Genomic DNA, 141,013 nt, shown 5'->3' on the forward strand with positions numbered 1-141,013 from the left:
CACTGAATACAACTTACTACTCACAGCAGACAGGGACTGTCGTGGTTTACAGTCTGTTAATTAATCTGATCTAAGATGGGAATGCAAAATGGTTTAATACGTTTTGAAAAATATGATATGTATTACATCTGGCAGCTGATGAGGAACTGTTTGATGAAGCATTTCTGCATGGCAAAGTGCTAACACATACTCTAATATGATGTCACACTGCAGTGTGTGACCCCTACTACGGCGGCTAGCTTCCTCCTGGGGGACCATGTCTACTTTTGCAGAAGGAAACTTATGAGAAAACACTTTTGTAACCATTTACAGCATGTCAGTAAAACAGTTGTGTTCAAGCTTTCCATGAGCCCACACACCATCTGTCCTGTTCTGTCTGAGCTCTGTAATCACCTTCCATGTCTAAGTCCCCTGGAGTCCTGGTTCTAGTTGCTAATACACCAATCATGAAAAATAATAATGAACAAATCTCTCTTTTTTTGGTTCTTTAGCCACTTCATTCTAGGTGTTGGGAAAATTCCTATGATGCCTGTTAAAATTCAGTGTATTTACCTTTCAGCCCAACTACCATCTGTCCAGAATAGTTTGTCAACCTTATCTCTCGTTCAGGCAAAGGACTTTATGATCTGCAGCTCTTCTGAGTAGGAGCTACTTCTGGATCACAGGTCATTGCACAGGAGGTAGCTGAGAGGAGAGGGGAACCTGAAGGCTGGGAGCAGTGGAGCTCAGGACCACTGGTTGCCAAGGAATGGAGGTGGAGGCAAACATCTCCAAGCATAAACCATAATGGGAGACATCAAACATCTCCAAGCATGAACCATAATGGGAGACGTTCCAAAGGACTTCATGAGGCCTGTGCAGTATTGAGACCCTTTCTGGGCTTAATATGGGGCTTCAAGTGTTGCCTAGATGCAACGTCATCTTTCCATATGGGGGTGAATTTCTTCCACTGAGTCTAACAATATATGGTTAGCACCTTCCCTGTTCTTCCCTCCTTCTGACATTGCTGCTTTGGCTGAGAGGGAGCCACCATTTAAGCGAAGAGGCTGATGCTCCTTTAGGATTTTGGCACTATTCACTTTGCCTCATCCATCCTGGCTCAAAAACTGGCTTCTCCCATTGTGTCCATGCATCACCTAATTGTCTCACCCTGAGACACAAATACTTGGAATGGTTGAGCATTAGACTAGAAAGGTGAATCAAGCTCATTGATTGCATGTCTTCACACCAGATCCTCTAGCTCTAGCTGGACTGTTGGGTCTTTTATAGAAAATACATTGAACTGCGCTGTGTAGTATGTGGATCTCATAGAAAGAAAAAATGGGAATGGGGCGGGTTGGAAAAGCAGTAGGAAATGGAGGGTGGTGAGAAAAAGAAGCAGTGAAAAGAAAGGAGAGAAGTCACTTGAACCCTCCAGTGTCTTAGCATCTCCTGTTATGCTTTGTCCTAGGAGCAACACAGCACAGTGAAAGGTGCCCTGCTGCATTACCTGCAAACAAGGACAATGGGATCTATCACTCATTTGCAATGATAAATCCATGGAAGGATCCCTTGCCCTCCAGCTCTGTCTCCTGCTTTGCCTTTGATGTTCATAATTCACTGCCTTCCATACCTTGCCCGACTGATAACAGCCACCATAGTCCGTGTCAAGCCACTTGTGCCCAGCCCAGGTCTTCCTGGTGGAAAGCTCCACTCTCTTCTGAGTCTGCTAAGCTTTGCAGAGAGTAAATTACAGCTAGGACCAACCTAGCTGGGTTCCCAGTTTGTCCAAGAGGGTCCTCACTGGGTCATCTGATAGAAATGTTTCCTGTGAACAAGAAGGGCCCCAGTGAGTCTCTGTTATAATGCTAGATGCACATACAACAAATGCATCCAGTGGGATGACAAGCTGTGCTAGCCAGTTCATTTCCTTCCAGTGTCTGTTCTTAGGTGCTAGAAACATCTGGTTGGACTAATTCCAATGGTAATCCACATTTGCTGCAGTGCAATTGCAGCAGACGTCAAACAAGCCTAATGCTAGTAAGAGGTAATGCTAGCCTCCAGTCCAAGCTTCTCAAATACAATATTCATTATTTGGAAAATAATACAGCAGCAGGGGTACTAAAATATCATCCCTCTTCTGTGGTTGGGAATAATCCCATCTCTAGTACCGATCTACTTCTGAATAGATGACTACTTTTGGATGGCCTTTTGGCCCAACTCCTTAGTCCCATTTGACACAGGAACTGAAGCCATCTGCAGAATAAGTACACACAATTCTCATTCTGAGTAACTCAAGAGCACTTGATGATGAGCTGGAAATATGTCATTTCCAGAAAATTGAAAGCAAGCTGAAGTGAGAATAGACACTCTCCATCCTCTTCCTTATTTTTTGCAGGCCCTGTGGTGCCCACAGCTGTAGAAATCATTTGTAGACCTCTCCATTGGAGATTCAGTTGTTAAAATCCCATGGATTTCATTGGGCCTGAACTGAGATTCGAGGCAGCGTGGTTGGCTAACAAGGCCCGTGGAGTGGAGGTTGGGGTGGTTTGGGGGTTTTGAAGTGACTGGACTGAGGGATTTGGCTCAGATCTCTCTCTTTTACAGACCCAAATGGTCCCACATCAGATACTGAGCAGATATCATTAAAAAATACTTGAACATTGGCCTACAATTGGCTTTGAACTGCAGGTTTAGAACATAAGCTCCTTGGGGCATGGACTATGTCATCTGGTAGGTCTGTGTACTGCTGGGCACACTGATGGCTCTCATTAATAGATATTAATGAATGCATGGTGTGGTGCTGGATATAGGAGCCAGTCAGGTCCATATAAACCAGGGTGTAAGAGCTGGCAAGGAAGAGCATATGTTCTGTGTGTGACGGATGTAGCTGGGAGCAGGCCAAAGGGATGGAAGAGGGTGTTGTCTTCTCTTAGCAGCTTCTTCCCAGTGATTGCTGTGCAATGCATAAAGACCAAAGAGGGGTAGCCCACATGGCCAGCCTCTGTAGGGTCCCAGAGGAAGACACTTCCCCTCCCCTTGGTGCCAGAACTCATTTGATTCTTTCAAGAGAGTCAGGGGAGAAAAACTGATGCATATTAAACAACCATTTTCCATCTAACTGAGCCCTGTGAAGAGGCTCTGGTCTCTATTTTGCAATAGCTCCATTTAAGAACATAAGATGACAGGGCTGTGTCACCGAATCCAGTCCCCTGCAATTGCAGACAACCAGTTACCAAGGGGACCCCAAAATCATGGGGAAACCCACCTCCGCGGCTTTAAGGGCATGCTCCCCAAAACACCAAGGACCACCTGCAATATGGCACAGCTAAAAGCAGGGGAGATGAGGACACTGCCAATACTTTGCCACTGCAGTGACAGCGAAGTAATTGGGTAATGTATACTCAGAGGATCCTCAGAAGACGACTTTGCCCTGTGCAGAAATCTCTACAGCCTTTGCCTTTCTGACCCCAGGTTTGGCCCTCGGTATGACCCTGAGCAGAAAAGCAAGACCCTCTAATCAAGAACTCCTGAGCTTTCCACTTTCCGCCAGGAGCACGAATACATCTCAGCCTTGGGATGATATTTTTTTAGCATGAAATCCTCTAAAATACAGGAACAAATTGAACCCACTATTTTAGAATTATGTAGAGAGAAAACTCCCTCCTTCCTACAAATGTACTTGGCCCCCAGAAATCGCAGTCTCTGCACTCATGATTGCAAAGCTGTGGGCCTGAGAAACCAGCTATGTGGAGCCTGGCTGTTTCTTTGCAGCAAATTAAAGGGAGGTAGTGGGGTATGTGTGGAGCGTTCATCAGTTTGGCTGGTCGGGGTGTTACTGGAGGTGGCTGCAATGGGTGTTTTTGCAGCCGTTGAATTGGAAGCTATTTTTCATTTGTTTGCTGGCTGTGCTGTTGGTGGCAGGGAGCCTGAGTGCCAGTGAACCTCAGCCAGACCCCCCAAGAGTGATTTATTCATTGCACAAACGCCGCAAACCCCTGGCAGGTCCTTGCGGGGGACCACCTATAGGTGCAAGACTCCAGCTTGCAAATGCTTCTGTCTCGGCTCGACAGTGACATCTCTCTGACAGTCAGAGAACGACCACCCTAAGGACATTACAATTCTTCCTAGCCCAGCCTTGCCCTGCAAATAATTCAGGCCTGATAAGAGTCATTCTTGTTCCAACAGCATACAGTTCCCTACCCACTGGACCATATCCTCAGCTGAAATTCCCTGATACCACAGGTATCAACCAGATGAGGATCTTTCCCTTTGCAATTTGAACCCCCTATTGCAGGGTAGAGGGAAGGCACAGGCTCAGTGCTAAGAATATTGCTTCCCAGGCAGGGGAGCTGCAGAGCACCAGTTTTATGGTCATATTTTAGGGTCATTTAATTGTTGCGTCATGATGCAGATTAAGGCAGATCGTGTTGGTTATTTAGAAGCAGCTCCTGAGACTTCTCTTGAGTCAATAGCAGCCCCAAGTCCTTGATATAACTTGATTTGCCAGGCCTAGTTCACACATGTGATTGTTCTCTTTTTGATTTGATCATTAGTTGAAAAAGACTGAATGCCACAGCCTGTGACCCCATGCAAACAGGATCAACATGAAAAAACAGTACACGCCAGACATAATGAAAATTCCCTGATGCACAGCGTAAAACTTGTATTTGCATAGTTGTATACACCTCCATAAATACAGAACAGGTAATCAGATGTTTGAATAAAAGTAATGCAATGCGGTGCTTTCATCTTCTGAAAATATTGAGTATATTGGCTCTTGTCCAGGAGAGAAGTGGGGCAAATTCTGGGCTGAGTGTCTTTTAATACCAGTTCTCCTCATCTCAACACTTCAACTTTAAGTAAAATCTGTATTTCTTATTGTAGCTGTACAAATTTTTTTTCAAGCAGAGCACCAGGCGCCTGTCACAGTCACAAGACTGCTCCGTACACCAGGACTGGTGCCCTGCAAACAAACAGAAATAGGAAAAGTGTGTGTCAGTAGAGGCTCTTTGAGTGGAAAGATGAACAGTGTTAGCAGTTGATAGAATATGGCCCACGAAATTATGGTAACGCATGTGTTGTTGAAGTATACTTAACACTACCTATATCAGCAGTGGCCTTAGGGCTGCTGGGGCACTGGGCAAGAGAGTCACTTGGGGCCCCTTAGAGGTATGTACTCAGGTAAACAATATTCACCTATCACAGTTGTATTGTGGATCTTTTAAATATTCTTTGGGGGAACTGGATAAATAGTCGAGTGTTAAAATGCAAATAGAGCCACTTCCTTGTAAAAACTTTACCCCACCACCAGAAAAATGTGGGCCTCTGGGTGGTAGCTCAGTTTGCCCCCCCCTAAGGCCACTACTGCCTGCATGTTAAACAGCCTGTTATCTATTACAGTTTCACAGGCCAGATCTGTGTGCATGTATAAATTGCATATTAATAAGTTGACTAAATGAGTTAAAAAGAACCGAAGAATGCCTACCAAATGTTGAAAGGGAAAATGGAAATTATACTCAACAACAACTTAAGTTATTTTTCTGAAGGAAACATTTCTGCATGGGAAAATGCCAGCATGTGCTCTAACATGACGTAAGTTTGTGATACCATAGTCCAGCAGCCAGCTTCCTCCTTGAGGAGCTTGTACACATTTGAACCCGGATACAAATGGAAAAAACACCCCCATCCTGGCTCTATTCACTGAACATCAGCAAAGAAAATAGCCGTGTTCAAGCTTCCAGCCAGACTGTAGTATACTGCATGCTATTTCTCCTGTTCTGTGCGTGCTCAGGAAAAAACTTTTCATCTCTAAGTCCCATGGAGCCCTGGTTTCTAATTGATACCACCATAATTAATCATTAATTAACACAAGTCTTTTTTTTTTCCCTTCTGTAGCCACTTGCTTCTAGGTGCTAGAAAAATTCCTGTCCCTGTTGGCTTGCCGGTCTTTCTAAATGCATGGTGCCTATGAGAATTCAGCATACTTCCCTTTCAAGCACAAATCTCAAATGTTAGCTGTTGTCACCCAGAAGCATTTGTCATGTTTTTTTCTGTGTACATCAATTTAAGCACCGAGCAAAGCTCACTGGTGAGCAGAGACTGGTGTAAATTTGTTTTATCAAATCCAGCAGTTAAGCATGTTTAGAAATTCATATTCAGTGAGCATGACTCTAAATAACCAGGGGAACTGAATGTGGTATGATACGCATGTTGAAGGTATTCAGAGACGTAAACCCCAGCTGGCCGAGAGTTTTTTAGGGAAGTGGGGGTTTTTTTGGCAAGTGCTGTTTCATTGAAAATACGATCATTTACAACAAAGCATGTCAATTAATTTCCCATCTGAAAAACGAAAGTCTTGAAGTAGTTGACATGCTATTTTGACCTCTGTAAAAATGCAAACAGTTCTTTTTGAGGTTGGAGAGCTATGTTGTATGTCTGCTGCCTCTACTAGTGTCTGTTCACAATGCACCTGCACATCTCTCCAGCTTAACTCCCATGTAGATCCAGCTCTGTCAGACCCTCTTACTGCCACCTCCCAGATCATCCTGTGGGCTTCTCTTGCTACCCTTGTCACAGCAAATAGGATTTATGCTTCTCTTCTCTTTTCCTGTTACTGCGACTCAGTGTGGGGCTTTCACAGCTACCTTTGCATTGGAATTCTGATCCAAGAAGAAATGTTAAGACACATTTCCTTATAATCAGTGAAGCCTGACTTCAGAAAACATTACAATTCAGGACTGCACTTAAGTGCACTCTTAAAGTCGACCATGTACTTAAGGACACCTTTAAGGCCTGAATCCCCCCTGGTTAAGCTAGTGACTGCCAGTGACCTATTTTCATATTCCTCATGCATCAGCAAAAAACTCTGGCTTGCTGGGCTCCAGATACAGACTTTAAAAAGGCAAAAGGCAAAGCAGTCTGCTGATCTAGGAGCAGAAACAAACCCAAATGTGCATCTTGCTAACCAGCAGCCAACTCACCACATAATACTGATCCATGTGAGTAGTAGTACTTATAGCTCACTATTTTGGCACAACAGCCATAATACTTCAGCCGTTGATAGCAGGAGTCATGAATTTCGCAGCATCTGGGGAGAAGCAAGACTTTAGCAGTGAGACATATAGGAGAGATAGGTTTAAAACACAAGTCAAAAAACCCTCTATTGACTCTTCACCAAAGTACACAAAAAGGATGTGTGTTTTGGTGCCGTGGCCAGGATTCTCCTCGCTTCCATTGGTGTAAATCAGGAACAACAGGGTGAAGTACAGTGGTTTAGCTTCTTAGTTTGATTTACACATGTGTGCATAAATGTGCATGCACACACACACTCCCAACTATGAAGGCTACCCAAAATAAGCTGAGCACCCAAGGAAAGTGCAGCTATTATGTTTGTTCTCTTGGTGTCCTTCAGGCAAGTTTGCAGCACACGTTTCAGGCATCTCCCCCGATACCTTGCACAGAAGTTTCTGTGTTGCCGAGTCCTTATTGAAATACCCAATGCATTGAAAACTGACCTGAAAATCCAAAATACCTTTGCCAGAGACAGGCTGGCAGACAGATGTTCTAATGATGGCGTTTCCCTCTCTTAACCCTTCACACCACTATGGAAATCCAGAGGTTTTGACTTCAGTAGAGCAATGCCCATTTACACTATCTAAGAGTTGGGCCCATTGCATTTACATGATGGTTAGCACTTTTGGGTAAATATAGATGTGGGTTACAATCTTCAGCATCACAAACTTTGATTTCTAGCAATGCAATCAGTGAGAGCTAAGGGCCTAAACACCTTCCAAAATGTGGCCCTTAATCACTTCATGAGACATTTTTCAAGGGATTTAGGATCCCAAGAGACAGGTGGATGCTTAGGGGGATTAAAAAGAAGTGCCTACCACTGTTTGATTTCCATGAGAGAGAAGCGTCTAGTCACCTTTGAGAATCCCACAAGGTACCTATGAATATCACTAAAAATCTGCCCTTAGGACCTTTAAATAATGTGATTGCTCACTAATGTTTCCAGCAGGGTTTCCAAAGACACTTACTTACCTGTCTGTGGCATCTTTTGGACGTCCTTTGCCACCCAAACCGCAGTAGCAGCCATAGAAAGCATAAGCCAGGATGGCATTTTTCCCAGTGACTTCTTTAATCATACTCTGAAGCTGCCACATACTCCCATGTGCCACGGTCACGCCTGTTAAACAGCAGAAGGGAACTTCAGCATTGGGAGGGGAGATATCACTTCTTCCTCTGCTTTACATTAAATCACTTTATGAGCTCTTTGGGACTATGTTTCCTTTTGCTTCACCATCTTTTAGATGCCACCAGGCCCCATCACCTCACATGCCTCCTTTTACTTGTGTAAATAGGGATCATCTCCATTGCTGTTAGTCTTGTTGCATGTCTCACGGAAGCAAGAGATGAGTGGCACCTTTTGCAACTTTTCTCCCTAATGCGCAAGTAGGGAGGACCGGTCCTGTGGGCCAAAAGACTACCAGCAGAAGTAGTTTAAATCACTGGCTACGTCTCGCTTGTTCTGGTGCTCATTCCTTTCCCACCCACTATCACACGGAGCCCAACACCACCTCTCATTTTACTAGCTCTGACAGCCAGAACAATCTCCACCTGAGCTACCACAGACTATAAACTGCAACTTATTTTAGGGAACTATGAGCACACATTTTCCCTTGGCAAACTGCATCATCAGTTGAGGCCGCCTTCTCCCTCTTAAAGAACATGCGGGCCACCAGGATGGGTCCACTGGATGTTGCATGGGTCTGGCTACCTCATGCAGGGGAATTTAACTTACCGGTCGGACTCCCTGCCTTCAGAAAGAGTCTGACCACACCACTAATGGCATTGGGCTAATAATGCAGCTTAAAGGAGAATTTCACCCATGTCTATTGAATTTGGAAGCAGGTGTTGTGGCAAGTTACTATACTTTTCAGACAGCTTTTAGGCAAAAGTAATTGGAGAAGGATAAGGAATTAGTGGGGCCGATTCTGATCTTCCTGATTTAACAGTGATATAATCCTACTAGCATCAAGGGATTGACACCTTTTTTTGCACCACTTGAAGTGAGGTCAGGAACTGGCCCAGTGAATTTACTGGACACTTACCAAAAACAAGTATGGTGAGTGCAAAGAGATGCTTCATGTTTCTTCAGGCCCTGGAAAAAGAAACAAGTACATGCTGAGCTAGCATTCATTCAGGCAAAGGACTGAATGACAAACTGTTCTCCTGAGTAAGCGGGCAGTTTTGGTCATTACACAGGAAGCAACCGAAAGGCTTGCTTGAATGCTGGGAGCAGTGGAGCTTACTAACACGGATCCAAGACATCGCGGTGCAGCTTTAGCCTCCAAGCTTAAATCATGATGGGCAGCATTCAAAAGGATGGCATGAGACCTGGGCTGCTCTTAGATTCTCTCTGGGTTTTTGTGAGACTTCAGCATTGTATCAATCCTCAGCATAGCATCAGCTCAGTGTGTGGGGGTGAATCTAACAAGATAGGGTTAGCACTTTCCATGTCGTCTCCCTTCTGGTAATGTGCTTTGTGGTGGTGGCTGGGAAAGGAGACAGCTCAGATGTGAAGAGGCTGATGTCCCTCTAGACCTTTGGCACAGTTCCTGGGAATGGGATCTATTACTTTAGAGCAAAGGTGGATCAGCAGGCAAAGACTTCACTCTCTGGCTCTGTCTCCAATGCTCATGCTGCACTGCCTTCCTCACCTTGCCTGAAGCCAGGGCAGCCTCTGCCAGGCCACTTGTGCCCACCCCAGATCTTCTTTGCTCCCTAGGATGTTGCCTTTAAGACTTCCTTGCAGCTGAGAAAAGGCTTCGACTGGTTCCAGTTTGGGATCATCTGATAGACATTCTCCCCATGGACCTCAAAGGCCCCAGGCAGGTTCTCAGCTGTGGGGCTGGATGCATCCAAAGGGATGAGGGACTCTGCTAACCAGTTAACACCATTTTGATGCCCATTCTTAGGTGCTAGATGCATTGGGCCTGTGTAATCCCCACTGGTTGCAGTGTGGTTGTACCAGGGGGCAACCAAGCCCAGTGCCAGTAATGAGTGACCCGTCTGCTAACCTCCGGCTACAACTTCTCAGGTGTAGTATTAGCCATTTGGAAAGGAATTGAACAATAGTAGTAAAATACCATTGACTGGTCTTTACTCACCTCTTCTGGGGCTGGGGTAATCACTGCAGCTCCTTCTAATTCCCAATCTAACAGATTTGGTTTATATAGACAGATCTGTTTCCTCCCCAACCCATAGTGGTGCTGAGTGGCCACTATTTAATACATATGTTTAACAGATCATCTGGTGACTGGGTTTTTCTGCAAACGAGAATTTCTCCTTTTTTAGGAACCTATTCTCCTTTTCTAGAAAACAAAAGTATTTCCCTTGATCTACAACAAGGTATCTGTTTCCCATGCCCAACTGTTCTCTGGTGGCCGATCTGCAAAGAGTCCATAAGTCAGGCAGTAATTGTACAATGAAGCGTTTTCCCGCACTGAATTCTGTTCATCTCAGACCCAAACCAACCCCAGTTGATATCAGCCTGGACACTGGCACTGGTTTGAAGGCCATTAGAGCAGACCCCTGAAAAGGAAGATAAAGGAAGGGTGGCTGATGATTAGCCCTCTTGCTATTAAGGTTGGGGTCCTCCATGGGATCCATGTCTTGAAACACCCTTACCTACCTGGAGATCACTTGGCACTTATGCAAGGCTGTGTTTTGAAGAAGCTCTACTGTCTAATTATACCTCAATAGATGGCTGCTATTTAAAGGGCTTTTGCCCCAACTCCTTACAGTTATGACACAGGAACTGAAGCCTTCTGCCCATCTCAGGACCTGGGTGGGAGGATGACCTGAAGAAGGGCATGGGAATTCATCTGGGGAAGGGCACAATACATGATGCCTGATAGCTTAGAATCACTGAATCATAGAAAATGAGGGTTCGAAGGATGTCAGGAGGTCACCCACCTTCTCAAAGCAGGGCCATCCCCAAGGGGATCATCCCAAACATGGCTTTGTCTATCTGGGTCTTAAAAACCTCTAAAGATGGAGAGTTCACAACCTCTCTGGGTAACCTGTTCCGGTGTTTTACTACCCTCCTAGTGAGAAAGTTTTTTTCTAATATCTAACCTAAACTTCCCTTGCCACAACCTGAGCCCATTGCTCCTTGTTCTGTCACCTGCCACCACTGAGAACAGTCCAGCTCCGTCCTGTTTGCAACCACCCTTCAGATAGTTAAAGGTTGTTATTAAATCCCCTCTCAGTCTTCTTTTCTCTAGACTAAATAAGCTTGTCCAACTCTTCTCCTGACTATACTGGTAAAAGATATCATAAAAATCCCTCACTTTTCATACACCTTGTGGACCATTATGGCCGCAAAACACTCCAACCCTTTGACTACATGCAAATATGTCATCTGTAACAATTAGCAGAAAAGCCAAAGTGAGAAGAGCCCCTTCTTGTTCTCTTACTAATTTCAACCAAGCCCAGTGGTTGCAAGAACCGTAGAAAATATTTCTGGAACTCCTCGTTGTCATTGTCTGGGCCTCAGACAATAGGATTTCCCTCAGCTCAGACCAGAAGTATGGACTTCCCTCTTTAATTGCATGGCAAAGTATGCACCCAAGGCCAATGATATCCTGAATGCCCCAACACAGCTCAGGCTGAGACAGCAGATGGAGATGGAGAAGTTCTGTAGCTGACTCTTATTATTATGGTGAGAATACATTTTGATGCTCAAGGACCTAGGTCTGAAATGTGAGAGTCTCGTATTATTTACAATAGCACTGAGAGGCTTTTTTCCCCATTGGAAATCAAGGCTCCATTCTGTTTGGTGCTGTACGTACATATAGTAGAAGACTGCCTTTCCATAGACAGGACAGACAAAAGTTTCCCTCTTGGTTACCAGTGCTTTCCTGCTAGCCCATGGAAGGAATGCAGGAGATACAGATATTTGGCAGGGGTATAAATTGAAAGACTTAAGCCCTTTGTGCCCCACTGTATTGCCTGTAGGACCAGTTGTGTGAACCCAGTCCCGCTTAGGGAGTCACACTGGGCCAGAGCAATAGCTTTGGTACTGCTGTTGGGGTGTAAAAGGCCTTTAAGGGGCTTCAGAAAATTCCCCAGCACATCTGGATTTATACTGCATCCTGGTTTCTGTAGGAGATGGGGAAAGGTTGTGATGAGGTGGGTCGAATCTGGAATGGGCTTTCAAGGGAGGTGGTGCTGTCCCCTACCCTGGGGGTCTTCAACAGGAAACTGGGCAAGCACCTGGCTGGGGTCGTCTGACCCCAGGGCTCTTTCCTGCCCAGGGCAGGGGGTTGGGCTCGATGACCTACTGATGTCCCTTCTGATCCTAACATCTATGAATCTATGTTTGCTAGATTGGAAGGAGGAGGAACCAGACCATCCACTACTCCGGTCTATCCTTCACCAGTAAAATGGACCTCAAGGTCCCTTCTTGGCCACCGCCAGAGAGGTGACTTTCACCCAATACATTCCATCACAGTCAGGACATATTTTCCCCATGAGTCTCTATATTCTCTCTCCCTTTTTTCCCCTCCTCCCCTTAAAGAAAGATCTCCCAAGGGTTCCAGCTGTGCCATTATTAATATTATTGTTGTCACATCAAGATGGAGGGCAGGGCTCTGACCTGGCTGAACAGCTAATCAGGCACACCAAGGGGAAGCCTTCTCTCTGTGCTCACACCAGGAAGCCCTAAGACACTGGTGATCATTTTCCAAATGCTTCTTATCAGTTGAAACCCAGCGATATCACTGCCCATTGGATGGGTCTGCACAGAGAGACCTTTGTTTGGAAGCTCCACAGGCGCCAGCACAGGGGACTTCCTCCTGCTCATTGCAAAACAGGTTTCTGTGAAACAAAGCAAAAAGAAGTCTGCCTGGGTCTGTGCTATAAGTTCTTAGTTATTTATTTCACATTTACCCTATGGTTTGCATATATACATCAAGGGGTAGATCCTCAGTTGGCATGTATCAGCAGAGCTAGAGGAAGCTGCAGTATTGCTATGTGAGAGCCACCCTTTCTTCCGGTTGCAAGCAGGACAAACCCGGGAGCCTGCGAGATACGGTTTACTTCTAGGGAAAGCCATGTCCTGTAAAGGGCTCTGCTTCCAAGTGCCAGTGTCAATACCCATCGGTGAGAATAAAGAGGATGGCATGGATTTCAGGCGCTCTGCCCTGTCTATCACTGTGCAGCTGGAGAGACTGAGGAACATGCTCCAGAAAGCTTATTTCCAAGTGCATGACACTCCATCCTGCTGGCTTAAAGTCTTTAAACTCACTTTCCATCCCAGCTTGTTTTCATTCTCTTTTAGGCCCTGTATCCACATTTTCACTGCTCTTGGATGATAAGGTCGGAGGGGACTAGAAATGGTCACCACTGACCTCCCATAGAATTTCACCTAGAAATTCCTGCATTGAACACACCAGCTTGTGGCAGAGCGAACTGTTGGAAAGACCAGCTGGGCCCAGCTGATAAATTCAAAGGAAAGACACCCAATGGAAGATGGATGAGATGAGGCACTTGGCTATATCTGAGTGCCTTGCTCAGCCTCCAGAAGAAGACTTTCCACTGGCTCCTTTGGTCTGGGGACTTTCCTGCAATCAAGTAGGTTTCATCATTGGGAAAGTTCCTTCATATTCATTTGAAACTCTCCCTTGTTCATTTTCTCCTGCTTCTCAGTCCAAAGCAGTGCTACTACTTTTCCACCTGTGGCCACAAGAATGTGTGAATTAAACATGATTAGCCTGAGTGTTGGCAAAGACCTGGCGCAGTCATCATGTAGATGTGCTGGAGTCAGCTAAGGGAGCAGGGGAGAGTCCCAGACTGTTTGGGCTGGTGTAACCACAGGGAAATACATTTATATTTCAAAGCAGAACCTGTAAGAGGTGACTGGAATACCTGTTAAGAGACAAACACACTGAATGCATGGGTGGTGAGAGGTATGCTATACATGAAAAGCATGCTATGGTCACTCATACCCTCATTGCCATGCATGTGCATTTTCACAGACGTGCATTTTGCACATTGGCTTCTATTCTACTCAGGAGAGCACATAAAACACCAGCAGACTCTCCCTATTCCCGAAGAAGGGTGTTTGTACCCAAAAGCTTGCAAAGAACAATTTTTCCAATTATTTCGTTGGTCTAATAAAAAATATCACATCTACCCAAAGAGCCTTGTCTGCTATGGTCAAGACACCTGAGGGGGAGAAGGAGGTATAGGTTTGCCCAGAAGGACTTTCTGAATACCTGGATGTAAGGAGACACTTTCCCCTTCTGGATTAAGTAAGACTTATGCAAGGTTTTCTGTTGGGTTTTTTTGGTTTATTATATTGCGTTCTAAGTTAGACTAAGTTGTGTCACCGTGTCTTACAGGGCTGTCACTGTGTCTTACAGGGCTGTGTCTTAACTTAGGCAAACTTTTTCCTGATGTTCTTTGTCATGTGCTTGAAGTGGCAAATTGCTGTGTTCAATAAATGCTCCCTTCAGAGAATGGACTATTCTTTTTTAAGCAGTTATGAATTCAGTGCCACTACCCATAGTGTAATATTAAGTCCGGTAACAGTGGGTTTACTTGAGGACACAGTTTCATAGGCCAAATGCACAGACCAGCTGACGGTGTGTGTGACTCATGGGAGAATGATTTACAGGGTAAGTTAAATATCAGGAAATGGAATAAAATATTGAAAGCTTCTAACTCACCCTCAGATTTTTCAAGCCTCATTTGTGCTTTACATCAAGCCAAGTGGACTTCATTAGATTGATATGTTACCAGCAAATATGTGTCTGGCTTGGTTACATTTTTGCTGGCAAAATTCATCATATGTAATTTGAATGCCAGCTCCCCCCTTAGATATTGCCAAACTTAATTTCTTTAATAGAAATAAATGAAAATGGCACTGAAAGATGATTTTCTACTGGCCTCTAGGGCAAATCCATCCCTGATGTAATTTCGCTTGGTAAATCAGGAATTAATTTATCACCGCGCCTTTACTCCCAAAATGCCTTTACTCCAGTTGGCCTGGAAAAAGATTACTGCTAAGGTTTTGTATAACAAGGATTTTGCAACTGGTTCCCTGCACCATTGCAAAGAGAGTTCGGGACACTCTTTTAACTGTTTGAAAAAATGTGTGCTGATAACCAAAATGCTGTCAAGTACTTTTTGTACTACTTTGTGTCTTGTAAAAGAATAATAAAGACCACAAAGCCATTTGAATGGTCAACCTTACCAGTTGGTTTAAGAGCTCACCAGGCTGGGAGAATCAGACAATTCAGAATAAATTGTCATAACTTTTTATTTCCCTCCTTGCTTAGCTAGTGTGCTGACTTACCTTCTTTCCCTGGAGGACTGTGTTGACCTGTGTGTTTTTGGAGTGAGACAGTAGACCTGGAAGCTGACAGCTGAATTGCAACCTTCTTGGCAGCAGTGTGAGATGGGGAAAGATGCTGATTCCTAGGTTAGGATATGGCTGTAGCTGTAACAGCTCATTTCTAGGTCCCAAAGATCCTCTCAATCCTTCAGGTAAGCCAGGATTTGGGATTTCTATGCAAAGACAGCAAACCATTCAGAGAAACCCACTACACTTCCATGGTTCCCACAGGGATAGGAAAAGGCTTAGCATTTCAGCTTTTAAAAAACTTTCTTCAAGCTGGACCTCAAAGATTCAAGAGTCCCAGGGGTATTTACTGCTCCATGGGCGTCGCAAGCCCTTTGAGGAGGATGAAGTTCTGGAGTGGAGGATCTCTGATGGTGGTAGCAGTGTGATCCTCCTCACCAAGCTAATGAGATAGAGAGCCTAGACTGCTCTGCTCTTCCCGTGAGCGCACCACTGTTCTTCGCCTCTGAAGAGTGACTTGTATAAACCAGGAAAAGGCATGCTGTCAAGAAGCCAAGGGACTAAGGATTTGGGTCCTCTTCATGTGACTGGGAAATAATGTTATGTGACAAACTGAGAGAAGGTGTCATTGCCTAAGGCGACCTCAACTATGCACTTGCCAAGCACCAGGCACATTGCAGCAGCAACTCTTGCTTGTTTCCCTGGAGGGGTGGGTTTTCTTAGCCCTTAGCAGCAGTTCTGCAGTGCCCTGGTGAGGCGACCCTCTCCGACTCCTCTGCCTGATTTCTTCTTGCTGTCAGATGAGACTGATCTTTTGCTGTGTACTGGGCAGCCCCTCGTGGGTCCCAGCTGTTTTTTTTAAAAAGGTTTAGACAAGCCAATCCCTTTGGTTCTGCTCCGGGCACGAATTATTTGGCATTACTGAGCAGGGAGTCCTTTTTTATTTATTAGTATTTATTTGGTTTGATTTCTGAATGCAAAATGTATTTATTCTGGATCTGGTGGCAATACATTCACCAAAGTAACATGGGACAAGACAATGCAAGAGACAACAACAGAGCAAGGAAAATATAAATATCAGCCAAGTAATTACGGTCAGCTTCATGATTAAAAAACAATAACCTTTCAATGAAGGCCTGACTAGAGTCTTCCCAACAACTTCAGTGGGGTTTGGAAATATGTGGACAATCAAGGGATCAAAACCATACCAAGTGAAATCATGCCTCATCTGATACCAGTGCAAAAATCCTCTGGTGGAGGCAGGAGTTTACCCATTCACTTACCAGTGTGCCCCACTTACCAAGCCTGTATTGGTATTCCCAAGGACCCTTGTGCTTGCTACTTATAGACTTGCACACACTCTCATTTTAGGTACTGATGCCAGGGGTATGTGGTACAGAAGGGCAGAGACAGCACTTCAAGGATGTCCTCAAGGCCAGCTTGAAAAAACGCAGAGTGCGAATTAAGGGGAAGCTCAGGGGGGACACATAAGAGATGAGAGCCCTCCTGTAAGATTTGACAATCATAACCTAGAGGTGTCTCCAGTTGGATTGCTCCTTTGCTTAGGTGGACTTGGTAATCAATGAACCAGTTTAAATTTTTGCAGACCCCCGCAAGATTCAAAGTGTAATTCATACCCCGGTAACATGGACATCAACTAACTCATGGGAGATGACTATTGCCCAGGACTGCTCCAAATGGAGGAAGAGTCTGCTGCAAGGATCTCAGTTCTTTGAAACCTTACCATGACAGCAGGAGACAGACGAATGCAAGAACCAGTGTGTCATAGACTGAATCAAGACTCCAGAGCCACCCACCGTGCATGGAAGCCGGTGACTTAGTCACAACAGAGTCTGTCGCTCCTGGATTGACCTCGTCACCCAGCTTTGGACCCACAGATAAAGCAGTCATGGAAGACAATCAACCTCAACTGCGAGGGATTGCTGATATATGGGACAATGGCTGATGATATCAATAGAGAATTATAGGCCCTGCTGTAGAGTGGGGCTGAGGAGTGTCAGAGAGGGGCAGCTGGAAGGACAGAGGTTGAGGACCAGAGGAGAGGTTGCTGGGTGGAAGAGAGAGGTAGAAATGTTCAGTGTGATTCTTCTCCTTGCTGAGTCCAATGGACAGTGTTGGAGACGGTGTGCACTGCCCATCTTTGCACCCTCCAGCCCCCTCTGGGTTGAGAGCACAGTAGAGTCTGGATGGTTCTTGGTGTGAAGTCCTGCAGCTCTCACAAAGATGAGGGTTTGCCAACCAGCTGGGTGTCATATACAGCCGCAAGAAACACCCATGTGGCTGCTAATGTACTTCGACCATTTGCTATAGGCCTGTAGAAAGGAAAGGGCAGTGCTGCTGAGTGACTCGGCTGCCCCTCTCCCTCAGAAGCTGCTGGCATTGCTGGTAGTGTCCACACCAAAGACTTTAGCCTGGAGCTATTCCAAGACTCAGGAAGCATTTCCCAGGGTCTTGTGTGATCTCTTGTATTTGCAGCTGGTGGGATCTATCGGAGCTGCTCTGGCTGCAGCAGTGCCGTGACACCATGGTCTGTCTCTTCCTCAGGTTTCTGCAGACATGTGGAAACCTTGGCAATCATGGCAGTCAGTGCTGACCCCTACGAACCCTGTGCCCCATCCATCACTCACTACCACTGGTGGGCAGAGCAGGTGGCGCCTGTCAGCACAGCAACAGCAGCCATGCTAGAGACCGCGGGAGCTGCTTGAGTCATCTGCTTTAAGCCTGTATGATGAACATACCAAAATATGGACTTGGATGGATCCAAGTACAGACTGGCAATATTGCCGAGATTGTGGAAATATTTTGATGTCAAGCAAACAGCTGGGATTCAGAAAACAGGGCCAGCAGATCAGTTGTGTGCAGCGTATCCTGGCACCTTGCAGTCATCGACACATTTTTCTTTACAACTCACAACAGCCCTGTGACGTAGGCCACTGCCAGGATCCTCGCCTTACAAAGGCTGAAACGTGGCACAGAGACTAAGTGAATTGCCTAGATTATACAGAAAATCTGTGACAGCAGGGGATAGAAACTGTCACCTGAGCTCGGCAGCTTGAACACTAGGTTGTCCTCTCTCCCTGCACTGAGTTAGATCCAACGTGTGTGTGATCTGGGCTTTATGCAGCTCTGCCTGTCTTGACCTCTCCACACCTGCGGCAAAGGGTCAGGGGTAGGACATTGCTGGAGGCAAACTCTTTCCCTGAAAAGCTCTCTCCACTCTTTTGCAGTTTTGACCATTGCCTATTTGCAAGTGCCCTGGCTGTGGAAGGACTTGGAGCTAAAGTTATTCGGGGGGAACAGATCTCTTAGTTGCACAGCAATGGCTGTTCCCTATGGAAAACTCCTGGAGTGCAGTCCAGCCAGGAATAACACTGAGGCATGGAAAGTGCTGACTTCCTTTCTCTGCTAGACGCTGAAAAATGGAAGACAAGGCTATGGTGTCATCCACATCCCCAGCTGCTCTGTGTTGGCAAGGCTCCCTCTGTGTTCAAGTTCATCTTATTCTCGCTCAGGGTCAGGTAGGTACAGCCTAAGCTGTATATTGCAAAAGCCCTGATGAGTAGGATAGTCCCTTTGCACCAGGTGCTGCACGAACTTTTTGTTTCCTGGGTGTGACTATTTGTGTGTTCAGGTGAAATGCAGAAAAGGCTGAGTTCTTTGGTCTCTGAGATGACCAACACATTTCATTATCAGTGTCAGTGTGAGAATCTCCACTCCAGCACTGCCCCTGTGTGTGGGAGCCTCTACGGCCATGCCCCCAGACCCTGGCAGTGTGTCTGTCTGCATGCGGGAATGCCCTCCTGGCAGACTCCTGACCAGATTCTTACTGGGGAGAGAAGATACAGTGGCGGTGTGAGCATTTACATAGGTGAGGGGTCTCTATGCAGAGATGGAGGTATTTCAGTGGTGAGTGGAGTGAACCTTATATACAGATCTGAATGTTGTGGCTCTGGCTCCTATGCAGAGCAAAAGGGCTTCCCTGTATGATGGGAGTTTTAATTTCTGTATCCAACCCTCCACATTCTTCCTCTTGATCCCCTCTTCTCTGTCCCTTGGCCTGGATGTCAGAGAAGTGGAGGGCCTAAGCCACAGAGAGAGTCGGCATGCGACCAGCAACTCATCCACTCCCAACTTTCTACTTCGGCTTGTTACTGCTACTAAAGACAGCGAGGAGACTGTTGTATTTTTCAGTCTTCCAGGAAACACTGAAGGGCTTTCAGCTGCAATCTCTTTATTTTTATCCCAGCTGGAAGCCAAGACAAGTAGGAAAGGAAGAAAAAGCTGAGAAACAAAAGCTGGTGCCCCTCCAGGGAGGGTGAGTTACGCATATTGGAGATATCAGACTACAAGAGGGGCTCCATTTTCCCTTATGGTTATTTAGACATGATTCCCAGGGACGGCTCCTGGTCTGGGCTGAAAGGATGGCTCCAAAGAGAATCCTTGGCAGGGTCCAGACTCAGGTCTTCCTTGTTTAAATTTCTCCCTTAGAAATGAACAAAACGAATCACCAGCTACAAAGCAGCCTGTCTCCTACTCCTCCTCAGCAGGTGAGTTTCTTTCTTCCGCACTTCTTACTTGGATAGAAGAGGTAGGACTTCTTGTAAGTTCTCAGAGTGCTCTTGAAGCATAAGGCAGCTGCCCGGTCACATTTGCAAACTTCTCTTTTGCAGGAGTTGGGGGCATTGACTAGAAGAAACAGACACACAACGACCTTTAGCAGCTCTGCTCACATGGCCATCATCACCTCTGTCACTGTGCAGTTCTGCGACCAGAGTCAGGCTTCCAGCATACACAGACTAGCAAATGTTCCCACAGAGTATTCAGATCTGTGGATCAGCCACCACAAATGTACCTTGTGGTACAGATTTGTAGGGGCACAGGCAACCCAGTTAGGTGGAGATCCCTGCTAATCCCAGTCCTAGCAGTTTAGGGATTGGGAACCACTCCTCTCTGACACAGGTGGAGCAAATTACTTGGAGCAGTAAACTGATTCTGCTCATTGGGTGTGTCTACACGTGCAAGTAGTACGAATGAATATATACTCCAGCTCAATCTGAGTAAACTAATCCCGATGTCACTGTCTACATGTGTGTTTAAGCACAGTAATTTACTGTGCTGCTGGATACCACTTTTATCTGATGGGACTACCCAGCAGCACAGTAAATTAGTTTACTGTGCCCTAATTGCCATGCACATGTAGATGGTGACAATTTAATATTCAGCAAATAAGTTTGCTGTGCAATAAAACATTGAGATGTAAATGTATGGTGCAAAGCTGACTCCTAGTGGAGCGTTAGCTTGACACTGCAATAGTTGTGGATGGCAGGCAGACATCTAGATCTAATCTAATCCGAGGATCTGTCTATCGTGGAGTTGGCAGCATGTAGAATGTCACTTTATTAAGCAGCATCTGTCTTGTTCCTTTTGCAATACAATCCCCCCTACAGTCCACTTGCTGCTTTTGCTAGTCAGCTGCACAGCCCATGTAACTGAACTCCAGATACATCACAACATCCTGCCCCCATGATAATGTAGCTCTGGATTCTCACTTGCTCTCAACTGTCAAGCAAGAGTAGCAAGAAAAAGAGATACAAGAGGCCAAAACTGAGTCACAGATTTCCCGGTGAACACATTCGTCGTTTCTACAAAACAGTATATGCACTTGTGTGTATAACTTGTGTGTATAACCCTATGTGTACCTATCAGTCAGCTTAGTTCTTTATACTATATATCTGTCACCATGTATATATATCAGTGGGACAGACAGATGGAGAGACAGATAATGGTTGATTCTTGAATTTGGGATAGCACCTATACCCAATTATCAATGAGTCTAGGGGAAAAGAGTGACCCTCTGTCAATACTAAAGGCCAGGATGGTTTGGGCAACAGCATCCTTACGTAGCCAGCTGGCTTTCCTTTCCCACGTAGGTCAAGGAACGGTGTTAAATTAGTGCCTGCCATGCACGCAGCTTGCATCGAGCTCTGAGCTGGCCAGAAATGATCAGCCATTAATTGCCAAGATCCTATAAGTTTGATTGTCTGTTAAAAAGCAGGTGGGCAGTGCTGGAGCCCACATTGACTGCATACTGTAAGTAGTTGGACTACATTTAGTCTAGCCCTTGGAATAATTTCCCCACTTTTGGACCTTCCTGGCTTTGATCCAGTCAAAGAAACTGCAGTACAATTGGTCTATGGAAGAGAAAAATACTCACGGCAGGTGATGTTTCCTTTGCTGATTCTCTGCTTATACCAAATAATTACAGGGCTTTTACACCCCCTTTGCTTAGCCCTCCTGTAGCAGCAGTCATGGGCATAGCAGCACCTTGAGGGAGAACCCACATTGCAGTCAGGCCCTGGTTACAAGGGCTGAGAATCCCCCCTGGATTATACACAGAAGAGAATGTCTATATTGGACTCTCCTTACTTGTGCAAACTTCCATTCATCTGGCCCCTGCTCCCCCTGACTGGGCTAAAAACTTATTTTAAGGAACTGTGCTTTGCCTGTTAATGCAACATTAACTCCAAAGACAACCATAATCCACATGCCTTCCTACCCAGACACATGCATACCCAAATATGCTGAGCAAACCTTTATTCAGTGCCGTCTTATAAGTATCTAATGATGGACATATAAAGGGCTTTACACAAATACACACCTTAACTCCCATCATCACCGATCCTTTTCTGGTGGACTTTCCCAGGCTGTCAGCAAAGCATCCATTTTTCTAAAGACAGTTACGTTTGTGTGCCTGAATAGGACTGTGAATTACCAGGACTAGCAGACTGCAGCCCGCACTAGGTAATAATGGGCAATTACAAAATAATCTGCATACCTTCCTGATGCTAGGTATGTGATAGTCATCTCATGCCCCTAAGCATGTTGTCTGCAGCCACTTAAAATGATGGTGCTCCTGGTACTACTCACCTATCAGTAGCATCCACTGGAGTTCCCTTTCCACCTAGTCCACAGAAACATCCATAGTTATTATAGGACAGTAAAGCATTTTTCCCAGTTGTGGCTTTGATCATTTTCCCAAATTGTATGGCATTCCCATGCGCCAGAACCACATCTTCAAAAGAACAAAGGGGAATAGTAAATTTAGCAGCAAAGGGAAGCAATCCCTGAAAAGGATTGAGGCTGATGTTCAAAATGGAAGTATTACAGAGAAATTATCAAGTTTAAAAAAATGCCCCCAAGCAGCAGCATAAGGTGTGTTTAATTGCCAACAAACACAAGCTTCATCCATCTGTTTTCTCTTCACTCTTCTCCCAGGACATGAGTTCAAGACTCTCCTAGTAGCTGTTGTTGATAGCATATAAAATAAACAGCTTGGTGCTCTGTTTTAAGTGCATGTGATAGGGCTGGAGTGGTGTTGTAGCTGCGATGGTCCAGGAAATGTGATGTTATCGATGGTTGCAGGGGAAACACAAAACCCTGAACTCAAGAATTGGCTGTGAAAGGGAATTTACTACTTTCCGTGGATATTTATTTTAATAACTCTACAAGCCATGAGGTTCTTAGTGACAATTTTGAGGAAAAGCTTTGCCCCTCTCTGGAAATTTTCCAGAGGCATGAGTATAGACTGGAGAGCCATGAAGGTTGACACTAGCTCTGCTGTATGGGCCTCAGACCAGTATTGAGTACCCAGCTCCCACTGAATTTAACTGCAGTTATGGGTGCTCAGCATTTGTTTAAATCAACCCCACAACCTCTGCCTTAGTTTCAACATCTGTAAAATGGGGACAATCATGCCGATATACCTCCTAACATGTAGAAAATATGATAAATTTGAGCTCTAACACAATTATTATTTTGTCTTAAAAAAGATATCCTGGGTTGAATAAAGTGAATCCCTGGACTACAAGTATTTGGGAGCTTAATGGCCTCACTCTACATTCCCATAGGAAAGAGTTTTCTGTACTTACAGCAGATGAGGAACACAGCAATTAGCAAGAGACTTTTCATTGCCATGTCAGTCCTGAGGATAGACCGCACACAGACCTAGACCGTCTCCTCAGAGTTGTACCTGAACTGAATCCGTAACTTGGACATTAAATATGATTTGGGGGAAGTTTGTTATTACGCTGAAAACTCATAAAAAATGCTTTCAACCAAGCAAGCAAATAGAGATGATCAACAGAAACATTTGAGCATCGGGGAAGGGAAAGAAAACATTTATTTAGAGGTGCTTGAAGGATATCGCTGACTTTGAACATGTCTAGGCTTCTGTGATGTTTTGATCTGACACACATGTTCAGTGTAATTCATTTGCTGATAAGCAATATTTCATCATATATTTTTAATGCGTAGGGATCCCTTGATCTTCTATTGGCTGGGCCAAGAGCCCTGCTATTGATTATGTACGGTCTCTGTCTTGTTTCTTTTATAACCAGCCCGGCTTTAATTGTGGTCTATATTTATTCGTGGGGAACGCATTTGGTTAACAGGAGAGGTATACAAAGGAGAAAGAAGTTCAAAGATATCAAAATGTCAATAGTGTCAGAACAGATGGGTTTTGGACAGCAAAGGTATAAAACCTAATGAGTCAGGTGTGCTTTGTAGTTGAGCAGTGTAAAAAGATACAACCTTAAGCATATACAAGGAACTATTTTAGTCCCCCGACAGACCAAACAATGCAAACCAGAAGAAAGCTACATGATTAGACAACTCACTGGCATGTATCAGAAATGAATAATTTTAAAGAGACACAGACAAGTAACTTTAGGTCTCCAAATTCAGTGTCTCTTAAGCTAATACACTTGATTTTTTTCATGTTGCTGATATTAATCAGGAGTAACTCCAATGAAGACAGCAGAATTACACCAACTTAAAACTGGCATAAGTGAAAGGAGAATTAGACCTTAATTTTATGCTGACACTCTGATCCAGATCAACTAGTATCTTACTTCCACTGAATTGTATGGGTAGCCTCGCTTAGGGTCAAGAAGGGCCACAGCACTAGGTCCTTTATGTTCATTCAGGGCTACATCTGCAGAGGTGCTAGAGCATCACAACACTGGGCACTGCAGCTTCTAGTAGCCTTACTGCTTAGTGGAATTTAAGACCTTGAGTTGGGCATCTAGGTCGGCTGGGGGCAATTCCTGTTACCTAAGAAAGGGACTCAGGGTGCTAAGCTAGTCAAATGGAAATACCCTGTCCCCTCCGGGATTTAGGGGCCTGTATCCCCTCAGTCAGACATGTGTCCTCGAGTTCCTTCCCTTTGCCACAAGATACACCTAAAGGAGGCTGCATCCACGCTCAGCATTTGATCCAGTAGCTCAGTGGTTAGCATGCACCAAGGCTGTGGGGAACTTGCACCAGTTCCCTTCTCAGATGGCCAGGATTTGAACCTGCATCTCCCATATGAATGCTCCAGCCAGGTTTCCACTTTGCACAGGATAATATTCATAAGCCAGAGAAAGAAAAACTCTGCAGTCAAGTGGTTTGGCCAGTCATCTGGAGGGTGGGGATATCTGTGCTCCAGTCCCTACTCCAATGACAGCTAATGCATTTTCTATTAAGTATGCACTGAAACAAGGGCTTGAAGGCAGGTCTCTGTGCTCTCAGGTGCCCTCACAACTAGGTTATGGGGCCACGCTTACTCTCTGTCTCAATGAATATTTAATTGGGCCATGTGAAGTGGAATCTAAGACAGCACTTCAAGAATCCCCTGCAGCCAGCAGGTAGGAGAGGCAGCTTGACATCCTCCCAGGCAGATGAGGAAATTCTCCGCGGCTTTCCCATAGCCTGGGCCGCCGCTTCTAGCTGTTGGACACCAGCAACATCACTACTGCTGTGTCCAGGGCCTGGCCAGGTAGGACACAGACCCAAGCGCCCATTTTTTACAGCGAGGGCTGTTGCCAGAAGACGGTTCTGGGGCTGCTGGACCTCAAGCGGAAAACTAGGCTGTCACTGGCGATTCCATTTCTTCCTCCAAACAGCCCGCACGTCACATACAACGCCACGGTCCATCACCGCTCAGAGACCTGCATGCGGTTGAGGACATAGATTGAGATCATAGAAAATTCAGGTGGGAAGCGACCTCGGGAGGTCACATCTAGTCCAACCCCGCTCAAAGCAGGACCCTCCCCAACTAGATCATCCCAGCCACGGCTTTGTCTACTGAGGTCTTAAAAACCTCCACGATTGGAGACTCTGGGGGTAGCCTGACTTGTGCCTACGTGGTAGTGGCAGGGGAGCCTGAAGGAACCAAGGTCACCAAAGCACCCTGTGACCTTTGCTGTGCCTACATGAGGCCTGCCAGGAAAACGGCAAGCTTGCCTTCATTAGGGCACCATGGGAAACACAACAGCCAATTTGGCGGGGGGACAACTGAGAGGACAGGGCAGGAGGGCCGCTCGAGGATATCCAGCGGGCGCTGCCCAGCGAACCTGCCGAGAGACATGAGCAGAGCCCAGCCACTGGGCCCAGACACAGCCTCCTTCCCGCTCAGAGAGGGCGCGCGTGGGGCCATGGTGGTTGTGTACGAATGTCCTGGAGGACTGGAGCACACAGCAGGGACAACACTCTAGCCAGCCACCCCAGACGCTATAGTGCTGGGGCGACCCCTCCCCACTGTATAGTGCTGCGGTGGAACTCTAGCCAACCACTCCCCGCTCTATAGTGCTGGGGGCGACGCTCTAGCCCGCCCCACCCAGCTGCACCGCAGCGCCGAGGACAGGGTCGGAGCGCCGCAGGCTCCTTCCTTCCGGTCAGTGGCGGAAGTGTCTGGCGGGAGGGGCTGGTTGCCGTGGCAACGCTGGGCTGTTTACGAGCGGGCCGGGGCTGGCGCGCAGGTGAGCGTCGGGGTTCCCGGGGCCGCCCTCACCTCAGCCCCCCCGCAAAGGCCTTGCTGCGCCCAGCGGGACCCCCCATCCTGCCCCTGGGCCGGGGCCCGCGGGGGAAGGAGCAGACAGGGGGGTCTGGGGGCCGTGCCTCGGCCTGCAGGGATGAACCCCTGCAGTCGCGAACGCGGTGGCCCGAGCAACCCGTGGCGCCTTTGCCCCCTGCCGTGATGGCCCACGGGTGGGTCCCGAGCGACCGGTGCTGAACCGCCGCTCCGTTTCCAGAGGGGCAACAGCGAAGGAGCGAGGCGTTTGCTAAGCAGGAGGCCCGTGGGTGTCTGTTTTTTTTCCAGCCCCGGTTCGGTCGATGAATGTGGAGGGCTGTCCTGCTTGCTGGCAGGGACGGGCTGCACGCTTGAGTGGAGGTGCCGGAGTATGAAGGTGGGTGACGGGGCAGGGGTGGGGGCATGCCCATGATATGCTGGCGCTTGGTTTCGGGGCGGCCAGGGGGGTTCCCAGCTGGGTTCCATAGAAAGCTGGTTGTTTCTTTGTCCGCCAAACCAAGTTATCTTGGCTTGGAGCTGCCGGGTAATTCCCCCCATGTATGGCCAATTAGTCTTCGATGAGCGTTGTTGGCTTGGGGGCTGCTTTGCATTGGTGGGGCAGATTTAATCTCCGTGCGATGAAGGTTTGGACCAGTCGATGATCATCTTGCTCCATCTGCAGCGAAAGGCCCCTGCGGCGATGCGTAGAAAGCCAATGAGCTTTTGATCTCTCGAGTCATCGCTCGCAAAAGGCTTCAGTGTATCGAGACGTCTGCAGTGACTCAAAGGATTTAAAAGAAGAGACTTTTAAAAGTGCAGCTGATTTCACGTAAAAGTCCCAAACTGGGAACTTAGGTTGCAGGGCAGAAACAGCAATGAATCGCTGCTATGTTCGATTAGTTTCTAACGCTGGAATAAAGTGTGTTGTTTATAATTTCCTCTCGGCCCTTTTTCAAACGGACAAGAATGGTTTTCTAACTGGTTTTAGATTAGTTTTAAAGGAGCTTTAAAAACCTGTGAAACTTCAGGAGACAAGTGTGAAACTGATTTGAAAGTCCCTCCACAGAAGTGTTTGCAATTTAGTCTTAGGAGATTTCTCGTGAATATCCTCCTCCTTATGCACCAGGCATGCAACCTGTCTTCCTCCAAATATCTCCTTTCCCCTTGCTTTCTGCTGCTGAAATCTGCCCTTATGCTGTTTCTTTTTCACTTTTCTTGCCCAGTTGTAGGATTTATCAGCTATATAATAGAGGGTTTGTTATTTTTATTTGCTTAATATTAATTTCTCCTGTACTCCTCTCCTTTTGTTTTCTTCCTTCTGTGATTTAGGGCTTGATCCTGGAAACACTTCCTAAAGGCAGCAGCAAGCATATGTATGCTCTGGTGACTGTATTATGTACCTCTTTAGTTGAAGTTAGGTCTCAAGTTTTCTGGTTCAGGCCCTGTGTTGGCCCTGTGGTGGTTGCCTCACCCGCTGCTTTACAAAGTCGCCCATGAAATCACTCCCTTGATGCTACTTGGAGCCACTAAAGATAGAAGGCAAGATGTGCCCCTTAGCATATGTTTGAAGACTTTGGGTTGTGTCGTAAGTTCTTTATAGCTGGAGTCATACCATGGAAAGCTGTTGTTATGAACATGCAGATTAGTACACGCACTTTTCTGTTCTTCCTTGCAATCCTCTTAATAAGAAGTGAAATTAATTAGGAACTTAAATTTTTAAAATATTACTAAATACAAGCCATAAAGTCAGTGAAGCTGTGCCACTGACTTAGATGAGGTAGGGGGAATTTCCTCCTTAAAGAGGATAGATTGTAGGTTAAGGCACTGGGCTCAGCCTCTTGACACGTGGGTTCAGTTCTTGGCTCTTGCACGGATTTGGGCAGTGTTGAGAAACCCCTCTAGTTTCTTTGCAGCTTGGCTTCCACTCTGTAAAGCAGGGGTAACAGTACTTGTTCTGATCTTCCTACCCCTGTCTATTGAACTAAGTAGCTGTCTGGTACAGTTACTGTCTCTTCACGTGTGTTTGTGTGGTGCCTAGTGCAATGGGTTTTGAGCTCAGTTGGGGTTGTCAGATGCTCTAGTAAGACAGATAAATAACATATCCCATCAATGAACATAAATAATGACTTCCCTTATTTTAAATCCTTGAAGAACAATAAGCACACATGGCCTTTATGGAACATCTTATGCATTTTCTGTGCCCAGTAAGCACTGGCATAAAGTGTGGCATTTAGATAGATTTGTAACTTTTCTTCCAAGTGGTTTTACAAGTTGAGATCCCCAAAAGCTGTAGTTTGCATCTTAGTTGACTTATGCAGTCAACCTGTTTATCCAGGTGAATGCTACTTGTAGGCCTCTCTTGTGTGATATGAAAAAACAAGATTCTGTTTGCTTTGCGTGACTACTTTATGGCATTTTTTTACTGCCCTGATGTCTTTAATCACCACTTTCCTCCCCTGCTGTGGCACACACTGCTATTGTGCCCTTCAGCACAGATATAACTGCATCATGTTTTAAGTGTGTATCTTGTAAAGCCCTTTGGGATCCCTCTGGAGGCGAGGCACTTCTGTTTGCATCTACAACACAATAGGTGTTTGCTGTATTTACAGACCTAAAAAGGACGTTTCACACAATAGAATCTTGACTTGGTATGAAGCCAGCATCTGGGACTATATTCCGTTGTCTCTATACCTGACTTTACAGAAGAGTATCATTGCTATGTCCTTATGCAGAGAATCAGCACATGCCAAAATGCATTACTGTAATATTAAACAGGATACGGTGTGACAATGTGATATGCCCATGAAATTAAATGCTTTATAGGGTTTTCTTTTTTGCTGATTCCTATAACTATTCCCTTCCCTCTGCCACCCTGTGTACAGGTGTCTTGAGAAGCAATGGCCACAGCAGCACGTCTGAATATAGCACCACCTGAATGCAACACCCCTTCAAGCACTGCAGGAACTTTCATTTGGCAGTCAAACACTATCAATATGCACGTCACCAGACCGAAATCTGCCAAGGGACGTACCAGATCAAGCTTGAACTACTCTCATAGTGTGGAGGCCTGTTCTTACAGAGTGCCATCCTCCCCTCAGCCGGCAACTCCCTATGAAGTAGCAAGCAGTCAGAGAGCATCCTCTACAAAGCCATCCTACCAACCAGGCCAGGTGTCACCTGATGAAATCCCAGAGCTCCTCCAACAGGTGCCTCTGAGGACCTCCTCTTCCCTAAATAAGTACAGAGTGCTTCCTTCCATCAGCAGGAAGGGTCTGGGGAAGAATGCTGTGGAAACAGTGACTGAGCAGACCAACAAACTGAAAATGAGTAACAGACAGGAAGAGAAGCAAGAAACCAAAGCTTGTACTGGAGAAGCAGTATTCACCAGCACAGTTGAGAATGTAGGGGTTAGCTCATGTGCTCAGTCCCTCACATTTGAGAAGCCCCTAAGAAAAACCAGAGAAGAAAGTACTTCATTGCTGGTTTTAAACTTGGAGGAGCCATCCAAGAAAGAGCCTAGACTGCTGCTTGCTGTTAGGTCTCCTTCTGGTCAGAGATTTGAACATCATTTCAAGCCTACAGATACCCTTCAAACAGTCCTTGCTGTGGCAGAAAAAAAGAATACCACCAAGTACAAACACTGCAGTGTTGAAACTATGGAAGTGCCTAGGAGGAGCTTTTCTGACCTTACAAAGTCCCTGCAAGAGTGTGGAATCCTACACAAGTCAGTGTTGTGTATCCTACAGCAAGAGCAAGATGGAGATCTCTGAGTGTACACCCCCCTGTCACCCCAAGCAAGTGACTCCTTGGGTGCCATGGATTTCCCTTTGATGAGTGGTGTGAAGAACTGAACCAGCCTGATGCGTCTTACTGGTCTAGTTCTTACTCCTGTCTTCCAAGCAGTTGCTTTGCAGTAGACTGGTGTGTAAAAGGAGTGTGCTGAAATACACTTTGAAATAATTAAGTAGTATGTACATGCCTCCTTAAGAGGCTGTGTTTTCCATGTGTATTGTCTCATTTTTTGAGAGCTGGTCATCAGTTCTTGGGCTTTTTAATATTTCTAACTGTTGTTTTAAAACAGTTTCAATTCTTCTAGGAAGACCTAAAACTTCTAATGCACTCTTCCTCGGGTGGGAGGCCTGTCTTATCATCTTTACTTCGCTCAAAGAAGGTACCACTTCCCAAAATGGATTCTGATCCCAATTAATACATGTGGTTGGGAAGATAAAAGCAGCATTCCTTTTGTTCCTTACTATTCCATTATCTTCGTCATAAAGAAATACTTATTGGCTTCAAGAGCAGCTACAACCCAGGTAGTGACTCAGAACACTGTGTGAAAGCAATAATACATAAAAAGTATGTGAGAAGAAATAAGTTTTGGGCTGGGTTAAAGTGCAAGGTCAGGGATAAATACAGTCAAGGTTGCAGCTATTCCTGGACAACTTCAGTGCCTCTCACAAGAGCGTGACTGGCTTTGTCCTCTTCAAAAAAAAAAAAAAAAAAAAAAAAAAGCCCTCCTGGTAAGGAGGCCTGACTGACTGTGCTGGAACCTGGCAGGATGCTGTTAGTTTTTTGTTTTTTCTAGTGCATGGGGTCCATAATTAAGGATGGCTCATCTGTGGTAATTTCTATATGCCAGTGCTATTGTTTGTTAACCGATATTGCAATTTAACATTCTGTTTATACTGAAATGAGCTCACCCGAGCAATTGCTGCTTCAGAGTCTGGCTAAGCATATGAGCAGAGTTCTGCTGGGGCTGTTAACGTGGTAGACTATCCCTCCTTAATGGGGGCTCTTCCAGAGTGATTCATTTTCTGTTTCAGAAAATCAGCCTGCCAGAATAGAATGACTTTGGCTTTGTTTGGTATTAATTAATACATTGTTGTGCGTGTGCTAAAAATTCTCCCATGTTTTCAGTGGTAAAATCTTACTGTTCACGTGCAGTGGCTGTGTTTGAATCCTCTGTGTAATAAAGGAATGGATTAACCTATGTGAATGGACAGCTTGCCAAACAGGCTATTTAGTATTACAGGTTAAGACTTTTTTTGCCTTCGTGTAATGGCCAAACCAATTTAAAAAAAAAAAAAGTTTCTAGAAAACTTGCTTCTGCTGTGATCACATGTGCTGAAATATTCAGTCCAAAACAAAAATGTCTGGACTGGTAATTAAGCCCTAGAAACAGAATGGTATTTCTGCTGAAATGCAAGCACTAGCTGATGCTGCAAGTGATATTTTGAAAGATTCATATTTGCATTCTTACAGAGAATGCAATTATTAGAACTTACAGCTCATGATTTAGCAATCCTTTTGGGAACCTGATAGAACATGTCCTAGCGGCAAGGAGAGAACCATCTGTGTGATCTACTTTTTCTATATTGAAGAATACAAGCCAAACTTCTTGGACTTTTTGTTGGCTGTTGGCAAGAAATGACTGCTTAAGTGGCAGAGCTGAGTTTATATATAGTATTGCTGGCCAGTGCACCAAATATATGAACCTGCTACCAGTAAGAAAGAATGGAGGCATATTTCACTGGAAGGGTTCCATTCACTTTTAATAAATATGCACCTATAACCAGTGATTCCCTGCCCTGCAGAGTGAGGTTCTTTTTAAATACTTAGTAGTGAAATGTGACCAAAGCTCAGTTAATGTTATACAGTTAATGTACAACTGCTTCCTCCTCCACAGGGAGCCCCTGTTGGTTTTCCAACCCATTCCACTTTAATGCAGCTGCTCAGTCATGCTTCACATCTTTGCTAGGATTAGAGAATCACCTGTTGTAATTGCAGCTATTGAGATAAGTGTCTTCGAGGGCTTTGCCATAAAAAAGAGGACTGCAGCTTGTCACAGACATTGCTAGGGTGGTCAGTACAGATATTATAGTGGTCAACCCTTTCTGTCCCCAAAGCACCTGCTCAGCTAGTCACATGACATGCAGCAGGAAATGGTGGTAAATCAGGCTTATGAAATGAGCACTGTCACTTGATTTATCATTTGTGATGTGTGTATGTTATGTTAAAAGATTTTTAAATAAACTGCTTTAACTGTGTATAATGTTAGGACCAATAAAGATTTTCTGGCTGCAGCTTGGACTTGAACGAATGGATTGCATAAAGTAGACGTTTGACTTAGCTGCGTTTCTTCATACTTTAATGGCAAACTCAATTACTGCCTTACAGAAAGTCAGTGAGTGTTAATTAGCTGCTTTAGAGAGCCAAGTGTGGCTTCCACAGTTCTGCTTGGACCTCTCCTTATTCGGGCAGTCTGGCAACTGGTTCCATAACATTTGTGCCCCAGTCCTCAGGAAGACAAAACAAGGTAAAGCTGTTGGCATGTGTGGTAGCCAGGAAATAGATACTGCTCTGCAATTACAGTTAATAAATATAAGACTTGGTATTTCAGGGTGAAAGACCAGATGAATGACAGATGCTAAATTCTGAAGAACAGGACAAAAGCTGGTATTTGATCCAGTGATTAAAGAAGCGTGAAGGAGAAAATAAGACCCAGAGTGACACAGCCAAAGTGACTGGTAACGGAGATCATAAAGCAATGCTATCTCCTCTCAAGGGGTGGAGAGGTGTAATATAAAGCCAGATGGGACCATTGTGTTCTTATACTGTGACCTAACACTTCCCTGAATTAATTAATTTGAACTAGAGTATAGCTTTCAGAAAAACATCCTATCTTGATTTAAACATCGGCAGTACTGGGAACCTACACCAACCCTCACTAAGCTGTTACAATAGTTGTTACCTTTACTCCTAAAACTTTGTGCCTTTTTCTCAGTCTGCATATTTTTAGCTCTGGCCTTCAACTATTAGATCTTTTTACATTGATGAGCTTGTTATTGAAGTCATTCCTATATTGATACTCGCGTAGACTGATCTCTTCAGCTCCTTTTTGGTAGCAAAATAGAGCGAGCTCCTGGAGCAGGCGTCTTACAAATCCTACATAAATTTTTGCTTTGCATCTAATTTGTTCCAGATTTATCCTTTGATAGATGCAGTCACTGAAGGCAGAGTAGGTAAGGTGTCTTGCTACAGCCCCAGTCATGAATTTGACACAAGTTTTGTCATGGTCACCTCCCCATAGACCAACTACCAATTAGTTCCTAAGGCCACTGATATCCATTTAAAGGCAAAATGGGATCATATTCCCTGATCCTAATGATTGTGCCTTCTGCCATAGCCTGATGCATGATTTTGGAATTGTGCATCCGTTCCCAACTGTGACCTACTTGCCAGTGCAGGGGGAGCCTGGGGTCATGATTCCCTGCCCTGGCAAGTTGTTAGCTGGTTGCTAGACAATTAGCAGACTGTTGGCTGCCTCTGGGACCACATTCAGGCTGGAGCCAGGCCTGGTGCAGTGCCCAGAGTTGGCTGACGAGCAGCTGGATTGGAAATGGAGGGGGCTCAAACCTCCCAGGAACCAGCCAGCTTAAGTGCAAGGGGCTCAGGTTGAGGAGTAAAAGATGGCCAGACCTGATGCTAACCATATCATTCCCCTCTGCCATGTGATATAGAAAATGGTATATCGTAACTATGTTAGCCCAGCAATGGGGTGGAGTGTTGAGTTTTTGATGCGCAGTTATTGCTAAGACTTTGAGGCAGGAAGAGTTTTGGTAGCAGTAGACATTAGTGAGGAATAAAATCAAGCTGATTTTGTTTGTCATCCAATCTAGTTTCATAGTAAATGACTAGTAGGATGCATTCAGTACAGGGAGATGTCCATGTGTAAGAAATGCAGCAACACTTTTTACATTGCAATCTTGTGTCCTGAATGGGCATGTATTTCTGAAGAAAACCTGTCTAAAGTTCTGCCTCCAGCCCCTTACACAAGACATTTAACAACACATGGAGAGTAGAGGAAAAGAGTAGCTGAGGCATAGTTCTGTATGTGCTCTTTATTCCAATTAAAAGTACATTAGAAACAGCACACAGGACCAGCAGCAGTGTTCATGACAGTTCAACCCAATGCACTGCTGTCAAAAGGTCATTCAGCTGTATTATTAAAGTAGGTGATCGAACAAGTCTTCCACTCGACACGCAAGCACTCACTCACCTGCCACTTTAAATAGGTTTCCAACAGAATAAAAATAGATACACCCCAGAATACAAAAAGTTTAGATTTTAACATTTTTTTTTCACTAAAGCCTTTATACAAATTGATAAAAGGGTGCACAATTTCCTAAAATTTTAGGTACATTTTAAATGAGCCTTTTTTTACTTGGTAAAAGGATCCATGTTCCTGTCTTTGAACAGAATATGATGGCCAAAATTGCAATGAAAATTCAGAGCTAAATTTACAATTTATACATTTCTTTTTGAAGCGATTCCTGTACTGAGTAGCAGTACGATGGCTGCTTGTGCATGTCCCATTTTTCCCAAAAGAACTGTGCACCACATAGTTAACGCTTAGGAGCCTATTTCTCTGGGAAACTTGGGGTGGGGGGGGGGGAAACAAAAACTCACATTTTCATTTGTGCACAGTAAGTGGTCCCAACACAACTGAAAGCCCAAATATAGCAGTTCTCAATAAAACCATCTCTGGTAAGGATCACCTCAGGGGCAAGGTTTGTAGGGACTGATGACCTGTCTGTCTTTCTTTTTTTTATTAAATACAAAGCACAATGAAACTGGAGTGCTTCCCATGAGTATTTTGGCTGAGCGGTTTAACTCAAGACTATGATACTGAAACATACTATAACAGGCAAATTTGGTGTTCTATATAAGGGTATTTTTGGTCAATACAAGCTGTCATGATTTTTCACCAGATAAATATTCCTGTTTGCATTATTGATTGGTAAAGTCCAACAGCTCCATATGACCTCACAGGGAGCTGTCTGGACAACAGCAGCATTTTAAAACTGGCACCACCTGCCTCATGGTAACTGCAACTCCCATTCCCCTATCAAAAGACACTGACAATTGTAGGGGTGAATTTATTTGGGAAATTCATTTGTACAGGTTCCTTTACACTGCTGATCCCTCCCTCCCCACTGACCCCCACCTGAACCCAAATTAGGTTTGGCAAGGTTAAAAGCATTGTTTGAACTTCTAGAATCGTTAATTAGCACTTTCATCACTGCACTGCTTTATGAATTGTGGCCATTCTAAAACAAAGTAAAACAAAATACTGCCCAGCAAAAGCAACACGGCACCAGTGTTTCAGAGTATGAACTAATGAAGATATCCTTTGGACAATCTACTTAAGGAAAAGCAGGCAACTCCATCTGGAAGCCAGATAAAAATCGTAAGTGCCAAGAAAAGAAAAAAAAGAAATCTTATCTCATACAAGTTTCATTTTGAGACTGAAAAAACCAAACAAAAAAACAGCTGCCTTTTTTAGTCAATGTCCACATATATTTGGCTGTTGAGTTTTAATAGATCATTTTTAGTCATGTTATAAAAGTTATCTCCCAATTAACATTGATAAAGTTCATTTTTATTTTATTCTTTCTAGATATTTACTTATTGGTCACTTTTTGGCAAGTGTACTTCATAGAATTTAAAACATCTTCCCATTTTAAGGCTAAACTAAGAAATGTTAAAAGCTTCTGTAAACATTTCCTCTTCCTTCCCATAGTTGCACAATTTTAAGTCCAACTGCAATTGTTAAAATGAGGTAATTTCTGTGTATTCATATCTTAAGAGTCCTTTTCGTGACTGGCCGAAAGGTGTGCCAATCTGAACGCTGATCCAATTTTAGTGGGAGAGCTACCACAGCAGGGTGTATACCAGTTCCAGCAGCTGCGTTTCAGTTGGCTATTTTCTCTATTTCATCCAAGTCATCGGTATCCAGTTTTTCTATCTTTTTGTCTGCAAAAGAAGATTGGAAGGTAATCAGACTGTATGCAGCTTTAATACAACGAAAGAATAGAAGATGAGAAGGTGTCTTTCCTGAAATGGAAAATAGGTCCCATTTATTGTTCCTGAGAAACTGAGTTTTGAATCAAGGCTTAAAGATAAAAATCAATCGACGAGTCATTCAGGTACCATAAATAAAACTGAAGCAATTTCTGGGTGGGGGAAAAATAAATCTCTCAAGCTGTGTGGCATTCAAACATTATCATTTGTGGAGTATCATCTTTAATGATGCCAGCTAGCAAATGAAAGTTGGACTGATGCAACAGGCTATGGACAGGCATTTCTAACCACGCATTACATATTTCACTCTTTCAGAACAGACATTCAGATCTATCAAAATGGGCTATAACATCTGCTCATTAAACAATATTCCACTGCTTTGTGCAACTGACTTTGAAGTAAGAGCTTACTGCTCATTTGAATGGGTATAAATGACTGGGTGAAGAACAGAACAGATAACTGTACCTTTGGAAGACTGTAATACAAAGAGCAGCTGTATTATTGACAGACTGACTGCAGTAAAATAAAACTGCTTAAATCAAATCAGGGCCTAGAAAACCTGTATGAAAGTCAGAGCTGCTTGATGCACAACTGGGCAAAATTCTATAGAATCAGTGATCTGCTTCTCTAACTCTACAGGAAAAAAGGAAGCTTGAAGGGACATACTGAAATGTTCTTGGATCCTGTTGAGGATATTCATGCTGTGCTTGCTGTCTACCATGTTAATAGCGAGTCCTCGTTTGCCAAAACGACCTGTACGACCAATCCGATGCAGATACGTCTCATTATCTGGGTTTCCATCTTTATCCACAGGAAGATCAAAGTTGATAACAACAGACACTTGTTCCACATCAATCCCTGAGGGAGGAAAGCACAAGTCCACAGTTAATACAGCCTTGGCATGGTATTGTATGAATTGCAGAATCTATTGGTTTTAGCAGTTTTCATAGAGCTGCACCATGAAAAGTTAACAACCCCTTGGTCAAGGAGTCTGCAGAGATGCCACAAGTTGAAGCTAGATGGTTCAGGAGAATGTGTAAGGGCAACTGGAAACACATGCTTTCTATACCATATTTTGAATTTAGTTTTCAATTGATGAACCAATTACCCAATCTTTTAACACACTCTTGAACAAGTAGTATGTAGCCCTGGTGACAGAAAAGACTACTACATTCCAGTAACTGGCAAATGAGCTAAACTGTCCCTCCCACTTCCCTAAAAGGCTTCAAAGACCATGAAACTTCTCATGTATCAATGTCTTATTCACAGCACAGACTATTACCAGGGAGTTACTTTTGCAGACAATGACTCTTTTATTATGAGAATCCAGAACACATTCATCTGGCAACGTATGAGACAGGATGCAGTCATATGAGCAAGGGAAGTTGAGTTAGTTAAATATTAGGAAAAGTTCTCTCACAAGGAAGGCAGTAAAACACTGAACAGGTTACCCAGAGAGGTGGTGGAATCTCTGTGCTTGGAGATTTTTAAGACCCAACTAGATAAAGCCTTGACTGGGATGATTTAGTTGGAGGTGGTCCTGCTTCGAGCAGGGGGATGGACTAGATGACCTCCCTGGGTCCCTTTTAACCCTAATTTTCTATGATTTCTCCATGCCAAAAGGTTAGAAAGACGTGAGAGATGCAGGAGGGCAAGACTTGCAATCTGTGCCTGACTGCAGGCACCTTTGCCAATAGCTGCTAAGTATTCTTCTTGAGAAATGTAATAGCTGGAAGTGGAAACAAAAGTCCAGAAGCAGTGAAAGAGAATGTCTTTCCTGGAACAGGGTTAAGGACCCCAATTTGTGCAGTGTAACACAAAGCCTCTTACAAATCCTCCTCTACAGAGAACAGTACTGTTCCATCTCCAGCATAAGCTGCCTGCCTCCAACGCAGCATCACTGCATCTCACCTCTGGCACAGACGTTTGTTGTCACCAGCACTTTCTCTTTGCCCTCTCGGAAACGTTCTATAACTGCGGCTCTTTGTTCCACCATCATCTCGCCACTTAGCAATGCCACCTGGTGACCTTCTTTTGACAGCTCTGCTGCCAGCCAGGCAGCTGTTTTGCGAGTCTGAAATGTAAAGCGAGAGCAATTCAGGTCTCCTAGAGAGAAGGCAGCTTTAGAACGTGAAATGGAAAAAGGCCTCTTTACAGCAAAGATTTTTCAACCCTGCTTATTTCTGCTCACCCCAAGGTTCTAGAATCATAATTTAAAAGGGGGAAGAGCTGAGCAAAATCGCTACCTTGTTTTGAAAGCCAAACATGATGATTAAGCTTAGAAACATTTTTCTACTTCCTTTTGTAATCTGATAGAACAGGAAGACTGTGTGCAGACCCTTTTTCATCATTTTCCTCTGTATAGTCAGTCCCTTTCTTTATGCGGCTCTTTCACTTACCAGCAAGCCATAGAAATTAAAAAAAAATTAAAGTTAGGTAGCAGATCACAGTAATTGTCCAGAAGAAAAAAGAGGCCAGAGTAGTGTCTCTTATGTACTCTCTTCGGCATACAGAGGAAAACTGCGGGCCAGAAGGGTCATGAGTCAGCAACATAACCCCAAGCAGAACCCAAATCTTTTACCCGCAAGACTTTTCTCATTATTTATGACTTCACAACTCCATTTGACTTTGATTTTCCTCAAGTTAATACATACTTTGTTTTTAAAATAGGTCTTTTCCTATTCAGAGCTTTGCTTGGGAATAAAAATAATAAATTGGTATCTACCATACAGCCGACACCATGCAACACAGCCATGTTCATGACCAGCTGGTACTAGTATGTGTCTAGTCTCGGAAACCGTGCTGAGACACAATCCAGCTCTTGCCATTGTAATAAAGTGCCTGTCCACAGGCAGCAGAGAAACTGCAGCAGGAACAACTATTTTCAAACAGCAATTGCCAGCAGGCTTCTAGCCTCAGCACAGATTAGACCAGCAAGTCAGTATTAGGGTAAGGCCAATGTGTTAGACACTTCCAAGAATCCTCTGTACTTTTCATTTTCAAGGCAGGGACAGGGACTGCTTGTTTTCCATTCTTGTTCCTTACAAAGAAAGACCATCCCCTCAATCACGTTGCAAGGAACATATACTATTGTGGCTAAGGTTCTTAGCATTTGTAAACACCACTTTGGAGTTGGCCTGTTCTGACTAGAGCTTCCATTTAGAGCACACCCACGGTGTTTCATTTCCGAGGGTAACTCACATGACAGAAGATCATGGCCTGCGCAATGGTGATGGCTCCATAGATATTACAGAGAGCCTGGAACTTCTCATCTCGATTGTTACACATAACGTAGTATTGCTTAATGGTGTCTAGCGTCTCCTCCTCTCGCTTCAGTTTGATGATGTTTGGGTCAGGAACAACTTTCTGAGCAAATTTCCACACTGAATCTTCAAAAGTGGCAGAAAACAGAAGCATCTGACAATCTCTGGGGAGCATTCTGCACAATAAAGCACAAGGCAAGTAAGTGCCATTAACCCTCATCATTCTACTAGAACTTCTGCTAAGGGCAGAGCAAATCTCCGTCACCCACAAATCTTCTGGAATCAACTTAAGTGCATTACTTTTGTCTAATGTTAAGTTTGAAATATTTTATCTTCCTGGTTCTATTGACTGGTGGTGTCTGGACAGATTGGGTATTTAAAATCAGGGAGGCGCACTCAGTGAAGACAGCCCTTGTTCCTTGAGAAGATTAAAAGCCTGTCTCCCACTGAAATTCTGGTTCTATTAACTGCCTAAAGTATATTTCTTTGGAAGCTGTTGACCTTATTGGTTAAAGGAGCCAACAGAGAATCTTCTCGTATTTGGGGGAGAGCCCTTCTTTCAACAAGAGTAAGTGGGACATTAAAGAGACCACTGAGAAATCTAACTGGCTTTGATGGAGGAAAGCTACAATTCCACACCCCCCTTCAATGGATAGGCCAGATGGTCCTTACCTCTGAATGCGAATGCTCTGATCTTGATGACCCTGGGTTGCTATCATCACATCTGCTTCATCTAAAACAAACACTTTGATCTTCTTGGGGTCTATGAATTTCAGCTTGGAGCACCAGTCCAGGACAGTGCCAGGAGTACCAATTACAATCTGCTCAGAGATCTTCTGACCTCTCTCCACTGTTAAGAGACAGAAAGGTTTTACTGACATCACTGGGGAAAAAACAAATACCCCAGCAGCCCAACCTCTCTTTTTTACTTTGCCACAAGAAGATAAAAATCCATACATCCTCTTGCTTCAGGTTCCTTTTCTACTCTGGGACTGATTTTTTCAAACAGAGTCAGTACACACAGAACAGCAGGTATCATTATAACCTTTTTAGGTCAGGTCTGCAGAGCCCAATGCTATTTCTCCCTTGTAGAGGAGGTAATTTCTCTAGAATCCATAGCTTTTTTGCAGCACACAAGATGTCACATTTAAGCCAGGCAGAAATGGCATAATTTATAGAGTCTATGTAACCTCAAATATGACTATCTGTAAATATGCAGACTGCATAGGTATCCTACAATATAAAAAATCCTCTTGGACAAAAGGTCACCAAGAATACTTCTCAGCAGCTACTGATATTTAGCTAACTGTAACTGAAGCACTGGAAGAAGAAATTCAAGAAAATCCTTAATACACAAGTTGTGCGTCTGCACTACTCCGTCCCCCCCATTGAGTGCTTTTGAAAATTAACTCTTGTAACACCAACTAGTGTTCTCTGCAGCACTTAGATTTTAAAGAATTTGATTCTAGCTCAGCTGGGCTACAGCATCATTGTTACATTGGCCACAGTGTCATTGTTGGCAAGTTTTAAGCAAGATTAATGCACTGAGTCCAATCGCTATACAGTACAAGATAAATCTGCTGGGGGCATTTTCTCCCACACTCACATTTATTGCCTCGGACAGCATATGCAAGTTTCAGCTCTGGATAAAATTTTCCCATCTGTTCAATCACTTTTCCTGTTTGAAGTGCCAGCTCGTATGTTGGGGAAAGGCACAAACACTGGAGGGAAAGGGGAATAAGAGTGCGTTAGATCTCCCGTGAAACACGTTTTGTTGTAACCCTTCACCTCTATGCAGAACAGAGAACCAACGTTTAAGACCAGAACATTTAAATTTATACTCATTGGCTGAACTGTGCTTTTGGAAACTCTCCCTTTTAGATGAGTAGAGTCAAATTCCTTTTGGTTTTGTATTCCTTTTGCCCACACAAGCAAGTGGGCAAAACATCTTGATAAGGGCAAGTGCTAAGATACGCTGCTAGGAAGAGTCACACAAACACTTTAGTAAGAAAACATTAAAAGGTGTTTCCAATGGATACAACTGTAATTAAACAGAGTGCAGCATCCTTAGCAAGGAATTTCTTACACCGGTGACACTGCCCAGTTAACCAGGTCCTCTCCTGCTGGCTACCCACTTTTGGGGGGGGAAGGTCTATTTAAAACAATTTCTGAGTGAAAGTTAAAAGTGTTAGTCAGCTTCCTACATAATTTAAGACTTCTGTCCACTCATTTTCCCATGCTTGCTCTGCAATATTCCCTTACTCAGCCACTCAATTGTCCCTTTTCTGGCTCCTCAAAAGACTACTGGAAGATGTGAGAAGGAGAGGAAGCCAAAGCTGCACAGGTGGTGCAGGGAGCCCAGTAGCTATACACAACAGGCACCTACATGTCAAGGGCTTTCCCTACTTTGCACTGAAACAGCAACATATTGGGAAGTGCTTCCTGCTATGGAAATGCTACCAAGGGCCCAACCAAAAAGAAACTGCAGCCTCTCCGCTAGATGGCATTGCACTGCCACTAGACACCAACACAACCAGCAGATTCCAGAAGCCTTTACCTGTGGGTACCTGTTCCCAGGTTCAACTCTGCTGAGCATGGCCAAGACAAAGGCAGCTGTCTTACCAGTACCAGACTGAGACTGGGCAATCAGGTTCTGTGGGCTGAATCAACACAAAACAGTCATTTTAAACACTCTGGGATGAACTTGACATAGCGCGACTAACATGGGCTACATGGCAACAGGATGAATGACAGCCACAGATAAGGGATTCTAATACACTGGCCCTGCATCTTAGCTGTATCCAAACTAAAGCCACATCCAGTCTCATAAAAGCAGGATTTCACAAGATGGAGGGTGCAAGTGAGCACTCTACAAATTGCATCCATCTAGACACAAGCAGCTTCCATGGACTGTGGAAGGAGGCTGCTGCCATGTGGCAGTACTTTTCTATATTGCTCAGCTCCCCCTTGCATTGGCATCACTCTTTCATGCCCTTCACCCCAAGGGTATGGATGAAGTAAATGGAGAAACTGAGGCAGCCATGAACTGTGGCATTTGAACTGCAGTGCCTCGGCCAGGATTTATGGAGTACCATGGTTAAACAGCTTTATAAAGTCTCCCTTATATTATAAAGATCATCAGAGTTACTGCTGCCAAAGAGAGAGAGAAGTACTGCTGTAGAGCTGGCAATGAAGGCAAGGGTGCTTTATGGGGCCCTATGCGCATCTGTTGTGTAGCCCATCAGCACAACCCCGGACAGCTGATTGCATCAACAGCTCTGTGTGTCGCAACACTTCAAGCAGCCTCACCTGAAATATGTGGTTTAATGGTTAACAGTGATTTCATGCCTCCCCTCTATTTACCAAGTGCAGAAAGGATGTATACATACGGTTCAGCAAGCATCATGGGCAGAGCATTCTCCTGAATTTTAGATGGTCGGTTGAAGCCCATGGCATAAACTCCTTGCAGGAGCTGGGGTTTCCTGGAAACAGGAGAGGAAGAAATAGAAGGGTTTTTGAAGAGCACAGCATTAGAAACAGGTATTAAAAGTCAATAGGGAGATCACAGTGCAGGTCCCTATAAAGCCAAACCTAATAACCAGCAGGCCTGCCAAAATGCTCACCGTTATCACATGAACCAAGAGGAAAATTTTGAGCCAGCTGTTTTTGTCTATACTGTTAATGGAGGGGAAGTGGCCCCTCTGTGGCTCATTCACTATGGGCTTGCACATACCCTAGAAATTCTAGACAACAGTTTTCTTCTTCCAACAGAAGCACAAATCAAAGAGTAGAGATACTAATTCAAAACTATGAACTTCCTGCCCTTTATTACATCAAGGAATAAAACGCAATTACATTGGTGGCAAAGTACTTAGTGGCCCATCGTAACAGTTTAAAATATTCACCAAAAATTAACACGGGAACAAAGATTTTAGTTGAACCCATAAAAACATACTGGGAACCCCATTTTATCCCAAAGCCTGAATCCTGGAGAGAATTACTTGGAGCATCTCACACCCACTGCTCAGTTTTAAATTAACTAAACATGCCCAAGCATCAGTGCAGACAGCTGAGCCTGCAATTCTCTGTTCAATATTTCATTCAATTCACTCTGTTCAATGCATAGCTATGATCAAAGGAAGCAAGCAGTGTGTCAGGACCTATTAAAAATAGAATAGATACTAAAACTGCCTCTCTGTAAAACAATGAATGGAGAGAGAGGCAGTTAGCTGTGTTAGTCTGACATTAGGCAGAAGGCACCTATAGTGATGCCTTATAAAACAATGGTTCATCCTTAGCTGGGGTAGTGTAATTTGTTCTGGTCATCCAACCTCAAAAAGCAGATAGCAGAAATATACAGAGTTCAAAGCCTGACAGAGATCAGCTTTGGAGAAATTTCTTTATGAAAAGAAATGGGAGACTGAGGTTAGAAAAGACATGAAGACCTTTTTTTTTTTTTTAAATAAAGGTGAATTGCAGATAGAAGGTAAATAGGATGCTTTTATTTACTGCCCCATGATCCAAGACCAAGGAAAAATTCCATAAGAATGTAAAGCCTTGAGAAAAAGGTGATCTTTTTTTTTAAACCACACGTGAAACTTGATCTCAAATGATACCTTGTACTAAAGACCTTAGCAAGATTACAAACTAGAGTAAATGTCAGTATGATTTTAATAATCTAATACCCCATCTAATATTCATCTTTGCATCATCTAATAGTCTCTTTGTATCGACTGCAATTACATTACAGTTCATTCAGTACCTGCAGTTTTCTGTTCTTTCTGGTAGCAGAGACAGGGGGAACTTGTGACCAAATATCCTTTTTTCCCCCCCCAACAGCAAAATATCATCTGTTTAGAATGCGTTTATTTTTTAAATCTGATTTCTTGATAAATCAGCCTACATACGTGCCATTCTCTCCATTCTCTGGAGCTGGGGAAACCCTCTACGTCTTTACACTCTTGCAGCACTGTCTGCTCCACCTTAATTTGTATGTACTAGGAACAGCACACAACAACTGCCTCTCTCTCACCCATGAAGCATTTTTATCCATTTCCTATACTTTGGATGTCTAGTTCCCAGTCTGGAAAAAACAGCTCAGTCAGGCTGGACTACAGGGTTGAAGCAGGCCACTGGCTAGTAGTAGTTTCTCTCGAGTGTTCAGTCAGGGCTTGCTTCCTGGGGAAGCCGTTAGTTTGCCTCTGCGTATTCTTCCCAGTCTCTTATTAAGCTACAGCTAATGACCTCGTGTAGGAAATGTTTGCAGTCCAATACAAAGAAACTTCACCTCAATGACCTGTTCATATGCAGCATATATAAAGTTCATCATCTTGGTATTCTTAGATTACTACATAAGCACTCCTACAGCATTCAACACACTAAACAGCAGTTGCACATCATCAACCAACTCCATTTCTGTCACATGCAGACATCTGGTACCAGGTTGCTTGCACCCTCCAATAAATCAGCTGTGCAGACGCTTGTACAGGATGCTAGACTGGGTGGACCACAAAGGCAATCAAGAGTCAAGTATGGGATGCAATGGCCCAAAATGAGGTAACCATAATAGAGGAGCCAGAAGTCACTGCAATAGCATTTTAACATTAGTCACTCCCTACCTAGATGTTTGGCCCCTATGCAACACATTAAGTACTGGGTTTGTGAAAGAAAGACAAAGTCAGCATGGCCCAGGCTATTAATCAGTACACAGCTAGAAGACGGAACTCAAACTGAAGTATGTGCATCACAGTAAGCTCTTAGTCTCGGCAGGTTCTTGTACATCTAAGGAAACTCAAAAGCAACCCAAAATTCGGGTTAAGGTATCTCTCAACTGATTATGTTTAACTGCTCGTTGGAGTTCTGTTTGCGTTGTTCAGAACTAAGCAGTTACGATTCCAAAAGCTTTTCCACCCACAACCTCCTCTTTGTTAAACCTTTCTACTCAGCTCAGCATGCTTTTAAAAAAACATATATTTCTTGCAAACCCTGGCTCAAAGGCTCTTTGAAAATGTAACCTTGCGTCAGTTCAAAAGCAAAGATCTACAAAGCCCAGTTCTCCGAAACACTTGCCAAGGAGACACCAAGTGGTTATAGAATTGAAGACTCAATTAGTCCAAGTGCCCCCACCATTAACTTCCTTTGATTGTTAGACTAATTCTCATCTTTCAAAAGCCAAACAGACAAAAATCATCTCAGGAGCCTTTTTGTAGCCACTTACTTACAAAGTAACCTAGAAAAATGAAACTGATGTTTCCAGGTGAAAAGCAGGTCAGTCTGATGTTCTTCCACAGCCCAAGAGTAACAAAACCAAGAACACCGAGGTTGTTGAGAGAACTGAATCTCTGGAGAAGAACCACACGCCATATTTTAAGAAAAGAACATAACTATCTCTTGTTCCACGAGTCTTTGGTGTGGGTACTTAGATCTTCACAAGGGTTCTTGAAGGTTGTGTTCTTCACTTCTCATCTGAAATATAAAAAGCCTCTCTCTCTCTTCTGAAAGTGTTTTTGCTGGTTTTAAATAAAGCTTTAAGAACCTCCTTTGAGAACACTTTGGCTAAGAGGACAATCTCAGAGCAGAATGAGATTCCTCTATTGTGAGCTCTGCCTATACTGTAGAAGAATGGGAACCTCAGTTAAAAGAGTGCTTGCTGACAGGTGCTTGACTACTAATCACAAACACAGAAGCAATCTAGACCCACAGCTGGATACTTGTGTGTGTGCAGGGGTGCCATGATAACAACCATTGTGTTATAATTCATGCACACCTTGACTGTTGCTCTTGTATTCTTAATTACTGTTAGAGCTGCAGCTGCATTTTTACAGTACCATCGTAGGGCTGCTGTGTTAATTTAGTCTGTCAGCTTCTTACCGTTTAACATTTACTTGCCTTTTGCTTTTTGCTTACTTAGTCTGTGCTTTTCATCTGCTCATGTACGTATGTCATGGCATAAGATTTTATATATTGATTCAGTAGCCTCGAATATTGCATCCAGTGGTCACCTCCACTGCTGATAGCACCTTGGCTGCACTTGCTACCCAAGGGATGTTCTCTTGGCCAGAGTCTACTGGACAAGCTTTTTAAGGGACAGCTACTCTGATCTTCCCTCCATTTGCTGAAGAGTCCCGGTGAGGTCAGGAAGAAAAAAAACTTCTGAAGCTTTTATACAAAATGGTTTTGCTTTGCAATTCACATTTAAGTGACTAGCTTGATCATGGAAATCATCTAGATCAGTGTTTCTCAACCTTTTAAGTAGCAAGTACCCCCTAACTTCTGAAAATTTTAATAAGTACTCCAACGCTCAATCTTCCAGGGGATTTTATATTTACAGACTAATGTGTGCCATATGTTGGAAGAAGGTCTGTGTATATAAGGCTGCGATGTGACAGATGTCTGATTTGGTGTGGCTAGGGTTGCCACCTTTTACACCAGGGATGTACAACTCAAGCATGTACCTGAGCTAGAAGTGATGCTGGCCAAAGCTAGGAGGGCTGAACCCAGTGCCACGCAAAACGTGGCACACCAAATTATTACTAGGGAATTTGAATTTTCTGCCGTAGTTTTGAGAGGAGGAAGGGGCAAGAAAGAGCGGAAAAGAGGGCAAGAGAGAAAGGAAAAGGCAAGAGAGAGAGAGAGAGAGAGAGAGAGAGAGAGTGTGTTGGGGTACCTGCATACCCCCTGCCTGTGTCTCATGTACCCCCAGGGGTACACGTACCACAGGGTGAGAAACTATGATCTAGATTTCTCTCTTCTACCACAAGTCCAGTTTACTGTATGTTGGTGAATCCAATCTGAGAGATAAGAAGCCTCATTACTCCACAATTCAGACAAACCGGGATATGAGTGAACCTGGGAAGATGTCTTCAAAACCACTGGCACAGAGACCAAGACTTGTAAATAGTTTGCATGAAGGTTAAAGAATCTAAAGAAGCTGCCTGAAACAAGCCCATTTCATGCACAAGAGATCAAAGGTCTGCAAGACAAGCAGATTCTGCACTACTTTCTAGTACTTGTCTTTAAATTATGCATAATGCATAATATGCTAGTTTACAAATTAGCTAATTACTAATTTGCAGTTTTCTGAAATAGGAGTAAATGCACTTTTCAGATTCAACTACAGGTACTGCCTGAGAAGGTGCATAAAACCTCTAACTGCCCAGTGGAAGCAGCTACTGCCTCATCAGCTGGAGTCTAAAGTCTGTTAATGCAATACCTATTGTTGGGCAATGCAAGGACTGCTAAAGCAATGAGTAAGTCAGCCTGTTCACAACAGCTTCTGTACTGTTCTACCTACAATGATGGGATGTTGGCCAGATAGTAAACTGCAAAACAGAAACAAAGAGAGAAGTCTACTTTTGTTTCTCTTCTGAAGGCTGAAAGAGAAAAAGACTCTCTTTTCCCATTGATCTCTAAACTAAGCACTTAATTAGGAACCTGATTAGATTCTAATTAACAACCATATCAAGTGCTGGAAAGCAGGCTACTGAGAGAGGAATTCTAGTTAGGGTAATGAATAAAGGAGCAGGCACTGGAGGTTTAACTGCTTTTCCCAGATCCTTGGCAATGCAGTTCTCTTTCAGTGATAGTTGGCACCATTTTGTTTCAGGTGTATGGCCCAAAGTATCCAAGTTTCCAATTGTGGAATCTAACAGAGGAGCCTCTAGCTCGGGGCGGGCAATTATTTTGGGTGGAGGGCCGCTTACTGAGTTTTGGCAAGCCGTCAAGGGCTCAGGCAGCCCAGGGCAGATAAATATTAATTTTCTAAATTTTGTAGGGGCCCTGCAGGCTGCATTTTGCCCACCCCTGAAGCTCTACATACTTGATGATAAATGTCCCCTTTTACTCCAGAGCTGCAAAATTCTGCTACCTTATTTGGCAACAAATGGAACATTTTTCTAATCTATAGAAGTTAAATAAGCTTTCGTAGAGGGGCATTTTTCCTTTGACATTTTATAAAAAACATTAGGTTGTAACAGACCGAGCAATTTTTAAACCCCTTCTACTTGCTGAAATACATTTTAGAATGTCCAATATTATTAGTTATGCTGATTCCCTATTGCATCTCAGTTCAGGAAATGAAACACTGACTACTGAGTTTCACTTTTGTTTCTCATCATTCATCTTTAGCTTACAGTACAAAAGCACAATGTCTTTTCATTTGCAAAAACTACAGGAGAACATTTACTTCCAAAATGGAATTCAATTTAATTCTAATTTTAATTTTACAAAATGGAATTCATTTTAATTCTAATTTTACCCAGCACTCTTTCCTGCCTCTGCAGGGGGGTCAGACTCAATGATCTATAGAGGTCCCTTCTGGCCCTAACATCTATGAATCTATACTTCAATGCACAATTTTATAGGGAAAAAACAAAGCTTCCACAAAATCTACCTTGAGGGAAGATCTGACAGTATGCTCAAGAAGAGATTTCCTGGGAAAAAAGGGGAAAAGTCGTGGAATTTCAGGGCTTTCGACATTTTTGTTATCCTTCTTCAGTATCTCAACTCAAATTTTGGTCTATGCTGCTCCAAAGGATCTCTACAATCAAAATAGAGGTCTTGTTGCCACCAATCTGCCTTTACAAAGACAGTGTCCTTTTGACAGTAAAGATGTGAATGTATTCCTCTCCCCAGTAGAAAGGATGTGCTTGAAAGCCTTTTGTATAGACAGGTAATTCTCAATTGGGGTGCCCACCACCCCAACATTTGGCCCCTGTGTGAGGGGGTAAACACTGTAATAAAGAAATGAGTTTTGTAAATGAGTGTCATGAAATTCAGATAAGCTCATGGAGGGGTGTCCAGGATCTAAGAAGACTGAGAACCATTGGCATGGGCACTCTAAGGAAGTCACCACACCAAGGCTGAACACTGGTAACATTATCTTGACATTTTTTCCTACCCATCTCTTCCCAGGGTAAGATTTCTGTACAGGTACCCTCCATAGACAGTTTCTCAGTATGCTGCTTTCTTTAGCCAGAAGGAATTTAAAGTTTCCTCTGCTTTCTTCAACCTTAATTTCCCAGAACATCCTAAAGCAGCTGTGACAGAAAATGACAACAGAGCATCGGCTGGAGTGCAGCTGAGGTGCCATTAAATCACAAAGCCTGCACTTCACACTAGAGACTTCCAGAGGACAATAACCTTTCAGTATCTCATTTCAACTCTGCCAAACATTAGGAAAGTCAGAACAGGCCTGCAAATACTTTTAACTCTTGACTAGAGTACAAATGGCATAAACAATCTATTTTCAACAGCAGAGCATGACACATCTTTCCCCCCACTTCCCCAATGGTTGGATCTGGTAGGAAAAAAATCTTAAAAAAAAAAAAGTACCACAGTCAATTAAGTCCCCAGCACATGGCCACACACAAATAAATACAGAACACCCTTTCAAGCTCATAAATCCCACTCTGCTGCTTGAGAAGGCCAAAAACCTGATACAGCTGTCTGAATTACTTTCTCAAATGCAGCTCCCTCTGCTACTGCAGAGACAGAAGGCTCAGATATTAAAAGGTATTTAGGTACTAACTTCCAGTGAAATTAATGCGAGTTAAGTGCTTAAATACTTTGAAGATCTTGGCCTAGGAAACCAGAACACTGATCATGCAGTGCACTGCAAATGTATAATGCTCAGTACTGGGGTACTGACATTTCCCAACAGGTCTGTTGGCCATGCATGTGGGTCAAATGTAGCTATTCAGTCTAGTTTTCTGGTGCATTAACAGAATACGTTTGTAGACAACTGAGATCCTTTATACCACTGCTAACCTAAAATATTTGGCACCAGTGGGAGAAATTCTGAATCACTGTAGGACACTGCACTATGTCTTGTGGATTGTAAGGTGCACCACAATCAGCAAGAGAGCAGACACTTACAGTCGCAGCTCCTCAAAAGACTTCACTGAGTAGAGAGGTGACGTGGGATCTCTCTGCAGCACCTCCACTTGGTTTGTTGTGTCAACCAGGTTACTGCGGATAAGCTTGTTTAACAAGGACTGGGCGGCTCTGTCCTCTGCAAGGGAAGGAGGTACAAGTCAAGGGTAATTTTTTTTTTTTAAATTTACAGAGGGAAGTTCCTATAAACAAAGCAGCTCACAGAACCAGCCTTTCTGCAAAGAGAAGTTTTCCCAGGGCTATTATAGAAACAGGATAAACTCCCAGTACTCAGCGTATAAACAGCCAGCTGTTCTATTCTATTCCTCATTCCAGATATTTCTATTGTCTTATTTCCCTTTTCCCCCAACTCCAGACTGTTCTCTCTAGAATCAATATAAAATACCATCATTTTCCCAATTTTTAGTAGAAAGATAGCCCAAATTCCAAAGATACCCATCCTCTGAGATAAGGTAGGGCATCTTTAAAACCATTCATAATGAATCATTTTCCAGTTTCCCTTGTCAGTGCCTCTCCTTCGCATTTACCTTTTTCCTCGTCCTCTGTTTTCTCTGCATTGTCATCGGCTTTGACAACAGCACCTACGTTCAGACAGACAGCAGTCACTGGGGCAGTTTCAAACAAGCCAAGACAAAAATTCATTTGCACAGGCCCATTCACACACAGCAAGTTTATTTTTACAGTGATATGAAAAAATAAAATCAAGGCTGTCAACCAGTTCAGTAGGACTTTTACAGCATAGCTTTGCTCAGGCTTCATAGGCAATATTTAAGCCTCTATAAATTAAAGCATGGCTCTCCATCATGAGAATCTGGCTGTGTAGTTTGGTCCAACCCAATCAATCCACAGCATTTGGCTTTCACATCAACCTGGATCCATCAGTTTTAGTCACTAGAGCAATCTCCCTACCACATTTAATATTGATTAAACATTACTGAGCATTAACGATACTGTTTGAACAACAAACCATTAAAGTAGGCACTCAAACTAGATACTTAGCCCAAGCTACTATTTAGTTCTCTAGCTTTCTGTTTTCAACCTTTCGAAAGGCTGCTAAACCATTTCCTGTCTGTCAAAGGCTATAGTGTCTCAGCCCAAACACACACCAAAGAAATATTGCCCCTTAGGAACTATCAGCTCACCATTGGAATCTGGTTTGGTTTTCTCCTCCTTCAGGTGCAGGTTGCTCAACTGTAAACATGGGAGAAGATTTAAATAATGAAAAGGGATTTAAAAAGCTGCTGTGGACACATTCAGGAATCCTAATGTGGCCAAGCAAACAGTCGAATTTCCATTTTGATACAAGTTCTCCAATCTGCACAAACAGCACATGGGCCCTGGTAAAGTTGCCACGTGCTAATGTCACAGAAACTGAAAAAATCCATCTTTGAAACAGCGAAAGGGCATCTGCCCTTGAAATGGACTCGCAAACTTTCACATTGTAGACAGGTCTCAGAGGTGGGAGTTTCCAGAAAGAAACATTCCTAGGACTCTGCTATTTTGTGTTACCACATCATGCATCGGAAACTACCAGGAAGTATGCTGACAAAAAGCTGATGTGGGGAATTTGCATTCAAAGATGGTAACTTGACCTGGTAGTAGTCACATTACAATGGTAGCAGAGCCATTAACTCAGCGCTATGCATTGGAAACCACTATCTGCTGTTGCTAAAGGGATGTTTATTTTATTGCTGACTATGATACTGTGAGGATTTTAATACTTCTAGCATGGGTTTGGAGGAGTCACATTTCCAGGGAATGATAGTCAGCATTCTGATGACCAAAAAAAATGTTATGCTTTGTCACAAAAACATTTGCATTCCTCAAAGCTAGAGCAGTTTTCTTTCAGATGCAGCTGGTGGACATGAGGCAGAACATATGCTTAGTGACAATAATCTGTGTTACAGGAACAACAAAGGTGTGCCAATCCATCCTGCACCGCAATCCTAGTGGCCTAGCAAGAGTTGGGCACTCATGTGGAAGTTGTTGTCGAGTGTTGCTCAGTTTTGGGCTGTTACAGGCTGAAAGCGCTTGTGAGTAATAATACCAAGTAACTCTGAACGGACACCCAGCAAGTTGCATACGTGAAACAGGGCTGCAACTGGGACACATTTTGGGAATGAGGAAATGGAAGCTTGCAGTTCTGCTGAGTCATTCATTCACTGAATGAACTTTGTGGATAACTGGTAAACAAAACAAAACCAAAAAAACCGAAAGGATCGTCTGCAAGTAGATGCATGAATGATCCATGCTTCAGTCTAACAACTAAGCAAAACCAAAGCAAATAGCTGCTTTGTTATTTCACCTTGGGAATGTCAGAAATCAGTGCCCTAGACTGGATTTGCCACATACTCAATCTATCAGCCTCAAACATCGAGAATTACATACCCCAAACAGAGACATGGTAGTGCTAGCCACTGCAATATTTTCTGAACCTTAATATACCAGAAAAAAAATGGAAGTATTCATGAAGCTTGAATGCCAGATGTGTCCATCACTTCCACTTTACCCCCAGTTGAGAGAAGTAAATTAGGGGGCGTATCATATCACAAGCACCTGCTCCCATTAATTAAAGTAACCGCCTGAGCAGCAGCCTCACAAAAGTCAGCATTTATTCTTTGATCAAGGGGTCTCCCCCAAAATTAATCTCTCCTTAGGTTGTTAATTTGCTTTCTTTTAGCAGCCATGAAAGATGAATTTTGTACGTAGATGCAGGGCAAGTTATTTGCGTTGTTTGGATACATTCATGGAAAACTTGTTGGAAAAAAAATAACCCACCTGCCTGTCTTGAACAGCAATAACAAAACTTAGACAGCTGCATGAAGGGATGAGCAGGACCCTTCAGCGGTCAGCCCATCAAATCATTACTGTTCTAATGACAGACAGATGGAGATTTTTCTGCTTGGTAAAATCCTGGAGAGGTTGCTGCTTTTAATAGGGATACGTCCCAGAGGGGTTGCTGCTCTCATTCCACACACGACAAAGCCAGGACCCTCCAATCCCTAACTCAGAAACAGAAAGTGGGTCCATCTACCCCTACATGAAACAGCCGGCAGCCTGGCAATGGGGAAGCTCCCTCAGGATGTGTCACATTTGGGTCCCAAGAATCATTCCTGACCATCTCTGTACCCAGGTGGGTGTAATCTGCCCAACCCTCCGGGTTCTGACAAATGGAAAAACACCCTCTCTCTACTGGAACAACCCCATGCCCCAGGGCAGGCGGGGTGGACCAGCTAAGCAGCAGCTCTGCAGAAAAGGACCTGGGGGTGATAGGGGATAATTGGCTACATACGAGCCAACAGGGCACCGCTACTGCCAAGAAGGCCAGTGGCATCCTGGCTGCTGCATTGCCAGCAGATGGAGGGCAGCAACTCTTCCCCTGCATTCAGCACCGGGGAGGCCACACCTGGAGTCCTGCGTCCACTACAGAAAGGATGCGGACCAGCTGGAGAGAGTCCAGAGAAGGGCAACAAATGAGCACATGAGTGGTGAGGAGAGGCTGAGGGAAATGGGCTTAGTCTGCAGAAGAGAAGACTGAGGGGGGGATTTGATAGCAGCCTTGAAGTCCCTGCAGGGCGGTCGCAAAGAGGACGGAGCTGGGCTGTTCTCAGTGGGGGCTGATGATGAACAAGGAGCAATGGGCTCACGCTGCAGCAAGGCAAGCTGAGGTCGGATATTAGGAAGAACTCTCCCGAGGAGGGTAAGCGGAGCACCAGAGCAGGCGGCGGGCCCTCCCTCCCCGGAGGCTGTGAAGACGCGGGCAGGCAAAGCCTGGGCCCGGCCCTGCCCGGGTGACCCCAGGTCCCTGCCGCTATCCCCCAGACGCAGCAAGGAGCCGGGGACCGGACTCACCGACTCGGCGGCCGCTTCCTGCTCGTCCACCGCCAGGGCCCACGAGTCGGTGGCCATGGTCCGGACCGGCAACGCGGCGAGCGACTCGCTCCGGCTCGGCACCGCTCCCGCAATGGCGCCGGGTGGCGGTACTGCGCATGTGCGACCGCTCCGTGTCCGCCGCGTCCGGGCGGGAACCGGTGCCGCGGCGCGTGTGTTCCGGGCCCTGGCCGGACGCTCTGCCCGGGACACCGGTGTGTGCCCCACTCAGGAGGGGAGAGACCCAGGGGTTGCTGCCCAGCCCCCAAAGGAGCCTGCACATCCGTGCTTTTCTGCTCTGCTTTGCTTCGTCATCCAGGTCCGTGACTCCAGATCAGTGACAGTCAGTCCTTTGAGCTACCGCAGGTGCCCACTGGACGCAGTCACGGCCTTAGCGGAGGGCATCGTAAAACTAAAACTAAAACTCGATCACACCGAATATTTAATATTGCACGAGGACGCTTTTGTTGCAGTTTCGTGGAGAGGCCAAAGCGAAATGGAAATTGAAAATGACCAACTGGCTTCTAGGTCGTTGACGCTCAGCCTCGAAGGGGCCCCAAATGACTCTTGCCCGGGGTGCCCGCAACCCTAAGGCCACCACTGCCGGACTGGCCCTTCCCTTGGGTGGGAGTTTTGGTCGTTAAAACAAATGAGCGGCCAGGAACGCAGGGAACTGAAATCTAAATACAAGCAGGCGGAGCAACAGCTAAGACCGGTGAACGGCTGTCAGACGCGGGCGCCGCTGGAGGAGAAACGCTAGGAGAGGTTGAGAGGAAGAGCCGGCAGAAAGGGCACCCGGCAGGTTTAGAGATGATAGGCAAGGAGCTGAGCGCTGGGTGGTTTCTGAATCCGGCTTTTGTTCTTCTGTGCTTGCCTAGCCAGGGTTAACTTTGTGTGTCAGAAAATCTCCGTGCTTGGTCTGTTCAAAATGCGGAGATCAGTTTAGGGATCTTCACGTTTTCAAAATAACCGCTCTCCTCTTGTCCAGATGTGGGCTTCTGCGTCAACCAGCTGGATTCTCAGCCTTCATAGTTCTCATTTTCAAATCATTCACCGCAGCCCCGGGGGCTAGGAGCTTACATGTTTAATAAAAACGGAGATTGTCGCATTGTTCCCCAATTTAAGGAACTGAGGCTGTAAGAAAAGCATAAAATATGGTGCGATTTGCCATAGAATCACAAGATTTGGAAACCCTGAAGGGTTAGCTAGAGAGCTCAGTGAAGAAAAAGAGCATAGGAAGGGATTGTAGGAATGCAGGGCTGGAAGAGACGTTGAGACATCGTGCAGTCTGTTCTGCTGCCCCGAGCCAGGATCAGGGATATCCAGAGCATCCCTGACAGATACTTGTCTAACCTCCAAGACGAGATGCACAGGAATGCGCAAGAAGAATCAGGAGGCTCCACAGAGATCTAGTGAATCACAGAGGAGGGAATGCCTGAATTGCTGTCCCCTTATGCAGTGTTAGTGCTGCCTTCAACCCCAGTTCTGCACTTGGGATCAGGGTCTTCCTTTCTTTCTACAGCAGGTGAGTAATGAGTGAGACCTCCAGAATGCAGAAAATGATGTTGTATAGATATAATGGATGTATTCCTGTGTCAGAAGCTTTCATCCATCCAAGCTCTATACAGGTTTTTTTTAAATAGAATGACGAACCAGAGTCTAGCAGAAGAGGGGACTGATAATATATGAGGTCAAAGTCTTTTTAAGCTTTGCTTTTGTGCAGTGGATGGCTAAAATCAGCCCTGAGGGATTGTCTTGGGGTGATGTTTGGAGTCTGCTGTAGACCCTCTGTGTTGAATCTGAGGATGGATAGAGAGTCTATAATGCTTTTAGAGTAATAGTTCTCAATCAGGGAGCTGTGGCACCCCGGGGTGCCTTGAGATCCTTACAAGGAAGTCGCAGGGTGCCAGACAATGTTAGCTGTGCAAACATGATTCAAAATAAATTGATAGAATTCAGATAGGAATTAGTGGTATTAAAATCATTCTGCCCTACAATGGTCTTGAATTTTGGCAACAGAATTATATTTTTCTGTAGTCAAAAAAAATGGGTGAAGAGGCACCCCTCAGAAAATGCCAGCTCAAGTCTAAGCTTTCCTGCCATGGCAGGAGGTTGGACTCAACGATCTGCTCAGGTCCCTTCCGACCCTACAAACTGTGAAACTATGAGAGGAGTCTGGAGTCTCAAAAGGTTGAGAACCACTGTTTGAGAGAGATAAATGGTGTTGGGAATTGTGCCAGATAGGGACTGCTCAAAATAATAGTAAACTCTGGGTATTTCCAGATGTGACAGCTGACAGATTTCTTCACCAAACAGTCACTTAGCTAACAAGAGGTGATCCCATTTTGCATTTGATCTTGGGAAGCAGCAAGAACATTATTGAGAGAGGTACTAGTCAATCCCAGTGTGATTGAGCTGTCAGTGTGATGAGGCTGTGAAAAAAGCATGTAGGTTGTAGGTAGAAGAAACATTAATATCATTGTACAGGGCATGGATGGGGCAGCCTCTGGAATACTGTGCATCATTATGAGCACCCCTGTGCAAGAAAGACACATTTTCACTGGGACGAGAAGAGAAAACAATCAGGGAAATGGAGATCCCATATAAGAGGAACTAAAAGAGCTTGGCTTTGTTTGCCTTAACAGAATAAAAGCAGAGAAAGGATGTGATTGCTCTTTCCCAACACATCATGAAAGTAAACACCGGGCCTGGAGAAGGGTTATTTCAGTTCAAGGGCAAAACCTGGGGAAGAAAATGGGCATAAGCTGGCCATGAATACATTTAAGTTGGAAGTTGGAAAGTTTCTAACCATTAGAGCTGGTCTGGAAGAGCATTCCCATGGGAGGAGTGGGGACAAAACCAACACTAGTTTCAGATGGAGCTTGATTAGCATGTGGAAGAAGTTATATGACCTGTGAGCAGGGGTTGGGAGCTGATGACCCAGCAGGTGCCTTCCAGTCCTACGCTCCTGGAAGTGGGAGGGGAATGCTACAGAGAAAGTTTGGAGGCAAGATGTGCGCGGGTGGTGTTCACATTCACAGGGCCTGTCTCATGGTATTTATCCCTGTGTACTCTGCAGTTGTGTCAGCCTCTGCAGGTGATTTCTATCGGGCTCTCTAGGGGTGTTTTTGGTGATGTTCCTTTCCAAGCTGGACTGACTACATGGTGGGGATCCACTTAGTTTGGCTTCTGAGCCAAGTGTGGAGAAGCTTCATCACTGTGGACTGGGTTCCCTGTTCTCTATCACTTCCCTCTGATTTCTCCCTTGGGTAGGTCTCTCCTGCTCTACACCCGCTAGCCATCTGCATCCACCAGACCTCCTCCTATTATCTATACCCAAGGGAAAGCTCCAAGAAGCAAGAGCCAGGGTTTTTGTGGGGGAGTGCCTCTGGGGTGGCCAGAAATACGGCTAGCCCCAAATGACACTACCTTTACAGTGTTTTGCCAGATAAAGTGCATTGCTCAGACTTTCCTGTAATTGCATGCTCGGAAATCTCCTTGCTTCAATTTCAGTGGACATCTTGGCCCCTTTTAGGCAGCAGCGCTGTGAAGGGTTGTCATGCAGTTGCTTCTTTTGTTAAAATCAATGTGACTGGCTCCTAAACAAAACCATTTAAAATACAACTGGGTGATGGGCATGGAGTGTGTGAGATCAGGACTTGGCATATATCCATAGCCAACTTGATGCTGCCAAACTCTTCATGGACTCCCTCCACCAGACCCCTCTGTGCTGGTACCCACCTCCCTGCATGCTCTGCTCCTTGGGGGCCTGCTTACCTTTGCTCTTCTACCCTCCACTTGCATGAAGGGCTGGGGGCTGCTTTTTCATCCCCACTGCCCTGTCAGTCTGAAACCTCCCTCCTCTGTCCGAGCCACTGAATCGCATCTCCTGCTTGGGCTGAATTCTGTTTCCACCTTGTCTGATCTCACTGATATCAGTGTGTCAGCAAAGGCTGAATTTAGCCCTTCAGCTGTTGTTCTTAAACCTGAATTTTCCTTCCAATCAATTCCAATCTAATTTTCTCCCTCCACCTTCCATTCTTCCTTTACTGTAGCCTGGCTTGAGCGTGATGTGTGCCCCTTGAAGTCAGTAGGCACTGACAGCATTTCCGAGGATCGCATCAGGCCCTAGTTCTTTAATGCTGCCTTTTATTCCTTCCATTTTTTACTTCCCCTTCTCTGCCTGCTTAGGAGGTGCTGTCCTTAGTTCTGTAAATTGCTCTCCGGGCTTTTGTTTGCCAGGCAATATTTGCTACTTGGTGTGATGAGAGCTCTGTAACAATTGAGTGCATTGTTCTCTCACCCATTTTCCCCAGTCTAATTAAGTTTCCTCTCTTTCAACGAACACTCCTGTGCTCTTGGCACTTCTCAAGCTCTGCCCAGCTGCAAAATGAACTTGGGGGTCTTGCGATGTTATCTGTAGATGTGACATCACAGCCTTTTCCATGGCAACGCATCGCAGTTCCTGAGAGGGAGCTGATGAGCTGAGCGCAAGGAGATTTTTCAATGGGAACCGAACAGTTTTAAAAGGTGAACAGTCAAAAGAGAGGCCAGCCAATAAATAAATACATAAAATAATTCATCAAAGGAAGCCCAGAAAAAGACAGGGGTGCAGATGAGGCCTTGCCTTGGGAATGGGGAAGCTTCCTGTTTTGCTCCTGGAGCACGGTGACTCCGGTCTCTTTGCAACCCCCTCCTTTCACATGCAAAAACCCTCATCTCTCATTCCATTTCCCTCTGCCATTTGCATATTAATTCTGTTTCATCTCCTAAACCTATCAGTCATTTTAAAGGTAAAGGGCAAGATTTTCACAAGACAAATGTAAAAGGTGCTAGAGATCTAACCATAGTGCCTTCCTTTAGATGGTTGCAGACTCTCGAGTTGCATGAGAGATTAATATTGTTAATTGGGGTTAATGTGGATATTAGAAATGAAGTGACTTGCCAGAGGGTCATTATGAGTGAGTCAGTGACAGAACTGAGATCAAAACCCACATTTTCCGTCCCTTGTGTTAACTACAGAGTTTGGGACAGGATTTAGGTGCATCATCAAGGATTGGTTTGAGTGGTCCATCAGGCGACTGGGATTAGGGCACACAAGGGAGTGATGTGGCTAGCAACACGTCAGACCTCTTTTGACTCCCCATCCCAGATGACCCAGTCCCAGTTTATCTGATTGGGGACAACATTCAGTGAATCCAGACTAAAACTCAGACTGCTGTTGCTAGATTTATACCAAGATTTGCTCTCTTGTAGAGACCTCGCTCCTGTTAATTCCAACAGGAACTATGCATCTCAGCGCTTGAGGTCATCTACTCTTCTGCCCTCTCAAATTGTTGCGTGAGCACTAGAAGCAGCAAACTGCTCTTCATCTTTGCAATGATTAAACTGTGCTATCCACAAGACACTGGCATGAAGGGAAGGTACACAGTGGCAGCCTCTGGCTTGTTGGCATGGCTGCAATTATCTGATGGCCTGCCAACCTGTCAGCATGTCCTGGATCTGCAAAGGTGGGATGCACAGGTGTCACTGCTTGTTCTGACCATATTGGGGTCCCATGAGACTAACTTTTCTCTTAGTTCTTCTACAATGCTTCTCCAGTCTGAACCCTAAAAATGAAGCAGTGCAGAGATGTGCAAAATCCACCCATCCAACAAAAACAAATAGACATACAAAAAACCTCAACAACAACAGCTCATGAAACTCTTCAGGACTTCAAGGCTGCTACTGGGACTTGTTCCAAGAGGACAAAAGCTCTCAGCTGATAGATATTGTCACCCCTTGATGTTTCTGCAGGTGAAGTTACAGTTGAAGCTGTTCTATGTGTTCTGTAGAGGAAGGATTTGGTAATGTGACTTCTTGGCTTCTATGTATGGGACACACTTATATGCCCTGCCCCATTCAGGACATAAGGTCATATTTGCATATAGGTCTGATGCCCCCTTTACATTCTACTTAAGCCTTCAAAAGGGAGACAGTGGTGCCAGTCCTCTGCAGACGGGTGAATTTTGTTCTCACTGAGCAACACAACAAGAGGCACAACAGAATCAGAGCTGCAGAAAGCTTAACACACTCTCCAAACGCCGGTTCTGTTGCCATGATTAACATTGTGCATAACACCAGATTCCTGGTTCTGCATTCCCAGTATAAATATTTACAGCCAAAGAAAAAACAGAATCTCATCAGGCTTGTGAGGGAGAGAAGCAAAATAGCATCTGAAGTGAGTGAGAGAAAGAGAGATCTTTCCTAGGGAGGGTAGGTCAGGGAGGAGGAGTCCCGGAGGCAATTGGCAGTAAGCAAGTTTCCACATTAGCTCAGGTGGGCTTGCTAACAGTTTCAGGAAGATGCTTTTTCTCTTTTTCCCTTGTTCTTTTATGTATTTTCCCTTCAAGTGAATCTATGCTTATGTAAACACCAGACCACTATCCCTGGGCATTTGCCTTTGATCATGGTTCACCATGGCAGCTGAGGATACAACTGTGAGTGGTCTTGTTGGCTTAAGTACCTGACTGGATCAGAGTCTTTAAGCCCATCACTGCAAGCATGTGGATCACCACTCCTAAAGCCATGCCTTCCAGGTGTGATGATTCAGTGTTTAGCCTCCCTGCCTCAGTGGTGGGGACAATTATTGCTAGCTGTTGTGGTTGTTTCTGTGACGTGGGCTCCCATATTGACTCTGAATTGCTTTGGGTCTCATCTTGCTTGTGGAAGTTTGGGTCAAAGCTGGTCTCTTATTATTTTTGCTGTGTCTAATGCAACGGTTTGTAGCACTATAAAAATAACCTGTCAGCAATCCAAGACTAGAACATCTGCATTATGGTCAAGCTAGGAAAGGCTGCTGATCAAAATTGCTGATTGTCTGTCCAGCAAGAGCCAGGTTTTGGGTTTTTTTTATGCCTAAACCACACAGCTTGCGTTTGGAGTACACAAGCAATGGGCATGTATAAGGCTTATACGTGTAACACTGAAGCATGAGATAATTGAATAATCATTGGGCTGGAGGCCAGGAATGCCTGCATTTTAATTCTGTTATGCCAGTGTGTCCTTGAGCCAGTTGCATTATCTTCCTGGGTCTCCATGTCCCCATCCGTGAAACAGGGCTGGAAATACTTGCCTGTACACAGGAAGGAAGAGCCAGGGCTTGATTTTTCAGGGTATTGAACCCCCCCCCAGAGCTTATGTTTGGACCTGCTTAGGCAAGCACTGAGCTAAGATTTGAGCTCCCTGATGGTCTCTATTCCTTTCATAATTAACTCGTCCTCCTGACTCATCTGACCTCTTCTGTACACCTTTTGCCTCCTGGCTACCTGAAGTGTAAATTCTCTGGGACAAACCTGTCTTCTTTGTTTTGCACACAGCAGCTAGTACAGGGTGGCCTTTGTCACTGATTAGAGTTTCTAGGCATGAGAGAGTAGAAATAACAGCAGCAGCAAGCCCCAGATTGCAGTCAACATGAGCTACGAATGCCAAGCACTTCTGGAAATATGGACAGTAGTGTTTGCCCAGAGCTTGGGAAGTAAAGAGTGCTAAGTACCAAGGCTTACAAATGATGTAGTGAGTCGTGACATCCCTAATTGGGAAATGTTAGCTACAGGCTTATGAAACAAATGCAGTTACATACTGGATTTTGTACGCCAGGAGAGTCAGCAGCAGGAACGGTGAATATACCTCCCCTTCCTCTGCCAGGCACCAGGTGATGTGCACGTTCCTGCTAATCAAAGGGTGGGAAAGCAAACTGATTCAGAGCGAACCCTCGGGGGGTGCGGGGCCTGGGGCAAATCAGCCTGTGTGAAGTCCCCTTAATGCTGTGCGGGTTGTGGTACCCCTGCAAGCGGGGTGTGTGTGGGGGGGTTTCCATTCTTCAGTGCAGGGCTGAGACTACAGCTCCAGGTGGGCCCTGCGGGAGGGGCCACAGCCGCTCCGCCTGGCTCTGGGGGGTGCCCAAAACACAGAGCCCGGGGCAGTCACCCCAATTCGCCCTACCCTAGGGACGGCCCTGCTGATATCTCAGCCAAAGGGCCCAGCTTTTGTTCCAGGGAGCTCTCTCCTCCAGGGCACTCTGCTCAGGCTCAGGTTTCCCAACGTCGCCTTCCTTGGGGCCGAGTCCCACAACAGTCTCACCCTCCAGGCCGGGGATCTAGGCTGCAGTTCCTCTTTTGCAATTTTCTGTACTTATCCCAGCAGGTCTGAGTTTAGTTCAGCACCTGCAGTTCTGCTCTCTCTCAGGACAATGATGGTTAATGAGTGACTGGCCAGGTTTCATGCAGCTCAGGATATTTATTTAAGGATGAAAAACTGCAGAAAAAAATACAGTAAAACCATGAAGAGTCTACCCATGTGTTAAACTGGCCAGGCTTTAACCATTGCCTGGCTGGGATTTGGGCAGGGGCATCGGACAAGTTCCTCAGATCTTTTTTCCAGAGTCAGTATCAGTCTTACGTTCTTAGATCGTGCGAGAGATCCCTCCTCGCTGTCAGCATGGCCACCTTGCAAGGTGCTCAGTTCCCAATTTCACCTATTTCATCACTGCCTTCTCTTCTAAATGGATGTACAATTTCCCCCAGTGAGGTGAGGCTTCTGAGGACTTAATTGCCTGAGGAGTTACATCAATCGCCCCCAGTCATCTTAGTTCTGCAGAAAAGCCTTGTAACTTCCCTCCAGCAGTAGACATATATAGCACTTAGAACGTGGATACAACTCTCTGAATGCTCCCCCTACCCAGAGTGTCTGACAAATCTCAGTGTTTCCATTCTTCCAAGGTCTCACATCTGTCACAGCCCCCATGTCAAATTCCGCTCTGTTTTATAAATACATATGGCTTGGGTGCCGGATTTGTTGGTACGAATCCCAGTGATTTTTTTGTGACATATGTTAGTTTCTTTGTCGGAGCCAAAAAGCAAATGTTTAACAAGCATTTGTAGCATGTGACGTGGGCTCTCTCTGGGGATTGTCTTACTTATCGAATAAGGAATGTAAACTCTTGTGCTTCAGGGCGCAAGCAAGAATTGAGCTGATGGGGACTGGAAACAAAACTTCCCCTGTGGGCAAGTAATTTCTTTATTGATAAACTTTTGAGTTTCTTGCCTATTCCTCTGAAATTTTGGAACATGAGATTGCATTAGATGGACTGATCCATTATGGCCATTGCTGTCTTCCTATGGCATGACCATAGTCAGATGCCTGGTATCTTGTTCTCCTCCAAGAGATGAGGCCCTAAAATCAGTAGAGACACAGAGTTATGGAAAACACAGAGCAAGTGAGAGGCATGATGACATTTCCCTAGAGATATGGTCCTGCCTGTGATAGAAGAGCTTGGACAGGGAGTCTGGTCCAGAAGAGCCCATGCAGTCACGGGTACCAAAATGCAGTGATTGTCTCATGCTGATTTGATCAGGAAGATCTGTATCTTCATGGTGGCATGACCAGCATCCTTTTACATGTGGAGGTTCTGAAGAACATCTCGGCTCACCGGCCAGTTGTTCCTACTCCATCCAGGAGAGCGCCTGCAAGGAGTGGGAAGAGGCCAATACAACCACAGGGGAACTGGAGAATCTAGTCTTGAAGCTAGTCTACCTTATGGTCTAACCCAAAGCCTTCTGTAGGCAACTGAAGGACTCCTATTGATGATAATGGATTTTGGATCAAGCCCTTCCACTTTTTTTCTCCCCTGACTTCACAGAAAGTATTTCTGATTGACATGGGTATTAAGAGAGAATAATTAGGCCTTCTGAGCATCCCTGCCACAATTGAGAGTCTTCAGTCCTGAAGAACATTGAAGCAATATTCTCAGCAATATTAAATTTCCTTTCAACAGCCACATTATTACCATTTATATTACTGAGGAGCCTGTTGGGCTCTGTGCTGTGCTAATACGCCGCAAGAGGTGTTCCCTGCCCTGAAACATTAAACGTTCGCCCCTCAGTTCTGACAGCAGGGGAAACAAAGGCACGGGGAGCTGAAGTGATAGGTCCAGGCTCACGCTGCCAGTGAGTGGCAGAACTGGGAATGGAGTCCAGTTAGGGAGTCAGGCTGTCTCGCTCCTATTCCTGGCTCTGCCACTGGTCACTTGTGTGACCTTGGTCCACTCACTTCCTTTCTCAGTGCCTCTCAGGGCTAGTTAGAGAAGTTGGGCTGGAAGGGGCCTCTAGAGGTCATCTAGTCCAACCCTCTGCCTCAGGCAGGATCATTCCTATCCAAGCCAGCCCATAAAAAACACAATCTCAACTCTACATAAGACTACCCGCAACACTGACCCAATGTAGACCTAACACCTTAACCTGCCACAGGTGAAGCAGGGGGACTGCAGCCTTGACCTGCCCTACCAAGGCTTTTCTGGGATAGTTAAACCAGCAAAGCCATAATTGAAGTGCAGCTTATACTGGTAAGAGGCATTCCTCTGCTGTTGTGTCTAAATTGCTTTCCCAAATGACACAGGCTCAGACAGCAAAAAGCCACTTTTGCCACTGTAAGTTGCCTTTACATGGCGGGTTTTACAGGCGGCACTCTGTGGATGAAGGTCATGGCTTTTCAACATCCCAGATAACACGCAGTTAGGGAAACACTGTGCAGTATAGACTTGACTTTACACTGTACGCACCTCAGGACAGCATCTAGCACAACGGGGCCCAGATCTAGATGGGGCCACTGGAGTCCTAATGTTTCTGCTTATGGATCTAATGGTGTCCTGTGTTTTGAGTGCTGAGACTCCTCCTCTGGGATACCCACTACAGCCAATGTAAGGGGTTTTGGGGCCTGTTTGGATGTGAAAAAGTGGCTGCCATGGGTGGCTGAAAAGAAACAGGGGCACAGAGGATGAGATAAGACTATGTGGGCCTGCAGGAGGAGCAGTGAGTGAGTGAGTGGCAGCTCGCTATGGGGAGAAGAGCACATCTTATTTTTGTATTGGGTACCAACAAGAGACTGTGGCAGTCTTGCAGGAGGCCAGTAGCGGTGGATGCAGCCGGTTTTGCAGGATTTAGGGCACTCCTATTATAGAAAAACAAGGAAACCACAATAAAGAAATGTAAAATAAATGATTCCCCCTCTCCCCCCCAGCAATCGCTGTGAAAAATCTCCCCCTTGGGAGAGAAGTGACCGTGATTCTTGTTTGGATCCTGCACTCCCATTACGGGCTGCCCATAACTTCCCTTCCTCAAGGGCACTGTTTTCGTGCTATTACCTTGTCACCAGCCTGCTTTCTATCTCAGACCTTGTCTCTCCACCTGGTGAGAGGGTCTATCAGAGGTGCCCGCAGATATGAGACCTCTCGTTGTCCTCTCATCTATCCGCTCAGACGTGTACAGACTGGGTCGAGAGAATGGCCATTTTGGACACGGAGACGTGTTGTCCCCCCGCTCCCTGCGGCTGCAGAGCCAAAGGCTCCCAAGCGAAGCAGAGAAGAATTATGCAAACTGAAGACTTGTGCCATCATGTCCTTAGGAGAAGGAGGGGGAGAGGGCGGCGGGGGGGGTAGAGAAAGACAGGGGTGTGCGTGTGCATGTGTGTGTGTGTGTGTACAAGGGGATTGTCATGGTTACCTCTCTGACAAAACAAATGGCTGCACTTAACGATGGGCACCCAAACAGCTCGCCCAAAGCCGGCGCTCATCAGCTGGCTGCCAGCGGAGCCGCGGCTCTGCCATGTGAAGCAGGAGCCTTGTCAGCAGCTCCCCGGAGCCGGCTTTTGCAGAGAGACACATGTTGCTGCAGCTTGCTAGGTAAGGCAACCCCAGGGGTTGGAGGGGAGGTGGTCAAGGGGAGCCCCCAGCCCAAGGCATCAGTGCCAAGGGGGTAGATCTGTGCCCCTGGGGTGGTGGAGGTGGAGGTGGAGGGGGGGAGGATGCCACAGGTTGCTGAAGGTCCTTCCCGGTGGTGGGATCCTCCCCCCCATCCCTCTGATCTCTCTCTCCCGGTGCCTGGCAGAGACCAAAGGAGTGTGAAGCTTTGCCTGCCGCCGCCGGGATCGCTCCGGCTCGGACAGCGCAGCCCTCCGCCAAGGTAAGGGACAGCGGTGGCCGCTTCTGCTCCGGAGCCTCCCGCAGCCCCCGAGGCCGGCTGCCCGGTCCCGTCCCGGGGATCTGCCTGCGGCATTGCCCGTGACCTTGGGCTGTGCTCGGCGCTGCAGCTCCCGCTCCGCCAGCGCCTCCTGCCCTCCTCGCACCTGGCCTGGGCCGGGCTTGGACTCGCCCAGGGGCTGCTTCGTGTCGGAGGGGGGCGGTCCCTGGCTGCTGCAGCTGGGAGGTGCCTCTGCCCTGCCCTGCCCTGCCCTGCCCCACCCTGGGAGGTGCTGGGCTCCTGTCCCCCACACTAGATCAGTGATCCTGATCGCAGCTCATTGTGGAGGGGCTTGCCTCTGGGCTAAGGTAGAGCCACTGCAGCTTGTTTCTTTCTGAGCAGTGAGTCCAGGGCTCTGCAGGTTGCAGGCACTGGGCGATGCAGTGCTGGGGCTCCCGCAGGGACGGAGCCTGCAATCAGGGCCAGGCAGGAGGGCTGCTTCTAGGCACAGTCCTGTGGCATTTGTCTTTCCAAGCCAGGGCACTGATTGTCAATCCGAAAATCGGCCTCCTGAGTTATACCTAAGGAGCTGTCATCTGGGGGGAATCAGCCACCGCTCCTCCAGAGCCTCTCACCAGCCATCAGGGCCAGGAGGAGGGGAGGGAGGATGGAGAAGCACGGCCAGGCACCCTCTGGGCAGGCCTGGCTACAGGGGAGGAAGAGCAGACAGTGCTGTGGCAATGGGAAGGAGGGGCAGCACTTGCAAGCTGCCCCTCTCCCCACTGCTGCCTGCCCACCAAGCCCCAGCTGGGACTCTGGGGGAGAGTCTGGAGCATGCTCATCTCCTGTCCTCCCGTCTCTGCTAGCAGAGATCTGCTCCTCACACTTCAGTCCCCTGCATCTGCCACCCGATCCTCCTCCGCCAGCCAGCCCGGCACCAGCAGGGACACGCACCTCCACTAGTCCCAAAAGAATTTCTCCCTGGTTACAGGTTGGGCAGCACTTCCCCCCTGATCCTCACACCCACCACCAAAATGCAGTCACCTCTGGGGTGAAACCCATCAGCTGTTTCTACAGCGGTATCCAACTGCAGTTACAGGGAAGAGATGAAGGAATCAGCCCGGTGACCTTCGCTGGAGGTCGGCCAGGTCATTGGGGTAAACATGCTTTTGGCAAGTGCCACAGGACTAGCCAGAGCCACAGCAACTCTGGACTTGGCTTTTACATCTCCTGTGAGAGCCAGCACCCCCCTCCCATCCCCGCCACAGTGTTGGGTAATTGGCTCAGTACCATAGTGAAAAATGCTGCTTACAGAATCACTGACGTTTTTTATCCCAAGGCGAGTACTTCCTAGGCAGTGCTCAGAAGATTCATCTCGAGTCTGTTGGGGGTCTGGAAAGGTTTGACTCAGCTTAGCTCTGACTTCTGACAAGGCGGGATGGCTGAAGGATGCACTGTATATTACACTGTATGTTATGGGCATCCTTCATTTTATGGTTAAAGCCTTGGAGGCTGGTCTCTGTAGAGGTGATCTTTCCCAAACAGGCTTGAGGTGCATTGGTGAGGCAGTTCTGGGAAGTGCATGGAGTTACTGCCTCAGTTTTACTGGTTCTGCAGGCAAACAGAAGTTTATTTTCCAGTTCCAGGCACCTGGTGCCTTTCACAGCCACTGACTTCATTTGGAAATGAGAGCAATAATGAATGGTCATAATGCAATAGGTTATACTGCTTTTAGCTTGGACAGCGGAGCATGGGAGGGAAGCTCGCTCTCATTGATCTCTGCAAGACATGCCCAGCTGTAGTCGTCCTGACAGGCCACTGGATGTCAGTGTTGATTGATACAAATGAAGCTGAAGGAATATTTACCCAGCACAGGAAAACTTGTCGCTCTTCATCAAATGATGTGAACGTGGATGTGATCTCAGTGCTAGGCTGGGTCTGGATCTGGACAGAAGACTGAAATCTGGAAGAGTCCCTCAGAGTTGGTGTAGAGTAGGTGTCTCCATGGCACTGGGGAAATCTGTGCTGTCGGAGGGCTCATCTTTCTAGTTAGATCTAGGACTGAGAGTCCGACTTCTTGGGGATGTCGCCCTGCATCTGCGAATGTCCCAGATCCACATGTACCACGGCAGCATTTTACCGATGCGTCTGAGAACCAGGTTCTCTAATGCTTTCTCATTCCAAAAGAGCATTCCAGCCCAGGGTTTTCTCCTGACAACTGTGAAGCATTCAAGGAGCACGTGACATCACAGAAATGCGGGTGCTTCTAGGGTGGAAACTACCAGCTCTGTAACAAGCTATGCAAAAGTTAATGGCAAGTGAAGTACTGCATGCAGCTGAAATGGAACATAATTTCCCAGCTGGAAAGGGGCCAAGACCCTGGCACTATCACTCCTGTGCATTGTGCCCATGAGCAGGGAGGACCTCTGTTGCAAATCTAATTAGAAGGAGGTCCTGGCAACAGCGTGGTAGTCTATGTTGAAACCCACTCAGGAACAATCTGGTGGGAAGTGTGTGACTCCAGTGAATTCAAGTGAATCCCTCTGGAAGGCTTCCTGCTGTACTGTCGGTGGCAGGAAATGGGCCCAGGACATGGCATTCTGCATGGAGAGACCAGAGCCGCTGGATCTAATTGAAGGAGGAAAAGTTTGGCAAGTCCTGATACTCCTAGCATGTCTGATACACCTCTGGCACTCATGTATCATGTCTGATACACAAGCGCACTCCCAGCACTGTCTGGATTTCACTTGCTGTGAGTAAGGCTGCCTACCAGTGGGTCCTCTACCATGCTCTGCATCACCAGGGTAGTGTCAGTGTATGGAGCCCACTGGTGTTGTGGTATCAGCAGTGCAGGTTGGACTCTCTCTACTGGCCCACAGTGCTTAAACGACATGCTTTGGGTCCTGCACGGTGCTGGGGGTAAGCTGGCTGGGAGCCCCCAACCTACACAGAAGTTCTGCATGACACAACAACCCACATCATCATCTTCTGCAACCAACTTGGCTTCTTAGATGGGTTTCAGAAGAGATCACGGGATCAAAAGATCTGTTGATTTCCTGCTGTTTTGTTGAAACCGAAGTGTGACACGGCAATGTTACTTGAGCCTAGCACAGTGACCTTGGAGGAGGCCCTTGGAGCTCAGTAAATGCTGCCTACAAACTGTGTGCAGTGGTTTGTTCCTGATGATGACAAGGCTCTGCTTGCTTCACACCTCTCTGCTACTGTTGCGTAACTGTGGTGCAGGATCAGCTCATTCCTTATTACCCCAGCATAAACCCAGCCAGGGTGTAACCCCATTGCATGATAGCTCACTCTTCTGTAAACTCTCTCACCATAGCTGGAAGGAGAAGCTGATCATCACTAGGGACCAGAAACCCAGCAGTAGCAAGAGCTGCGCAAATGGTCTTGAGCTTGACCTACAAACAATGAATGATTATTCCCTTCCCTGCCCCAGAACCAGGCCACCTCTACTAGTCAGAAAGCACCAGCACAGGACATTTGTGATGCATCCAGCAAGCCAGCTGCTGGCTCTGTTAGCTGTCTCAGGCACGGCTGCTTATCTGATCAGCTGTGGGCAGTGTGAGGCCAGGTCCAGCTGCTGCAGCACCGTAATACTCACTGCAGTCATCATCGCCTTTGCTTTTTGCTACATGAAATGTAGCAGCTCAGCTTATTAATCCCTGCATTCATCCATTCACTATCCTTGCAGGGTAACAGGTCTGTGAGTTGCAATTCAGCTTCCTTTCATGCATGCCCAGAGTGCACAGCTGAGATCAGGTGGGGTAGGGTGGTGTGTGCACAGTTACCCAGGCTCACACTAGCATCTGGAGCTTAGTTTTAAGGATGCTTAGAGGGAAAGCAGCTCCCTTTTGCTTTTTCTTTGTAGAGGCGAGCTAGCCCACCATTCAGGTACCTCGGGTCCAGTTCTACTGTGTGTAGACAAAGCAAGACAACACCACTTGTCTGGCTCGGAGAACAAAAGGTGAAGTGAAAGGAATCCAGGAGGCAGGCAGTGGTATGGAGAACTGGGGGCTGTTGGCTGCCCGGTGGGCAGCTCATCAGCAGAGAGCAGGGCAGTCAGAGCTCCCTATGAAGAGTGGAGAGGGGAGCTCAGAGCTCACATTACTATAAGCTGCCTGGCAGTGCTGCCTGACTGCAGACCCTTGCTTCTTCCCTTCCTTTTCTCCGTACGTTCTCTACCTCCCCCCAGCATCCTTCTTTCCGCTGTAGACACTTAATGGCATGCTTGACACGAACTGCAGCGCAGCACCGGTCCCTCGCCTCCCATCCGCTCCACAGTGCCTTCTCCAGCAGCTTTTGCCATTTTCTCTTTGCCATTTTAAGGGCCTTTGAAGGTGAAGCAGCAGAAAGAGCTCTCTGTACAGGTTCGCCAGATTGCAGTGCACAGCCTGTGCTCCGTGTTTGGCCACTAGACTCCCAGCGCAGCTCTGAGAGAGGTGAGGGAGGCTTTGAGGCAGGTTCAACCTAGACTCATGGGGTGCTGGGCTGAGAGGCAGGAAGCCTGGGCTCTAATCCTGACTGATGCTGTGTGACCCTGGCTCTCTCGATTCCCTGTTTTGATTACAACCTCTTTGGGACAGGAAGTGTCTCTCACCAGGGGTTTGGGCAGCACCCAGGACAATGCACTGACTTGCCTGTCCTCTTGAACATGTGGCAGAAGGCTTGGAAATGTTTGCAGGTTGTTCTGAGTCTTCTTTCCACCAAGGAGAGTTTTAAATGTCTAGGAAAGCCCAGGAAAGCCAATAGCTCCATGCAGACTTGAGATAAAAACATGCCAGAGCACAGCAGCAGGTAGAGAAATCTCAGTGTTTTTAAAGCACTGTTGCTTTCCCAAAGTCCTGGGTTGTGCTTTGCTGGAAGCCATCCCTGGTGCTTCGAGCCCTGCTACGCTGAAAAAGTGGAAATTATTCATGGCTGCATTCTGTCAGGGGTGACGAAGGGGGCTGGCCCCCTGGAAGGGCAGAGCCTACGGCAGCTCCTGGCTTCACACGCAGGCAGGGGAGGGTAGGCAGTAGGGATGGGCCACCAGGAGAAGCCTAACGAAACAGAGGCTGTTTGAGAGTGACTCATGGCAGGTACCGTTCTGAATCTGTTCATGGGAAGGCTGTTGCTGGTGCCCACCTGACTGTGAATGAGCCGAGGCGTGCTTTGCACTGCTCTGTGTTCTGGGACAAGAAGTCCTTGTCTGCTTTGCCGAGTTCTTGTCGAGGACAAAGCACTGGGTGGGAGCATAGCCGCTGTGATGGAATCAGGGAGTAGAGGTCCCGCAGTGATAAAGAGTGAGGCTGGCTTATAAATTCCACCAGGAAAAGGTCTGAGAAGAGAGATGTGGCCTCAATACCTTTCCAGGCTGAGGAAGAGGCATGTGAAGGGCCAGAAGGGAGAAGTGGCCACTCCCAGTGCTGGAGCTGGCTTGTCCCCATCCTCTCTTTCTCTTCTCCCTTCGGTTTGGAGAGGAAAGGCTGTGGTTAAGCAGTGCCCTGGGGCTGAGGAAACTTTTGGCCCTGTTCTGCCATAACTGCACTGTGATAGTTCTTCTTGATAATTTTTCCTCTCTCTTACTTTTGTAGGGCTCAGAAGTACCCAGCTCAGCAGGGCTCTGGCCTTACATGGGCCCTCTAGGAACTCCTGTAGGTTGTAACAAAAGTGGTTGCCAGCCCTCTCACTGGGCATAGACATGCTTCCTCTACCAGCTGGAGGCCCCACAGCTGTCCTGTCTTGGTGAGGTGAGAGCTAATTGGGGATGATCTTCCCTGCAGACCCTCATTTGCCGCTGCTCTGGCCAGACTGCTTTTCCCATCACTAGCAGAGGCTGAGAGTCAGCAAACCATGGCACTTTGAGATGTTATTTATGTGGCTGCTATAAATCATCTTGTCTCTGAAGCTCATCATTGTCTCTTGTCCTCTGTCTGGCCCTTCCTTGGTGAGGATGAGCAATCTCCCCAGACAGCTGCCCTTGGGTCTCAAACACAGCCTGTGTTGCCTTTGAAGTCTTTGCTGTTCCCTGCGTCTCAGCCTGGGCTGTGCAGCCAGAGATGGCCTGGCTGCCTATACTATGGCTGGTCATCCCAGGAGGAGGCATGCTCCTCAACTTCCTCCAGAGCAGAGAAGTGGAGACCAGGGGCTCGGTTCTCACCGCACTGACCCTGGGTGGCATAACAGCGATACCTCATCAGGCTGCCAGCCTGGCTCAGTTGGCTCCCCCGTTCCTCTCTTCAGTCTTCCTCCTCCTGTCCTCTCTTTTTTCCCCTTTCAGATCTTACTTTCCTTGATCATGTCATTCAGCCTCCTTCTTTCCCATCCGGCATTTCTACTACTCCCCAAAGTCACGATGGGCTTTGCTGGCTGGAGATGCTCTGTCTCAATGGCTCATTTATGCTCATGATTTCCCTGTGTAGCAGAACTCCATTTGCAATCCTGCCAGACTCCAGATTTATTGTTTGGAGGAGCCTGGGTTTCCCAGACTGTCTGGCCTGTGGTGTCATCACTACTTTGAAAGGCAATAGGGTAAACTAGCTAGATATATGAGCTGCCTAGTCCTGCTAAGCATCCAACACCTTGTCCTGTGGGGGTTTTTTTACATGCATGTCATTGGCTTTTTGTGGTCTCTTTCTGCCTGTCAGAGGCACAGATATGAACAACGTTTTCTTTCCCAAACAGAGACCCTGTTAAGTGGTTCCTGTGTGGGGCTGTTCCCCAGCTGAGCTCCCAAGTCACTTGTATTGTTGGATCGAGTGCTTAAACGAGACCGGTCCCATGGGCCATTAGACTGGAGACAGATCTGTCACTGTTGGAGCGTCTAACCCTCCTGTGATGAGTTTTGCAAACAAAGTGTGAGTCCTTTTGCCTAGAGCAGGGGACTGGCAGCCAGCACTGAGTTTTATTCCCAGATCTGCCACAAGCTCCCTTTGGACACATCTCTGTTCCTATCTGTCACTGTATCCAATGAAGGCTGAGAGGCTTCAGCAGGAATGACTGACACAGAGATCCTCAAGTGCAAGATGTCCTGGAACTGCAAAACATTATTATTAGTTCATTGTGTTTCAGACTTCTGCTGTCCTTCTTCCATAGCTATTATCCAGTCTTGTTAAAGTCCCAGCAACCCTTGGGATCCCATACCCGCTGGCCCTGACTCCCAGCCCCACCGGACCCTTAGGTTCTGTTCCTCCCTCTTACAGTCTTTGCTGGCCCTTCTCACTTTGCTGCCTTGTTTTAGCCTCTTAAGTTGATCGGCTGCTGCTGCTGCTTTTCCACAGCAAGGAATGAGTCTTGATGACTGTTGTGTGCCCTTTCTAGGACATTTGCATTTCGAGGTGGTTTTAATAACACAGGGCTGCCAGGAAATGAGAGACAGCTGATGTTTTCCATTGCTGCCCCCGCCTTATGGATCTTGTAAAGTCTGGTTTAAAGCATCCAGAGCCAGCAGAGGAGCAGCTAGACAGAAGCTACCCCTGGGAGATGGCTGAGGACAGAAACCCCCTGCAAGGCCCTTACCTGAATGCATCTGTCAGTCAGGCTGGGAGAAGATTAGCTAGAACAGAGAACAGGTTAGGAGGGAGCAGAGTTGCAAGGGAAATTTAATTAACAGAACCAGTAGAGGCAACTCCCTAAAATATGAGCAGCTCTCTTAAGGAGTTATTAAAGTGAGTCATACTTTGCAAGAGGGAAGTGGAGACGCAGGACATTGGAGCTGAGGGTTTGGGGGGCTGGGGTGGGGGGCCGGCATTCCAATTTCCTGAAATGCAACAACAATAAAGAGATGAATTAATATGGCCAGTGTTGTGGGGGTGTCTGCTAAGAGGCAGAGATACTCTAGGCAGACAAGAATATCTGTCTGTCTATCACTTTGTAAGATGCAAGGACTTTTGGTGATATCTTCGATTAGATCAATTGTATAGTTGGGCGAGATGTTGAACAAGCTTTGTCTGGGAAAGAAGCAGACACAGGTTAAGCTAAATACCAGTTAAAACAAACTGATACAATGGAGGGCAATTTAAGCCTCATGGTGAAATATCAGTGCATTGCTTGGTTCAGGCTTTATCCTTCAGCCAGATTTAGCTCCAAGGCATTCCTAGGTAGTGGGCAGAATACCTTGTATTCAGACAGCATCTTTCCATCATTACGGTCTTAAAACGTGTTACTCATCTGGGCTGCCTCATCTTTCCTTCCCTGGTGAGGACATTCATTCTCCCTTGTCAAGTAGGAATTAATTCTTCCTCCTGGCCGAAGCAGATCCTCACAGAGTCATTGTCTGTCTGTCTTGGTGCTTTACCCCAGATTGGTAGGATGAATGCCTGCTTTGGGAAAGCAAAGGATGGAGATACTCATGCCAGTCAAACCCAGTCATCCACCCATTTGCCCTTCCATGGATGTGGGCGCAGCTTTGGACAAAAGGGTGGTGTGGTTGCATCTCACTAGCACCTGTCCCACTCTGTGCTGCTGTGCTATGAAGGGAGAGGAAAGAAAGCGGGTCGGTGGGAGGAAGCTATAACCAGTGCTTGCCAACTGGATTCTTTTGTTCAGCCCAGAGATCTCTCCAGTTCCACATTCTGCTAGAAACTGAGTCCATGTCTGTGCTGAGATACAGGCTGCCCTGCCAACAGTTTTCTGGAATATCCAAGTATCTTGAAAGCCCTTGGTGAGGCTGTGGGCACTGCAGGGAATGAGGAGATAGAGGTCCAAGATAGCTGATGCCTCCAAGTAGCTGGGCAATAGGAAATCCAAGCTGTAGCTCTGCAGCCAACCCCAGAGCTGCAGAAGTGAATGTGGGGTGATGGGAATATGGGATTCCAGCTGTCAGGGCTCTTTCATGTTGCTCATGTCCTTCCTCCTGTCTCCAGTTTGCTGCAGGTCCTGACACTTGAGCCACCCATAGACTCTAAGCAAGATGCCTGGGCTTATCAACCGGACAACCAGCTGCCCACTTCCACTCACAGCCTCCGAGGTCACCTCATGCGTCAGTGGCTATGCCTTTGGGATGACAGCCTCTTTGACATATGCCAACCCAGAGGCCCATCCTTTCGAAGGTAAGTTCCCAAAGGAGGTCCCATTGTCCACAGAGTAAAGGCTGTATTCCTCAGGTGCCAGGGTCACTATGGGAGAAGGGTAACTCCTGGCACTGGTTTTATCTTCTGAGTCCTCCTTAGATGTCTCCCTGTAATACCCACCTCTGGTCCAGATTTTCTTGTGCAGTGGGAACTATTTGGGAGCCACTGGGAAGCTAGTCCTCAAGATGCAACAGCTCCAGCCCAGGTCCCTTGTGCTAGGATAAGTTGGAGAAGCCTAAGGACTCGTCTAATTTCCAGACACTGCCTTTGATCCCCAAGGGCCGCACTGCTGAGAATCTGCGAAACAGGCACCAGCTTTATGCCAGATGAGCTCTGTCCCAGGAATCAGATCAGATGACTTCTTAGGTGGGGATCTGGGCACTTGCTTGTCCCTTTCAATTGCAAAAGTGCTGGACCTGAGAACCAAGCCCATAATGTCATTTTTTATAGGCCTAGGGTTTTCTCCACCCCCAGTGCTGGCTCCTGCCAGAGAAAGGAACCCTTAATGCTGCGTCTCCTCCCATTGGCAGGTCTCTTTGTGTACCCACTGGATGAGTACACCACGGTGGTGGGGTTTGAAGCTGTTGTGTCCAGACGTGCTGTGACAGTGCAGATCAAAGACAAAGCCAAAATGGATGACTCTTACTTCGACTGCAGCAACATCTCCAGTGGGAGGACTCCAGATGGAAGCGGTAAGCAGGGGCTCAGTGTTTTTGTGGTATAGGGGAATCTCAGTTGACCCATCAGCCAGGTTTGCTCATGACGTGGCATCAGGAGGGCTTGGACCAGAGGGCTGAGGCTGGGTCATTTCCTTCTTCATATGGTGTATGCCTGAAAGTCCATCTGTTTCTGAAGGCTACATGACTTAGAACATAAGAACTGCCATTGCTATGGATGAGACAATAGGTCCATCTTGCCCAGTCTCCTGTGTCACACAGTGGCAGAGAGTGGATGCTGAAAGGGAGAGTGTACAGGGTATGATTAGGGGGAAGCTCAAATAAAGGGACCTAGAAAGACTCCCATTGACTGTAGTGGGCTTTGGATCGGGCATTTTTTGGAGCTACAAAGAAGGGTGAAAGCAGATCTTAGTCCCAACCAGCTATGATTGAATGTCTTGGCAATGCACCTGATTGCACTGGGATGCTGCTGGGCATTGTCTAACAACTTCCAAGGGCTGTTGAGGGAGGAGAGAGACCCAGACAAGGTCACCTTGGCAGGGAAGAGTGTCTCCTCTGGCAGGTATCCAGTGCATTTCCTCTGTGTGACCTTCTCTCTGTGCAGGAAGGCTTGTGCTGGATGAGGACTTGGAAAGGATCCTTTTTGTGGTTAACCTGGGCATGATCCCTCCACTGGAAAGCATCTCCATCTTCATCAGCACCTCCTCGGAGCTTCAGACACTGCCAAGCGGGGCAGTGAGGGTTCTTCTCCCAGCTGTGTGCGTGCCCAGCGTCCCCCAGTCAAACATGGAGAACTCTGCCAGCCTCTCTGGACATCAGCTCCGAGCGTAAGGGACCATGCAAAGAAGCCAGAGGGTTTTAGGTATCGCCCAGACACTGTGGTGAGGGGTGCCAAAGAAAGGCCTGTAGAGTCCTGTTTCCTTCAGCAGCATCCTCTGAGATTGCCCCTTCCCCATCACTTCTCTAACTACAGAGCTTTACCTGCCTGCTTGTTTAGGCCTGAATTTCTTCCAAGCTATTAGGAGTACAAAGGCCAGGCCACAGACCAACAGACTGTTTTTGTGGAAGGCCATTGCCTCTACTGATGCTGGTACACCTCCCATCTTCTCTTGTTAGAAGCCTCCTTGCAGCTGACCCGTGGCTTGGTGTGCCTTACTACACCCCACTTCTCCTCTGAGGTGCCCCCCACTCACCCCCTGGGTCATGTCCTGACATAACCATTACTCTTTAGCCCCCTTCCTGGCCATTTTCTGTCCATTTCTCCCTTTCACGTATGATTTCCAATCCCATAGCCTTTGGCTCTGTCTGGGTGTCTTGCTTAGTGCCCACCTGGCTGTTTCTTCATCATCTCCTGAGCTTCCCAGAAGGCAACATGCCCCTGGGGATGGCACTGAGCCGAGAGCTATGAACTGAAGCTCAGGTTGCTGCATAAAAACAAGCTTCAGCTGCATTAGGAGCTGAGAGAGTGACTGATTGCTTTGCCCTCAGACTCCGTAGCATGTTTGCAGTGCAGCAGAGAGGGCAAGTCCAAGGGGTGCCATGTTCACACAGTCTCATCTCCTCACAGAGACAGGCATAACTCTGGAGCTGGGGGCCTGGATCAAGGGCAGAAGCTGTGTCTGGCCCGGCTGCTGGAGAGTGAGGCATCCAACCCAACCGAGTACGAGTTCAGCTTCCACCTGGAGATCCGAGGGCCCTGCTTGCTCGCAGGTGAGAGTGCCAGGGCCTGAAGCCAGACCTGCTTGGAATTACCACCAAGGGCTCTGCCCCCTGCACTAAGGGAACACCCCTGTTCCAGCTGGGCAGGGTTCCCTCAGCCATCTGCCTGCCTAACACCTGCAGTGCTGAAGAGCAGTGATTTCCTCTCACGGTTGCTTTTCTGCAAATATGGCTTCATTGCACTGAGCTGGCAAGAGGTGACATGGGGTGCACAGTGTGGACAGCATACCAGATGTGCTGGTACACAGGTCCTTACACACCCCTCCCAGTTCCTTTATACCCCCGCCTCTCATTCCTCCCTTAGTATACTACGCAGGGGCCACAGAGTGCTCAGTCATGTCTCCAAGGCAATAAGCCCTGCTCACTTGCTCCCACTCTGGCACACCAGTGCCAAAAATGAGGCATTGAGGATGCTCCTGGCACTGCTCAAGCCCCGGGTTTCCAGTGTGCTCAGGAGAAGTGGCTTCAGGTGTCCCCAGGGTGTCCTCTGTGCTCCATTCTTGGAGTTGACACTGATGAAGCAGGGATGGGTGAGTGCAGCTTATTGCTGGGTAGGGAAGCCACCCCATGTCTCCTCACTCTCACTCTGGTCTCCTGAAGCCCAGCTCCCCTCATCCAGCTCCACAAATAGCTTCTCCACAGATCTGCCAGCACTGCTCCCACCTGACCTCTGTCTTTCCCACGCAGGTGTTGAAAGCCCAACGCATGAGATCCGGGCAGATGCCGATCCCTCTGCCCGCTCTGCCAAGAGCATCATGATCACGCTAGCCAACAGACACACTTTTGACAGACCAGTGGAAATACTAATCCATCCAAGCGGTAGGTGGGCCGTGCCATCTGCCAGCCATCCGTTCCCTTCCAAGGGGTCCTTTCCCATTGTCCTGGAAGTAAGGGGAGTTGGTGGGTCTTGGCACTTTTCAGGTAGTACATTTCTAGGCCTGTATGTGAATTAAATTGTTCACCTGGAAGTGTGGGCCACTGTCCTCTGGAGCCTGTTTGAAGGCAGCATCTTCCCAATTCTGTGCCCCTCTGTGTCTCCCAAACTAGAAGTCTAAATGTGCCCTTTGCTCCTTCTCTTCTAGAACCCCATATGCCTCATATTTTGATGGAAGAAGGTGACATGACCCCTGCAGAGTATGAACAACACCTGAAGGGAAGAAATGATTTTATTAAAGGGACAAAGAAGGACCCCAGTGCAGAAAAGAAGGTGAGGAGAGAATGGGCTTTTACCCTTAGCTGGGGTTTAATTCAGCAAATGATTGATTTTTAGTTTACTTTTTGTATTACATCCCAGAAATCCCCACAGTGCAGTATCCTGCTCCTGAGATGGGCTTCTGGCTGGCAATTGGGGAAGATTTAGATATAAGAAAACAGAGCTTTTAGCAGTAAATAAATGTTGACTGCACTTGGGAGTTTGTCGCAAGGGCCTGGGTTGGGAAAGTAAATATTGATTTATCAGTACAAGGTAAATTGTACTACCCAAGTTTATTATCATTGTTATAAGTAGTATAATTAGTACTAATAGCAGAATATATCCAGTTATACACTACATGCATAATACAGTTCTAATGATTATGGGCAGTAAGTCCTTCACTGAATTTCTCCCATGGTTAGTTAAACAAGGAGCAGTGAAGAATTTTCTCCCCAGCCATAAGCCTCATTTCAGAGGCAGGATGCTGTACAGCAGAGACTATGGGTCTGATGTGGAATGGTAGATTATACACTCATATGTAACTGTAGTTCCATGGTTCATTCTGCAGGGAATTAACATGATATAGTATTAAATCTATTATTTGCAATAGTGACCATAATAATTTGGAATAATACAGTAGGAGAAGATGGATGCTAAATAAATATGTCCTATATCAGGTACCTGTAGTAAAGGCCTAATTATATAAGTGCTATTATTTGGGTTTGTTATCGGGCCATGCTTATGGAGTGGTTAGGGAGCCCTGACCTGGCTTCTGAGTGATGAGGCCAAGCCTTACATAAGAGCAATGCCAGAGGCTGCTCCCAGCTATAAATGAGTACCTGGTTATTCAGGCTGGGGAATGGCTGGATGTAATATTTGCCGCCATGCCTCTTGGGTGCTGTTGAAAGTAGCGTGTCTGAAACAAACGCTCCCGATGAGCTTGTTCCCCTTGGCTGGGAATCTTTAGCCAGACAGAAGGGCAACGGGATGGGAATGAATGCTTATTCCATTGACTAATGAATAAGAAATATTCATAGCAGGATTTTTGGCAAATATTCCAGAAAATTTGAAACGGTGGATGAGCCTCTCTTCAATGACCTCATCTGTGTGGTCGATATTGATACAAAAGACTTTAGACTAGAGCTTTTTGGAGTGGGCGGGACTGCTAAGCGCTTAATCAAAAGTACACATGCCAGTTGGGTACTGACATGCATGGATAGATTTGCAATCCAGAACACAGCCAGTTTCCTGATTTAAATGCACAGGTCTGTAGTGTCGCACACAAGTTATCTGTGAAGCTGGCAGTGGGTGGGATTTTGAGTGCTTGGTGTTTCTGCAGAGCAGTCTGAGTGGCTTGAACTCACACATGCATCAGTGCCCCCCCCATCAATCGTTTTAGCCTCAGTGACCTGGTCACCAAATGAGACATCACCAGCCTTAGCACAAGAACACAACAATTAGCCAGGGTAGGGGACCTGTGGTCTGACCCAGTATGGCATCACTTATGCTCTTAATCCTACCTCCCACGCCCATGCTGTGGTCTACAGACTACCACACACTTCCTGGGCCTCCTCAGGCTATCACAAAGGCAGCTCTCTGGGTTGTTGTTGTGATGATTTTTCATTACATTTGAAACATGTTGACAAATTTTTGGAGTGAAGTCTTTTCTCTCCTTCGCAATTAGAGGCAAGTATGAGAACCTCATTTATATTACACTGCAGGCTTCTTCTTTAATTGCCTTCTGAGTGCAGCAGGTGGAAGGATACGAATGTCCCACCCCATGGCTTTGAAGCCTGACTAATTATTCTGTGTCTTAAAGCTGTCAAATTATCTGGTGGGTATAATTCCAGGCCTGTTTTCAAATCTGAATTCTGCCCCTGGGACCAGGAGGGACTGGGGGAGCATTCACGCTGAGAACATAGCAGCTGAGTGTGGCTGGTACTGTGACAGAGGCATGACTATGCTGGACTCCTCAGACTCTGAGATCATGACTTAGTCCCTCACACAGGAGCCATTGACAAAGGTGTCCAGGGTAGATTACAGGCTAGGATTGCTGCTGCTGAGAGCATGACGTTGATCACCTCTTGGCTTAAACGAATTAGCTCCAAAATTTCAGTGGTGCATGATAATTCACTTCCCTTCTTCAGTTTGTTATGCAGATGATTTGAGTGCTCATTAGCTAGCAAGATTATGGGGACAAATGTGTTCCTGGAATCAGTTGGCAGCTGACGAGATCTGATTAGTTTATTATAACTGGATAATGGTATAGGGGGAGGCAGAAGGTAGGGGGCAAATGAAATGCTATCTTCCCTAGCTGAGCCACAACAGCTCTGACTGCACAAAGATTTCTTTACACATCTCCCTCTGAAGGCAAATGGGAGTCCTGTGCATTTGGACCTTAGCGGGATCAGGCCCTGATCATGTGTGGATCTCAGCTCCTCCTGGAAAGTGCTGGCATCCTCCACTCTAGGATAAACCAGTGCTTAGGCCATAGACTTAGATCCAGACCTGATTCAGTTCCTACTGCGGCCCCAGCATATAACTTAGGGCAAGTCACTTAATCTACCCTGCTCCTAAATTTGTCATTTGTAGAATGGGGATGCTACATTCTCCGTCACAGGGAACTGTGAGATAAATATCATAACCCACTGCAACATATTCAGATACTAGGGAGAAGAGGGCCACAGAAATACTCAGCAAAAGAGGTGCTTTCCCAGGAGGGGCTGAGGAACACACAGGGTTAGGCCTTTGATGTTGATCAAAGGAAGTGCTACTACAATCTATATGAAGTTACATAGCCATTACCTCCCTGAATCTGAATGATGATCCATTTTGTCTGATCTTCTGACAGAGATCATTGCTGGAATCTTGAGGAAGGTATTAAAAAAAGTAACATTACATGAAGGCAGGCGAAGGCCTTCCTAACCCCCACCCCCAGGCAGTGATGGATCAATGTATGCCCTAAAGCATGAGAGCCAATAGTTCTGGTCATTTTATCTTGGCTAATGTACCTGCAGGGTACTCAGCTTATTCCTTTAAATATGGCGTACATTTCCATAGGTGGCTGGTGAGAAAATTTCTGCCTGGGTAGCTGTGAAATGAAGCCTGCATGTGCAGATCAATCCAAATTGTTCCTTGGGTGAGGGAAGGTGTCAGCATTATGCTCAGACCAATATGGGGAAAAAAAGGATTAGTAATTAATTTATAGCAGGCTCTGGGAATGAGAGACCCACCGGCTGTCTAAAATAAGTCCAGTTATTTGAGCAAAGGTCTTCATAACTTCTCCTGCAATCAGAGAGCATCAGTAGCCTTATTTATGAACTGACAACAATCAAAGTGTTTGCTTCAGAGCATGTTTCAGTATTGCATAACTGGGAACAAGAGGCCAGAGTCTCCACTGATGTAGTCAGTGCGGCACCATAAGGAGCGAGGAGGCTATGATTTCACTCCAGAGGAGGTGATCTGTCAAGGGCTGCCTTTTGCAGCCATCACAGAGGAGATTATAAAACCATCACTGGATTTTTTTTTTCATTTAATTTTATAGATCTTTTTAGTGAGGATCAATACATCAAGTAATATTAAACAAAATGCAGAAACCCATTACATTTGAGATATAACGGGCCATAAAGAAACTATATATCATGCCAGATGCTATTGTAATTATATCTTGAATGGTGGGTCAGATTATTTTATAGGCTTTTGATTTAGGCAATAAAATATGATAACAAGAATGGGTAGGAAAAAGCAGAACAGAAGAAGTTAACAGAACCAGCCATTGAATCCCATTAAAATATAACCTACTACCCCCTGAGATTTGATTCCAGTTCTGAAGCTTAGTGACAAAGAAGAAGTCACTAATGACTCTTTGCCTCTGTTTACCCAGCTGTAAAATGGGAATGATCATAACACCAACCTACCTGCTCTTGTGAGGCTGAATTAAGAGAGTGTTTAGTGATCTGTTGTGGGGAGATGCTTATTCCTACTTGTAGCTGCCTTTCTTGTGCATTCATATACTCCCTACCTGGTGTTATCTTCACTGGTTTCATGGGATCATAGATTCATAGGAAGGCAGGGCTGGAAAGGACCTCTCAAGGTCATCTAGTCCAGCCTCCTGCTCAAGGTAGGGTCACTAAACCATCCCAGCCAAGTGCCCAGCATTTGCCCTGGGTGCTGTCCACTGACAGAAATCAGGTATGTCGTTCCTCACAGGCGGTTTCATAGGGGTTGAAGGCTGGGGCACTTTTACTGTGGTGTCACCTAATGCTGCTCCAATTCACTCCTAGAGGGAAAAGGAGTCGGGGGAAGGGGAAGTAATCTGGAGAGGTTTGACAGGGGCAGGGATGCTGGCACGTTCCCTCTAAAGAGCTTATCTTCTGTGTTACAGACAGAAATCATCAGGAAACGGCTGCACAAGGACCTTCCTCACCACCCTGTGATCATGCTGAACTTCTGCCCCAACCTGAGGAACTTCCAGCCAGACCTCAGGAAAGCCCAGGGGGAGTTTATATTTCTTGTAGACCGCAGTGGAAGCATGAGTGGTGTGAGCATCAATCGTGTCAAGGTACTGCCGGTGGGTGATGAGGGGTGGTGGGGTGGTGGGGGGGGGCTTTTTCTGCTGGCTTTCTGGCTGTTAGGGGATAGCCAGATACACACAAATCAGAAACAGCTTTGTTTTCATCATATTCAGGGCATGTGCATAGTGTTCTGTAGCTACAATTCACAGTCTCAGCAGGGGCTTAGGCCTGATCAGTGCTTCAACAGGAGACCTCCAGGGAAACCCAGAGACACTTTGCTGACAGCTCCTCAAGTAACAAACTGTGTGACCCTGGTCAAGTCACTGAACCAGTCTCTGTCTCTGTTCTCTGTGCGGAAGCAGAATAACCATGTTTACTTGGCTCAGGTGAAGGTTATGAAAGATTTGGAGACGGTTGGGTAGGAAATGCTGTGGATAGGAATATGAATTCATACGTTGCTTGTTTGCAGTTGCTTCAATGGTTAAAGGAATTTGTCCTGGCAGTCTAGCTTAAACTTCCACGTAGATTTGCAGTATTAAAAGGCCAATGCACTGCATTAAAAGCTGACTGCATTTCAGTGAGGATGGGTAACTGAGAAGCAGTGCTTAAGTATAAAAGTTATGTTGGAAGGTGCACTAGATCTATGAAAACCTGTAGGCACACAGGAGTTGCAACCCTACACACATATTTCATTGGACGATGGGGTAACCACACCCTTGATGGGAACCCAGAGAAGTCAACAGGAGTCTTTCCATTATTTTCACTGGACTTTAATCAACCTCTGTGTGAGTTTGGTCTTGCCACCCTGAACTCAGATGAGGAGCAGTGAATGCAGCGGGTCTGTTTGTCCAGGCAGGGCTCACAGCACTGGGTCTGTGAGAGCAAACCCTGTTATTCAGTTATCACAGGCAAAGCACTTCCTCCTGGGAGGGAGCTGCTGGGGCCATAAATCAGGGTAGGTCTTGGCTCCATGCCACTGTCCAGCAGAACCATCTAGGTTACTGCGCTGAGCCAGAGTTCCCTTCTCCAAACCACTACATCTATCAATGAGGAAATCGCCCTGGCAACTCTTTAATTAGCATCGTCTCTGATGAAGATGCATCAGAGATCAGGCCCGTGTCTGGCTGGAGCCAGCTGGCACTGAAAGGCTGCCGAGAACATCTGCATTCAGGGAGAGGAGCTCCGCTAGGAAGGTCTCCATCTGAATCCTTCGGGATCCATTCATCCCTGCTGGCTTCCTGCACATCATACTATCCTGAGTCAGTATGGGCTGCTGCTCCCAGGCCTGGGGATGTAGGTGGGTTTGGAAAGGTAGCCTGTCCCCAGGGTGACTGCAAGGATGGACAGGGCTCCATCACAGCTGTGTGTCCTATTAATAGAATATACTTGGGATAGCCACAGGGAGTGTCTTGCCCCTGGCCACCCATATCTGGGGCTGAGCTGGGTCGCTGGAGTCCCCCTACCCTTAGAAGTGCTTGGTAATACTGTTACCTGTTCTTGTGGCTAGATTCTTTGCCTCTGCGGCTACCACTCTGTAGGACACTGCCTTACCAAGCCCTTATCTTTGCCAGCCTGATGGTGGGTGTAATGGGAATGGGATTAGGAAGGCCCCCCACCAGCAGAGTGCAAGAGCTTCCTTTGTCATGTGCTGGCTGTTGGCATCATTTTGGAAGGATTGGTGCATAGGGTCACCTGGAGGCAGGTCAGTCCCGCTGTCACCTCTCTGGCCCTTGTGAGTGTGGGAGTTGGGGGGCCCTTCGGAAACCCATCTGACTACACGTCTCGCTGCAGGTTACTGCCTCCTGTTGACAGTGTCCCCAGGGACCTGTATGTCATCCCTGTGATATGACAGAGATGCAGGGTGGCTTCATTAACACTCAAGGAATGGCTGCCCCCAAATTTTATAGTCATTATAAGCTTTGTTTTGACTTTCTGGGCATCCCTTCAGATTCACTTGGGTTGGGGTGGCATCAGCTGGCTAGAATATGGGGAGAGGAGCCAGAATACTTAGGTTTTCTGGCCAGGTCAGTTACTGATTCATGCAGTACTCTTGGGCAAATCACTTAATCTCCTCGTGCCTCAATGTGCGTAGCTGCAAATTAGGATAATACCTATTTAAAATGAGAGGTTGTAGCCAAAGCTCATGATGGTGTGTTAATTACTTCTGTTGTGGTGATGCCAGCTGAGATCAGGGTCTAATTATGCATAATGCGGTACAGACAGAAAGTGCTTTTAACCTGCGTTGACAAAGGATGGAAGAAAGGATGGATTTTTAAACCCATTTTACAGATCGGGCAAGTGAAACTAAGGAAAATAAAGTAACTTGTCTAGGACACACAGTGACCCCTATTTTCTGACTCCTGACTCAGAGCCTTGACCTTGAGATCTTCGCCCGTAGGCAAATGAGAAGTACCATTGTCACAAGTGCTTCCAAATACTCCTAGTGGCATCTCCTTTCCTTGCCCTCTCCCTGCAGTGAACGTTGTCTCACTTCCTTGAATCAAGCTCCATTTAAAACACTCTTCCTTCAACATTTTTCCCTTTTCAGTTTCTCAGGCAAACAAAATCTTCCACATACGCAAATGAGGCAGAGGGGGGGGCTCTTCTGAGCCAACAGAACCATGTTTTTCTTCTAAAAAGCTTATGATCTCCTTCAGGCAAGCTCTGAATAAGGATAAATGTGCTCAAGTCAGGATCTCTCTGGTGTCTCAAAATGCTTTGGTTTCATCTCAGGGGGAGTTAATGCCGTATCCTTACAATCCTTGGAATGTGAGCAAATAGCTTCAGGGCTGTCTCCAGGTATCCTCATACCCTTTAGAGATATGGCATTATATCATAACCCTCTTGGGATGCCTGTGTACATTTTAAGCCTCATGATTACCTGTGAACTTGCCTATGTGTATATTTGTGTGTGTCTATGTGTAGACTCCCACATATATTTTGTCCCACTCTTGACCCAGGGGGAATTCAACTCTTGGGCCAAAGCAGCTATTAACAGACCTAGCAATGAAGTCTTCAGTAAGAATGAGTGCCTGGCCCCACGCACAGGGTTTAATCACTGACACAAAGTGCTTGCTTTGATACAGTTGAACTACTGTTGGGACTGTAGGGAAGAAAAGAGGCACCATGAAGAGACTGCCCTGGGACTTGTGAAAGGATCTATACCCAGCACTGCAGCTGATTCACCCCCTGCCTTAGTTCCCCCAACAGGAAAATAGGACTATTGAAACCTAGCTTTGTAAAGATGTGGAGAGCTACAGATGAAAGGTGCTGCGTATGAGGCAGATATTAAGGAATAATGATTTCGGGGTGGTGCTTGACATTCATTAATGTGTAGCTTAGGTTTCTTTAGCTCTTGCAAAGCCCAGAAAGATCAAACTTCACCATGTTTTGCACAGGGGACCTCAAAACTCACCTCACGCTGACACAGTGCATGTTACAACCCCGGGGGGCCAAAGAGTGCAAATGACCAAATCATTTTCTAGCTAACTTGTGCTGGATTTGCAGCCCACCCCACAAATTAATCTGAACCCTTTATTCTTTATGGTTCAGATATTTAAAGGGACCAAGGGCATTAGGCGTATCAGATTTGGGCGCCTAGATCCCTTCAACCTCTGAAAATTGCGGCCAGAAGTAGCTGGGTGCTGAACTGAATGCAAGTGGCCCAGAGGGAGCTGTCTGTGGTGCTGAAAGGAGGCACCCAGAAGATCAAGGAGGAGTTTTATTCTCAACTAGTACGGCATGAAAGGTTATTGGAGATGCCCGCTCTGTCCCTTCCTACCGCCCACCTTTGAGTGAACCCCATCCAGAGAGAAAACACTCTCCTCTCCTCTTTTCTTCCCGTGTGTCACTTCGCAAAGCACTCTCATTTACTGCGGCTGCTGCCCTGTAATGCATCTTGAATGGATTGCACTTGCTTGAGTAATATTTGCATAGACATCATCTGGGTTTTAGACATTGCATGGAATGAACATGGATGGGTTGAAAGAGAGAGGGGAGCTGCACAGAATAAAAATCCCAGCTGCAGTCATAGCCAGGGTGGTATGACGTCAGGGCTCTGGGGAGATCAGCCCATCTAGATAGTGGATAATTCAATGCCTATTCTGTGTGTGTGTGGAACGAAGTGGAGAGAGTCATCTGTGGAAAGAAGAGAAGCTAAGATGAAAATATTGAGGAGGCAAGCTCCACGCTTTTAATTTCCTGCAGCTGCCACAGTGAACTCTCCCAACACACTCTTTGCAAATGCCGATGTCTGCTTGAAGGGACGGGGGCCTGCAGTGTGTCTATATCAAGCATATACATTGGCAAAGATGGAAATAATAAGTAGGTATTGACTTCTCTTGAGGTTTACATCTCGGTTTTATTGAGCTGCGAGATAAATATTGAGTGCAGCAGCAGGGAGATCAATATTTGCCTCAAGGGGCAATAAATCTTTCCACTCGCTGAAACGCTCAGTCGGTGTTGGAAACATGCATTGGGAATTGCTTTATTAACAATGTCCAGAAATCTGGTTTTAAGACTACTATTAAAAAGGGGAACGGGGTTCAAGGTCCTTAGAAAAAAGAGCCCTCATCTTCACTGCCATTTTCAGGAAGCAGCAATTAGCACATGTTGGTACCTCATTGGCTCAGAGATAATGAATTTTGCCCGAACCCATCTGCAGCCAGTCAAAGTGCATTCATTTACATATAATCTATGGTTGGCTAACCTTGCTTCAGATCTTCTAAGATGTCAGTACAAGTGTACTGATTTGTCACATGACTGTTTCTGGCCCACCGTAAGCGGAACAATGCTTCACTGGGTATAAAACCTCCGCTGACGTCAGGGGGAGTTCCAGCCCTGGCTGCCTGGCAGACTTCATGCACCCTTTGTGCGAAGGTGTTTGGGGTGGCTGCACTGCTGGAGAGGGGGTGGCTGCACAGCTGGAGAGGTGCTGCCCATTTGCAGTCAATAAAACTCCCATGAGGCTTTATGAACTCGCTGCACAGCCTAGTGGAGTTTTCTGCGTTGACAGCCCCAGGCTTTGGATCAAGCACTGGGTACACACATGTTTAGCACCAGTCTTGAGACCAGATTCTGACTGGGCAGTTCCAGGATGATTACCTTCAGCCCGCTGTGGGAAGTTTTCAGCCTCCTGGCCTTTTAGGTCACCAAGTCCCTGCTGCTCTCAGTGACGAAGCAAGGAGGCTGCTCTCACTTTGTCTGACCTTGGCAGCTTTTCTCTGTAGGTTGGCTCTAGGGTTTCTGCTGCCCTAGGCAAATTGGCAGAAGTCTGCCCTCATCAGCATGTGAACATCCAGCACAAAAACAAATCACTGACCCATGCTTTGCTTTCAACTGTCTTCTTTGCAATGCTAATTGCTTGTGCTGCTGCAGCAAGCTTAGGAGCTTCATATTCACTCTGTTGTTTGCTACCAAAACAAGCTGCTCTCTCTGTCCTGGAATATTCCATCGCTATCTGATAGCATGCACCAGAAATGACATCTTTGTTCTGTAATGAAAAAAGCAGAGATGAACTAGTGCAGACTGGAGTATTCAAGAGACCACCTCAGGCTATAAATCCGTGTCACCTGTGCTAGTCATTTCACCTCGCATCATTCAAACAAAGCAGTTTGAAAAAAATAAACCACATAGATGCTCCTCCTGTTCCTTTTTTCAGTTTTTGTTTTCATGCAGTTTGGGCAATGAAAATGGGCAGGACAGTTTCACCCTCTGGTTCTCTGCTTTAGCCTGCTGCTACCATGTTAGTTTGCAAGCCCCAGGAAGAAGATTGCTATCCAGTCCAACTGCGCTCATTGCTTTTAAGTTCAGGAAAACATTCCCAGTGTTAAGTTCTCTAAAGAGTGAGGTAGTTAGCCTCGTTACTCTGAAGTCCAGCAGAAGGCAGAGTAGATTTGCACCTTTTAGACTAAATCAGAGATGGTAAGTTTTTGTAAGCAACAGCTTTTGTCATCAGATGCTATCAAGGGACTGCCAGAAAAAGAGCTTCTACACTGAATGGTATGGACAGTGAGGGTTGTTGCCTTCCTCTGTGGGTCATGGCTCTCTATCTGGGATCTCTTGAGCAGTATATTAACAGCCTTTGATATAAGCAGGACATTGCCTTCATGGTCCCCCTCCTTTACGTGTGGTGTATTAGGATGTTATGTCTATTATTGTATCAGAGTTGACTGTAGTTTTACTAAGAGTTAGATTATGGTTTGCATGGGATGGTTTCGATAGGGATAATCATGCCTCAGGCAGGGGTTCGACTAGATGACCTTCAGAGGTCCTTTCCAGTCCTACTTCTCTATGATTTCTATGAGAAAGCAGTGGTTAGAATACGAAGGGTAGGGAAGGGAAAGGATAAAGAAGAGGACACTGCTGGGAGAAGCAAGGTGGGTATGAGCAAGAAAAACATTAGTTAAAGACTGTCCCCCCCCAACATCTTACATGTTAAGATCTTGATGACCCCTCTCTATCTGCTCCCTTAAAGGAGCTTTTGGTGGAAGAGCAATTAGATGTAGTTTTCAGAAATTAGATGTAGTTTTCAGTGTGTGAATGAGAAGCTATGTGGCGGGGCTGTGGTACTGAAGTGCATTCACATAGGAGGGGCAGAGCAGAGCACTTGCTGATGCAGTTCAGGTGACTGGTCACATTTCAGGCCTCTGGCATGTCTGACAACTGCTTACTTTCTGCCCTCACAGGACGCCCTGCTGGTCATTCTCAAGAGCCTGGTGCCAGCGTGTCTCTTCAACATCATTGGCTTTGGGTCAACATTTAAGACGTTATTTCCTTCCAGTCAAACTTACTGTGAGGTGGGTGCAAGCCTTTTCTGAATGTGCTGGCACTCAGGGCATTGTAGCTTGGATGGCCCTTTACCTGGCAGCAAGGAATTTCCCCTCATGTGGACTCTCTTACTAAGAGTTTCTTCATTCCAGACTAAGAGAGCTCTTGCATGGAGCTATTTGGGATTAGCCAGTTCATTTAAAATTCACATCCCATAATAATCTGAATGAACATTCCTGTTAACACAAGCCCTGAGCCCTTCTGGAGTTCAATCCATATCCTCTTGCAACCAAGTGTGCAGCAAAGTTGTGGGGTGAGGGGTTCATCCTGCCTCACAACAGACACTGAAAACAGGACTGGTTTCAAGCTATGCCACTGACCCATTGTATGATCTTGGTCAGGACCTGTTCATGCCTCTGTTTCCCAGCTCAGATAAAATGGGTGGGAGAGGGAAGCGCCATCTCAGCCATGATCCTTGCTAGTGTGGCTCACACGCATGTGTCCTTTTTCTTTAGGAGAGCTTGGCTATTGCCTGTGAGAGCATCAAGAAGATCCGGGCGGATATGGGTGGCACCAACGTCTTATCCCCTTTGAAGTGGGCTATCCGACAGCCCATCCATAGGGGACACCCTCGTCTGCTCTTCCTGCTGACCGATGGAGCTGTCAGCAACACAGGGAAGGTCATTGAGCTGTTGAGGAACCACTCTGCCTCCACCAGGTATGGATACCTTTCAGATCCACAGGCAAAGGACCAAGTGTGCTGTGGGACCCACTGAGTGCAGGAGGCTCCTACCTCAGGTTTCATGGCCGTCCCAGACAGGGACAGGAAAGCAGAAGGATATGTGGTGGAAACAGTGGGAGATTTTCCAGAGCTTGGACTGGAGCCCAGGAGTTCAGATGCTTTTCTGGAAGTTCATTCAAATGATCTGAGCTAGGAAAACGGGGCCAAGCTCCTCTCTGATGCTTCCTCTATGCAGAAATGACACATGAAGAGTATTTCTTGCAGTTTTTTCTCAATGCATCTGGTTCTGTTGCCAGCTTGGCCCAGTGCAGGGCTGCATGTAATAAGTATTCTGGAATTGCACAGGAAAGAAGCAGCTGTTTAATGCCCAGGAAAAACAGCTATTCCCTTTCAGGACACAGTTGGATTCCCTGCCCTTTTCTAGCTAGTGAAACTGCCTGCCATCCCTGCACAAGTCCTTGGCTGCAGAAAACCTTCAGACTCCCTGCTGTTCCCTTCGTAGCCCTGGTGTCAGCTCTCAACCAATGGCTGGTGCCACCAGATATAGAAAAAAGAAACCCAAGTCACTTAGCAAAAGGGTAGGGAAGGTCAGGAAAGCAACACTGTCCCCTGGCTTCTCTTTCCTTGAGAAAACATTTGTTTTAATTCTGAGCAAAGATAATTACCAGGTCTTTAATGGTATTGACTGCAGGCTCAGTGGGGAAACAGCTGACCTGGCACAGAAGCAGCCTGTGTGTGGACAGAGGGAGTGAGCTGATGCAGTGACCAGTTAGGAGGGGGAAGTAGGGTGTAGGGTCCCTGTCAGGAGCACCCCTGGGTTCTGGAGGCTCTTTCAAGGGACCAGCAGGGCACTCCCGGCTTCCTAATGATCTCATCCCCCTTTGCATTGCCAGGGCTGAACAGGCAAGGCCAGGCAGTTCTAGCTGGCTGCCCAACATCAGGTGCCTTAATGAGCAGCTGATTCTCAGAGACTACCTCCCAGTGATGTCCAGCAGGGGACCCTGAGCTTTGAATCCCAGGCTATTTTCCCTGCCCAGAGTCAAGGCAGGGACAGACCATATCCCTGGGCCTTTCTCCTTGATTGTGTCCTGTGTTCTTGTCCTTTCACAGGTGCTACAGCTTTGGCATCGGGCAGAGTGCCTGCAGGAGGCTGGTGCACGGGCTGGCTGCTGTATCCAAGGGGAGTGCAGAGTTCTTGGCAGAAGGAGAGAGGCTGCAGCCCAAGGTAGTGCTCCTCACAATCCTTTCCCTTCCCTCAGTGCCTCTGTCTGATGTGGAGGAGAGGGAGAGAATGGGGCAGCCTCCCCTGCAGACCTGAGGCAGTGCCACTGCATCTGGCAGCTTCTTGGCACTGTAACAGGATGGAGGAGTGGTCCAAGGGGGATCCTTCCTGCAGAGGGATCAGCATAAACAATAGGGATGAAGGTGGATGAATTAGACACTGATTTGACATGCTCACTGCTGAGCACAAGGGCAAAGTCTGGAGTCATCCAGCAGGCTTTGTGCAGGGAGCCAGCCAGGTCAGGACCTGTTTTCAGGTGCGCTTTACCTCCATAGGTTTGAACACACACTGAGCCCTTCCCCCAAGTCCTGTAATGATGCATGGTTGGGTCTTTAAGAGGAGGTTGGATGTACACCTTGCTGGGGTTGTTTGACCCCAGTACTCTTTCCTGCCATGGCAGGGGGTCGGACTAGATGATCTACTCAGGTCCCTTCCGACCCTAGAAACTATGAAGAGGAAGTCATGGGCAGAGCTCTGCATCCTCAGCAGCTGCTGCCCTGATCCTGCCAGCTACTGTGGGGCCAACAGTCTCATTGTTTCCTTGTGCTCTCCCATGCATTTGTCTGTCAGCTTCTGCTGAGGACACAGGCATGCTGCAGTACTCACTGCCCTAGACACTACTGGGATATGCAGAACATGAAGAAGATGCAGCCTCAGATTCTAAGAGGTCACAGGCCTGATCACACAGCAGCAGTGAGAGGAGATGGTTTGCAGTGGGACAGAGGGCTTGCTTCCTCCTCTGCTGACTCTTGGCTTTGGGATTGGGGTGGAGCCACAGCTCTAAGGGAAGTTCAGAGTCCATGGGAAAGCTGGCAACAAGGCTGCCACGGGGGAGGTCTATGATTTATTCTCCTTCACCAGGAGCAGGGCACTTTGCAGTCCAGCCCCAACCATCCATCCTGAGTCTGTAATGGGTGAGCCTAGAACAGCAGGGGCAGAAGGCAGAGGGGTGATTGATTTCCAATGCTGGAGGGATTATTTTTAGCTAAAGAGGAAGTTTGGATGGTGAATCTGAAGGAGAAATTACTCCAGGCTCCCAGGCTTTGTACTGGAGCTTTCAGATGTGAGGTTTAGACTCCTCCTGGGGAGCTGGCCCATGCACAGGAACATGCTCCCTGAGATTCCTCTTAGAAGATGCTTCCTTGCATGCTGATGTCCTTGCTGGACTTGGCAGAGGTTCTGTGGGGGCTGCAGATCCCTGCAGTGAATTGAGAATGTCTGCCTGGTCTCAGGGGGCCAACCTGCACACAACGCTGCTGAGGATACAACACTGCGTATCGCAGTGCCACAGTGCTATGGTGCACTGCCCTCACCCCGGGCCCAAGATGGGTTATCTAATGGGCTGAGGTCTGGCATGCTGTTTTGCCTTCCCAGCAGGGGATTGTGTCTTGGGAGGAAGGGGCCTGACTTGACCCAAGGTCCCACTGCAGGGGCAGAGAGGTGGCTGTGGGTTTTGCAGGCCCAAGCAGCTGCCCCAGAAGTCAGGGTCTGTGGCAACAAAGTACTGCTGCAGAGGTGTCTGCAGCTTCATGGGAATGGCCTGCACATGTGCCGTTATCCTGTGGCACATGAAAGCTTAGGTGTGGAAGTGTAGTCCTCAGCACTATGCTTACCCTACTACTAGCAGGGTAAGTTATCACAGCCTGGCTTCCACATACCCCAGGCTCAGAGCGTGCACATGGGCAGTTACTACAGAGTGACTTCCATGTGGTAGAGCACCTCTCCTTTTACCATGAGGTTAATTGTTCATAAGTGTGGCATTTCTGAGGCCCCAGCATGGATTACAGGAGCTATTTGTATTCTGTTGGCATAGCCTCTGGAATAACCCTGGCTACCCCAGCACAGAGTGGCTGGACCTACCCCCTCATCCCTCCTCTCCTGCAGGCATGTGCCTGGAAGAGCAGCCTCATGTCACTTTAATGATGCTCTCATCTGGCTCTGATGGGGTGGGGGCAAGGGCATTGGGCACAAGCTGGTTTCCATGTAATTCTTTGCTCTGGAACTGCCTCTGCACCTCCCACGTAGCCACAGCATGTGGGTGAGTGGAGGAAAATGAGAAAGCATTTCTATCTCTGACGGGCTGGTGACAGAGACTGCATTTACCCTCTGCATGTCTGGATGCCTGCAAGTGATAGCCACAATAAGGCAGCTTGCTTCAAACACAGCTACCGCACTAGGCAGAGCCCAAGGAAGAGGAACCAGCATGAGGGCAGCTCATTAATTCTGAAGTCCAGCTCACCCCTGCTCAGCTTAGTCTGGCAGCCTGGGAGTTCACAGGGTAGGAGGAAGAGGAATAAACAGTGCAATCATTGTGCCTGTTGAACCAATCTGGAGGCAGGCGTTTAAGGTTTCATGTCTGGCTCCTGCACTGCCAATGTCATAAATACCAGAGCTCCCTGCATTCATCATTTTCACTCTATCATAAGCGCATAGCGAGTTTCATTATTCACTGTCATAAATATCCCTGCAGGTTCTGGTTATACTCTCTCCACTAACCAACAGAGGGACATTGGAGGCTTGGGCTCAAAAGGTTACTGGTTGGGTTTGAGGCCCTCTGGTCCTCTTCGTTTTATAGCATTTATATCCCAAGCTGGTTCTTATGGACTACTGTGTATCAGCTGCACTTCCTCTTCTGCTGCAGCCCCATTCGGTGAATCTGGCCCTTCTGCCATGGAACTCAGAAACGTTAAAACAGTAGTAGATTGGGATTGGGAGACTTTTATGCCTCGTCCTAGCCACCGTGACTGCTGGCATGCCACATGTGTGGTAGGCGGCAGTGTGGGGTGGGGCATAAAATTCCTCCAGTTCCATTGTACCATTGCTGCATGGCCCTAGCTTGGTCCTACAGCCTGGGCAGTGGACAGCTCTGTTCCACACTCAGGATTGCCCCTGGCCTCTAGCAGGTTTGAGACCTGGGGCTGTCAGGAGTGGGCCTGATGATTAGTGACAAACAGCCGTCAGCTGGTACTGTAATTGGCACACCGGGGCTTAGTGATGTCTGTGTACAGGTAGGGAGCGAGGGCCAGGTTTTTCAAAGGTATTTGGATGCCTAAGCTGCAGATCAGCAATGGGCAGGATTTTCAAAAGCATCTAAGTAGGTTTCATTGAAACCAGTAAGAACTAAGCACCTGATGTACTTTGACACATTTGAGATTCCTTTTTTGCATCTCGAGGGTCCAAAGTGCCTTTAAAGAGATCTTCACTTCCTGGAAGTCCCTCCATTGGGATCCACAGCACAGGGAGCATTTTCAGAGAGCACAAGCCTCTCCATTATAAATTAAGGCCTAAGACAAGAAAGGATGTGTTTTATGGAGCTATTAGTGCAGTACAGGCCTCCCATGCTCTGCAGCTTGGGACCTTCCGCAGGCTGAGACATTATTTGATGGCCCCATAAAACACAGCCTGGTTATATGTTACAAACCTCCCATAACACCTTGAACAATACAGAGCGCTTAAAAGTGTCCATGTATAATTCTGCTTTTAACTCCTCTCTGAACACTGAAAAACAATCGTCTGTGGGGGGAAAAAAAGTGAGCTTCCCTAAAGACTGGCCTAGGATATAGTCACTGATACTGGACTGGACCTCCTGCTGCTGTGACTGGTGTAGCTCCACTGATGCCAGCCATTGCTTGGCACTTGCCAGGGGCCTGGCTAATTGACGCCCATGGAGCTGCGCCAATTGGCAGTGGCTGAGGAGCATGCCCAGTGCTTGGTGGCAGCTGGCCTTGGTTTGAAGGACATGTCCAAGAGAAAAGCTCGGCGTCCCTGGGGACAGTTGATTCAGAGCAGGGACAGCTCTGGGCTTGCCCTAGAGAATTGTCTTGTCCCTCTGGAAAGCCCCAGGGAGTTCTTTATCCCTGGCTGTCCCTGGTGAGAGTGGAGAGGGGTGGTGCCGTGGTTGTGCACACCTCTGTGCATGTGACTTACCCTCTCAGGGGAGCACAGACCCAGCCTGATATCCTGGTACCAGGGCATTACTGGTCTGCCCAGGGAACGGTGTCTGCTGACACTCTCCAAGCCTTTGCATTGAAGCCTGACATTTACCCACTGGTGGGCTCACTGTCCATGGTGCCTGGGTGTCCCCGGTGCACATCCCTGGACATGGATGTATAGGGGGACAGTAGCAGATGGCACAGCTCAGAGTAGCTGCAAGGATCTGGAGGCAGGTGTTAGTGAGTTGTTGAGAAGAAGTTACTTAGCTTCAAGTGACACTGGGGGAACATCCACTTCAATCTCACTCTGAAGTCTCAGCACCCCGAGGAGACAGGAGTGGATGTTTCTCTGCCAGTCAGTTTGCATCATCAGCTAAGGGCAGATTTTTCCTTTTTTCCCCAGAGTGTCACATGTAAGGCACAGGCAGAAGAGCAGACTAGCTGCTCCACTGGTCTTTCCTCCTGCAAGGTCTGGTAGTCAGGACATTGCTGTGCTTCATGCTCTCTGAAACCCCACAGGGTTTGCGGGTTTAACTGCAGCCTGTGCAGCACACTTACGTGCTCACACACACTGGTTGGTTCACCCCAAGGTCCTTACCACACTGTCACACCCATGCATTCATGCACACGCGTGTTCACTGAACCCGTTCACAGTGTGTCCAGACATCCATTCACAGTGCACGTCCCCTTCCACAATCCTCCTGTGCTTTGTGCTTCTTCCTCTCAGATGATAAAGTCCCTGAAGAAAGCAATGGGGCCTGTCCTGAGTGATGTCACTGTGGAGTGGGTCTTTCCTGAAACCACGGAGGTCTTGATCTCCCCGGTCAGTGCCAGCTGCCTCTTCCCAGGTGACCGGCTGGTTGGATACGGCATTGTCTGCGACGCATCACTGTATACCTCCAACCCCAGATCTGTAAGTAACACACCACAAACCTTTCCTAGCCACATGTGTACTGTGTGTGTGTGAATGTGCTCTCTCTGTGTGTGGGAGTATGTGTTGGAGGTACATGTGTGAGCGTGCACATGCACTGGGGGAAGTTTGCATGTTCTCACTGCTCTCACTCTTCTTGCCTTCCCAAATGGATCGCAAACTGTCAGAAGAGCCAGTGGGTCGTGGTGGCCTCGGGCTCAGGGTGGTGGAGGGAAATGGTGGGTGAGTCTTCAGGGACAATGGGGTGAGGAGGGAAAGGATGATGGAATGAGCAGCAGTGGGCATCAAGGCTGGGGGAGAAGGTGCTTTCAGATATTGGAGCGAGCGAAGAGGCCCTTGATAATTGCACTAGGCAAAGGCAGCCAATTCTAAACACCTGTGAAGGCCAGTCCTAGTCTTGTCATCAGCACTTTCCAGGCACAGCTGGCTGAGATGCTGCCCCCCACAACCCTGTCCCTCTCTGTCTCTTTCTTCACCAGGACAAGAGGCGGCGCTACAGCATGCTGCGTTCCCAGGAGTCAGGCAGCTCTGTGTTTTTTCACTCCCAGGAGGAGGGACCTGGTGCAGATGGCTGGGGCTGTGCCAAAGACTCAGAGTGGGGGTTCCCTTCTGACCGTACCCCTGAGCACCTGATGGTTGGGGGAGAGCCAGGGAGAGAGTCAGACCCTGATACCGGTTAGTCCATCTGTGTGGGAAGCCTAAGCATGTCGCACATTCGTCTCCCTGATGCGCCTGCAGCTTTGCCTTTGGCAGCTGATTTGCTGCTGTCAGATGAAGTCCCTTTACCTGTATCTCTGAAGTGACAGGGGTCTCAGGAGGAGTGATGACAAACCACACAGGGCTGGGAGAGCTGGCTTAGTTGGAAGCTTTATCCACATATGTCTGGAAATCAAAGGGGGAAGTCCCTTGAGAACAGGCTTCCCTCCAGTTTTCCCTCCTGACATTTCAGCTCTGTAATTATTATTGCAGTTTTTAAAAAACCCTCTCTCTTGGCCCAGACCAGCTTCACTAAAGGCTTCCTGGACCCTTTGTGGATCTTTCACAGGCTTGGATGATGTGTGAGTTTGGCCTGTATCTCCCTCATTCTGCCTCACAATGAGGGGCTGGACTATGTGTCCCTGTCCAGATATTGAGGGCCCTGCTTCATTCCCAGCAGAAAGGAGAAGGGTTAGACTGGGACTCAGGACTCCTGGGTTCTCCAGGGTCTGGCCCATATGGAGTCAGGGCAAGAGCAGGCGGGTGATGCTCTCACTGTGCTTTCTGGAAGATGAGGCTTCTGTTTCTCTGCCCCCTAAGAAAGTCGTGCCCCAGGCCTGTCTGGTGTTGGCTAGTATGGCTTCCAGGAGTGAAGCTGACTGTCTCTTCCTTTGTGCAGGGGTGGACCCCAGATCCTCACGGCGCAGGGCATACAGCACCAACCAGATTGCCGACCGCGAGCCTTTCAAGAAGGTCCCAACAGCCAGCGATCCTGGTGCAGCCATGGGGAAGAATCCACTCCGCAAAGCCCACGTGCAGGATCTGTGCCAAATCAGCCCTGAGCCCCAGTCGTGGCAAGCTGATTTCCAAGTAAGTGCTGACACTGTGCCTTGCTGGATGGATACGCTAGCAGTAATCAGAGCCAGCTGTGCAGGCTGTCCAGGCACTGCTTTCACATGTCTGAGGACCACTTGGGATGCTATACAGGTAGCTTCAGGGTCACCCTACAAGAGCAGCCAAAGCAGCCATCCCACCCTGTGTGTGGAACAAAGGAGGAATAACTTTGGAAGCAGAATTCCAGCCCAGCTGGGGAAAGATCCCATCCAGATTTCAAACAAGAGCATGGAGCTGCTGTCTCCAGCACTTCTATTTCAAACTGTGGCTCACATGATTCACCAGCAGCTCATCTTTCCATCTCACTGAAGTGGCTTTAGCTTTATTTTGTTGTTTGATCCCAGTTATACCTTTTAATTCTTCTTTGATTAATATTTCCCTAGGCTTTGGCCAAATGGCATAAACCCTAGAGATTGCTAGAGGTTCCTTTGTGCCATGCAAAGTTAATTCTGGAAGCAGAACCCACCCCCATTGATATATCCATGCATCAAAGGTAATAAGAGGGAGGGTATGAAAAGGGACTGGAGAGAAAAGTTTTCACTAGGCAAGTTTCCAGAGAGATTTTTGCAGCAATTCACAGCTTCTTTCATTCTTTTTTCTTCTTTCTTTCCATTTAGACACAATTGGCCATGATGTACGTGGGATAGTCACACCCAAGACATTGTTTCATCATGTCCTAGTAATTATAACTGTTCCTGCTGCCCAAGAGCCATGGACTTTTCCATCCTTGGGTGTACTTGAGTATTTGGGCACAGAAACATTTTGCTGTGGGTTATGCTAGTGTGTGAATAAAGCTACATAGTATCTGCCACTGAACATACTATTATCTTGGTAAATGCAAGACAGTTTACTCCCCAGTGGGTGCATCTACATGTGCACAGTTACTGCACAGTAATCAAATATTACTGCACAGTACGTCTGCATGTCTACATGTGCATGCCCATACTGTGCAATAACTATGGCAACTTATGCTGGTTTGGGCATAAATTTACTACTTGCATGATGCAGGTAACAAATTTATGCCCAAGTAGTTACTGCACAGTAAGGCACGTGTAGACACCTTGTTGCACAGTAACTCCGTGTGTGGACTGACTCGGGGCTAACTTTAGTCCCAAGTCAGTCCACACACAGCATTACTGTGCTGTAATGTCTTCATGGGTAGACGCCGGTGTGAAATCCGTTTACTGTGCAATAAGTTACTGTGCAATAAGTTACTGCACGGTAAATGCACATGTAGACACGCCCAGTAAGAACTACGAGACCCCTTGCATTTACTGTGTGATAGAGCATTCACACAAGCAGCTGACAGGGACTAGCTGACTCACTGGAAGTTCACGCCGTTTTACCTCTCGGTAACTTGTCAATGTGCCCATAACCTCTGCCGTGACTGCACTTGGGTCCATGCATATGAACAGGATGGCACTGATGGCTTTCTGCTGCCTTTTGGCTCCTTCTCCCCATCCCATCTGTGGGAACACCTGGAGGTCAGCTTAGCCCAGGGAGCACATGAGAACAGCCCCTAGGCTGCTCTAAGCTCTGCCAGATGGAGCAGCTCCCACCGGCTTCTTCATCCCTAGGATCACTCCTGCTGTCCCTGTTCTGTGCATAAGCAGAGGACTTTGTTCCCCAGGGCTAGATTTCTAAATGAGGCCAGTGACATGGTGGGAGACAGAAGTGGGAAGGATTTGAGCTTCACCCACGAGCGGGCCACTTGTCTCTTTGTAAAAAGGAACACAGATATGGTGACTTTGGCTGAAAACTCTGTGGCCGAAGGGTGATTTCCAGGGTTGGAAGCGAACCCAGCATTTGAAACCTGATGTCGCCGGGAAGCTTTTCAGCCGAGGTCTCGCTTCCATGTTTGGCAGGGGTGAGATGGCCTCCTTCAAAACCGCAGTGCAGTGCAGTGGGGCAGATCAGAATCAGGACAGCAGCAGCTGCCACTGCACCTCCGTTCCCTTGGCAACTGCGAACAGCGGACTTGGTTTCTTATCTGCTCTGGGTCAGGGCACTGGGGATCACTGCTGGGAGGGAAAGAGAGGGCTAGGGCAAGGGGAGGCTGGGGAAGAGAGTGCATTAGAGTGAGGGGAGTAGATGCTAGTGCCTGGAGGGATCACATTGGCTGCAAACACTGCAGCATCCTTGCTGGAGGGAGATTGTAGCGTGCTACCAAACAGCATGTCACTGAGCCCAGGCATCTCTAGCAGGTAGGTACCTACAGGCAGGTTGGGGTGGATGATTTATACCTCTCTGAGGCTGGTATCTTTACCCTGGATCTTTAAATCAGACAGTACCTGCCTTGCAGCGAGGCCCCAGCTTCTGCACTCTGGAGGGGATCAGGATGTTTCTAGAGGAGGAAAAGAAGAAATCAGCCCCCTTCAAGTGGCGGCAGGAGGGAAGTGTGTTCTGCTTGAGTTTAATGACTGCCTTGTTTTAAGGCGTCTCTCTCATTGCGAGGGGTCCCGGGGGCCCCCTCAGGCTGAGGGTCAGGTTGCCAATGTTTGACATTTTCAGAGAGGAGAGTGCGGTGCTCTCCTCCCCCTTCTTTGGAATGGAAAGGTCAGCATGTAGAGATGGATGGCTTTGCACAACCACACGCTGCTGCGGTCTCTCGGGGAAGGGTGCAGAGCAGGCGGATAGAAAGTGCCAACACTCACTTCCACAGAGAGTCTTTCCATCGTACCCGGAGAGCAGGAGTTCTCCTTGCCTAGGCGGCATCCCCCCGAGGGACTGTTTTAGGGTTCAGAAGTCAAACAGGGCAGAAGGAAACCATGACTCAGAGTGAGGGAGGATCAGGAAAAGGCACCTCTTCCTCACCAAAGGCTCTCGCCTCCACAGGGTTAGGGGTATGGGCAGGTTTGGCCGTAAGCCCTCTTCGGAGGACCGGTAGAGGAAGGAAGGGCACATAAGCCCGACAAGGTAGAAAAAGGCACTCCCTCATAGATTTCGTAGACATCAGGGCTGTAAGGGACCTTGTAAGATCATCAGGTCCAGCCCCCTGCCCAAGGAGCGGGAAGTCAGCTGGGGTCACATCACCCCAGCAAGATATGCATCCAAGCGTTTCTTAAAGGTGTCCAGAGTAGGTGCTTGCACCGCTTCTGGCGGGAAGTCTATTCCAGACTCTGGGGGCTCAGATGGTAAAGAGGTTTTTCCTTATGTCCAGTCTAAAACAGTCTTCTAGCAGTTTGGGACCATTAGACCTTGTCTTCCCTTGGGCTGCCCTGGTGAGCAGACCAGTTGTTGATGCACGCCTCTTATGTACGGCTGGCTCTGAAAGCCAGGCAGTGAGTCAAAGAGCTGTGGACTGTTTCGAATGTGTCAGGTGGCTTCAAACCAAGCCCGGTGGACAGCTCCACCATCCAGATCCACTCTCCTGACCGCCTGTCCCCCCTGGCTGGTAGTGGTAAAAGAGAGACCAAGGCTTGAGTGGGTCCCAGAGACTGAACTCCTGCCTCACCCTGAGAGAAGGGCTCTCTCGGTTGGTATCGAGGTCTGCAGCCTGCGGTGGCTTTTTGCAGCAGATCCATGCCAGGCCTCTTCTGTGAATAGAAAGATGTCAGGTTTCAGGAAAGGCACCTTTCCGCCAGACTAGGAAAGGGGAGAGGGAGCATCAGGATTTCTGTGCCTCTCCTCGCCCCAAGGAGAAAACATCCATATGGTAACTGCCCCCTCCAGCTTAGCCATGTCTCACACTTGGAGCCTTTTTTCCCCTCTGCATTTCTTCCCTGAAGGGACTGTTTTAGGGAGGAATAATGCCTCCCAGCCTACCTTTGGTTACTAAGCAACTGGGTCCTGGCATATCTCTCTCATCTCTCTTTTAGTTTCCTTGTGAAGTAATTAAAAGATCTGTATGGATGAGATTCATATTCCACCTTTTCCCTGGGTCCAGCCCCTTGGGTGGCAGATTCCCTCAATGACTCACTCCAGCCTCAAGGGAAATGTTAAGGGAACTTGTCTGGGGTAATTACCATAGTAAAAATCCCAAGTGTTTGGTGTGGGAATGTCTTCAGCTGAGTTCAGGACATGGAGACCATTTCACTCGCAAGGGTTTTTGTATATTTGATGAGTCAGTGAGTGAGTTGAGTCAGGATGGGAATGGGTTAAACACAGGGAGGTCAGCAGGCTCTGTCTGTCTGCCTGGCTAATCCGGTAATGCTGAACCAGGGTGCCTCGAGATCCTTTTACGAGTACCGTTGTGTGTCGTGCAGTGTTAGCACTGATAAGTGCGCATATGTGATTCACAAAATAAACCCAGAGATTTCAAATAAGAATCCCTAGTGTTAACTTCTCAGCTGTCGGGGTCTTTCTGAGTTCTTTGCAATGGAAGAATTGCTCTATTTTTCTGTAGGCAAAAAAAGAACAAAAATTAAGACCTGGTATTTTCCAAGGGGTGCCTGGAGTCTAAAAAGGTTGAGGACCACAAGTCTAGTCTGTCACCAGGCACTTCTCTCTCAATCTCTTACTATCCTTCCTTCCCAGCTGTCATGCTCACCTCTTCCCAGCAGGATCCCTGTCTTGCTAGGATTTTGTGCCACTGATATTGGTCACAACCACCTATTGAACTCAGGCTTTTCTCTGTTCACAGCCACTAACTGCCAGCCCCTACATCTCCACTATGCGTATACATGGCATGGGTGCCAGGAGGCCGTCTCTGCTGCAACAGAGCTGCATGTCATTTTGTCATGACGCAGACTCTTCCCAGCTACAGAACATGTTTCAGCACATGGTCCCAGGGAAGGGGCTGGGTCGAGTTGAAAGCAACTCTGCCTTGAGGTCCTCCTCTGGCAGCCGAAGCCCTGGAGATCTGGGTAAGTGATATCCAGGTATTGACGGAGTCTGTCTAGGGAAGAGAACTAGCTTAGGAGTCCAACCTGCTGTGTGTGTCTGTGAATTTACGCTGGGCCTCTCATCATAGCATTGGGGTCTTGTATATTTAAATTGGGAAACATTGATTAAAACATTTCAGAGGCCTTGAACTGAGAGGGGAAATAGGAGCCTGATTTCAATTGACTCGCATTGTGAGTGCGACAGAGGATCCAGTTTATAGGCATGGTCATTATGATGGTAATTAATTAAGTGCCTCTTCCCTGTCTTCAGAGTCTGTCCAGCACCCATCATTCACCTTTGAAACAGAGACATCATCGGACTGGGAGCCCCAAGACCTGGATGTGAGCTCTGCCAGGGTGTCCCTGACCTCCCCCAGGGGCATCTGCAAGGCAGTGGTGAAAGGGTTAAGGAGTAATGAACCAGTCCAGTGGGAAATCACCTTTGATATCCGGCCCCTTTTCTGGGACAGAGAGAGGCAAGAGAGCAGTGAAGGGGATCTGTGGAACGAGACCTTCCACCACCTGGCGGCCAAGTCCATCATCCGGGATTTTGAGCAGCTTTCTGAGAAGGAATGTGAAATCGAGCACGGTAATGCACGTGTCCTCCCTGACCCCTGTGACAGCACCACAGGCCAAATCCCAGCTGCTATAAGCCTTTGTTGTCCCAACAGCTTCAGTTTTATATGTTTGCAGCCACGGAGAGATCTGGCTGTCAGTTGTAATGTGTTAATATGTGGTCACACAGTGGAGACACAACATGGCCACGCAGAACGTCTGCATTCTCTCTCCCTAGACTGTCCTTTCTGCTTCCACAGCTTTTTTTGCTTGTTAACACCAATTCTCTCCTTTTCTCAACTTCCCTTCTCCCTCTCCCACACTCCCCTGCTCCCCTCCCTAGCAAGCCTGCTGATTATATGTACAGGCGGTTATTCACTTTGAGTTGTGAGCCCAGATCAGGAAGCAGAGAACACTCAAACTCCCTCTGTTCATCTCCTCTGCAATGCAGCTGGAACTGGCAGGGCTCGGCTTTGAATCTAACATCAAACATTGCTGTTCAAATGTGTCCGGAAGTTGAGATTTCCCAGTGAGTCTGTTCTCAGGGGAAAGTTTTGGGCACATCTGAATAAGAAAAACCTTTGGTAACAAGCTGCCTAGTGACATTTCTGGTGTTTTTTACCTTTGGCCAGGTCAAAAGTGTAAAGACGTGTTGTTTCTTTTGTTCCTTTGTCACTGTTTTTGCTACTGGCCACACATCAGGAGTGCAGAGGCCATATTGAAGGAAACCAAGGGGTGGGGAGCAGAGGGGGAAAGCATTTCTTTTGGAACCTACGCTTGGGTTTAAGCTGCAAGTGATGTTTTATGGATGAAGAAGGAGCCATTTTTTCTTTCCTGTTCCTGGGTGAGGTCCAGAGGGCCAAATTCAGCTTTTACTCTTCCTCTAAGACTCTGGGCATTTGTATGGGGCTGTCAAAGTCCCCCTGAGCCCAGCAGCCTATAATGCTAGCATGGGTAAGACACACAGGGGGAACGATGTGGCTGGCATCACTCCTGGCCACGTTTGGGTCCTAAATGAGCGGGTTCTTATTGATTCTTGGATCAGCGTGGGGCAGCTTTTAGCATGAGTTGGAAGGGTATCCACACTCATCTCTGGAGCTATAATAAGAGGCAGCCCACACAGGGGAGGAGAGAGGGCTGTAACAACATAGAATTCGGCTGAAAACATTTAGGATAGGATTCTTTTCCACCTCCTAGGCACGTAAGTAGCCTTAGGCATCTAGGTGGGATTCTGTTCCTCTCTGCTTGAGTCCCTGGCAAAGAGTTAAAACAAAATGTAAGCAGGTTGTCCTTGTCCCTGCGGCTTTTTTGTGACTCCAAGAAAAGGGTGAGATGTCTGTTGTTACCAAAGTAGATGTTCAGGGGCTTGGACAGGGTGCAGTAGAATCACATGTAGATGCCTAATGGGTGGGATAGAATCTGGCCCTTATTTTTCCAAAGAAATATGAAGGCAAAATGCATTCCTGATGCTCCTTGACTTATTTTAATAGACGCATGCCAGCAAGGAATTTGGACCTCTAAATAGCGCCAAGGATAACAACGAGGAGGTCTTTGCCACCAAGGGATGGGAGAGAGTTGCGGTAGGAGATAGGACCATGGGGATACATGGTCACCAGACTATGCAGGACACAAGGCCCAGCTGGGATGGAAAGAGGTGTGTTGATAGCAGGAACCAGCCTGCACTTTGTAGGTGGTTATTGTGCTGATGGGGCCTGGAGGTTATATAGGGCAATGCGTTGTGGGTTCGTTGCTTTCAAGAGGCAGAGTTCGGTGGATGTGGAAACGGACAAGGGCTTTAAAAGGTTGCTGACATGGCCAGCAAACTCGGATTATTCTCTCATTTTCACTGCAATGACAGAGAAACTCCAGACAATTCAACTAGTCATGGGATCCTTGTGTTATATACCCCTTAAGGCTCAAGGAAGAACTAGCAGCTTTATTGAGCACATCAGTCTCAGGCAGATATCTACCGAAGGTGATACAGCCCTCCCAGATAGCCTGCCCTAGCGTGTCTTGGTCCATTGGTAATATCTGAGACAGGACCTTCAGGCAGGGACACTCAATCAGAGAGGTCTTCCAAGACATTAAACTAGGGGAAGGAGGGAAGAGTGGGCAGCTGAGAGGAATATAAGGGTAAGTCCTTTTTTTCTCACTGGCACAAACCTTCAACCTAGTCTGGTGCCTGGAGCAGTTCTCTCAGGGCGATGATTTTGGGGATTATTTCATTTTGTGTGTGAGCTTAAAGCTTGGATGTTGGGCTGATGACCCTGGAAAATGGCTTTGGGCAGTAGACTGAACCCAGAAACCTTGCAAATTGTAACTCTGCCTTCTCTCATCCAACAGGGTCTGGGAGACGGTACCAGGTCAATGCCATCCACACCAGCAAGGCATGTAACATCATCAGCAAGTACACAGCATTCGTCCCAGCAGATCTTAGTACCAATGGGTACCTACCAACTGTGGTTGAATATGCCAATGCAGGTAACAGACTCTCCAGCATAGTAATATTACTTGGTTGATGCCAGTGTATGCTCTGCACTCCTTTGTAATCCCCTGAGTCTACTCCACAAGAGTGCAAAAGGCCACCCATGGAGAAACGAGATTCAGGCAGGATCTTGGCATTAGAGCAGGTTACAATCAGGCCTGCCAAGCTATAGATAGCAATAGCAAATCCATTTGCTTCTGTAAGGTGAGCCCTGGACTTCCGGTGAATGTATGGAGAATAATTCCTTCAGTGTAGTTCTCTTTGTTATTCACATATCAGTATACCCTGTTATAAGAGGTTCATAGACTCCATCCACAGTCTGTTCATCCTCAGGACTATCTTGTGTGACCGTGTCTTGTACAAGAGCCCAAGAATGCATCTACTTTTCTCTCCTTGTCCTAAGCACTTGACTGCTAGCAGCCACATCAGGATGTGGTGGGGAAGGGCTTACACAGCCTTGGTTCTCTTGAGGACCTCTGACCGTAACAGGGGAAGGTATGATAGACAGTGGGTGAGCAGGGGTATAGAGCTCAAGTGGCCAGTTGGGGCCCCCCCAGCTTTTGCTATAGAGTAAGCACCGTGGAAACAACCTATTGCTGAGAAGGTGTTTGTAGGGTAGTTGCATTGGGGCAGCCAACCCCAGGGGGAAGAAGCGTGCCATTGACTGGCTTGGAAGCCATGAAGTAACTGCATTAATCCAGCTGTTCGCTGTATCACCACTGCATGGTGTCCCCAGACAGCCATAATGGTGGGGATTCCCTTTGTCCACATCAAGGTGCAGCAGCCAAGCAAGGCAGCCAGAGAAGCTCAGGCTCGGGAAGCAGAAGGCACCGAGGCTTTTCCATTGGACTTGGACGTACCCAGTCGACTTGTGGCCAGGACGGAGCAGACGATGGATTGTCTGGCCTGAGTAAGAGTCCAGCCCTTCACTATTGCCCTTGATCTCTTGTTTAGCGCTGGGGGCCATGATCTAACATGAAAGTGCATGAACACATACCATCAGTCCTTTCCATTACCTGTCACTTGTAAGCTTCCTCCCTTTGGCCTCCTCATTCAAGATGATGGCTGTTTCTTGAAGGCGGTGACATAAATGAATAAATGCTGGGGTCCTGATTCTCCTCTTCCTTATACTGGTGATCACAAAATCAACTGTAGCGAAGTCTAAGGTGTGACACTATTGTGAATGGGCAGAAACAAGCACTCTGAGCATGCAGTGGCAGTCATTGTACTGCACATTCCTGGCTAGACCAGCTCTATCACCTGAATGAGCTTATGTTGTGCTGTTCTAGTCCTCCTGCTTCTGGCACAGCCAGATTTGCAGAGCCATGGAAATGAGAGACAGATGAGCAGGGGCCAGCCATTTGTGAATCTGAAAGCAGGTTGGTATGAGCTTTCAGGGAAGTTTTGGGTCTGGTGTACTCCTAGAACTGTCTCTTGCTGCCCCTATAGTCACCCTGGCTGTTCGCACCATGCTTAATCCTGCCACGAAGGTCTGTCTTTAATTAGGGATGGAGCCCTTTTCCTGCTGGACAGGGGAAACTTCTTTTCTTTCCTGCCCTAGCACATGCACAAAGGGAGCCCTCGATTGCACTGATGTAACAGGCGGTAATGTTTTCTGTCTCCCAAGGCAAAGTCCTGGCCTGTTTGCTGGCCTGCTGCAGAGGAGAGATTTAACTTGTATAAGCAAGGACAAACAACACCACTTGTTGGTGAAATCCTGATCCCAGGGAGATCCACTGGAGTTTTGCCATTGATTTCAATGGGGCCAAGATTTCACCCCAGAAATCTGTAATCCAGCACTACCTGGCCACCAATCCCAAACCCTGAGGTAGATGAGGGAGGTCCATCTAGGCTGTCATGTAGACAACCCTCTTTTTTGGGCAATGAGACAACTCTTTGGCAATGAATATCCCTGACTAATGTCACTTGGAAGGTCTGATGGGCATAGCATGTGGCTGGATTGGCTAATCTCAGTGCAGGCTGGAAGCTGTCCCCTGGAAAGGAAACTCCATGAAATAACGACAGCTTCTTTGAGTCTCTCAGAAATGGCTTTGGCTGATGCTTTGAGATTAATTGGCAGCCATAACACACGTGACACGAAGGGCCAATCAGGCTGCAATTAGAGATGAAGGGACTTTTAATGCAGCGGCCAGTAAATCTCCAGCTAATAAAGATGAACTGGATTGAATGTTTGCTCATACAGTCAAGGCTGCTGCTAAGTTAAAATTACTTTTTCGTTAGGGATAAGGAGGGAGCTGGAATTCATGACCTTGTGGATAGTCCCTGTACTGACACCAGGTCATATTGCTCAGGAATGAGCTAGAATCACACCCTTCTCTAGCTGCGCCTACCCCATTCCCTAGCCCAGGGGCCTGACCTCGGGCACATCAGCTTGTTAGCCACAGCTTGGAGCTGCAGCTGGACCAGGCTTGAAGCCCTTTCACTTCAGAAGCACATGCTGCTTTTTTCTCCACAGCTGCCTCAGCAGCAATTATTCTCTCCACGTTCCTGTCCTTGCCCCCCTCTTTCACCAAAGATTAAATCTTGGCAGCACTCACACTATTAGACTTGACAACTAACCTCATATTCTTCTTGATTTCCTCAGCTTCTCAAGTCTAATGCAACCTGAAACACTTAGTTATCTGCCCCCGCTTGTTAGCGTGATCCCAGCGAGCGCTGCAGGGTCATCCTGGTGGCCCATGGGAATAAGAGTTGCTCTGATGAGTTGATTGTAGCAGCGTGGGTACGTGGGGTTTCCCAGAGGCTGAACATATCCCTATCTCCTTTCCACATCTCTGTGCTGTGCGAGTAGCTATTGAATGTGGGTGATGCTGAAGGTTGGCTCCTCAGGCCTTTGAGGATTTGGGCACTCTAGAAACCAGGACTTTCATTCACCAGAGGTTTATAGTCACCTTTTAGAGGACAGGGAGGGAGCCCTGGGGCAGGATGGGATCACAGCTAGTGCCAAGGGATTGTAGTTGGTAACCTAGAGCTGGATGGTCCTTGCATGAGCCTAAGGTGAGGTCCCCTGGGGTCCAAGCCCCACTTCTGCTTGAATCTGAGTGATGACAACATTATTCCACCCGTCTTTCTATTTCAAAAGCCTTGGGTTGCCTTCCAGTGCAGAACCAAATCCAGCATGGGCATTTTGGAAGTTGCCACTAAACAGTATTGTCATTCTCCAGTGAGCAGTCTTTGATCCATCCTAGGGTGGGAACATGCGTCTGAAGAGAGACAGTGGTCACAGCTTGTTTGATGCCACAGAAAGACCAGAAGCTTAGTAGCTGCAGCACATCTCTAGCTAACGTTTGATCTAGGTCTTGGCGCTTAATAACAGCACTTGCTTCTGAGCTGGTGACATAGCCCATTACAAAGCTATGTGTTGCCTCCCTAGACACTGAGGCCGACAGTTCTGGGACTCTGGTAATTAGCACCTCTTTATTGCTTCACTCTGAGGTGATACCAAGGTGACCGGTTTCCCATCCTTCAGTTGTGCTGGGCATTCCTGGTGGTTTAGGAATAATGTATCCTGCATTCAAGTAGGGTGGTGATTCTTAACCAGGGGGGAGCCACAGCACTGTGGGGTGCCTTGGGATCCTTTCAAGGGCTCCACAGGGTGCCCCACAATGTTAGCACTATTAGCTTTGCAGACATGATTCACAAGATAAATTCATTGATTTCAAATAGAAATCCAGATTTGGGGTCTTTCTGAGTTCTTTGCAACTGAAAAACCTCTCTATTATTTCTCTGTAGGCAAAAAAGAGTGAAAGTGAGTTGGATTTTTTGAGGGGTGCCTCAAATTTATCCAAGGGTGCCTCAAGTCTATCCAGGGGTGCATTGAGTCTAAAAAGATTGAAAACCACTGATATAGGGAGTTACACTAGATGGCCTTTGGGGTCCCTTCCAGCTCTAAAGCTGACATTTTGCTCTAATGAAAAGGAAGCAAAGTGCATGGTGAAGCCATGTGAGCTCCCTCTGCGGGACAGACCTTTGAAGAAGCATCGTTGAATGGCACTCCAATACGGTATGGGACTGATCTACAGCCCCTGGAAGTCAGTGGGAATCTTTCTATTGATGTCAGTGGGCTTTAGGTCCAATTCCACAAGAGCCAATTACGGAAAATCCCATTACATTATCTCTGTGCTCCAGCCATGCCTCCATCCACCTTTCAGCTTCCCATTGTATCCTCAGAGCAACTAAGAGAGCTGCCAAGATAGCTGATCAATAGTCCATCCAGCTGGAATGACAGCTGCTGGAAGATGGAGAGGCAGGGAGAGAGAAGCAGGAGGAAAAAAAGTGTCTATAAAGGGGGAGACACCATTAAAGGAAAGTTAAAGAAAAATGAACAGGTGCAGCAAAAGGGTGATCTGATGATGCAGTAATTTGCTTCTCATTTCCTTTCTATGAGCTGAATCACATTTTGCATGTTGGTGTGGGCTTACTTCTGAGTTTGAGACTGATAAATTCTAAGGTTTTTCTTCCTGGAATTAATTCAATGTGGAATATGGGTGAACACACGTTCCTAAAGGACCTGCCTGTCAAGGATCCTGAGGTATTTTCTGCACATTCATCTGTGGAGAATCCTGCAGAGTAAGGCTTGACCCACTTTTAGAGAAGTGGAAATGAATATCGGTGACTGAGCCAGCATCAAAATAGCAAGTTGGTGGCAGAGAGGGAATAGAAATGACTCCTATTCGGTTTCTTTGGAATACCCAGTTCCTGACCCAGAGTGGACTAAAATGTTGGCCAACAGAAGTAGGATCCAGGTGTTCAGACTCATGGAGAGTCATGGCCAAACTGTTTGACCCTTTGGTAACCTCTTTTTGACATGATGAAATGCCCCAAATAGTCACATCTTCCTTTGTCCAGCCAGATCCACTGGTAAGATAGAACATGAATGGGGCTGGGATTCTCCCCACCATAAGGTGGTTCTCCTACGTAGACTTGAGATGCATTGAGGTAGCACAAAGAGGAAAACAGTGCAGAAAACAGGACCTAAGAGGTGCACAGTTTTGAAGTCATGGGGAAGGTTGGAGCCAAAGATGATAAAGAGGCTGTTGAGGGGCAAGAGGGAGTCCAGTGAATGAAGAAGGTAACAGATGTGTTGGGTGCGCTGCATGTCATAGATGTGATGATGGTGCTACATGCAGCAGAGGATGAGGAGGACAGTAATGCTGGGAGAGGGTGTGAGGGCTGTACATGCAATTCAGAGGGCCAAGACAAGGCTTAGGGAGGTGAGAGTCATATGTAGATAGATGACATTGCTCTTGTATTTCCGCTATTGCAGATATGGAAGAGAATGTCCTGTCGCCCTGCAGTACCCCATCTTCCTCCGGCTGGGAGCGCTACAGTTTCCCAGAAGGTAAGGTGTGGCATTTGTGTTATACCTCGAGGCCAGGGCAATGCCATTTCATCCAACTGATATTTCAAGTGGAAGAGGAAAGAGTTTTTTAGTAACCTGCATTCAGACTTCTGAGCTGCTCCTGGAACAGTAGGCAATTTAGTATCTTATTTGAATGATTTAAATCTGCTTTGGCCAATCTTTGTATATTGCTGAGTAAAATTAGGCCTATAAACCCATATTTAGGCACCTCATGGAATGGCCTGGAGTTCAGAGCCTCTAAGCTCCGACTAGCTCCTGTGAGATCATCAATGATTTCCGGAGAGGTGGAAGGATATTGTTATCCTTGTGACACGCATGAGAAAAAGGAGGCAGTGAGTGATGAAGTAACTTGGCCAAGGTCTCAAAGCAAATTGATGTCAAAGCCATGAAGAACGGTTGGGAACTCAGTTTCCTAGCATATAGATCATACCCCTTGAATTCTGGGGCTAACTCTCCCATCAGACCAGAGGTTTCTTCATTTTATCCTTGTGTTTGTGTTTCTCCCCAGCTCCACTGCAGAGTCCATCTGCTTCCTCCACTCACTCCCAGAAGTCCATCGAGAACCTCTTTGCTGCCAGGTAAGAGACAACTGGAGCATTCCCCGATGAGACGAGCCTCATGGCTAGTATCTTCCTTGGCTGTGGGTTTGACCACAAGTCCCTGTATATTTCTTGGGAGAGTATCTGCATCCTGAAGATGGGGAACAGGCGAAACTCAAGAAGCAAAGATGTGTTTTGAGAATAAGGGTCATATCAGCCATAAGTTTCACAGCACAGTCTTGCTTTGAAAGTGCTATACCCCAGCCCTTCTTTAGTTGGTTTAATGGCCTAAGCAGACAGCTGGTGAGCTGGGATTAGGGAGAATTAGCCAGAAAGCTGAGACTGATGGTTGGGATCTAGACAATACACCTTTTTATTTTTGAGTTTACAAGTGTTGTATAAATGCCATGCTTGTAGGAGTGGGTTGAACAGACCAGATGGGGGGTGGATTCTCCGTGCCACCCACTGCAGCCAGTTGATAGCAATTGTTTACCAGAGAGGAGAGACTCCTTCAGGGAGGCTTTAGTGTTTATATACTTAGAAAAAAGTGCAACACAAGCATCCTCACTCTGCCTCACCTTTGCTTTGGTGTGACAGAGGAGAGTCACTCTCAGTGATGGCCCATTCAGCCCTGAGTGTCTTTGCTGAGTGGGGCTCTCAGTGGGTTCACATCCCACTGGAAAGCAACATGAAGCTCCCACACCCATCCATAGTGCACAGAGCACTCATTAGATGGTAACTTTTTCATTCAGCACCTACATAGCTTAGATTGGAACCAGTGACCTAGAGGACTACATACTTTACTACTCCCTCCTCAAGCCACCCATATATGTGGGTATGGACTATGGAGGTATCTCCATGTCATCTGATATGAAGAAACTGTGCAGGCCGTAGCCTACTGAAATTCAGCAGGACTTCGGGTCCTAAGTCACTTAGGTACTGTAAGCTTTACTTTTCTCCAGTGATTTGAAGAGATGAGGGATCAAAGGAAAAGCCCCCTGTCTTTCTCACGCACCGACATGCTCATCCCATTGTCCTTATGCTGCCTGGACTCTCTGGCTCCAGTCCCTGGAAACCTCTGTCAGAGAGCATGAGTCACACAGCTCTTCTAGAAAGTGACAAAAGAAAGGATTAGGGCTTAGGGGGGGTCACATACTCTTAATTAGCTGAAGAATTTATTTCTGTGGCATGGGGCAATGATGGTCTTCCTAAAGTTTCCTCCCAGTTTGGGGAGTTCACGAGAGACTTGACTAGAGGAGAGTTACATTTTTACTGGGCTGCGCTGGCTGTACAGAGCATACTCGCCGTACTGGTCACGGTATAGCTCAGAAGGGGACTGATGGGCTGCTCTGTATTGCGGGTGAAGCCAAGTGAGCAGACGCTCGGCAGCGGACCAGGTGCATGTGTCTTTGGACTGCCTGACTTATGTGGCTTATACCTCCCCTTGTTACTTTGTCTTGGTGCAGGTTGACCCTTAATAAAACAAGACTGTTGACTCGTGCAGCCAAAGGTTTCATGAGTAAATCTCCAAATAGGGTGACTGAGCCCAGCTCGGAGAGCGACAATGAGAACAAAGACTATCTACCCCTGGTAAGCCACTGAACCAGACCTCTACTATTTGGCATAATGGAGCATAGGAAGATAAGAACGGAAGGGACTTTTTTGATCACTGGGTCCAGTTCCCTGCCACTGCAGACAGCTATGTCCTATAACCCTGTTCATAAGCTCTTCCGGTCCCAGCCTAAGTTAGGTTGTTTGCTCCAACTGCTCCTGTTGGAAGGTGCTTCCAGGACGTCATTCCTTGGAGGTGATGCTTAGAAGCCACTTTGATTCCTAGCCTACACTTGCTCATGATTACTGCATACTTGCATATTCTAGGTAGAGCGTATCGCTAGAGCATGAGCTAGAGTTATTGCTTCTGAGGAGGATTCCGTGACTTGAGGACCTATAATAAAGTGTTACCCAGCAGAGGAGATGACAAGCAGCAATATTGCATGTGATCCTCCTGGAAGCTATTGGCTTGCCCATAGTGCTGCTGTCCCAGCCTGGCTTGGGTGTAGCTGGGGTGGACTTTTGCTGGGTTGGGTAAGCCACAGCCCTGGCTACAGAAGAGATCTTCTCTGGGGCCTTACTGCACTATGGTTCCTCCCTGCAGGTATCTCTGCAGTTGGCCTGTGGTGCTTTCCTGCTCAACTCAGCCCTCTGCGATGCAACCAACATTCCCATGGAGAAACTGAAGTGGACCTCTCCGTTCTCCTGCCACCGGATGACTCTCAGCCCCTCTGCTGGCTCTTACAGCACGAGGAAGCCAGACACCCCTGGGGAAGCCAAGAGCCCAGCCTACAGCCGGCAGCTCCAGGTGCCTGGTGATGTTCGCAGAGAAGGCTCCTCTGACAGGGACTTCATCTCTAGTCCCTTGACCAATGGACATGGTGAGGGCCAGGAGGATGGGGGTTGCCCTCGCCACTTCTCAGGTAGCGAGGCTGAGAGCCTTTGCAGGGCTCTGCAAGCTGAGAATGAACTCTCCCCTCCTGCTATCACCATCCACCGCTTCTCCTCCCCGCAGAGCACCCAGCCTCCTCTGGAGCTGCAGAGTGACAGTGGCAGAGGCTCTGAGACAGACAGCTCCGAGCTCCAGGCCCTGCTGTCTGACATTGAGCTGCAGCAGCGGACTGAGCCGGAGGGGATGCTTTGGGCCACAGCGGTCGCCCTGGCCTGGCTGGAACACAGCTCGGCCTCCTACTTTATTGAGTGGGAGCTGGTGGCTGCCAAAGCCAGCATGTGGCTTAGTGAGCAGGAGTTCCCCCTGGGCTGTGGCCTGGCCACTGTGAAGGCTGCAGCCCGGCAGCTCTTTGTGTTGCTCAGGCACTGGGATGAGAACCTTGAGTTCAACTTGCTGTGCTACAACCCAAACAATGTCTAGGAGGGGCAGGGGCATTGGGGGGGATCCAGGCAGATGTCTGTGAAGGCACCCAGGATACAGGGACTAGTCCTTAAAGACACACTGAGCTCTGCTCCAGCAGCGATGTGCACGTTTATTAGAACAAGGCTTTGCGCTGGCAAAGCCATGACTGAAATGCATTCAAAATCCCATGCTTGGCGATTCTTCTTCTCACGGCCTAAGCAAGGTCCTGTGCTGCTTCCTGCAGAAGGACATTATTTAGGCTAGTGTCTCAGCAGAAAGGATCAGACAATTTGGTAACTAGGAAGAGCACGTCTGGTTTTGCTGGGCACCAGGCAGCTTCCCTGTGGTCCCCAGTGCTGCTCCCAGGAAGAGAATCCCAAAGCATTGCTCAGCTGTTTGATCCACCCACTTTTCTCCTGCTTACCAAGCTCCCCTCTGCTCTTCATGCAGAGCATTTGCAGCATGATTTATTTGTTGCTCCCCAGAGGCACCTGACAGTGTCCCACCATCAGTCTTGAATGCCTTTTAGTGAAGATTATCCTGTGTCTCTTGTCTCAGGATTCATGCTTATGCATCTGCTACTTCTCGTAGGTCAAGGGCAATGGAAATGCAGACTGCGACTGAGTGTCCAGGTAGCTTATACGCAAACAGCAGTAGTGTTGTTCCTATTGGAGATGGGTGAAAAGCTACTTTCTCCCAGCCCTGGCCATGGAATGGCTTCACTGATCACCAGGGGAGGACTTGGGCTGAGATTTTCAATGAAACCCTCAGGAATTAAGTGCTCAGATCCCACTATAATTCCAAATTCCTTGGTGTCCAGGACTGCCCCACAGCTGACAACGTGCCTTAGCATCGTGTGCCCACAGAGCAGAGGCATTGTGAGGGCAGACTCTGCAGTCAGTAAACTGCCTGGAACGTGCAGAGGATGGGCTGAAGAAAGCAAGCTCTTTCCCAAGCACTTCTGGCTTAGTGTAGTAGAGACAGCAAAGTGTCCTAAGAAGTAAAGTCTTCTCTGCTCCATCAAAGCCCCCTCCTGTAGGGACACAGCCTACGGTCTCGAGAGAGGCTGTGCAGCATGTTACATCCGATCAAAACCACCTGGCTAAAGGGCCTGGCTTGGAGTTGCATTTCCAACCTGAAGCCATTTGCCCAGTGGTTTTGACCCTCTTGCACTTTGGTTTCCTGACTCAGATGGAAAATATTCCACTGCCCTCCTGTGCACCTGGCTCTTTGAAGCTCCTGCTAGCCAAACTCCTCTGTCCTGGCCAGATTGGCAGAGCTCTTTCATTATTGGTGTGGCTGCCTTTTCTACCATTAGCATTACTCCCTGTGCATAGGTTCTACCTTCTTGTGTCTGCCTGCAAACCTGTCACATGCCTGTCTGTCACACCTTGCCCCTTGGGTCTCACACTGCCCCTCCAGATGGGGTGAGCAAACCATTTATTTCCCAGTTGGGTTGGATGCCTGGCGAGCCCCTTGGATTCTCTCCCCCTCCCTCCGGCACTGCTGCTGAACTTGTTCCCATCCTCTCTGTGCTGTGTTTTGACTGGAGTGCCGTAGCGCTTGTGACAGGCACTATCTGTGGGTACCTGTATCCACTCTGCTTAATGCAAAGTGACAACTGATAGCAAATTGTATTGACAGACCTTCAGTGAGTGTAATTGCTTGGCAGAAACCATCCTGAATCAGTTATTCATAGTGGAAGGCAACTGTAATCCTCAGACTCCAGTGCTCTGCAAAGTCACCAGTACCATCCCTGTTATCTCCAGCTAATGCCAGGAACATGCTTTGGGTGACAATTGTCAAAAACATGTTAATTCAACTAAATACACCACAGCCAATTAGTTCATAATAGAGTGATTATTAAAGACTCAGTAAGGACCAGATTCAGCCTGTTGCAGTCCACGGGAGATGAGCACGAGTGTTTAAAGGCCAAATATGACCTTTCCATGACAAAACTCACAGCACAACTGGCTTGTTCTGATCAACGTGCACATAACTGTACCTGTCTCATTTGTGGGGACAGTGCAGGCCTCATTATGGCCTGCGGCTGAAGGGTGACTGCATCTGAACCGTCACCCCAGGATGCGGGGGATGCTGTCACCTCAGGGAGGTTCGTACAACCAAGCTCATGTCCGTGAATCAAGAAAACCTCCCTATTCACTTCAGCACCCATGTAGAGCCCATTAAAACATGTGAAAATTTAGCACATGCTTTAAGGCTTTCCTGAATTGGGGCCAGGTTTCATCATGCCTGAAAAGATGGGTGGGTGAGTCGGGACGCCATCGATGGTTGGGTGAGTTGGAAGATGTAAGATTGTGTGAAAGGGAGTGAAAGAGGTCAGGTTCACATGTGAGAAATGGAGCTGATCGTGATGCTTTCAACCAAAAACAATTTCTGTCAGAAACTATGATTCTGTTGAAGTTGATCTTTGCAAAGGGATAGAGGGCAAAGGCACTGTTTTCAGTGATTTTTGCTTTACTTAATTTTTCTGACAGGAGAACTCTAAAAATATATATTTCTTTTGTTTCAACCCAGAATATAGCTTTAACATTGGTCTTGGGGAACTGAAAAATGTTAGTTGCCATTTGCAGGGTTTGGATTTTGGGGGCAGGGGGTCTTCCCCTCCATTTTTATCTCTTTCCCTCCAGGAGAAGTAAAAGAGGAGGAAGAAGTGAGAGACCACTGGACTTTCTTCTGATGCAAAAATATTTATTTGGGAGCCCCCATGGGAAACCAACATTTTCGACCATGAATTTTGGAGCAGGCATTTATGAAAAAGAAGAAGTAGGTTTTCATATAATCTCTTGTGTGAACAGATTGGAATGAGAGTTTTGTTTGGCTTGCAAGAGGAGGTTACAAGATGCCTCCTCCTGTTGTCTTCAGATCCAGTTCAGATATGTGTCTTGTCAGCTCAGGCTGCAAGACCGTGGTCCGGTTCCAAATGCATCCATGCCTTTCCTGGTTATGTTCCAGATTAGTCCCTGAAACTGCTGGCATCCCATGTGTGTTCAACAGGGCATCGACCCAGACGTTACAGAAGATGCCCATGTCATTGTGCGGCATTATTAATGTACCAGCCCCTGCGTTGGGAGTGCTGGAGAGCTGCAACACTCCTTTTCAAGCAGGTCATTTGTTCTTCCCGTCTCAAGTTGCATGTCATGGAAAGTAGCAAACCGAAAGCTTAACTGTGTATGTAGCTATTACCCTGTCCCGTAGCCGTCCCACCCTGTGACGTGGTGTCGGTGTGCTGCAGAGCCAGTGCAAGACCCTGGCTAAAAGCAATGTGATGTGAGCTTTTTTTTTTGGTAGGTGGAGTGACCTGATGTACTGGGTTTTTAAAGTGTTTTTGCACCCTCCTACCACCTCGCCTTATGTCCCTGCTCCCCTCAGCTACCCGCGAGGCTCAGCTTTGTAAATACCAGAAGCATTAATCAATGCAAACCATACCACAGTGACCCCCTTTTCCTGGGGGGCGCCTGGCTCTCACAGCAGATGTAGTGGGTGTTGAAGCCCAGATTGGCAGCTCAGAGAGCCACGGCTGCAGAGATGGGGAATGCCAAGGCCTGCGGCGTGTGGGTCAGTCAGGCTTGGTACACAGGTCCTAGGTGGTGTCACAACAGCTCTGTCCACAATGCTGCATTATCTGATAGGAGCTTATTTCTATGCACTCAAAGCACTTTAGATGCTTCCAGGTTATGGGCTTTTAGCAATCATTCCAAATGGCTTTTCAGTTAGAGGCTCAGCAGGTCTTTACGAGGTGAGTCACAGTCTAATGTCTCAGTTTCGCACAGAAAAATGAGAACATCACAGAAAATCTCCCCGATTACTATAACCCCCCAACACAAACATATGGCCTCGTGGTTCGGACTCTCCAATGTCAATGCAAGTCTCAGTGACTCCTAACTAGCCCTTGTACGTGTCTGTAATAGTTACAAGGTCTAGAAGATGTACTGAGTGAGGGACATAGATGTGTTGAGTGTGCATGGGGGAAAAAAGTATGGAGAGTGTGTGCAACAGCAGAGGAAGCTGTCTCTGGTGTTCAAGCTGCGGCCCAGCAGCAGAGATAGGAAGTGCCATCAGAGACAGGGGTCGTTTGTAATAAAACAGGGAAAGACACACCACCTGCGGTGTGTTGTGTGCAACAGCCACCATGCAGGCTATCACATAGAGACTCGTGTTGGCCATCTGCTTTTTAGCATGGTCTTGAGACAGTCAGATTAGCCCAAGAGCAGTTCTGTGAACTGGTAAAACATGCATCGCTGCTGCTAACTCTGCTCTAAAATCACTCTGTGTTGGTTTGCAGATGTAACAGGAGGCTAGCAGGTCATCCCTATTGCTTCTCTGAGCCTGCTCTCCGAATTACCAGCTCAACCATGCAACAGAGGCTGCAGTTCGGAGTGCATTGACCCCCTGAGGGGGGGAGCCTGCAGATCAGTAAGCAGATGAGATCTAATCTGAGGTAATAGTAATATTTTACTGAAGAGCAAAACCTACCTCTCTTTTTTGCCCAACTCTTGCTCTCTGTCTTGGGTTCTCACTACAGAGAAGTTAGCAGAGTCTTGAACTAGGTCCATCTAAGATAGCTATGACTCAAACCTCAGCCCTGCTAGTTAATAGGGACCTGTGCTGGTTTCCAATGACATCTTCCACAAGACATGCAGTCAGAATATTTTGGGGGAGATCTGTACTACTCCATACGACCAGACCAGGTCTCGGTACCTGCAACCCTGGCATGATCTACCAACATTTGAATGTCCTTGTACTACAGGCTCCTTGCAGGAGAGCCCAGAGTGCTGCCTTGTAACTTGAGGTCAGCTCTGAGGAAGTGTCCAGTTACTGTTTCAAACCAAAGTACTGACAGGAGAGGTTTAGCATGGATGGGATAGGCTTTGGCTCTAGCTGAGAATTATACAGGCTGGCCAGGGAAAGGAGAGCTCTCTGCTGGACTCACAGGGGAGTGTTTAATCTTGTGTTAATTAAGCTCTTGCTGAGTGCTGCTGTGAAATCCTCCAGCACGGCCTCCAAGTTGCCAGGCAGGCTGTCTGGACAGGCCACCAGAGGGTGACCTTGCTTCATGCTCATCAAGATGCTGAGATCTGTGGTTGGCCGGTAGAGACGGTGAGGGTAAGACGGGCTGGGCAGCTGCGAAGAGCTGAACCTTGCAGCAATGCCTTGAGGTCCAGCTGCATGGAGAAGGCAGCTCCCTCAGCCTCTGTCAGCTGAGCAGGGAAGGATAATCCCGGAGGTTGTCTCTGCATCAAAGGGGTTTAGCCGTAGGAGTTTGGAGTCTCATACCCGAGTGCTGGCTTCCAGCTGTGCGGGGTGGTTTATATAGCTCCCATGTTGCAAGGACTTTTCTCCAATGGAAAACCCATGACATGCTGGATACAGCATCATAAGATCAGTAATTGCTTCCATTCAGGCAACACTGTTAATTCCAAGGACACCAGAGCACTCAATCAATACTAGATCAGCCAGCAAGGTAGGTAACTCTGTCCAGTTTATAAGTGGGGAAACTGAGGCACAGAGAGCTAAATGACTTGCTGGAGCAGAACTTGGGGAGTGATGGTTCCCAGCTCTGACCACTATAAAACGCTGCCTCACCTATTGTTAAAAAAGTTGGGAGCTCTCCAACTACACTGTGGTCTATCTTAGCTTGGATGCAGTCTCCGTTGCCAGGGATGCGTTGGACATCCATCCGTTCCAGTCAGAGTTTTGTGTCGCTGTGTCGCTGCTCGTGGTGTCACGTAGCTGTCAAATTAGCCGGGTGGCTTTCTGCAGTCCTCTGTGGTTCAGATGACATGGCTGGTGATTGTTCTCCAGACCCTCAAGTGCCTATGGATGCGACCACACGCTCTAGCGTACAATGTGACTGTGGTGCCTGTGATTTTTTTGCTGCTCGTTGGAGACCCATTGCCTTTCGCTCACTTTCCGGATGCGTCAGCAGCATTGCCTTGTTCGGTGGGCTTTGAGTTTTGTGTCCGGGGCGGGGTTGGGGTCGGGGTGGGGGTAGGAAGGGAGGAAGCAGTGTTTTGATGTCAGGACTGTGCTCGTGCTGTGGTCCCTTTGTTATCCGTGTCAGCTATCTTCGTGTGACGGGTCGACCATTCTGTGATGCCGAAGATGTCCCTCGGTGGGGCACGGCGAGTTTGTCGGCTGGCTCCTCGCGGCAGTCGTGTTCTCTGTTACACAAGTGGTGTTACCCCAGTAAAGCAAAGTGCGCTTGAATCCGTGTCCTGAGTACTTTTGTTTCATTGCGGTTTTCCCCGCAGCTCCCCAGGATCCGCTCCTATCCCCAGAGCCTCCCCAGAGTCACTTGAACAGTTGGTGAAGAAGTCGGCTGGGCCTTGGGGGAGAAAAACAGAGGTTGGAAGGAAAGGATCGTTGCTGGTTTCTTTCCAAAACACTTAGGTTTCAGCTTTTTTTTGACCAAACACAATGTTCATTCAGAGCAGGGAGAATATCTTACCCTTTGAGTTTTTGAAAATGAGGTGGAAAAAAAATCTGATTTGAGCAAAATAACTGAAAGTTGCACAAGGGAAAATCATATGTAGAAAAAGATGTTTTTCCCCCCTCAAAATTGCCCACAGGAAAAAAAATCTCCTGCTTGTAGCTCAGGGTATGAGATGCAGCTGCCCTCACTGAGGCAAGTGAGCACCTTACAATTGTATTGCTAATGAATTTGCTCTCACCATATCCCTGTGAGGTGGGGAAATGCTGCTGGACAAGGGGCCGGCAGCCTATGGCCTGTGGAGCCTTTGGATCAGGCCCTTGGAGCTAGCCAGGGAAGGGAGGAGGCTTTGCCCCTGCTGCGTTGCAGCCAGGAGACAGGGAAAAGCAGTGGGGAAGTGGCCAGATCCTAGTGCCAGCCTGCCTCAGACCTGACCTGGGTCATTCCAGCCTGCTGCTGGAAAATGCTGCCACCCCTGTTCTTAAACCCATTTTACAGCTGAGGAACTGAGGTACGGAGACTGGGTGACTTGTCTGAGGTCACCCAAGAAGTCAGTGGCAGAACAAGGAATTGACTCCCGGTCTTAGGTCACTGCCCCATTCTCAGCCGTCCATATTAAAAGGTGGGTGTGAAGCGTGAAGGCATTAGTGATTCCAAGGGACAACGTCGGCTCTTTGCTGTGTCTTCATTTGCAGCCCTTCACCCCTGGTCCTGCAGCTACAAACAGAGTGATCACGGAGGGAACCAGTTCCTCTCTGCTTGCCCCGGGTGGGATGAAGGAAAAGGCAGGGTCAGGAGTGCGGTCTGACACCTCCCCGTGGCAAGGCAGGCTTTGCATGGGGGTCTCCGACTGCACAGTCAGCCCTGCACAGGAGATCCACTGGGTTTTAGAGCAGGCCCGAAGTGAACTGATTTGCTCAGCTAGGAAGTAGCAGCAGACGGCAGCGACCCTGTCCTTCCACCGCGCAACAGGACATCCTTCCTGAGCAAAGCCCAAGAGCCCGTAGACATGAATGGCCAATGCATGTGCTCAGGAAGCAAACCCTCCACATCTGAGGTTTCCCTCAGGGACCACAGAGCAGAGCTTGGGCCCTGCAGGATTGCAGGTCCCAGGCTGCAGCCTTCTGCAGTGGCTGCTCAGGGCCTGGACATGCATGCTCATCAGGCAGGGCCTGCGGACCCCCACAACATGCTCTACCTCCAAGACCGGGTCAGGAGAGGCCCGTGGTTGCTGCATTTTGGAAGAGCCTGGATCCTCCAGTGTAAGTCTGCTCTCCATTTGCTACCTAAACCTCCTAGCTCTTCCCTGACTGTAGGTGCGGTCTGCCAAGGCTTGCAGTTTAGGACCCAGCCAGCCTGACACCCTGCTTGGTCTTCAGAGGCTGCTTCTTCCTACCCGGCGCTCACCGCTGACCACTTGGGATCGTCTCATGTGCAGGGTGCATGGCCCCTATCTCCTCTAAAAGCTCACCATTCAAGGGTCTCTAGTTATGCTCTCAACGTTACATTAACCTGAAGAAAAATAGCGTGACCTGCAGAGATTCCCTGCCCTCTGCTGCAAACCCCCAGGGCCTGGGACCTCGGCCCCTGCCCCCAGACTTGGGGATATGGCTCCAATCTGAAATCTGGAGCCTTTTGAGATTGCTCGAGCCCTGCAACTCCTCCAGCTTCCCAGCGGATTGAGCTGACAGCTGAAAGTGGGGCACCTGCAGCATGCAGCTCCTCTGCCTGCAGCCCACACCTTCCTTTTTAGTCTGTTAATTATGATGATTATTGCAGGTATTTATAAAGCCCCCATCTCCATGGTGCCTGCTGATGTTTGCAGAGCACCTGGGAAGTTCCAGGCAGCAGAGGAGAGTACAGTGGGCTGTTGGCACCTGGCACCCATCTCCCCGCTCCCTCCCATCTGGTTATTCTGGTCCCAAGGGCATCCCCCCGAGCTTACACTGCTGCAAGTGAGAGCAGCGCTGAGCCAAGTGCCCTCATGGACCAGCCTGTAGTCCTGACGGGCTGAGGGGGTGTTAGCTTGCCCAGTTACGAGCCCCTGGGTAAGAGATCTGCAGCTCCATCCCAAACTCTGCTTGGGTCTTGACGGTCCTGGTTGCAACAGCATTTGGCTTCATGCTTGTTAGTGGCCTGTGTCCCAGCGGCTTCCTCTGGGGCAGGGCGTCCCCAGCAGTGATCCCTGCACCACCCTCTGCCTCTTCCCCACCAGCCGCTCGGATGGCAAGCCCGGTCCAGCTCCCGCAGCGCCGCGTTCAGCAGGGACCGTCCCGTTCAGACAGGTGCACTGGGGGCACCTGTGTGAATTTTGCTGCTGATCTCCTCCCTGCTGGAGCCTGCAGGAGCTCTGAGGGGCAGCGGCCAGCAAGGGGGCCGTGCCCCAGGCCCAGGGGTCACCCAGTCCTGTTGCCCTGCGGGCTGTGGCTGAGCTGGGTGTGGGCGCTGGCGCTGGCGCTGCCTCCCTTGCGGAGTCGCTAGAGGGCACTCTGCCGCTAGTCTTAGCACGAGGCTTGCCAGCAAGGACTGGAAGTCACTTGTTTATCTCCAGGGTGACAGGAGCCACCAGTAACGAGTTCTGCTTTGTTCATTTATTGCTATTAATACAGCCCTCCAGTCCCTCAGTCATGATCTTCTGCCCAGCATATGGTATCCCTGCTCCTTTCCCACCTCCCCAGCCACTCTCTGGCCTGTGCCAGTCTGGGGCTGGGGCAAGAGCCGAGCCACGGTCCTTTCTAAGCAGCCCATCCAGGGAGCTGCATTTGCAAGAGGCTGCAGCCGGGTTTCGTGTCCCTCCCTACCCACCCCCGTCTTGAAGGCAAGAAGGGTTTAACAAGAGGGCTAGGAAACCCTGGCACTGAAGAGGAAAGCCTGCAGAGGCCATGGGAGAAGCTGGCGGTGAGCACGGCGATTATAAGGATGCCCCCAGGTGAGGGGGGAGCCAGGCAGCAGGCCCAGGGCTCTTCTTTTCTGCTGGGAGGGGACCCAGGCCAGATGCAGTTCATTGGGCCTGAATGCAAGATTGCAAAGAGGCAGCAGGTTTAAAAAATTAGTTCAGGCTGATGCACACACCCATTCTCCTCTGCTTATGTTGCTCTCCACGCACTAGCCGCAAGGGATGTCATTGCTAGGGCAGGGGGCGGAGGATAGAGGCAGGGAGTGGAGCACCCGTGTCCGTGTGGCCGAAGCCAGGCCAGCTTGCGTAGAGCCAGGATCCCGTTCTGATGCCCTGGAGACCAGCTTGCATGGCAGGGTGGTGCTGCTAGCTGCCACCTGGTGTCAGGGCGTGGGGGGCAGGAGGCTCTCGGGGGCTGGAAGCATGTGTGCGTGTGATCAGGAGGTTGCTGCCTATCCAGCCTCTCGCGGTGGCACTTGTTCCTCTTTGGGGCAGGAGCTGCTTCGGTCTGCAGGGGTCCGGCTGCCCTGCTGAGTTAGGGGGACCGGACCTGATGATCTTGCAAGGTCCCTTCCAGCCCCGAACATCTATGAAACTGGGTGTGGGGAAAACCCTGCTGTCACTCCAAGGCGACTTGCGTGTGCAAGGGGGAGAGGACCTCGGGCCTTCATCCATGCCCTGGCTCTGATACCAGAGAAAGGACAGAGAGGGCTGGATGGTGCCAATACAATGCAGAGCCAGCAGTGCAGGCTGCTCTGTCTAGAAATCCCCTGCACCCATGAGCTGGCACCAAGGGACTGTAGGGCAGTGTTGAACTGGGAGGGTGATCACCACTGGGGCTGTGGGAGCATGACCTGGTCTCCTTCCTCCAGCCTATAGAGCTTCCTGGGGGAATTCACCCCATCCGTCCGCTCAGGAGCCTCTGATGTGCATCGGGACCATGTCCCTCCCTGCACCAGGTGGCCCGGGGGCTTTAGCAACACACTGGATCCAATCAGGGCAGCAGCTTTGCATTTCACCCCTGGTATCCATCTGGCCATGCACGTAGAGGGGGCCGTTGACTGCAGCCAGTGACTGCACGGGGCTGTTGCAAGCTCTGACCCCAAGTCAGGCTTGAGATGGGGCCAGACCCCCAGGGGAAGGATGTCTCCTTGAAGAGTCTCTTCAGAATAATGCACCAGGGCAGCACGTCTGCGGTGCGTGGGGGTCAGGGGTGAGCTGCTGATGTGAGGGGCAGCCCCGGGGGAGCAGGCTGAGCGCCGAGTAAGGCAGGGGTGATGTTTATACCAAGGGGAGGGCATCCCCTGGGACTCTGCAAGTCCCATCTGCTTCTCGGCAGCTCTACAGAGCCAGCGCCTGCCTGCCTGGGTCCCGTTCTCACTGTGTGCGAGAGGCTGAGCAGAGAAAGGGCCTGGCGCGGGCTGCCCGCGGGGAGCAGATTGCTGCTGCTGTGCTGAAGGGGCCGTGGGCGCCAAGCTGCTGCGCTGGGTCCTCGTTATTCATTCAGTGCAAGAAGAAACCTGTGGCAGGAAGGAGGGACATCCTGGCACACTGCTCCGGCTGCTGGCAGGCCAGTCGAGCACCCGCCTTCCCAGACCACCTGCTCAAGGGCCGCGCGTGGGCTGGGGAGGGTAAGAAGCAGGGCCTGCGGTTGCGGGAGAAGGAGGAGGCGGGCGCCGGACGTGGTCTCCGACCCAGCCACACACGCGGTTCTCAGAGCGGCTCTGTCGCTGCTCCCTGGGCCCGTGCCGAGTCTCCGAGCAGCGAGCAGGAGAGGGGAGAAGCACAGGGCCTGGCTGCCCTCAGGCACTCCTCCGCTGCAGACCAGCCGGGTGTCCCCAGACCCAAAATGCCCTTGTTGGCACCTTCGCGTAGGAGCGGAGGTGCCTAAGATCTGGGTGCCTTGCTGCAGAAGGGAGATCCTAATGGATGGGCCTGGGCTTCCTGGGCAGTGCTTGTGGAGACCTGCAGGTCACCGGAGGGCGACGGCGGTCACCTCGGTGCTCAGCAGGGAGGTGCCAATAGGCCACGAGGAAACCCAAGGTGTAGGTGCTGTCTGACCTCCTGCTCCTCTCTGTGGGGACAGTGCATTTGAGAGGGAGCCACTGCCTTGCACGGGGTGGGTTTGTGGAGCCATCCTGGCTTGTCTGCCCCATCCCAGAGGGGCATCGGAGAGGGAGTGCGGGTCTCTCTGGTTTACGGGGCCATAGCTCTGGGCCTATCCCATAGCTGCACCCCAGCTGTCCTTTCCGGGGAGCCCCTGGAGGCCTCAGGGCTGCGCCTTCCCCATCCCAACGGGTTTGGCGGTGCAGGGCTCTCTCATGGGCATTGTGCAGTGCTGGGACGCCGGCAATTCGGGTGCATAGGGCCTGAACTGCCTCGGCCCCTAATGAGGATGGAGGGGACTCTGTGGCTCTGCCTGTGACAGCCGGGGCTGCAATGCACCGCGCTCTGCTCCGCGCCGCTCTCGCCGGTAACCAGGCAGGCAGGCTGCAGGCTACATCCTTGTGTCTCCCCACCGCCCTCTGCCTGCCTTTCATCCTCCAAACCCATCACAGAGCCATCCACCCGCTACCAGAGCCCTGCCAATTAAACCTTTCCCCGTGGCTACTGGCTTGTGATCAGGCCGGGGAAAGGAAGATGAAAAGCAGCTTGATGCGACCGTGTTGGGGGCCGCGTGTCTCCCGACACGCGGCCTGGCGAGCTGTCTGCCTCCCCGTCTGCAGCCCCTCCGACGGCCTCGGCGCTGTCAGTGCCGGCCCTGCGCCGGCTTTCTTCTCTGCATGTTGGAGGGACTTTTTGGGGCGGTTAATTTGTTTTCCTATGCGAAATACCATTAACGCGGAAACTACAATGCAGTCGCCATGGGGACCACAAGTATCTTATTAAGAGAAATTAGTTTGGCGGCAGTTGTCAGGCGTCTCTTAATAAACGATCCCCTTTGCCTCGGGTAAATACATATTACCCTGTATTATGTGCACAGCTCTGGCATGGGGGGCTGAGGGGAGTGGTCCCAGTGACGGGGAGGGGAGAGCACTCAGCGCCGTGCAGGATCAGCCCCCCTCCGAGACGAGGTGCGTTTTGCGGCTCCTTCCTCGGCGCCGTTTTATTCAGGTGCCAACAAACGAGGGAGATGAAAGCAAAGCAGACCAGAGCCCAGGTCTCCAAGCAAGGGAACAATCAGGACGGAGCGAAGCGGGGGGGCCAGGAAAGGAGGGGATGTCTCTGCCGTCCCTGATTTAATAGGGATGGCAATGGGCTGATCCTCAGTCGAGGGGTCTTTTGCCTCCAGGCAGCATCGCAGCTCTGGCCCTCACCAGTCGGGCCTGGTCAGTGGATATTTGACCTCCCGGCGGTGTGGAAGCCCCCTTCGCAAAGCTTGACAGTCACTGACCCTGGGATTGTGAGCGGTCAGTGCGGCAGCGACGGGGCTGGAGGCTGATTCGCACCCGGAGACACAGCTACTGCCCCCTCGCCCCTTCCTTTTTCCAGCTACGTTCTCAGGGCACTCCTCCGTGCACCGGCTCCCAGCAAGTATCTCCACACCCAGGGCTGGCGGGGACACGCGCGAAGAGCAGACAGAGCGTGGCCCTGGAGGATAGAGCTGGCAGCACCACAAGTACTGAAAGGTGGGAGCAGCATCACGGGGCGGCAGGCCCATGGGGACTGTTGGTCTTTATGACTCGTTTTTCTGTAGGAAATGGGTGCTGCTCCCTGCTCTGAGCAGAGCTGTTGCAGGACACAAGTCCTGAGCTCTTGTGCAAGGATCGGTGCGTTGTGGCAGGACAAGTCACCGGGGTTTGACTCCATGGTTCCCAGTTGCAGGCGATGGCCCCGCAGAGCGTTGAGCAGTGCCTGCCAGGCAGTGCTGCTGGCTTCTCCTCTTGGCTTCCAGATGCTGAATTGCATCTAAGTGAGATATAAAGGAACAAAATACTCACCAGGAATGAGCTGTCTGTGTCAGGAGCTGCAACAGGGACACTGTACACTTGCACTGCAATGCGTGATGGTGAATGGGAATGAGGGAGACTTGTGCCTGCAAACAGGAGGGGAGAGATCCAGGAGAGTCTCCCTCTTCAGCCATGGTCTGTGCCTACAGGCTTGTGTCATCCTGCAGAGAGAAGTCTGAGATAACCATCGAGGCAAACGCGAGTTTTCAGGCATGTCTGCAGCGATAGATTGTCCTACTGCAAAAGGCCGCGACTAAGACCGAGCCTGTGCGGTGCAAAGTTCGTTCAGGAGAGGTCAGCCCCAGACAGGTCTGGCTGCACCCCTCCACCCGCAGCCAGCCCCGGTGACTTCCCTGTGGATCCATGTAGGGGTGGGATCGTGCCTGGTTACCGCCGATGTCCAGATCACTGAGCCCTCGGTCTCCCATACAATCTCAGAGGAACAGAGCAAGGCCCAAGCTACCATAGTTTCCCTGCTGCTGGTCATGGGGTAAGAGTAGGCACTTGTCCAGATACCGTGGACCAGCCGATGTGTGGTGAAGCCCTCCTGATTCGACCATGTGATAAATTCCTGAGATGGGCGTACTCTTGGCCTCCTAAAAGCAACATTTTCAAGGCGGTTGGCATTAAGAATACAGGCAGGTGCTTGATAATATTTCCCAGAACAGTGCAGGCTCTTTTGAAAATCCCACTAGGCGTCTCTGCATCTCCAGGCACCTAAAAATCCCGTTCAAAATCTGCTCCCCTGTCCCTTTGTAAGAGGGCTTAGGCTCTTCCATCAGTTAGGTGCTTTGAAACTGTTCCTTACGCTCTCCCTTCCCGAAGGCTTTTCACACCGCAGTGAGCTCCTGCTGAAGGACCCTTCTGCCCCTATGCCCCATAATAGGGCTGGTCGGTGTTTGCCCTTGCTGTCTTGCTCTAATGAGGGTTTCCCCCTCCTCAACTCCCCTCTTTCTGGCTGCAGTGTAGCCCTAATCCTCGGTTTATCAGCTTACAGCCTTTTCCTCCAGGGAACTGTAAGCGAGTCAGCTTTGGGATGACCTCATTGCAAGGGGTGCACGCTATCCTTTCATTATTTATGCCCTTATTTACTTATTCATTTATTTATTAGGCACCAACTGCGTGTGTAATAAATATATAATGACTGGAGCGTGTCGGCGGGGTGGGTGCTGGGTTGCGAGGTAGGAAGCCCACAGTGAAACATGAGCCGCTTTGGTAATTAGCAGGCATGAGACACTCGGATGGCTACGCATGACTTGGAGCTTGTCACCGCAGCTTACAAATAGCCAGGAACAAATAATTGCTTTGACTATCCTTGTACGGGGCTTTTTTCCCCAAATCTAGTTAGGACTCAACCCAAAGGGCTGGATTTCTTTTACTGTTTAAGCTCAGCTGTTTAATTGGGATAGTCAAAGAAGTCATCACAGTGGATGTATGCTCAGGGTATGTCCCCCCTGAGCAAGGCTAACTCCTATGATCCCTTCCCTGGTGTGCTGAAAGGGCACCTCTTAGTTACTGGACCTGTACCCTTAATGGTTTGGTCTAATAAGCCATGATCAGTAGCTTTGAGGGAGCAAATTTAACATTTGCCTTCCACAAATGGCTGAGCTCAGCATTGCTTCCAGCAAAGGACCGCGAGACACAAACACACACGCACGGTCCATACAATAGAATGAAAAAACATGAATGAAGTATGAACAAAAATGAATAGCCTCTCAATACAAGTGGGTTTTCCCATCATGTACTGGAGTGCTTGCTCCCAAATGCCGACGTCTCTCTAATAGCTTTAATCCTCCACCACGCTGCTTTTCCGCTTCCTTTCCCAGCCGGCATTGTTTAAAACATGTCCTGGAGAGAACAGGGGTGGGGGCAGCTTCTCAGCTGATGTGAACGTGAGCAGCTCTCCCAACACCAGTAGAGGTCGGCTGCTTTACCCCGCAGTGAAGATGGGGCCCCGTTATATTTTCTAGGGTACAGTGGGCACCTGCCAACTAACTCAACACTTACAGGTTCTTTTTACTTGGGTAATTACACTTAACAAACCTAGAAGCAATTAGCACACAGCCTGCCCCTGCTTTAGGAACTGGAAAATAAGGTTGTATAGGGGCTGACATTAAGTGATGCCATAAATGTTAGGGGAATTATGTGCCCGATATTTGCAGGGATGTCTCTGATTTGATGCATTTCGTCCTTCGCTAGGATCTAAAAGACACCCTAGGAAGCAATTGGAGCACGTACAATCTAGCAGCTTGGATGCCAACTGGAGGCGGATGAAGAGCACAGTGGGGTGGAGTCCCTCACCCCGAGGGTCCTGCTGCAGCAGTGGAAGGAAGAGAGCAAAGCTGGGTGGGCTGGGGCTGTGGGAGCCTTGCGATCTCTACAGGTGGAAAAATAAACCCGCTGCACTTTGGGAGCCTCTCCGCCCTCGAGCCTGCCGCGGCTGGCTGCTGGCCCCAGCCCGTGGAAGTAGAGCGAATTGCAGGTTTTCCAGCAGAAGGACTGGTGGGTGGAAATGACGGCTAGCGCCAAATCAACGTTTGCCACAGGTGAGTTGTGGTTCTTCGGGAAAATGCTGATTTGGGAAGAATCAACCTGAGACCTCTGGCTTCCTGGCACCTGCTTGACAAGCTGCCACGGACCTGGGGCCTCCATGCTCCAGCAAAGTCCATCCTGGGACTGCCTCCTTCATGAGGAGTTTGGGCACCTGAACCTGGCTCCTAAACTCCCTGGTTACTCAGCCAGTTTGTTTCCTCCAGTTTCCACCCCCTGGCTCCCAGGGCAACTCAGCCCCCAGGCAACCCAGCTCTTTGGGCTTTTCATTTCACTTTAGCCTGGAAACAATTTTCTAGGCTATTAAGAGCAGCTGCTGCTTTAATCAGTACGGAGTGAAGCCTCCGAGTTAATTTTCTTCTCCAGCATTTCAGAAGTGGATATTAAAAACAGCTGCTACTCTAGGTAGTATTGAATGAGACCTCAGACATCTCCACTGATTTTTTTTGTGTGCTCCAAGTATCAGACAGTTTCTTTTACAATAAGCAGGAGATGCTGTGAGCAGGGCTGTGGGATAAGAGGTTTCACTTAGAACGAAGTGGAGCAGCAGCTGCTTTCATTTAAAGAAAAATAAAACCAAACCCCTGGAGCCTGGATATCCAGGGACCCTGCCCACCGTAGGAGCGATAGTCCTCGTAGGGGCATTAGTCCTCGGGGCAGGCAGGCCAGGGGGCCTGGAAGGTCTAGGAATGTTTCCCAAATAAAGCATTTTGATTTTTTTTTTCAAATATAGATTTAAAATTTTTTCCTGCATAATGTTGCCATGTTTCCTTTCCTTTCTTATTAAAGTGATACAAAACCTCAGAATGTCAGAAGTTGCCCTCAAAAGGGAAATTCCAAATTCTAACCATCTCTCCTTGGCGTCTGCGTTTCCAGCTCATGCCTTCTCTTCTCTGCGTCCGAACGGACCTGTGCCCAGTGCTGTCTCCGTGGGGCATCCAGTGATCCGAGCCCTCTGAACATCTCCAGCGTCGGCAGACTCCAAGCAAGCAGCTGAGCTGGTCTGTGCGAGTGTTGAGGGCTGCGGAAGGTCTCTAATTCATTTCAGAGGCATGAATTAGGTTCTGTCATGACTTTAACCTGGTTGCATTGGTGCCAGTGAGAGGACCACGGGGCTGCTTTGCTTGTATGACCAGAGGAAGCCAAGGGCATGGTCGGCCCCGCAGCAGTGGTGTGCTCCTCAAGGACCTAGATTGACCCGGCGTCCTTCACAGCCGTGGACGCAGCTGAATCAGGGACAGCGAGGGGTCAGGCGTTCACCCCAGAAGCTGCCCTGCTTCTTGCAGTGGTTCTGCTGCGAAGGGTGAGGTGCAAATCAGCACAGTCCAGGTGGAAATGGGGCTGGCACTCCAACACCTGCGAGCCTGGGAGAGCAGGGGAAGGAGTTATATCCATGCCAGGCTGGGGGGTATGTGAGGGGCCTGCAATTGGCAGGGAGGGGAGTGAATCCCAAGGAATGCAATGCAGAGGCAGGAGATGCATTTTAACACCCTCTGCAGACAGATAAACATCGGTGCTGCATTTCCTTTGCATTAAGCACGCTGGGCCTGGCGAGCCGTGGCGGGTCCTCCTCTGTCCTAGTTACTGGTCTCATTATTCTTGGCAGAATATTTAATGCCAGAGATTTTCTGCAAAGGTTTCTCCCCTGGGTTTTACTGGGATGTGTCTGCAATAGCAATTACCACACTGCAGGCTTTTCATGCTTGCCCTGCGAACGATGCAGTGCGGAATATACAAAGGGAAATCAGAATCGTTAAGCCCTCCGCTGCCTGCCCTAAATCAAAGAGGCAGAGTGCTAAACTGGATGCCCTACGCCGGAGCCCGGCTGCAGTCAGGGAGGGCTTGATCGGTGGGACGGGGGTGTCTCTCCTCCTTCGGCATCTCTGAGAGCAAAGGCAGTGCTGAGAACTGAAGCTGGGGTTCCTCAGGAGTGTCTCCTGGAGCGGACCGCAGGTGCCTTCCTTGACAAAGAGATGGTTGTCTGGCCAGCCAGCAAGAGCAACAGGATCTGCCTGTGCCCATCAGCCTCTGCAACGAACCCCCTTGCCGTGCGCTGCACGCACGTGATTCTGCCTCCTTGCAAACTGGAGTCCTCCTCCAAGAAAGAGTAGGTCAAAACCCCAGCGTGTTCATACACCGCAACCTCTGGGACGTGGGCTGTTCTGGGGATGCGCTGTCCCTCCAGCTTCAAGCGGGGAGGGCTCACAGGCCACAGGCGCCCTTCCACTGGGAAACCACGGGCAGCAGCAGCACTGACTGGGCCCACTTAGACTAGCTGGGTGGCAGCATGGGGGGGATGTAGAAACCCTACAAAGTCTCTGAAACCAGTGAGGTGCACCTGGCTTGGCACATCATAGAGTCAAGGAGAATGCAGCCTGGCCTACAGGGAGCCTGTGCCCACTCCTGACGTGCATATCCACATCCAGTCCCGGGGCCACGTTGCTTTGCAGCAACAGCAGGATTTAGCAGGGGTGGGTCCCTCAGAAAGCCACGGTGCTGTGCTCAAGGTAGGGTGTGCTGAGCAGTAAAGTGTCCGTAACCCCGAGGAGACCCCAGACGAGAGGGAGCTGCCGGAAGGGGCCCTTGCTGACCCCGAAGGTGAAGGGGAGGGAGCTCATCCAGCTCCCACTGAAGTCAATGGGAAGACTTCTGTTGCCTTCCGGGTGCAGATGCGGGCTGAGCTAGACAAGACCATCGCACACTGGTGCCAAAGGAGAATGGGAGATTCCCAGCGCAGCTTCTGGCATGCCAGGCAGCTCCCTGTAATGTCCAGGGAGACATCCCTTCTAGCTCTCCTGGCCAGGCATTGGAAAACCGGGGCGTCTCGTCCAGCTTTTGCAGTAAGCGCTCTGTGCTAATACGTAGGAAGACTAGCCAGTGCCATGTGATGAGCCAGCCATGGTCAGAGGAGCTCGTTGTCATGTCCTTCACCATCTTGTCTCGATGCTTTGCTACAGGGGGCTCTCACAACTCTATCGCCAGCTCTGTCCCAATGGAGCTCGAAGTGGCAGGTGGTTATTAGCATGGGAAGGACCAAAGCCTGTAAGGACTGGCCTGGCCCGGCCCTTTGGAGTCACTTGCTGCTGGGTGAACCCCATCAAAGGTTCAGTTACAGTCCGAGACATACCAAGAAGTTTGGACACTCACAGTGTCTGAGTTCACCAAACCTCCCCAGCTTATGAGCTCCACCTCTGTCTCATTCCTCCACCATGTCTGGCTGCAATTCCAGTCCCAGTTCAGAAGACCAAGGGGCCCATGGAAATCCTGGGAGCTGGAGCTGGGAAGGGGTGCGTAGCACTGAATGCAGAAAAAATGGAAGGAAGGGCTGAAATATGGCCATCCAAACCTAGCCACCTGATCAGCAAACAGCTGCAAGAGGACGTACCTATACCACGGTCCCTGGTGTGTCCACATGAGGACCCTCCTGAGCACTTCCAGCCTGCTTACTCCCATGTAATGCAGAGGGGAAGTTTGTCTTGAGACCTTTGCTCCAGAAGGATCCCAGATGTCCTTATGGTCATTAGAAGTCAACCAGGAGGGGACAAGCTTTGTGTGCTGGATTTCTAAGGTGAAGATAACAAATTTGATCTGATGAAGTTGGATGCTGGAAAGGAGAGGGCCTCACGAGCGGTTTCTCCATGCAGAGGAAAACTCGCGGGCGGCAACAGAGCTCGGCAGATTCTTCACTGGGAAGAACGCCCCTCAGGACTCGGATGTACTCTTCCTTGAATGCAGTGGTATCGTTACGATTGTCTTTGTACGCCCAGAGGTCCCAGTCGGTATATCCCTCCTCCATGTGCAAGGTGCTGTCCAAACATGGAGTGAAAGACAGGCTGCTGCCAAAATAGCGAATCCACTGGGTAGTTTGGGCAAACTGTTTTCAGCTGCTTGGTCATTTGCAAAGTGCTTTACTTCAGAGAGTGGAATCTCCTCTATTGCCCAGTCTTGTTTCTGCCCTCTCCTCGGTGTTTTGAACTACAGGGGATGAAGGCAGCGGTAGCATTTTCTACTATGGACTTTTGAGACCGCTACTCATTTGCACAGAAATTCATCATGAGACATGGAGGATGCAGGGATGTGCAACCATCGTCCAGGGGTGGCTGCAGAACAGTAGATAAATAATAATGCAGCTCAACAGATTGTGCTGAGCTTGGCTTGGCATCGTCACTCCCCGCAGCCCTCACCCATCCCGGTTTTTCTTAGTCATCCCTCATCTCTGTGTTTTCTTGGTTCACAGAGGCAATGAGAGAAACCACTACTGAGATCACGTACCCAAACCACACCCTGTTTAGCTCTCTAGTGAGTGATGCGTTAGAGAAAGTTGGAAATCGAGGCGAGCTCTGCCTTCACGAGCTGGATTTTGCAGTCGCACGACAGGAGGCTTGGATCGAGGGTGCCATATCTGGAGTCTCAGCTGACGAATCCTGGTCCAGGCCCCACAGGCTAGACTGCCAGATGGGCTGCTGGCCTTTCATGTGCCCATTCAGGTCCAAAACAATGGCACGCTTTAGTAACACGGAGACAGGGAACCTGATACAAACAAGGCCGAGACATCTGAAGCGCAGCTTTTCTTTTCTAATTGGTCCCTTTGGGCAGGCTTTTGCAATCTCTTTGCCGTCACTTCAGTGGCAGGGCCGGATCCACTGCTGCCTCACGGGGAATGGCACGCACCACTGTTTTCAGAGGATGAGTCTCCAAAGCTATGGCCCCAGACCCCCTAAAGCAAAATACCGCACATGCTTGTTTTACAGGCCTCCCTCCTCCCCCACATGCCCTAATCTTTTCATAACTGCAGCTTTGTTCTCTGGGTTTTGATGGCCGAGGGGTGTGGTGTGGGTTGAGGTGTTGGGAAATAAGTCTTTGCAGCCCAAAGAGCTTCCCAGCAAACACAGGCTTGGCTATAATGAGTCCTTACGCTGTAGATGCAGTTGAGCCAGCAACTCCATACATGTCAAGTCTGTGGACCGCGGCTGGGAGCCTTGTGAGATGAAGTGCTCGGTGTGGGCAGCATGGCCTGTCTCATGGTGGTGTGACGCTGTCGCTGCTGAGTCCTCCTGGAGGGATGGAGCGCAGAGGCAGCAAACTAAAGATAAAAATAAAGGTAATGCCAGTTTTCCTTTCCCACTAAAATGGCTTTGTTTTGCCTTGCTTTGGTCTAGATCCAGAGCCTACTGATCTGGCTGCTTTGGTTAGGATTTGTGATACAAGACTTAACTTGTTTAAATCTGATCCAGACAAAGGTCCACCCAAACCAGTGTGAATGGCTTTAGCAGCACAGGAGGATCTCTTACATAGATAAGGGAGTTTAAGACTGCTATTAATAGTAATACTAATAATAATGGTGATGAAAACAAATATTAATTACTAAAATTAACTAAGGGTACAAAAACAACCATAGCTATTACTGCTATGTTCACGATGTTTGGGACCCTTGCTCATGGATCATGACCCTATTGCACAAAGCGTTGCACAAATGTGGGACCAATGTGATGTTGCTCTTGAGAGAGGACAGCCAAGCTGGTGTGGAGCCCCGTGCAAAGAGACGGAGAGAGAGATGCCAGTGTGCAAACAGGGGAAAGAAGCAGAGATGGAGGAAGGGAGAGGAAGAAAGAAGACAGGAAGATGAGGCTGAAATGGGAGTTTTGCTGTCAACTGAAGCCAGGTCAGGATTTCAGCAGAGGGAAAAAAAATGGCAGGAGGACAGAGGATGAGAACCAGAAAGATACCAGCAGAGAGGAGAAGAGCTGTCCTTTTCCCCAGTTTCCCTGTCCAGGCCCACCTTTCCCTGTGCTCAGCTCCGCTCCATCGACCTTGTCCTGCACCGGTGGCTCTGGATTGCTTGCTGGGGCTGCTGCGTGGGCATTGAGTCACAGTTATAATTAAGCTGCCTCCAGATCCTGGGGAAGGAGGAAAAAACCCCAAACCCACTCATTATTCTGTTAGCAGTTTCTACTCTGCCTCCTTCCACCGCCTTGGGGCCAATAAGGATGCCATTAGCAGTGGTAAAACATGTCTATCAACAGAGCTCAGCGGCTGGTGAGCAGGGAGGGGGCGGCAAGTTAGGTTTTATATCTGTTATCTGAGACTATTACACATCTACTGCTTTACTGATGCTGCAGGGCCCTGGGGAAAAGGCCTCTTGGACTGCAGATTACAACTGTCAGGACAAGGCACCAGACTTAGGGTCTCCCTCCCTGAGAGCACACCCGGATGCCCCAAAACAGGGGCAGCTTTTGGGCTCTGTTCAGACCCCCAGGGTTTAAAGAAGGCTCATAGAGACCCAGTGGATTGGGACCCAGCGAGTGTCAAACCAGGCGAGGTCTGATAGCTTCTTCCCATGGGCTCCTCTTGTGAATAATGTCTCCCCATCAATGCTGCCACAGCAACACGATCGAAAATGAAGGGATGTTTGTCCTCATCCATATTATCTGTCAAATCGTCCCCAAAAGGGACTACTTATGGCCTGTTTAGGTCCTTGGGAACGTTCAGGGTTGTGTTAGCTGCAATTATAGGTGGCGAATGCAATGGCATCTGAAACGAGTGCAACGCTGTCTGCTCGGAGAGAGCCTCAAACCTGCCCCGTGTCCTGGGCATCGCCCTCAGCTCGGAAGTGACCTTCCTGAAAGCAGGGTGGTTCTCAAGAAGAGCAGAGCCCAACTGCTTTCACCACTGGAATGCAGCCCGCTGGAGGTGGAGGGGAGCTGCCAACAGTAATGGGGAGAGAGGAGATTTGGGTTAGAAAACAAGATGCCACCAGATTCTTCACGTCGGCACAGAGCAGACCTTGGCTCAGATTCAGTTGGAGCTGCTGGGTATTAGTACAATCAAATAAGTTATCTTGGGCAGAAGGTGGGAGAGAAAGGATGAGAACAGGAGAGGTCCATGCCTATACTGCTAAGCCACCTGCTTCGCTAAGCCGGAGCCTGGCTGTTAGCACAGGTGCCCCGAGATAAATTCATATCCTGCTGGGGGAATTCATGGCTCCTTCAAAGTCAATGAGTTCTGATGTGGACTGGAAGAGAGAGCAAGACTTCCTCCTGTCAAGCGGGCAGTGGGGAGAAGTGCCATTGGGGTGGTCAGGGACTGACTGGGACACATTCAGTGCCGGCTCCCTCCGTATTTCACGACTTCTACTTGATGTCCCCCTTTTTATGCATCCCAGCGTTGCACTGCCACTTCCAGTGGCACCCGTGCACCTCCTGCTGAGGTGGCTGTATTAACACTTTTGTTGATCCCCATGTCTTTTTGTGAGTCTCCACCTGCCAAAAAGGCATCTCCCATCCCGCAGATGCAGTCTGCAGCCTTTGTTCTCAGAGGTCTTGCCTTGCCCTTGGCTGTGTTAAAACTTTCAAGAGCAAATTGGATGCTTATTCAAGAGCAAATTGGATGCTTATCTTGCTGGGATCCTATGGCCCCAGCTGACTTCCTGCCCTTTGGGCAGGGGGCTGGACTCGGTGATCTTTTGAGGTCCCTTCCAGCCCTAATGTCTATGAAATCTATGAAATCATGGTTTTGACCATTTATCCAAGGCAATGAAAAGTAGAGTATTCAGAATGGAGCAGGACAATGATAGAGTTTCAGAGGGGGGAAAAACCCCAAGAAAATATGCCATAAACCCTCAGTGACGGTTCATGACAAACCCTGACTGGAACGTACATAGGTGGGACCTTAGGAGGTCTTTTGTCTCCTCTTTATTTGCCCTTTTTTCTGGTTATAGCATTCCTGTTTCCAATGCAGCTTCAGGAATTTGCACTGAGCTGAAGCTAGTCTCACAGTATCCCTCCCCGGGAGGTTTCACTGTTTTCAGTTTTCTGTAGGAACCGACTCTGCTCTTTCATGTTGTAATAATGGAGATCTCTCTCTCTGTCTCTCTCTATTACAAAATTACAATAATATAGCATGATAACTTTACAACATTGCAATTATAAGATTAATACTATCATTACAAGTAACTCTTAATTATAATTAAAGGTTGAAAATGCAGCATTAATAGAACGTTAAGCTGAGCTGGTAGCACCTCGCACTGAGGTTTCCTGACACTTCCCATTCTAAGATGCAGTTTTCAGTTGCTAATAATTTTGTCAAGCTTGAATCCTTTCAGTAGAGATTTTTTCATGCTGGGATCTGCCTGAAGCAGAAATTAGAAATGTTGGGGGCACGCGTGGCCTTTGTGTCAGCCATGGGTCTCTTGCCACAAAAGCTAAGCCAGCAGGGAGGAGTCGATAGGGGCAAGGAGCCTGGTGAAACGAGGACTGGGGTCGGGGGCAGAGATAAATTGGAGTGGGACTGGTTGGGCAAAAAGGGTGGTACTGGGAGCTCAGGGTTACAAGGAGCTACGGGGGAACCCATGAGGGCAAAATAAGATGTGGGCATTTGTATGTGTGCATGGGTGGGCATTTATGTATACGTGCGTGGGTGGGCATTTATGTATACGTGCGTGGGTGGGCATTTATGTATATGTGCATAGGTGGGCATTTATGTATATGCATGGGTGGGCATTTGTGTGGGTGCATGGGTGGGTGATCACCCTGTCTGCTTACTTGTTCTGGAGGCCTCAGTTCTATCCTGTGGCTCTAGAAGCTTTTTAAAATGTACATAATCAAGTTGTCTTTTTCTTCTCGTTCCGCAGTGAAATCACCCCTACATCTTAATTAAGTCTCGGCCTCAGAGGGGCAGCTCACTTCACCTTGCTCCACTCTCCTTCTGTCAGCTGGGTGGGGTTTTTTTGGTGCTGACGTCCTGGAAGAGATGGAGGGAAGGAGAGAAAGCAAAAGCCAGAGAGGGAGGGAGGGAGAAGTCGGGAGCACACTCAGAGACCTCAGCTCCCCAGGGAAGACAGTGGAGATGCTGCTGGCCCCAGAGGGAAGCTGGGGGAGGGCTCCTCCGGCAGGAGATTGCATTGTGAGGCCATGAGTGAAGCCAGTGATGCTCCCCTGGGTGAGGGGAGGCTCTCCCAAATCCTCCATTTCCCCCCTCTTCTTTCTGTCTGTGGGCATGTCTCTCTCATCCTGAACCAGAAGGATAACCAGAATTAGCACTAATTAATAGCGCCTAACATTTATATTACTCTGTCAAAAGGATGCCAGCACAGCTTTGCCTATTTTTACCAGCTCGTTACATAATGTATGCATAGGGAACAGGTCACCCAGCCCTGAAATGCCGCCAGGCTCCTACCCGGGTGCCCGTTTAACGGCACACAACAGCGCTGCGTCCTGGTTTGGGGCAGGAAGACTATTCCACCTCCAGCTGCAGTGACGGAAGGAAGCCAAAGTGATTTGTCCCCCCCAAATGTTATAAAATGAAAAGGTCTTTATGGAGGCTGAAGTCTGCGCTGGGTGACGGGTATGCTGGCTACAGCAGCTTGTTTGGCTTTTCATCCGCTGCACACTGCTAAGCTGCTCTTCCGCAGAGCTCCTGCACTGAACGGGAGCGGGACGTGTGGGGTCGTGGCTGACCGTGGACGGGTGGTTTTAGGTCAGATCGGGCCCCAGGAGTTCAGCGTGGTCCGTCCCAGCAGGTTGGGAGGTTTGAGCATGTTCTGTCAATGATCCCACCTGGTCATGCTTCCTTTGGGGCCGAAGTGCTGCCAGACAAGCCCAGAGCACTCTCTGAGCCGATCAGAAGCAAGGCGCCCAGAAATCTTGTGAGCAAATTTGTTGTTTCCAGCCCCGGTTTTGAAAGTCCGAAGAGCTGGGGATATTTTAGATACACTGGCAGAGACTCCGACCTCCTGAGCGCTTCTCTGGATGGAGCCCAAAGTCCTGGCGGGTTCCTTCAGCCCCATTTTCGGCTCCGTGCACCCACCACTCCCATCCCTATGGGTCGCAGGGAAGCATCCCCAGCAAATGTGCCGAGCCTGCACGAGTTTAACCTTCCACCTGTTCCCATAGCTACCGCCCCACAGAAATCTGGGGAAATAAAGCACGTGGCTTGTACGACTTAACACTTCAAAATAACCGGAGCTGAGT

General features: G+C 48.0%; 5 protein-coding genes across 9 annotated transcripts; 2 read left to right on the forward strand and 3 right to left on the reverse strand.

Moving 5' to 3' along the window:
* Window positions 1–4,630: 4,630 nt before the first annotated feature.
* On the reverse strand, window positions 4,631–9,147 carry LOC109314368 (phospholipase A2, membrane associated-like). The gene is made up of 4 exons (XM_019541507.1): window positions 9,096–9,147; window positions 8,026–8,170; window positions 6,963–7,069; window positions 4,631–4,945 (listed from the first exon to the last, which is right to left on the reverse strand). The coding sequence occupies exons 1-4, from the start codon at window positions 9,130–9,132 to the stop codon at window positions 4,824–4,826; spliced, it is 411 nt and encodes a 136-aa protein (XP_019397052.1). The 5' UTR covers window positions 9,133–9,147; the 3' UTR covers window positions 4,631–4,823.
* A 12,340-nt stretch (window positions 9,148–21,487) lies between these two features.
* LOC109314369 (group IIC secretory phospholipase A2-like) lies at window positions 21,488–22,456 on the reverse strand. The gene is made up of 2 exons (XM_019541508.1): window positions 22,304–22,456; window positions 21,488–21,700 (listed from the first exon to the last, which is right to left on the reverse strand). Exons 1-2 carry the CDS (start codon window positions 22,405–22,407, stop codon window positions 21,568–21,570), a joined length of 237 nt encoding a protein of 78 aa, XP_019397053.1. The 5' UTR covers window positions 22,408–22,456; the 3' UTR covers window positions 21,488–21,567.
* A 3,660-nt stretch (window positions 22,457–26,116) lies between these two features.
* UBXN10 (UBX domain protein 10) lies at window positions 26,117–32,290 on the forward strand. Of its 2 annotated transcripts, XM_019541510.1 has the most exons (3): window positions 26,117–26,175; window positions 26,517–26,604; window positions 29,090–32,290. In XM_019541510.1, exon 3 carries the CDS (start codon window positions 29,105–29,107, stop codon window positions 29,975–29,977), a length of 873 nt encoding a protein of 290 aa, XP_019397055.1. In that variant the 5' UTR covers window positions 26,117–26,175; window positions 26,517–26,604; window positions 29,090–29,104; the 3' UTR covers window positions 29,978–32,290. The 2 variants fall into 2 exon arrangements, with proteins under 2 accessions (XP_019397055.1, XP_019397056.1); XM_019541511.1 differs by lacking the exons at window positions 26,117–26,175; window positions 26,517–26,604 and adding an exon at window positions 26,938–27,126.
* Window positions 32,291–34,237: 1,947 nt separating this feature from the next.
* On the reverse strand, window positions 34,238–54,207 carry LOC109314370 (ATP-dependent RNA helicase DDX19B). Its single transcript, XM_019541509.1, has 12 exons — window positions 54,080–54,207; window positions 51,370–51,418; window positions 50,755–50,808; window positions 50,210–50,345; window positions 42,724–42,816; window positions 41,892–41,994; window positions 40,941–41,055; window positions 40,007–40,184; window positions 39,273–39,510; window positions 37,983–38,145; window positions 36,738–36,929; window positions 34,238–36,023 (listed from the first exon to the last, which is right to left on the reverse strand). The coding sequence occupies exons 1-12, from the start codon at window positions 54,134–54,136 to the stop codon at window positions 35,962–35,964; spliced, it is 1,440 nt and encodes a 479-aa protein (XP_019397054.1). The 5' UTR covers window positions 54,137–54,207; the 3' UTR covers window positions 34,238–35,961.
* A 722-nt stretch (window positions 54,208–54,929) lies between these two features.
* Window positions 54,930–121,426, forward strand: VWA5B1 (von Willebrand factor A domain containing 5B1). Of its 4 annotated transcripts, none has more exons than XM_019541514.1 (22): window positions 54,930–55,622; window positions 74,952–75,137; window positions 75,689–75,850; window positions 76,440–76,662; window positions 77,403–77,545; window positions 78,242–78,373; window positions 78,637–78,761; window positions 83,131–83,307; window positions 89,947–90,057; window positions 90,544–90,746; window positions 91,881–91,995; window positions 96,712–96,897; window positions 97,395–97,590; window positions 98,291–98,481; window positions 103,088–103,310; window positions 103,600–103,917; window positions 106,227–106,364; window positions 107,144–107,278; window positions 111,656–111,730; window positions 112,260–112,329; window positions 113,757–113,880; window positions 114,446–116,940. In XM_019541514.1, the coding sequence occupies exons 2-22, from the start codon at window positions 74,999–75,001 to the stop codon at window positions 115,211–115,213; spliced, it is 3,954 nt and encodes a 1,317-aa protein (XP_019397059.1). In that variant the 5' UTR covers window positions 54,930–55,622; window positions 74,952–74,998; the 3' UTR covers window positions 115,214–116,940. The 4 variants fall into 4 exon arrangements, with proteins under 4 accessions (XP_019397059.1, XP_019397060.1, XP_019397057.1 ...); XM_019541516.1 differs by lacking the exon at window positions 54,930–55,622 and adding an exon at window positions 119,502–121,426 and having other exon boundaries at window positions 74,875–75,137; window positions 114,446–114,649; XM_019541512.1 differs by lacking the exon at window positions 54,930–55,622 and having other exon boundaries at window positions 74,871–75,137.
* Window positions 121,427–141,013: the final 19,587 nt, after the last annotated feature.

The sequence above is a fragment of the Crocodylus porosus genome, unplaced genomic scaffold (genome assembly GCF_001723895.1).
Source record: "Crocodylus porosus isolate Cpor-Errol unplaced genomic scaffold, CroPor_comp1, whole genome shotgun sequence".
Lineage (NCBI taxonomy): Eukaryota > Metazoa > Chordata > Crocodylia > Crocodylidae > Crocodylus > Crocodylus porosus.

What these genes read in the sequence shown, in the direction of transcription:
- UBXN10 (XM_019541510.1), top strand. Translation starts at nt 29,105, where the DNA reads ATGGCCACAGCAGCACGTCTGAATATAGCACCACCTGAATGCAACACC.
- LOC109314370 (XM_019541509.1), bottom strand. Translation starts at nt 54,136, where the DNA reads ATGGCCACCGACTCGTGGGCCCTGGCGGTGGACGAGCAGGAAGCGGCC. An exon ending in CCCATGATGCTTGCTGAACC is followed by an intron (nt 41,995 to 42,723) that starts GTATGTATACAT and finishes GTGTTGATTCAG; the next exon opens with CCCACAGAACCTGATTGCCC. An exon ending in AGGCCATGATCTTCTGTCAT is followed by an intron (nt 38,146 to 39,272) that starts GTGAGTTACCCT and finishes TTTACATTTCAG; the next exon opens with ACTCGCAAAACAGCTGCCTG.
- VWA5B1 (XM_019541514.1), top strand. Translation starts at nt 74,999, where the DNA reads ATGCCTGGGCTTATCAACCGGACAACCAGCTGCCCACTTCCACTCACA. An exon ending in CCGAAGCCCTGGAGATCTGG is followed by an intron (nt 103,311 to 103,599) that starts GTAAGTGATATC and finishes CCCTGTCTTCAG; the next exon opens with AGTCTGTCCAGCACCCATCA. An exon ending in GGAATGTGAAATCGAGCACG is followed by an intron (nt 103,918 to 106,226) that starts GTAATGCACGTG and finishes CTCATCCAACAG; the next exon opens with GGTCTGGGAGACGGTACCAG.
- LOC109314368 (XM_019541507.1), bottom strand. Translation starts at nt 9,132, where the DNA reads ATGAAGCATCTCTTTGCACTCACCATACTTGTTTTTG. An exon ending in ACTCACCATACTTGTTTTTG is followed by an intron (nt 8,171 to 9,095) that starts GTAAGTGTCCAG and finishes GCTGTTTAACAG; the next exon opens with GCGTGACCGTGGCACATGGG. An exon ending in CCAAAAGATGCCACAGACAG is followed by an intron (nt 7,070 to 8,025) that starts GTAAGTAAGTGT and finishes GCTTCTCCCCAG; the next exon opens with ATGCTGCGAAATTCATGACT.
- LOC109314369 (XM_019541508.1), bottom strand. Translation starts at nt 22,407, where the DNA reads ATGATCAAAGCCACAACTGGGAAAAATGCTTTACTGTCCTATAATAAC. An exon ending in CCAGTGGATGCTACTGATAG is followed by an intron (nt 21,701 to 22,303) that starts GTGAGTAGTACC and finishes TTCTCCCTCAAG; the next exon opens with GTGCTGCTATGCCCATGACT.